At 44.2% G+C, this 144,179-nt stretch overlaps 1 protein-coding gene across 3 annotated transcripts; it reads left to right on the forward strand.

The window, feature by feature from the left end:
• The first annotated feature begins 9,757 nt into the window (after positions 1 to 9,757).
• PPCDC (phosphopantothenoylcysteine decarboxylase) lies at positions 9,758 to 101,538 on the forward strand. Of its 3 annotated transcripts, none has more exons than XM_073579576.1 (6): positions 9,758 to 10,060; positions 14,565 to 14,715; positions 17,000 to 17,095; positions 30,847 to 30,975; positions 98,964 to 99,132; positions 101,244 to 101,538. In XM_073579576.1, the coding sequence occupies exons 2-6, from the start codon at positions 14,575 to 14,577 to the stop codon at positions 101,321 to 101,323; spliced, it is 615 nt and encodes a 204-aa protein (XP_073435677.1). In that variant the 5' UTR covers positions 9,758 to 10,060; positions 14,565 to 14,574; the 3' UTR covers positions 101,324 to 101,538. The 3 variants fall into 3 exon arrangements, with proteins under 3 accessions (XP_073435677.1, XP_073435676.1, XP_073435678.1); XM_073579575.1 differs by lacking the exon at positions 9,758 to 10,060 and adding an exon at positions 10,067 to 10,180; XM_073579577.1 differs by lacking the exons at positions 9,758 to 10,060; positions 17,000 to 17,095 and adding an exon at positions 10,067 to 10,180.
• The last annotated feature ends 42,641 nt before the right edge of the window (positions 101,539 to 144,179 follow it).

The raw sequence follows: 144,179 nt of genomic DNA on the forward strand, positions 1-144,179 counted from the left end.
GATTTATCCATAGTTGCTAAGACTATGCCTTATTTGGCCATTCGCCATTCAGAAGAAGAAATATTCCAGATATTTTGCTACAGTTGAAGACAACCATGTATATCTATAAGCATAAACTCTAGTGTGGTGTCATTACCAATTTGCGGGTGGAATAGTCCACCTTGGTAGGCAGTAAATCACACACCGGCCAGTGCCACCCAGTAAAAGAGGTACCAAGGGACACAAGGAACTCCCCTTAGGGAATAACCAAATACTAGAAGGGCTTAAAGCAAAGTGTTTCAAACTGAATTTGTAAAGGTTAAATGTGAGAGTGAAAAACCTTGTGTCATCTATGTCCTATACCCCTCAGAATGCAAATATGCCTACCTGTTCAATCTAACCAGCTGTGGTACTAGACAAAACAATGTTACAGGGACTGGATGTCACTGGGTTGCAGGGAATTACAAAAATATGGAACAAGATTATTTCCCTACTGTAAGCAGGTTGTGGGATGCAAGTGAGGCAGAGCAAGGGTTAACAATTTTAATTGAACAGTATTTATGTATATATACAGTATAATATATATATATATATATATATATATATATATGTGTGTGTGTAATATACATATACTCGTCGCAGAGAGAGGGAAAGTCAAATGGTAAATGGATAACAACAATGTGATAACAGTCCACTTAAGAAGCTTATCGGGTTCGAAGCTTCCCTGGTCACAGAAGGTCCGATGAGGGTGGTAGTCCAGCAGCGGCCACTGCAGTGTCCTTAGGAGAGATTCCACAACTCACGGTATATCTTCTGGCTACTACAGGAGGTATCCGATTTTTACCCGTTGAGCCAATTAGTGTCATGATCCATTTTTGGATCTGTGGCAGATTTAGCTTTTCATATTAAAACTTTTTTCCTTTCAGGCCATCGGGGGTTAATGTCTGTTTTTCCCCCTAATGGCCGCTGGTGTAATTACATTGCTGCTGAGTTTGCTGATGCAGGTGGTGACCACTCCCACCTTCCTTTAAAAGGTCACCTGATGCATCAGCTGACTGTTGGTGATACAGGTCCTTTTGGATACCAACCGTGCTGAAGACAGGAGGTTGCTGGTGCAGTGGTGCTTCAGCTGAATGCTGTGATCTGGTGCCTTACTCTGCTGTGCGGTGCTTTGCAGCAGAGAAAGCTAAGTGTTGTTTTGTGTTTCCTATTCCCTGTGGTGTTTGTCTTATCTTTCCTTGTGTTGTCTGAGTGCAGTGGTGGGACCAGTGTCTTCATTTGCCAATTCCCTACTTAGGCATAGGAGCAGGGCAAGTGAGGGTTTAGGTATCCTGCTCGGCGATGGGTTGAAAAAATCCATATAGGGACGGTAGTAAGAGCAGGGAACATCCTCAGGTGAGTGCAGGAGGTGTCCATTCCCCCATTGCCTATCGCAGGGCCCACCGTTGTTAAAGTTTCCCTGGTGTCCCCTGCTGTGTTTTTTGCTTAGCCGTTTAGTGACCGACCGATTGGTGGGTCGTATCACACTAGGCCAGTAACTCTGTGACATTTAATCCACAAACTTTTGCAGCCAAAATCAGGGGATTTGAGTACCGTCTATCAACAATAGGGGCCTGGGGTGGATTATCCGGAAAAGAGGGCCTCAGTCAACAGTCCTGAACACAGTTCTTGTTCCTCTGCCTGTTATGAATGAGTCACTGAAGGAGGAAAAAACAAAAATACAAGCTAAGTCCAGAAAACCGGAGAGGTTGGTAGCTTTCGGATTGCAGACCTCTGATCCCATCCACAACAACCAACAGTAGCCGTGGGGGGTTCCTACGATGCTCTAGACCCCTCGATCACAGCCGGAGAACTAAATAGGCCCAAAGAAAGAAAGGGGAAATCTAAACTGCCCCAGAGCAGACCCCAAAGCAATAGGCAGCCCCCAACATATAATGACGGTGAAGCAAGATGAAAACACCAACACAGATAGAAAGATAGGTTGAGCAAACGATGGGGCCCAAGCTAACTAAAAAGGACAGGATAGAAAAGCTGCTGTCTGCAATCCGTAAAAAACCCTACCAAAAAATGTCCCAACCGTCTGATAGGAAAAACAGGCCCTGAAGTCGCTAGGACTTCAAAAAGACTATATCAGCACTCAGGTAAATTCTGAAGACAGAGCAAAGAGACAAACTGAACAGAGACAAAAATGGAGCTCAGCACACCCCCGACCGGGGATGGCTGAACTCCAAAAAACAAGGTAAACAAAACAAAACTAATAAGTTCAATAGCAGAGCAAAAACTTATCTTTGGGAAGCAGGAATCAGACTGGTCTCCAAGAATCCAGCAGAGAAATCACCAGCGACTCAGAAGGGCATCGGCTGCCTTATATCCAGTCAGAATTTCCTGTTACCCAGTCATCATCTACCAGATCAGGTGTTTGGTAATCAGCCTCACTACCTTCCTTCACCAGAAGAGGGAGTTCATCAGACATCGACGGTGAAGGGGAAAATGAACTCACAACATCTGCCTGTGCGCAGCACTAAACTTGACAGATCCCATGGCTCTTTCTCTGTGGCTGGACTCTACGCTGCACTTATGTACAGCCGTCCATGGTATGTTGCGGGGCTGCTGCACATCCAGCGGAGCACACTGTGCACACCTCTGACCTGTCTCCGCCGGCGGGAATCTGCCTTTCGCTACGTGCGCTTTTTTGCTAGCCACGCCCCCTTCTTCCGGGTGACCAGGTCTGTCCGGTCCTCTATTCCTTCTCCCGGACAACCTGGGATGCAGCCTTGACAGTTCGGGACCCGGGGCAGTACAGGTGCCCACAGCCTGGTCTTCCTCCTTACACTACAAAAAGAAGAAACTGTAATGCAGTACAGCACATGATATCTACCTCCTCCAGGGACATTCAGGCTAAGTTCACACGTACCGGAACTCTCGCGGAAATTACCGCGAGAATTCCGGAATTCCATTCCGTGGGAAAATCGCATTTTAAATTCCCACGATTTTCCCGCGGAAAAACTAGCATTTTGCAAGCGTATTTAGCTTGCAAAATGCTAGCGTTTTCCAAGCGATCTGTAGCATCGCTTGGAGAACTGATTGACAGGTTGGTCACACTCGTCAAACATAGTGTTTGACAAGTGTGACCAACTTTTTACTACTGAGGCCGCCTATGCAGCATCAGTAGTAAAAGATAAAATGTAAAAAAAAATAAAAAATGGTGTTATTCTTACCTTCCGACGTCCCGCGCAGCCGTTCCCAGTAATCCTTTGCGAAAATGCCCGCGATGACGTCCGTTCTCGCGGTAATTCGCGATGACGTTGCACGAATGACCGCGAGACTTTGCGATCCCGCGAGAACGGACGTCATCGCGGGCATTTTCGCAAAGGATTACTGGGAACGAGAGCGTGGAGAGAAGCGGGAAGGCTGCGCGGGACGCCGGAAGGTAAGAATAACAATATTTTTTATTTTAAATTCTATTTTTTACAGGGATATGGTACCCAGAGCCCGGAGGACAGTCTCCTCTCCTCCGGACCGTGGGTACCATCCGCAAATGTTCTGCTTACTTTCCACATGGTGTGCACAGTCGCATGCGGGAAGTAAGCGGAACAATGCATTCCTATGGGTGCGGGATCGCCGCGATTCCGCAAAATTAATGAGGATGCTGCGGTTTTTACCGCAAAGCGATTCTGCCACGGTAAAAACCGCAGCAGTAGCACAGCATTGCGGCATCCCATAGGAATGCGTTTGTGCGGCAAAATCACGAGGTTAAAACCGCCGCGGAAACGCGAAAAAAACGCCACGTGTGAACTCAGCCTCATAGTTTGTGGGCATGAAGCATATACAGTTGAAACCAGAAGTTTAAATACACTATATAAAAAGACACATACGCATGTTTTTCTCAATATCTGACAAGAAGTCAGAATAAACCTTTCCCGTTTTAAGTCAATTAGCATTACCATAATCATTAATATTTGCCAAATGCCAGAATAATGAGAAAGAGAATGTTCTAAGGCACTTTTATTACTTACTACAAAGTCAAAAGTTTACATACATTTCATTAGTATTTGGTACCATTTCAAACTGAATGACTTGGGTCAAATGTTTGGGATATCCTTCAACAAGCTTTCACAATAGTTGGTCGTATTTTGGGTCCTTTCCTCCTGACAAAACTAGTGTAACTGATCCAGGTTTGTAGATCGCCTTGCTCGCACCGGCCTTTGCAGCTTTGCCCATAAATTTTCTCTAGGATTGAGATCAGGGCTTTGTGATGACCGCTCTAAAACATTGACATTGGTATCCTTGAGCCACTTTGTTACCATTTTGGCATTATGCTTTGCGTTATAATTCATTTGGAAGACCCATTTCTGCCCAAGTTTTAACTTCCTGCCTAATGTCTGGATGTGTTGCTTCAGTATTGCCACATAATCTTCTTTTCTCATGATGCCATCTATATTGTGAAGTGCACCAGTCCCTCCTGCAGCAAAACAACCCCACAACATGATGCTGTCACCCCATGTTTCACAGTTGGGATGGTGTTCTTAGGCTTCCAAGCTTCTCCCTTTTACCTCCAAACGTAACGATGGTCATTATGCCCAAAAAGTTCAATTTTAGTTTCATCAGACCACAGGACATGTCTCCAAAAATTAAGGTCTTTATTCTTGTGTGCCTTTGTAAACATTAATCTGGCTCTGTTATGTTTCTTTAGGTGTAATGGCAGAGTGGCCTTTCAGCCCATGATACAGTACTTGTTTCACTATAGATATTGAAACAAACTTACCAGCTTCCACCATTATCTTCACAAGGTTTTTTGCTTTTGTCCTTTGGTTGATATGCACATGTCGGACCAAAGCACGTTCATATGTGGGACACAGAACCCGTCTCCTTCCTGAGCGGTATGATGGCTGGACATTCCCATCTTGTTTGTACTTGCGTATAATTGTTTGTACAGATGAATGAGTCCCCTTCAGGTATCTTGAAATTGTACCCAAGGGTGAGCCAGATTTGTCCACAATTCTCTTCCTGATATCTTGGCTGATTTCTTGAGACTTTCCCATGATGCCACAAAAGGAAGCAGTGTGTTTCAAGGGTGCATTAAAATACATTCACAGGTGTGTCTCTAACTAATTCAGATGTTGCACAAAAAACAGAACTCAGACGCTTCCAAAAACATGACATCATCACATGGGCAGTCCAAAATTGTTTAAAGGCAAAGTAATCTTAGTGTATGTAAACTTTTGACTTTGCAGTAAGTAATAAAAATGCCTTAAAACATTAATCTCTCTCACATTCTGACGTTTGGCAAATATTAGTAATTCTGGTAATCCTAATTGACCTAAAATGGGAAAGGTTTATTCTGATTTCATGTCAGATATTGCGAAAAACATGCATATGTGTCTTTTTATATACTGTATGGAAACTTCTGGTTTCAACTGTAGATGGTTACCAATAGTAACTACTCTTGTCAGGATTCAACCAGCAATTTGGGTTTGGGAAATTCACGATTTCCCCTAGGACAAGATCCCTAAACATATACCATACAGGAGGGAGGCTCCGGCTGCACAGCATCACAGAGAGGCATGTGTCAAGTGCTTTGTCCAGCCTATTGCCATTAAATAGATGATAACTGAGTGCTCTAAATCAAGCAAGATGTTCAACAGGCTTGGAACCTGGAGGAGGAGTATAGAATAGTTAACTCTCAAGAGAATTGGAATCTTCAATGGCCAGACTGGCTGTGATGATGGCTGAATCTGCAATCTGATTTAAAGGGAACTTGTTATGTGAAAAAAATGCTATTAACCTGCAGGTATGGGGTTAATTTGCAGGTTAATAGCATTCTGCAACTGCCTGGCTCCTGCATTTAGACCCCCACTGCTGGGAGGAAATTTACTTTATTCCTCCCAGTAGCATTCAGGTTTCAGTCACGGGGTTGGCGCTGGTGCGGATTCAGTCACTATGCTATAGCCAAACCTCCAGCACTGACTGACAGCCGGCACTAATGCTTGGTCATCCAAACTTATAACCAAATGCTCATCTTCTAGGAAGAAACCTTTCCTTTCTCTGCAGCGATGTAGATTTTAACCTGACAAGTGAACAAGACCCACTCTCCACAATCACCATAGACTTCCCAGGAAGAAGTGTCCGAGACACCACAGAAAGAAGGAAACTGTAGTGACCGTTCCTTTCATCGGGTGTGCAGAGTGCCCCCACAAACACATTCTTCTTATGATTCCTCATTATTGAGGTAGAAACGCGTCAGGAGGGATTTTTCGTGGTACGACAACAAGTGTCAGTACAACACTTGGGTACTGCCCTTTCTCGGGCAGGAGTTACCACATGGGGCACCACAGGGATATTAGTCGGCATTAGTACTTTATGCTGTGAATGAAACCTGTGATGGGCCTTGGATTACAATATGGCTTCATCAGACCTGGGGGAGAACTAAACAGTTTATTACCAGCACGGCTAATTTTGGGCACCTTAAGTGTATTACTGACCTGTTGCCTTTAGGTACGGCTGATATATTTCTCCTTATAGGTCTAATAGGTTTTTTAACCTTTTAACAATTGTTACCACCCACCTTTCGTGTCTCCCTTTTTTTTCCTCATAGACTGTAAGCTTGCGAGCAGGGCCCTCATTCCTCTTGGTATTTGTTATAATCTATGTGATTATTGTTATGTTGTAATGTCTATTGTCTGTACAAGTCCCCTCTGAAATGTAAAGTGCTGCGGAATATGTCAGCGCTATAGAAAAAAAATGTATTATTATTATTAACCGTGTATGAATTTGGGTTAATCCCTCCATCTGTTATGGATATCTGATTAAAAGTTCCATTTTAACCCCTTAACGACCTCCGATACGCCTTTTAACGGCGGTAATTAAGGGTACTTAAACCACAGCGCCGTGAATTCATGGCGCTGTGGAGTAAGTAAATAGCGCCCCCCAGTGTTGGATTTTCACTGGGGACTCGGCTGCAGGGGGTAGCCGAGACCCCAGAGAACATGAATTGGGTCGGTTTTTACCGACCCCGGTTTTGCAATCGCCGTTATGAACCCTATAACGGCAATTGCAAAAAAAAAAAAAAAAAGCCGCGATATTGCATTTAATTTCTCTTTCCTCTGATGTGATCGCACATCATAGGAGAGAGAAAGAGGGTCCCTGATCCCCCCCCCCCCCCGGTACCTCTCCGTGATCCAGGGTCCCCTCCCTGTGGTCCGGCGTCCTGCCGACGTCCTCCGGTGGGCGCCGCCATCTTGGATCTGGGGAAAATGGCGGGCGCACTGCGCACTGCGCCGGGATTCCCGCCGGGAATCTGCAGGCTCCGGCTGGCAGATTCCATTCATTCAATTTGATCACTATGATAATCTATCATAGTGATCAAAATAAAAAAAATAGTGAATAACCCCCCTGTTTATCGCCCCCTTAGTTAGGCAAACATAATGAAATAAAGAAAATATTTTTTTTTTCATTTTTCCATTAGGGTTAGGGCTAGGGTTAGAATTAGGGTTAGGGCGAATTAGGATTAGGGTTAGAATTAGGATTAGGGTTGGGATTAGGGTTAAGGTTGGGATTAGGGTTAGGGGTGTGTTGCGGTTAGGGTTGGAGCAATAATTGAGGGGTTTCCACTATTTACCAACTTTGGGGGTCTAAAAATTGGGGGCTAAAAAAAATCACTTTTGTGGAAATAAAAAAGACTTTATTTTCACGGCTCTGGGTTATAAACTTCTGTGAAGCACTTGGGGATTCAAAGTGCTCACCACACATCTAGATAAGCTCCTTGGGGGGTCTAGTTTCCAAAATGGGGTCACTTGTGGGGGGTTTCCACTGTTTAGGTACATCAGGGGCTCTGCAAACGGAACATGATGCCCGCAGACCATTCTATTAAAGTCTGCATTCCAAAATGGCACTCCTTCCCTTCCGAGCTCTCCCATGCGCCCAAACAGTGGTTCCCCCCCACATATGGGGTATCAGCATACTCAGGACAAATTGCACAACAACTTTTGTTGTCAAATTTCTCCTGTTACCCTTAGGAAAATAAAAAATAGCGGGCTAAAAAAATCATTTTTGAGGAAATAAAAAGATTTTTAATTTTCACGGCTCTACGTTTATAAACTTCTGCGAAGCACTTGGGGGTTCAAAGTGCTCACCACATATCTAGATAAGCTCCTTTGGGGGTCTAGTTTCCAAAATGGGGTCACTTGTGGGGGGTTTCTACTGTTTAAGTACATCAGGGGCTCTGCAAACGGAACATGATGCCCGCAGACCATTCCATTAAAGTCTGCATTCCAAAATGGCACTCCTTCCCTTCCGAGCTCTCCCATGCGCCCAAACAGTGGTTCCCCCCCCAAACATGGGGTATCAGCGTACTCAGGACAAATTGCACAAAAACTTTTGTGGTCCAATTTCTAATGTTAGCCTTGTGAAAATAAAAAATAGCGGGCTAAAAAATCATTTCTGAGTAAAAAAAAATTATTTTTAATTTTCGTGGCTCTACGTTATAAACTTCTGTGAAGCACTTGAAGGTTCAAAATGCTCACCACACATCTAGATAATTTCTTTAAGGGGTCTAGTTTCCAAAATGGGGTCACTTGTTGGAGGTTTGCACTGTTTAGGAACATCAGGGGCTCTCCAAACGCAACATGGCATCGGATCTCATTTCCTGCCAATCCCTTGCGAGCTCTGCCGTGTGCTGAAAAAGTGGTTTACCCCCACATATGGGGTATCGGAGTATTTAGGAGAAATTGCACAACAAATTTTGTGGTTGAGTTTCTCTTTTAACACTTGTGGAAATAAAAAAAAATTGGTTCTGAAGTAAATTTTTTGCAAAAAAAAGTTAAATGTTAATTTTTTCCTTCCACATTGCTTTAGTTCCTGTGAAGCACGTAAAGGGTTAATAAACTTCTTGAATGTGGTTTTGAGCACCTTGAGGGGTCTAGTTTTTAGAATGGTGTCACTTTTGGGTATTTTCTGTCATGTACACCCCTCAAAATGACATTATGATGTGGTCCTTAAAAAAAATGGTTTTGTACATTTTGTTGTAAAAATGAGAAATCGCTGCTCAACTTTTAACTCTTATAACTTCCTAACAAAAAAAAAATTTTGCATCCAAAATTGCGCTGATGTAAAGTAGACATGTGGGAAATGTTATTTATTAAGAAATTTGTGTGACACATCTCTCTGATTTATGGGCATAAAAATTAAAAGTTTTAAAACTGCAAAATTTTCAAAATTTTCGCCATATTTCCATTTTTTTCATAAATAAACACAAGACTTATCGAAGAAATTTTACCACTAACATGAAGTACAATATGTCACGAAAAAATAATCTCAGAATCAGCAGGATCCATTAAAGCGTTCCAGAGTTATAACCTCATAAAGGGACAGTGGTCAGAATTGTAAAAATTGGCCTGGTCATTAAGCTGCAAACTGGCTCTGTCGCTAAGGGGTTAATTTAAATGTTCTCCTTGCTGCAATAATAAAGGTAACGTTTACCTCACAATAGATTCCGTAAAAATACCAAAATAAACAATGTTGGAATTTGTGTTTTATTTCACGGCAATTTTTTCTGTGTTTTAGTTCTTCAAATGGAAAAATGGTGTCACTCAAACCTGCGGCTCCTCAGCGTGCGGTACATGTACGCGCACCGAGACAATGGAGGCGATGGAAAGGACAGTCTCCATCTTCTCCACACCTGCGATGCTCATCGCGCATGCTCAGATGACACTCTGAGTTTGAGCCGAGCGTCATTCGCATATCTGGCCTGATTCTCTTGCACAAGAGAACATACGCTCGTGCGACACCGGCCAAAAGCGACATTCGGGAAGGGCTTCACAGTAATCTTATGTAGTCGGAGACATCTGTACAGAGCCCAGTATGTGATGTCAGGGCGCATGCTCCAAGGCTACACCTCCGTGCAGGCATCATGAATAGAACACGCTCTGTGATATTCCTGTCTTAACCACCAGGGGGCGCTCCACAGCACAGGAAGCAGATCTTCATTGCATCACAGCGTCGGCCTGAGCGCAAAGGACTTCGGGACATGTAGTTTGTTTAGCACGAAATCGAATGGAAGCATGTCACATGGTTGCGCAGCACGGTACGATGGGATTTGTAGTGCGCTGGTTGGCCCGGAAGGGTTTAGTGGATTACAATAGAGATTTAGTCGAGATTAGATCTAATGGCTCCATTGTCTCGGCCCGGTCCACAATGACACACGGTAATATCATTTATTACTTCGGTCCATGCTTATGTGCTGCTTCATGTCGGCTAATGATCCGCGCTGTCCGCTGCCGGCCTCTCTGAGCTCGTGGGGCTGAAATGTAACTAAACAGATGACTGTTACCATAGCAACCAATCAGCGTCATGCGCTCAATTTTGGATAGCGAAAGTAGCGACCTGATTGGCTGCTGAGGGCCTACTCTGTAGCCTGGTCCCATATAATACACCTGGGTCCCTGCTGCCTCCATCCTGGCCGAGCTCAGCAGGCGATGACCACACAACTAAAAGGGATCTGAGCTATTAGAGGGGTTGGCCATCTCTGGGAACAATCTTTATTTACATGTCCACCACTCAGACAAGTGACAACTCCTCATCTCATATATAAAGCTCAATGAGGGTGTGTTTGTATGTGTCCGGGATTGGCATTCGCACCATCACAGCTACAGCCACAAAATTTGGCAGTCACACGCCTGGACCCCGAGAGCGTCCTAAGCTATGTTGTGAGGCGAAATTTTTAACCCCGCGCGTTCCAATTCACCAAACAATTTTGCCCCTATCTACATAATGGGGAAAGAGTGTGTGTGTATCAAGCCCCGCCCCTCATTATGATGTCATAATGGTTGACTATGGGATGGAGGATGTATGATGGGTATATGGGCACTGGACTATGGGATGGAGGATATGTATGACGGGTATATGGGCACGGGACTATGGGATGGAGGATGTGTGATGGGTATATGGGCACTGGACTATGGGATGGAGGATATGTATGAAGGGTATATGGGCACGGGACTATGGGATGGAGGATGTGTGATGGGTATATGGCCACTGGACTATGGGATGGAGGATATGTATGATGGGTATATGGGCATGGGACTATGGGATGGAGGATGTGTGATGGGTATATGGGCACGGGACTATGGGATGGAGGATGTGTGATGGGTATATGGGCACTGGACTATGGGATGGAGGATATGTATGACGGGTATATGGGCACGAGACTATGGGATGGCGGATATGTATGATGGGTATATGGGCATGGGACTATGGGATGGCGGATATGTATGATGGGTATATGGGCATGGGACTATGAGATGAAGGATGTGTGATGGGTATATGGGCACTGGACTATGGGATGGCGGATATGTATGACGGGTATATGGGCACTCGACTATGGGATGGAGGATGTATGATGGGTATATGGCCACTGGACTATGGGATGGAGGATATGTATGACGGGTATATGGGCACGGGACTATGGGATGGAGGATATGTATGACGGGTATATGGGCACGGGACTATGGGATGGAGCATATGTATGACAGGTATATGGGCACGAGACTATGGGATGGCGGATATGTATGATGGGTATATGGGCACGGGACTATGGGATGGAGGATATGTGTGATGGGTATATGGGCATGGGACTATGAGATGAGGGAAGTGTGATGGGTATATGTGCACTCGACTATGGGATGGCGAATATGTATGATGGGTATATGGGCACGGGACTATGAGATGAAGGATGTGTGATGGGTATATGGTCACTGGACTATGGGATGGAGGATATGTATGATGGGTATATGGGCACGGGACTATGGGATGGAGAATATGTATGATGGGTATATGGGCATGGGACTATGGGATGGAGGATGTGTGATGGGTATATGGACATGGGACTATGGGATGGAGGATGTGTGATGGGTATATGGGCACTCGACTATGGGATGGAGGATATATATGATGGGTATAGGGGCACGGGCCTATGGGATGGTGGATATGTATGATGAGTATATGGGCACGGGACTATGGGATGGAGGATAATTATAATTTGCTATAACTAACCACAGTTAGTTACTATGCCCGGGCAGCGCCGGGCTCTTCAGCTAGTTTGCTATATTTCCCCTTATAAATTAAGAATTTAAAGCCTGTACTCGCGATCTCTGCAGCTGAGCGTAGAAATCAGACCTGTGCACTCCGTCACTGGATCGCACACTGACCCGTGTTATTCAGTAGCCAGTCGCGGCTGTAATTTGCGGAGGTTTTCATATGATCGTCTGCAGCCGGCCTATGAGAGTGAAGGGGCCGCTGATTGGCTGCAGGGCTCGCGTTGCATAACAGCGTCACGCCAGTCCCTGGAAACCAGGTGCCAACGGTGCGGGAACGGCGTGGAGGGGAGTGTAGGATGGCTTCTATTTTCTAAGTGGGAATATTGCACTGAGAAGGAATTGTCCCACTAGTGGGCGACCCCTTCAGGTACATTGATTTTGGCTCAAGGATTTTTGCAGTTGGGATTAATTCTAGAGCAAAGAGAGAGGACTCAGGACTTTTGACCTACGATGATAAGTAGAAACAATAGCGCTTAGGCCGGGATCACACATGTGAGAAACACAGCCGAGTCTCTCATCTTAATACCCGGCACTCAGATCGCAGCGTTTGGCTGTATGTATTTCTATGCTGCCGCACGCTCCGCTCCCGAGTGCCGGGTATTAAGATGCGAGACTCGTCCGAGTTTCTCGCCTGTTTCCCGGCCTTATTTGAGCTTCCAGTTGTAAAGAAATTACATTGTTAAAAACAAGACATCCTAGAAAAATGTGGCACTTGCCTGCGCGTTACGAACTGATGTGTGTAAATGGACCCTATTCCTAGAGTACACCCCACACTAACCTGTAACCGGTTTTATATACCCGCCTCCTTGCCTAATGCACAGCTCATACCTTTATCTAAGTTGGGCATATGGATACAGGTTAACACTTTAGGAGTTCACAAAAGTAAAATGACAATACAGCAAAACAAAGTAAGTACATATTAACATTCATGTTATCTCCAAACTACCCCATGTTTATTTACTGTACCCATAAATTACTGTCTAAACAATAGATCTTAATATCTGAACTCTACTTCATACCTCTAAGGATACCTGGATATTTTAATAATCTAATCTGTTTTTCTACCATACTTTAATTCCCTATTGTTTCCTAACTACACTTATCTGTTTTCTTGTTTACCTACGTCCTCTATGGTGACACTTCATTTGAGAGCACCAATTGTTGCTGGAATACTCAAACAAGACGTCATCGGGGAGCACAAACTGTGGTCTCTGCCACAGCCTCTGCCTCCAACCTGAACCAAAGCGTCACCAGTAACATCCGTTTCAAGGTCTGGTTTAGTCCCTACTGTACTGAGCATGCGTCTGTTATCAATTCTGAAGTATACTCTGTAGAATCTTGTCGCTGTGTTATATGCTTTTTAGTGCACAATGACAGTGCGCTCCATTGCCAGCTCTGATAAGAAGCGATAAGCCTTCAAGAGCACACAATGTCTCTGCACATTGTAAGGAGATAACTCGGTGAGCAGAAAAAGTAGCGCTCAGCCCTGACCATGCAAGTGATAATAGAGCTGGCTATGGAGCGCACTGTCATTATCCACTGAGAAAAATTTTGCACAGGGACAAGATCCTAATGAGCAAACTGACACATGCCTACTACCCCAGCACCTGGAACAGAGATCACTGATGAGGCGTCATTTCAGGGTGGGGGGCAGAAGCTGATGCAGTGACTGCATCTTCTGCCCTATGACGACGACTCATTTAAGTATCCCATCATGCACTGGGGGATTTCAAATGAAGGGCCATCAAACAGGAAGTAGGTAAAAAAACAAAAATTGATAACGTGGTGAGGGAACAATAGGGAATTTTTAAGCAAAATATATTTGGAAAGATATTAAATAGACATTTAGGATTAAAATAAATGTTTGTTTTGGACCAACCCTTTAAAGATGCATGTCTTTGGGGGGTTCTGCTATTACACCCCACATATTGTAGGTGACAAGCCTCATATTGTATAATAAAGATGACATGTCAACTAAAGTTGATGAAATGTTTAATGTTGTACTGTTTATTGTGTTTAATAGATGAAAAATGTTTAGTTCTATAGTCATATTTTCATAAGTTCCATTTTGGTCTACCGCTTCTATATAAACCACACGTGTCCCACCATGTGAGTGTTATTATTGGAACAGTAGAGTATAGGCTGAGTGACAAAAACAGGTATCTTTGTTAAAACTTCATCAGTGTAAAGGATGGGCAGGTGTTTCTTACTAATAGTAACTATTTTTTTAAATTCCTGGCTATAACCAGAGCTCAACTTATTTGGAGATTGATGCTTCTTCTTATCATCAAGTATTATCATTCAGCTTCACTGAGTATCTTATGTTAGAGGCACAATTGATGTCATAAACTTGATCATAAGGAAATAACTAAGCAAGGAAAATCTAATCTTACATTATGTGTGTAATTAGAAGTCAGTCCTTCTGCAGTAAATCTGGGCTTTGTGTGACCACGAGAAGATGCCTTTTTACGTCGTTTATCATGTCTTCTGCAGGTTGTAAGAAATGGACAGTTCTGGTGAAGACTCGCCTGACTCTGTGACCTCATCCTCACCCTGCGCCATCCATGTACTTGTTGGTGTTACCGGCAGTGTGGCGGCCCTGAAGCTGCCCGCTCTAGTGTCTGGCCTTCAAAAGATACCTGGGGTAGGTGCCACATCACAGGAAACTTATTTGCTGCCATAGCCCCTCTAAGCTGCCACGATGTGCTTACTGAATAATTATACAAGTAATTTAAACCCTGCGTTTACATTATGTAAACCATTGGGTGACAAATAATGGAGGGGATGTGTTGATTTCCCCAGAATAATCCTCCCTCTCATCATGTAAGCACGTACCTGTGAGTGGAGTGACATGACTTGCAAGAGTGACATTACCGTTTGGGTGGGAAAATGGGGTCTATGCTCCACGGCTTCAGTCATGCAGACCTCAGCCAGACACGAGTTTGTCCGAAGGTGGAGACAGTGATGCCAGCACTGATTGGGCCCCGGGGTCACATGTCACAACACCGCATCGCAGCCCTGGGACCGCGAGTGCCGACATCGCGCGAATGGAGACAGCACGGGAGGCGAGTATAGGCTTTATTTTATCAGGGCCGAACATGTAGTTTAAGAATGAGTTGTCCTAGTAGTGGAGAAACCCTTTAAGGTCAATTTTGCATTTATTCAGAAAGAGGAGTCTTGTTAGAACGCAAGAAAAGAGTGCAATACAAACATAGTGGCAGCTTAGGGGGTTATAGGAGCTGTCAGGTTCTCTTTAAAGGGTTTTACAGTTTTCAAAAATTAGTCCCTAAATATTGCCTGTCATGTACGTTTCCAAAATCAGATAATACTGGCCCTCCCAGGTCCAGCACCGGCTCTCTTTTGCTGCTCCAGTCTCAGTGTTTTGGTTGCGGGGTGATGTAACGTCATCAGCTCACATTACCACAGTAGCCAATCACTGGCTGAACTGCCACTGAGCTCAGTAATTGGCTGCAGCGGTGGAGTGAGCTGTTGACCTGACATCACCCTTGCAGCCAAAACACTGAAACTGGAGCAGCGGCAGAGAGATGGCACCGGACCCGGGGAGGGTGAGTACTATTTGATTTTATTTTACATGATGACAATGTTTTGGTCCTGCGGATCCGCAGCAGTTTTCCATGCGGCTTACAGTACCATGTAAACCTATGGAAAACCAAAACCGCTGTGCACATGCTGCTGAAATTTCCGCGCAGATTTGCTGCGGTTTATTTTCCGCAGCATGTCACTTCTTTTTTTGCGGAACCGCAGCTGCAGTTTTCGTTCCGGGATGAGCGAACATACAAAAGATCTCTCTCTCTCCTCATGCAAATGGGTAGGTTAAGATTATGCAAATAATTCCAATCTCTGTAGCAAATATGTTAGCAATTCCCAGTGCAAAGTGTAATTGGTTATAAATTGCCCAACCCTTTATTGACCAGGTACTTTTTAATTTTTGCCCTTTTGCATTTTCCTTTTACTTGTTCTAAGAGCCGTAACTTTTTATTTTGTATTTTTGATTTTATTTTTTTGCAGGACAAGTTGTAGTTTTGAATGATACCATTAAGTTCACCCCACAATGTCCAAGAAAACAGAAAAAAACACAAAATGCAATTCCACCTTTTTTTTTCTTTTCTTTTTACTGTGTTCATTGTGTGATAAGAGGTGAATTTTTTTGTTCTTCAGTTTTGTAACAGGCTTCAATTAATGAATTTCATTCTGAAACGTATTTTTAAACTTTGTCTATGCACATGATTTTGGAATAAAGAATAAAAGTTCATCCTGGAGGGCTGAGGACTTTTTCTTCAGTTGCATTTATCTTCATGCCTGCTCAGGCTGTCGGCACCCGGAATGTTAATGATGTTAATGGTGTCCTGAGCTGTTCTCTTTGCCTTTGAACTTTTTAATTTTTTTCGGAAATGGTGCTGGGGAGAGTCTGTTTTTAGGTCCCTAGCTGTCCCTTTTTTAAAACCATATGACATATTTGGTCACGTTTACTAATGCATAAACATTATGCTGTCATATCATTTCCATACAAAGTGTATTCGTTTTGACGGTGCTTTGTTTTACCATTAGGCCACATGCACGCGTTCAGTATTTGGTCAGTAATTTACCTCAGTATTTGGTCAGTAATTTACCTCAGTGTTTGGTCAGTAATTTACCTCAGTATTTGGTCAGTAATTTACCTCAGTGTTTGGTCAGTAATTTACCTCAGTATTTGGTGAGGGTTTTACCTCAGTATTTGTAAGGTAAAACCAGGAGTGGGTGATGAATCCAGAAGTGGTGACGTGTTTCTATTATACTTTTCCTCTGATTGTTCCTCTCCTGGTTTTGACTTACAAATTCTGAGGTAAAATCCTGACCAAATACTGAGCATGTGAACATGGCCTTACATCCTGGAAGCCCTGGCTGCTGATAATTCTCTCTCCCTACAGGTTGAAGTGCAGGTTGTGACCACAGAGAGAGCAAAGCATTTTTACAGCATACAGGATATACCGGTACCAATCTATAGTGATGATGACGAGTGGAAGGTGAGCTTGGAATACACATGCTAAGACATAATGTAAAGTCAGCCCCTAACATAAGTGAAGCTTCTTAATCTTGTCTAGATACCTAAAGAACACTGTCATTAGGTCAAAAGAGCCCAGTTTTGGCTCTTATTTAATTTCCGCTGCTCTCCTGAGTAGTCAGTATTTTTCATTTTTAAATCCACCATACGGCACCAGATACCAGCCTTTTCATTTAGTGCTTGTGGTCTTTACTAATAGGGTATGGCTCCCTGTGTAGGAATACAGAGCAGCTTTTAAGGCTGCGTTCACACAATGAGCTTTTGGTGCAGTGTTTTTGCTTCTTTTCATAAATCCCATCCAATTCAGCAAATTGGATGGGATTTATACAAATCTCGTGCACACTGTGCTTCTTTTTAACGCTGTGAAAACTGACCTGCGGTGAATGTTTCAAATCCGCAACATGTTAATTTGTCTTGCAGGTACGCCGAGTATTCTGTGCGCAATTCCCCCCTTAGACTTACATTAGGTGCGGAAATTTCGCAGGAAAAAACGTGCATGCGTTTTTAGTGTATTCCCACAGCGCAAACTCAGCAAAAACGCATGTAATCCGCAGCTAATTATATCAATAATGTTTTATCAAAGCAAAAAAACAGGAAGTATCAAAAATAAAATGGCTTGACACACCAAGAAACAAAACCTGCAGCATCAAAAATGCTTTTGAACACATGTTACTTTATTTAAATGATAGCTTTGTTGAAGCTGTCCCACTAGGGTGAGACCCTTCTTAATTGTCTGCTTTCGAATTGCAATGTGTTCCGGCCGGGAAATCAGACACAAGTGCAAGCAATTGTATCAAAATGATTTCTGGTTTATTAGCTGGAAAATGCAGAGTATTTATGCAGAAAACAAGGTACACAATATCTAGCTAATAGGTTTGATTTGGCCAACACTGTTTGATTTCTGTGAGAAGCGGCAGCTGTGGAGCTTGATACTCACTGGTACATTGCAGTTTCCATTCATTAATCACGTCATCCTTCCTGATGGTCAGCTTATTGACAAGAATTAAATTAAAGGACAAGTAGGCACTTAATACAAGTTCAGTAAAAGCAATCATATACGTTTGATTTTGATATATATTCATATGCCATATATTCTCCCCTTAACAGCTTCAACATCAAAAACGCACCAAAAGCTCATCATGGGAACTTAGCCTAAAGGTCCCGTCACACCTAGCGACGCTATAACGATCCCGACAGCGATACGACATGACAGGGATCGTTGCCGCATCGCTATGTGGTCGCTATTGAGATGTCAGACAGTCCAATCTACCCAACAACGGAGCAACGATCTAGCGTGTCATAGCGACCTTTGTAACGATGTCGGTGGTCGTTGGGACCCTGTCACATTTCATGTTCCATTGACGATTCACACCTCGATGAGGGATGTACTGTGTGACGCTGTATTTACACAGGCGTGGATTGCGCTCCCTTTCTCACGCCCTCTCAGCTCTGAATGGTGGACGCTACCACGTCCTGATTGGCCGTGCATTTAAAAGAAGGTGACGTACTAGCGCTCCATTTCATTTTTCTCGAACACGTCTTTTGGCTAGCACACCCGAGTAACGGTCATCGGCTGTCCAAATAGCGTTCACGGGCTGTGATTCCAGATTGATTTACCCAGACGCCAATCAGGACGCTGTAGTGACCACCAATCGGAGCCGAGGTAGGCGTGGAAACGGGAACGCTAATCCCCGCCTTGTCTTGCTTCTGAGTCGCTAACGAGGTCGTTAGGCTAGGTGTCAAACGTGACGATACAAGCGACTCAGCAGGACATGAGCGACCAAAGAAATGTCCAGACATTTCAGGCACGATCAGCGATACCCGACAGGGGGGCTGGTCGCTGGTCACTGTCACACACAGCGATCTCGCTGGTAAGATCGCTATAACGTCACAGTTCTAGTGACTCAGCAGCGATCTCGCTAGCGATCTCGCTTAGTGTAACAGGGCCTTAAGACAATCCCACCTGTTAACCACGCCATCTCGGTAAAGACCATAAAAATTAGCACTAAATTAAAATGCCATTATGTCTCTGGAACCATTCTGCAAATCTAAAAATGAAAAATACTGAATACTCGGGAGCAGCTGGAATAAAATTAAAGCAAAAATATGACCAGTTCATTTTAAAGGGGCTGTCCATGAGTGAGCTGCAGTTCTCTACAACAGCCACTGTTCAATAAATGGAGCTGATAAGAGCTCATGCGTGTAGGACCCCCACAAATCTGATATTGATAGGTCTTTAATTTCTAAGCAGTGGACAATCCATTTAAAGGGAACCTGTCAGCAGGATTGTGCACAGTCACCTACAGAGATAGTGTCAGGTCAGTGCTGTTATACTCATTAACATGATACCTGGGTTGAGGATATCCATCTTATGGTTGTTTAATCTGTATTTTCTGTTTTTAGTTAATGATATGCTCGTGCTTCAGGGCGGCCTGTGGGGGAGTCTTTACGTGGTGCTCTGATTAGGTATTCATCTGTATGGCTTCTGATAGGTCACTGATCCCTCACTGACCTGACCCCTAGTTTACATACGCCATAGAATTATGGCTTGAAAAAAAAATAAAACTTCACATTCACCAGGCAGGCACCGGCGGAGCCTGCACTGTAGCATGATACGGGGGATAATATGACTGTTTTCGTGTTATTTAGAAATTATAGTTTTGTTATAAAAAATTCTTTATCAAAATGGCGCCGGTGGCTGTGCCTGAGCAGGAACATCTATTGCGTTCCGATAGATGCTACTTTGCTGGCGCCACTGCCAGCACCATTTTGGTAGAGAGAAAAAAAATCTATTAGGACGATGCTACTGCGCAGTCGCCTAATTTATTTTTTTTTCTACTAAAATAACGCGTGCGCAGTAGCATTTATTGGAACGCAATAGATGCTACTGCGCAGGTGCAGCCACCATCACCATTTTGATTAAGACTTTTTTTTTTTTTTTTACAACAAAAGTATAAATAACATGAAAACAGCCATGTTATCCTCCTTATCATGCTACAGCGCAAATGCAGCCGGTGCCTGCCTGGTTAATGTATTTTTTTTCAAACATTACTGCATAGAATTATGTAAACTAGGGGGCAGGTTAATGAGGGATCAGGTGACCTGTCAGCAGTCTGCATTATGAATAGCTAATCAGAGCACCACATGAAGACCCCTCACAGGCCGCCCCGGGGCACGAGCATATCACTAACTCAAAACTGAAAATAAAGATTAAACAAGAACCACAAGACCGATTTCATCAATCAAGGTGTCATTGTAATCAGTATAACGGCGCCGACCTGACACTGTCTGTTGGTTACTGTGCACAATCCTGCTGACAGGCTCCCTTTAAGGTCGCTTTATACAAGTTGACTTTCTAAACCACTGACAAATATTCAATGATTTGGGACGTTCTGCGCCAAACCGTACCTTCAATCAGGATGACCCTCATTGCATGTGTACAGCACATTATTAATGCCTACCAGTAGCTCCTGTGAAAACCATGTGCTAGGCAGCGTTGCATATGTGGCGGTCTCCCTGAGCATCATTTGCATTTATCAAGCGCGATGCTGGTTATTACAGCATCACAATCGATAATTAACAAGAAATGAACTTACTTTACTGTTTGTTGATGAGCTTCATTTACACTGGTTAATTTATGATTCTGAAAGCTTACAAATAATTGAAAAGTAGAGATTACTAATGGGCCGTTAGTGTAAAATATCTCCGGAGGTTCTTTTTCTAAGCACCTTAGATGACTGTCGTGCATTTTTAATATGAATGGTGTAAACGCCCCAATACACTGGCTGAACTCCATCTCAGCCGACTCTCCAGTACACAGCCGAGCGTTTGTGTTCTCCATGAGAAAGTGTCAGTCGGCAGCTTATCGCCTGTAGAGCGGTTCGATCAGGAGTCATAAGATGGACATACCCCATCAATATCTTCCTCGACCAACAGTTGGCCGGTGCCCCATACACATTAGATTGTCATTTGAACAAGTCAGTATTGATGGACTTAGCCTATATTACGGTAGTTTAGTGTGTATGGGGGGCCTTAATCTCTGCCAGATACGTTATTGTTGTCCTTGAACATGTCCTCCTCTCCCCCCAAATTATTTATCATTGAAGAGTCAGGAGACCCTAATTTAAATTAGATGGTTGGCTGGTCACATGTAGTTTACGGGCTGCGGCCAACACTAGTATATTGTATGTATGTGGGCCTTAATTCCATTTAAAAAAATTGTGGTCAGGCTACACCTTGACAAAAAATGTTTTTTAAATATTAATTTTATTAAGTATCAATAAACATGTTACAATGAACATGATCGTTTCCAAAGATGAAAAAATAGTTAACATGTTATATTGTACACTTTAGGTGAACATTTAATATTTGATATCTGAATTATATTTTATGAATAGAAATATGACAGATATAAAACTGCCTACTGGTGTGACATAATGAGGTAATGTTACTCCATACCAACAATTTGTTGTGTTTTTTTTTTTTGTTTTTTTTTTTTTAAAAGAAACTGTAAGAGAACAACTTGTATCTGGTCATTGCTTTCTGCGCATCTCCGGTTAACGGAACAAATGTTAATGAAGACAGGAACATTACGGGATTTTGTTTCCATTAGTCTTTACTTGTAGGCCACAAAGGCTATGCTGTTCGAAAGAGTTACTTGGATGATTTTCATTTATATTGTTTTCCGTGTGCCATCCGTCTTTTGCATCTGTGTAATGTCAATATGAAATTTGTTCTTATAGATCTACATTCAAAATTGTACATGATGAAATACATTTTCTCCTTCGTCTCATTGGGGGACACAGAGACTGTGGGTGTGTGCTACTGCCGTCTGGAGGCTGACACTAAGTATACAAAAAACAAGTTAGCTCCTCCTCCGCCGTATACACCCTCGCCCCAATAGCGGGCGGAAACCTGTTTTTTGCTTGGTGTCTGATGGAGGCACACGCAGTCTGGGTCTCTCCAGACTATTTTTTTTTTTTATATTTTCTCGGTATGAAGAGGAGACAGGGGCGACGGACCCTATTGAAAGGGTCCGATCTCCCCAAAACATCAACGGGCGAGCACGCGTGAGTATCCCCTCCGCGTATCCTTTCCCGCACTGAGGGACATCTCTGGGACTTTTCCCCAGACATCTATTTTTATTTTTTAAGACGATATGACAGGGGCAACGCATCCTATTGAAAGGATCCGATTTCCCCAAACCAGCAACGGGCGACCACGTGCGAGTGTCCCTCCACGTTTCCTCTCCCGCGACGTGGGACATTATGCCAGACTTAGCCCTGTCCACCCCTAGGTAGTGAAACCATGGGCTTGCACAGAGGCACAAGACTAGTCTGTGCGCCCCCACTGCTCCACCAACGCATTACGGCGGTGCTGCATGGCGGCGGACGGTCCCTCTCCTCACCCAGACAAGGCGGACGGAGCTAGGGTGCCTGCACCGTCCGAAGATGGATTACCTCATGGCAAGAGGTATTGTTGGGCTGGGAGGGCCCCTGGGCAGCGAGTGGCTCCAGGCTGGCGCCGACTTAAGAAAGAGAAGCAGGTCAGCACAATCCGTATGCCCCAGCAACTCAGGTGCTGGAGCCGCAGAGTTACCATAGGGCTGTGATCAGCAGCCATCTCTCTCTCCTTCCTCCCTCCCTCCTTCCTCCCTCCCATACCTGTAGTCCAGGGTGCGTGGAGGCCCCTCGCGGGGCATAATGGTTTTGCCAGGATTCCCCAGCTGGGGAAGGAGGGCGCCTCACGGCGGTACCGGGGGAGCGCCAGGATAGCGCGCCCATGCTCGGGCGGGCGGGCAGTGTCAAATTTAGCCCGCGGCTTCGGCCTAGGCCGCGGGGGGAAGGCCCACCCCCCCGGCGTGACGTCAGATCCGGCGCCGCCCCCAGGTCCGGGGCGAGCGCTGGATTAAATCGAGGCCCCAGCTTCAGAACAGGGTAGGCCGCGATCAGGAGAGCATCGCAGCCTACCCAGAGAGGAAGGAACAGCAGGATCAGGAGCGCGGGGAGACAGCTGGAGCCGGGTAAGTGCGACCCCGTCCCGGAGCCACACTAGGGCAAGTTATCCTCCTTCTCCTCATTTCCCCTTATGCTTTAAAGAAAAAAGAGAAAAAAAAAAGAAAAAAAGAGGGAAAAGAGAGAGAAAATTGGCCTTTTTTCTGCAGTATGTCTGGCAAAGGGAAAAAGCACACGTCCTTTTATACCGCATGCGTTTCCTGTGGGGTTGTGTTCCCGCGAGCGCAGATTATTAAGTTATGTGAAGCCTGTAGTTCTGAACGCGCCCAGAAGCCCTCCCCTCCAATGGAGCCGAGGGGTTCGGACCCCCCGGAATGGGCATTATCACTTTCTCGGTCTATGGTTTCGCTTACGAAGGCGATTGAGACCCTTCAGGCCCCGGATAGGGGTATAGACGATGGCTCGCCTGTTTGGGAGGGTTCATCCACCTCACAAGAGCCGCCGGCCTGCAGGGGCCGCACTCTCTCTAAGCAGACGTACAGGGAGAGATCCCATATGGCGTCTCCGGGCCCCTCCGGTGCTTCGGCATCCGTGAGTGCGGCGTCTCGCTCACCATCACCATTCTCTGGGAGCGAGCAGAGTTCGGATGAGGACATGCAGGAATCCTTGGACCTGGATACCCCGGGGTGTCGGGAGACGGTAGACAGTCTCATTGAGGCTGTCAATCAGACTCTAGGTATTGAGGAGGATGTCTCCCTAACCGCAGGGCATAAAATATCTTTTAAAAGGGCCAGGCGACCACATAGGGTGTTTAGCACTCATCCAGAATTCGAGGACATGGTGCAACGGCACAGGGAACGTCCAGACAAGCGGTTTTCAGGACAAAAAAACGCTAGAGACGAGATACCCGTTTGCACCAGAGCTCTGTAAAAGATGGGCGGAATCTCCAATTGTGGATCCCCCAGTGTCACGCCTGGCCTCAAGATCGCTGTTGTCAGTGCCTAGTGGTTCTTCTATTAAGGACCCCACGGATCGGCTCATAGAAGGTTTAGCCCGCTCAGTGTATGAGGCATCGGGATCAGCGCTTTTGCCTTCATTCGCGGCAACATGGGTGGCCAAGGCCATGATGTCATGGTCAGAGTCGTTGAATAAAGTCCTGTAAGATAGAGACTTGCCGATAGAGGTATCTGAGATGGCAAATCAGATCACGATGGCGGGTGACTATCTAATTAATGCATCCTTGGATGCGGCTAATTGTGCGGCACTAGCGGCGCCAAACGCTATCGCCATTAGGAGAGCCTTGTGGCTAAGGCTATGGTGAGCTGATTCAATTTCTAAGAAATCGTTAACGTCCCTGCCATATCAGGGTAACCGATTATTTGGAGAGAAATTAGACAAACTCATTTCGGATGCCACAGGGGGAAAGAGCAGCTTTCTCCCACAGCAGAAGAGTAGACTGCCTTTTCGTCAACCGCAGGCGCGCTTTCGAGCATTTCGCACCCCCGGATGGGCAACAGCGGCCAGTTCTACCGCCCCAGCTCGCTACAACCAAGACAGAGAGCACCAGGTCACGTATAAAGCCAACCCGCTGGGGAGGATGCGGGGCCGACCACCCAGGTCAAGAGGGGCCAGGTCCCAGAGGCCCTCAGCAAAATGACTCGAGGCATCAGGTACCCGAAGACAGCAGAGTAGGCGGTCGTCTGCTCAGGTTCCGCCACGTCTGGGTCAAGGTGGCACACGATGCATGGGTGGCGGAATTAGTGTCATCCGGGTACAAAATAGAGTTTATCGGACATCCTCCAAGACGATTTTTTCTTTCCCGGCTTCCCAAATCGGAATCCCGGGCAGAAGCGTTGCTAGGAGCCATCAGGATTCTTCAGTGCAACGGGGTCATTGTCCAGGTACCAGAGGGCGAAAAGGCTCAAGGATTTTATTCCAACCTGTTCGCGGTCCCCAAGAAGGACGGAATAGTAAGACCAGTTCTGGACCTAAAGCTCCTAAACAGGTTCATCAGAGTCAGGCACTTTCGGATGGAATCCCTCCGGTCAGTGATATCGGCCATGGAGCAGGGAGAATATTTGGCCTCAATCGATGTCCAGGATGCCTACCTGCACATCCCTATTTTTCCCCTGCATCAGAAGTTCCTTCGGTTTGCAATCAATGGCCAGCATTTTCAATTTGTGGCTCTGCCGTTCGGGTTAGCCACGGCTCCCAGGGTATTCATGAAGGTAATGGCGGTCGTCATGGCCATTCTTCATTCTCGGGGCATAGTGGTTTTGCCGTAATTAGACGACCTCTTAGTAAAGGGGCTGTCCTTTCAATCATACAAGGAGAATGTCAGCATCATGCTGGATACCCTATCTCGCCTAGGATGGTTGGTCAATGGGAAAAAGTCATCTCTTATCCCGGCTCAGAGGATTCCATTCCTAGGGATGATTTTCGACATCTCCCGAGGGTTGGTAATTCTCCCTCAAGACGGCTCGGGCGCTCCGGCAGGGAGTTCGGAGTCTTCAGCAACCAGGTCCTCACACGATTCGATTTGGGATGAGGGTTCTAGGGAGGATGGTAGCGGCAATAGAAGCAATTCCGTTTGCTCAATTTCATCTTCGTCCCCTGCAGCACGCTCTCTTGGCAGCGTGGGACAGGAGTCCGTTCTCCCTAGATCACCAGTGCAGGTTGTCCTTTCAGGTCCGACGAGCACTTCAATTGTGGACGCGCGACTCCTCTCTCCTTCAGGGGAAACCCTTTCCTCCAGATCAATGGTTGGTGTTCACAACCGACGCGAGTCTTCTCGGTTGGGGAGCAGTATTTCGCCATCACACGGCACAGGGGCAGTGGTCGCCCCAGGAGGCTCGTCTTCCGATCAACTTGTTGGAGATTCGAGCGGTGAGGTTGGCATTGCAGCATTTTCAGCACTGGCTAGCAGGACACCCAGTCCGGGTCCAATCAGACAACGCCACGGCAGTGGCGTACGTGAATCACCAGGGAGGCACGCGCAGCAGGGCAGCCATGCGCGAGATAGAGTATGTACTCCGTTGGGCCGAGAGGCACCACTCAGTAATCTCAGCAGATCACATACCAGGCGTGGAAAATTGGGCAGCAGATTTCCTGAGTCGGCAGGGTGTCGTGGCCGGGGAATGGTCCCTGCACCCCGAGGTCTTCCAGCAGATTTGCCAACGGTGGGGGACTCCGGACGTGGACCTGATGGCCTCCAGGGAGAATGCCAAAGTGGGCATGTTTGTCGCTCGGTCCCAGGACCCGCGAGCAATCGCAGTGGATGCGTTGGTCCTTCCATGGAGCCAGTTTCGGCTCCCATACCTGTTTCCCCCTCTGCCACTTCTCCAGAGGGTCATCAGAAAGATCAAGACAGAGAGGGTCCCGGCGATTCTGCTGGCTCCAGACTGGCCCCGTCGAGCTTAGTACGCGGATCTAGTACAGCTCCTCGCAGACGAGCCATGGCGTCTACCGGTACGGCCAGACTTATTGTCCCAGGGGCCGATCTACCACCCGAACTTAGGGGCCCTGTGTTTGTTGGCATGGCCGTTGAATCTTGGATTCTGACCCAGGCGGGGTTTGGGCATGAAGTGGTTGCTACAATGGTTAGCGCCTGGAAGCCGGCCTCGGCGAGGGTTTATCATAACACTTGGAAGGTTTTCTTTCTCTGGTGTCGAGAGCACGGGGTTGCGCCTTTGTCCTTCTCGGTTCCCAATATCCTGGCATTTCTGCAGTCAGGCTTAGACGCAGGTTTGGCCCCGAGTTCCCTGAGGAGACAGATATCGGCCTTGTCGGTTCTTTTCCAGCGAAAGATCGCTACCAATATGCAGGTCAAGACATTCATTCAGGGGGTCTCTCATTTGGTGCCCCCCTTTAGAGCGCCCATAGACGCCTGGAACCTTAATCTGGTTCTGGGTGTCCTGCAGGAAGCTCCGTTTGAGCCGTTGCAGGAAGTCGCATTGTCATACCTTTCCAGGAAGGTCATGTTTTTGGTAGCCATAACTTCCATTAGGCGGGTCTCGGAATTGGCAGCCCTATCCTGTAGAGCTCCGTTTCTGACTTTTTTTAAGGAGAAGGTAGTCCTTAGACCACTGCCGCCGTTTCTGCCGAAGGTTGTGTCCTCTTTCCATATTAATGAGGACATTGTTTTGCCTTCGTTTTGTCCAGCTCCGGTACACAGAGTGGAGAAGGCGCTCCACACGTTGGACCTAGTAAGGGCCCTCAGGAGGTACGTGTCAAGGACAGCACCTTTTCGCCAGACAGACTCGTTGTTTGTGATCCCCGAAGGGCGCAGGAAGGGGCTCGCAGCATCACGGTCGACCATAGCCAGATGGATTTGCCTAACTATTCAAGAGGCTTACCGTATCGGAGGCACGCCGATTCCAACTGGAATAGGGGCGCACTCTACTCGGGCAGTGGGCGCCTCTTGGGCGCTTCGGCACCAGGCTTCGGCAGAGCAAGTATGCAAGGCGGCAACCTGGTCAAGCCTGCACACGTTCTCTAAGCATTACAATGTGCATACTCAGGCTTCGTCAGATGCGAGCCTGGGTAGGAAAATTCTCCAGGCAGCAGTAGCACACATTTAAACAGGGGGGCATGCGGTTTGGATTGGTGAGTGGCTCCCACCCAGGGACTGCTTTAGGACATCCCAGAGTCTGTGTCCCCCAATGAGACGAAGGAGAAACATGGATTTTTGTGAGTACTCACCGTAAAATCCTTTTCTCCGAGACGCTCATTGGGGGACACAGCACCCACCCTGATAGCCAGTTGGCTTTGGTTTATTAGTGTAATTCTTTATTGTAGGGTGGTCCTTTTTTCAGACATATGATTTTCTGCGGTAAGGCTAATTCGCTCTCAGCTTCTCCTACTGCTTTTGCACTAAACTGGTTTCTGTCCGCTACTGGGGCGAGGGTGTATGCAGCGGAGGAGGAGCTAACTTGTTTTTTGTATACTTAGTGTCAGCCTCCAGACAACAGTAGCACACACCCACAGTCTCTGTGTCCCCCAATGAGCGTCTCGGAGAAAAGGATTTTACGGTGAGTACTCACAAAAATCCATGTTTCCTAGATTAACCAGGATGTCCTCTACTAGGCCAGCCCCTTCTTGATCTAAATGTTTGGCTCCAATAAAATAAAAAAGCTTATACTCACCTCTGGTACTGGCAGCGCCCCAGCGGTATTTCTGTAGGTAACAGCAGGTTCGCAGGATGCAGTGACGAGACGCGAGACTGGTTGAACTTTGAAAAGCAAACCTTTTATAATTTAAAGCCGCTAGGGCTATACTAAGCAACCAAAAAGGGATAACAACAGTTGTCCTCGCAGTGACTCAGTACAACCAAACACTATTTGGAAAGAACACGACTAACCTGGCCGAGGCCGGTTACTATGGGGCCTCGGTATGGCCGTCTACGGGTCCTTATACTCTATAATGTCACTTATCCATCCTGACGTCCCTCGGCGTCTCTGTGGAAGCTGCGTTGCTGATGAAGCTGCTTTGGCGTCTTTGATAAGGCTGCTTTGGCGTCTTTGATGAGGCTGCCTTGGCGTCGCAGCCGCTGGGCCCAGCTGCTGAAGATTTGGAGTAGTCTTCGGGCGCCCCAGCGTCCAGGAGGAGTTGGGGCACAACAGGCCCTGATGGAGTCCTGAGATGAAGTAACCCCCTGTTGTAACAGCGGGGTTGCGCTTGTTAGCGAGTTCAATGGGACTCCTGTCCCCATGCAGGGTTGTGTCGCAGTGCTCAAGAGTGGCGGTTTACTGGCCACGTGCACAGCCTGGGGCTGTGTGCAGAGTGATTCTGTTGACGAGGAACAGGCCCCAACTGCCGACTGCAGCGGGGTGAAGGCGGCTGTGAGCGCGGTGATAGACAGGCCGCAACCACGGGCTGACGTGAACCGGCAGCGTCCGTGGGTGGCAGTGGGCAGGCCGCAACCGCGGGCTGAAGAGGGATGGCAGCAGCCGGGAGAGGGAGCGGACAGGCTGCGGAGGGCTCGAACTCAGCTGTAACGGCCGAGGATGACCGGGGGCAGATCGTAACCCGGGATTGGGGTGAAGAGGCAGTCTCCTCTCGGTAAGCTCGGCGCCTCTTTCCTGAGGGCCACTGCGTATCTACCCTCTGCTGCTGGTCTCTTCTCTGAACTGTCAGTGTCCTTCCCGCTCTCTCACGCCCCCTCCGTCTCCTGCTCCGTGTCTGACGTACCACCAACTGACACCTCTGCGCGCTCCCTGCCCCTTTTATACTCGCCCCTTCCCTTGCTGTCTTGTCACTCTCAACAGTCCACTCTCCTCCTCTGTTCCCCGGGTACTCTTTCCTTAGAAACTCAGATGGCGGTCCCCTTGGTTCCGGCCCAGACACTCTGTGGGGGTCCTCCTCCCTACATCTCCACTCGCGGTCCCCGGGCTCTCGTGCAGGTGCATGACACGTGGTGCCCAATCAGCACTGTTGCCACTATCCACACCTTTGTACAAATTGAACATGAAGAGGAAGTCAAAGATCAGCCGCAACCCGGCTTCCTCTTAATGTTCAGTTTGACAGAAGGCGGAGACAGTAACTCCAGCGCTGATTGGGTGCCGGGCACTACGTGTCATGCAACCAAAGAGCCTGGGGACCGCGAGTGCCTACACCTCTGATAATGGGAGGAGAGTATAAGCTTTTTTTTTTATCAGGCCCAAACATTTAGATTGAGAAGGGGTTGTCCCAGTAATGGACAACCCCTTTAATAATTCAAATGTATCTATAAAAATCGGATGCCACATGGATGTTCCTATTGCGTTTTTAGACACTCTTAGACTTGGATGCATAAATCTCTTCCAAAACTCGGGATAGAATAGTGCATGCCGTGTTTTTTGTTTATTTTCTCACGGACTAAGTGTGTGTGTGAAAAAGCTGTCATCTGAACATCCATATTGAATTAGTTAGTAAATTGGTATGTGTGCTGTCCATTTTTTCCTCGTATGCCACACGTTCGTATGATACGCTCATCTCAACAAACCCCAAATCTGTAACAAACTGGCAAATGTCGTCCATTAAGTTTTAGTACATAAAAAGCAGAAATAACGCACCAGTAATACAGCTTTTGGCACATCCGATAAATACATAAACATCAATCCTTTATTGCCAAAAAGATGTTAAAAATACTTAAAACCATACTGAGTGCATACATTCCAGCTGAGCCTTTATAATAAGAGTCTGAATAAACAGATATCAAATCTATATGTCTCGAAATAAACAAAAATCCAATTACAATGCAAAATAAATGTAGCAACAAGAAAAAATATAGTGAAAATAATTTCAGAATATTCCTAAATGCAGGATTATATCTCAAAATACCAAGGAGCAAGAAAAAAAATCCTCATGTGTTTCGCTGATAACCCAGCTCCCTCAGGGAGTATGAACTTTTCCTTAGGGGATTGAGCATTTCATGTGGTATAAGCTTTTTTTTCTTACTGGTTTATCTTTTCTGCTTTTTATTTCTGATTATATTGACAACATTCTGTGTGCTCTACTTGCCACATTCTTCTGTGGTTCCTGACTGTGTTTTTTGGTGGTAAATTTGATGACTGCAGAGACAGGAGAGACATGTAGAGGGTGAGAAGTATGGCTAATGAACAACTTTGCCATTCTTCTGTACTAAAATAGCAATTTAGCATTTCCAATTTTATTGTAATATTTTTTTACAAAGAAAAGTGTGAGAATGATCTAATGCATAAGAAACCACATGCTGACTGTGGACCTATTTCACTTACAGTTTGTACCCTTGTTCCCACAGATGTGGAACCGCCGATCAGATCCTGTGTTACACATCGAGCTACGACGCTGGGCAGATCTGATGATTCTTGCTCCCCTAGATGCTAACACTTTGGGGAAGATTTCCAGTGGGATTTGTGACAATCTGGTGGTAAGACTTTCTACTGGACACTTTTTATGTAGAAATAGAAAACCGTAAAATATGTTGCAGTGGATTTTGCTTCACTTAATTATCAGTTTTTGTCTTAGGACAGTTTGCACTTGTTTTATTGCAGTCACCTGTAAAAAAAAAAAATCACACAACTGGAGCTATACGTTTTATTTCCATTAACCCCTTCACTACCAAGGGTGGTTTGCACGTTAACTCCCGGGCCAATTTTTACAATTCTGACCACTGTACCTTTATGAGGTCATAACTCTGGAACGCTTCCATGGATCCCGGTGATTCTGACATTGTTTTCTCGTGACATATTGTACTTCATAATAGTGGTAAAATTGCATTCAAATAACTTGCATTTATTTGTGAAAAAAACGGAAATTTGGTGAAAATTTTGAAAATTTCGCAATTTTCCAACTTTGAATTTTTATGCCCTTAAATCACAGCGATACGGCACACAAAAAACTTAATACATAACATTTCCCACATGTTTACTTTACATCAGCACAATTTTGGAACCAAATTTTTTTTTGTTAGGAAGTTATAAGGGTTAAAAATTGACCAGCGATTTCTCATTTTTGCAACACCATTTTATTTTTAGGGACCACTTCACATTTGAAGCCACTTTGAGGGGTCTATATGATAGAAAATACCCAAAAGTGACACCATTCTAAAAACTGCACCCCTTAAGGTGCTTAAAACCACATTCAAGAAGTTTATTAACCCTTTAGGTGCGTCACAGGAATTTTTTGAATATTAAAAAAAAAATGAACATTTAACTTTTTTTCACAAAAAAAATACTTCAGGTTCAATTTTCTTTATTTTACCAAGGGTAACAGGAGAAATTGGACTGCAAAAGTTATTGTGCAATTTGTCCTGAGTACGCTGATACCTGATATGTGGGGGGGAACCACTGTTTCGGCGCATGGCAGACCTCAGTAGGGAAGGAGCGCCGTTTGACTTTTTCAATGCAAAATTGGCTGGAATTCAGATCGGACGCCATGTCGCGTTTGGAGAGCCCCTGATGTACCTAAACAGTGGAAACCCCCCCAAGTGACCCCATTTTGGAAACTAGACCCCCCCAAGGAACTTATCTAGATATGTGGTGAGAACTTTGAACCCACAAGGGCTTCACAGAAGTTTATAACGTACAGCGGTACAATTAAAAAATCATATTTTTTCCACAAAAATGATCTTTTCACCCCCAATTTTTATTTTTACAAGGGTAACAGGACCCTAAAAGTTATTGTGCAATTTGTCCTGAGTACGCTGATACCCCATATGTGGGTGTAAATGAATATTTGGGCGCATGGCAGAGCTCGGAAGAGAAGCAGCGCCATTTGACGTTTTTGGCTAGAATTGAGATCGGACACCATGTCGCGATTGGAAAACCCCTGATGTACCAAAACAGTGGAAACCCCCCACAAATGACACCATTTTGGAATCTAGACCCCCCAAGGAACTTATCTAGATGTGTGGTGAGAACTTTGAACCCCCACGGGCTTCACAGAAGTTTATAACGTACAGCAGTACAATTAAAAAATCATATTTTTTCCACAAAAATGATCTTTTCACCCTCATTTCTTATTTTTCCAAAAGTAACAGGACCCTAAAAGATATTGTGCAATTTATCCTGAGTACGCTGATACCCCACATGTGGGTGTAAACCACTATTTGGGCGCATGGCAGAGCTCGGAAGGGAAGCAGCGCCATTTGACGTTTTTGGCTGGAATTGAGATCGGACACCATGTCGCGTTAGGAAAGCCCCTGATGTACCAAAACAGTAGAAACCCCCCACAAATGACACCATTTTGGAAACTAGACCCCCCAAGGAACTTATCTAGATGTGTGGTGAGCACTTTGAACCCCCCAGTGCTTCACTGAAGTTTATAACGTCCGGGCGTGAAAATAAAAAAATCCTATTTTTTCCACAAACATCATCTTTTAGTCCCCATTTTTTTATTTTCCCAAGGGTAACAGGAGAAATTGGACCCCAAAAGTTGTTGTCCAATTTGTCCTGAGTACGCTGACACCCCATATGTGGGACAAAACTACTGTATGGGGACACGTCGGGGCTCGGAAGGGAAGTAGTGACGTTTTGGAATGCAGACTTTGATGGAATGGTCTGTGGGTGTCATGTTGCCTTCGGAGAGCCCCTAATGTACCTAAACAGTGGAAACCCCCCACAAATGATCCCATTTTGGAAACTAGACCCCCTGAGGAACTTATCTAGATGTGTGGTGAGCACTTTGAACCCCCAAGGGCTTCACAGAAGTTTATAATGCCCAGGCATGAAAATAAATAAATCGTATTTTTTCCACAAACATGATCAATTAGTCCCCAATTTTTTTATTTTCCCAAGGGTAACAGGAGAAATTGGACCCCAAAAGTTGTTGTCCAATTTGTCCTGAGTACGCTGATACCTCATATGTGGGAGAAAACTACTGTATGGGCACACGTCGGGGCTCGGAAGGGAAGTAGTGACGTTTTGGAATGCAGACTTTGATGGATTGGTCTGCGGGTGTCATGTGCGTTTGGAGAGCCCCTGATGTACCTAAACAGTGGAAACCCCCCACAAGTGACCCCATTTTGGAAACTAGACCCCCTAATGAACTTATCTAGATGTGTGGTGATCACTTTGAACCCCCCAGTGCTTCACAGAAGTTTATAACGACCGGGCGTGAAAATAAAAATATCGTATTTTTTCAACAAACATCATCTTTTAGTCCCCATTTTTTTTATTTTCCCAAGGGTAACAGGAGAAATTGGACCCCAAAAGTTGTTGTCCAATTTCTCCTGAGTACGCTGATACCTCATATGTGGGAGAAAACTACTGTATGGGCACACGTCGGGGCTCGGAAGGGAAGTAGTGACGTTTTGGAATGCAGACTTTGATGGATTGGTCTGCGGGTGTCATGTGCGTTTGGAGAGCCCCTGATGTACCTAAACTATTGAAACTCCCCACAAGTGTCCCCATTTTGGAAACTAGACCCCCCACGGAGCTTAACTAGATGTGTGGAGAGAACTTTGAACCCCCAAGTGCTTCACAGAAGTTTATAACGCCTGGGCGTGAAAATAAAAAAAACATTTTTTTCCGCAAAATTATATTTTTGCCCCCAATTTTTTATTTTCCTAAGGGTAACAGGAGAAATTGGACCCCAAAAGTTGTTTTGTAATTTGTCCTGAGTAGGCTGATACCCTACATGTGGGGGTAAAACACTGTTTGGGCGCATGGCAGAGCTTGGAAGAGAAGGAGCACCATTTGACTTTTTCAACGCAGAATTGGCTGGAATTGAGATCAGACGCCATGTTGCCTTTGGAGAGCACCTGATGTGCCCAAACAGTGGAAACCCCCCAATTATAACTCCAACCCTAACCTCAAAACACCCCTAACCCTAATCTGAGCCCTAGCCCTAACCCTAGCCCTATCCCTAGCCCTATCCCTAGCCCTATCCCTAGCCCTAACCCTAGCCCTAACCCTAACCCTAGCGGGAAAATGGAAATAAATACATTTTCTTTTAGTTTTATTATTTTTCCCTAACTAAGGGGGTGATAACGGGGGGTTTGATTTACGATTTATGGCGGTTTTTATGTTTGGCGGCTGTCGCACGCTATAAGACGCTTTTTATTGTAAAAATAGTTTTTGCATCACCACATATTGTGAGCTATAATTTTTCCGTATTTTGACCCACCGAGTCATGTGAGGTCTTATTTTTTGCGGGACGAGTTGACGTTTTTATTGGTACCATTTTCGGGCACGTGACATTTTTTGATCGCTTTTTATTCCGATTTTTGGGACGCAGAATGAACAAAAACCAGCGTTTCATGAATTTCTTTTGGGGGGTGCGTTTACACCGTTCCGCGTGCGGTAAAATTGATAAAGCATTTTTATTCTTCGGGTCAGTACGGTTACAGCGATACCTCATTTAGGTCGTTTTTTTATGTTTTGTCGGTTTTTTGCAATGAAAACAATTTTATATAAAAAATAATTATTTTTGCATCGCTTTATTCTGCGAGCTATAACTTTTTTATTTTTTTGCGGATGATGCTGTATGGCAGCTCGTTTTTTGCGGGATAAGATGACGTTTTCAGCGGTACCATGGATATTTATATGCGTCTTTTTGATCGTGCGTTATTGCACTTTTTGTTCGGTGGTATGATAATAAATCATTATTTTTTGCTTCGTTTTTTATTTTTATTTTTTAAGGGGTTCGCTAAAGGGGTTAACTAATGGGACAGTTTTATAGGGCAGGTTATTACGGACGCGGCGATACCAAATATGTGTACTTTTATTGTTTTTTTTTTTTTTTTTTTATTTTGAAAAAATGGATTTATTGGGGAATATTTTTTTTTTACTAATTTATTTAGCGATTTTTGTTTTTTTAAATTATTTTTAACACTTTTTTTTTTTTTTTTTACTTTATTACCTTGTCCCAGGTGGGACATCACTGTCCTGTGACAGATCGCTGATCTGTCACATCACAGATCACTGTGACAGATCAGCGATCTGTCACAGGCACTGCTGCAGACTTCCTCATGCCTGCGCTTTGCAGGCAGTGAGGAAGTCAGCTCCCTGCAGGCCCCCGTCGCCATCTTGGATCCGGGGGCCTGTAGGGAAAGAGCCCCCCGCAGCAGCGCTGCACATTGCGCTGCCGTGGGGGGCTCAGGGAAGCACGGAGGGAGCCCCCTCCCTGCCGATGCTTCCCTTTAACCCCCGGTACACCGCGATCGCGTTTGATCGCGGTGTGCAAGGGATTAACGTGTCGGGGGCGGTCCGTGACCGCCCCTGACACATTGTGCCGGGTGTCAGCTATGATAATTAGCTGACACCCGGCCGCGATCAGCGGCGCTCACCACGTGGGCGCCGCTGATCGCTGGGACGTAATATTCCGTCCATGGTAGTTAGGTCCAGGGTCACATGGACGGAATATTACGTCCTTTGTAGGTAAGGGGTTAAAGAGTGGAATCGCATCCAGTGAAAGGATTATTTGCAGTGCGCCTTTAATATTCATTACTGTTTTATGTGCGTGTACCAGCACTTTTAAATTGTAATCACACTTTATTGTCCTTCATATATCTTATTGGAGGGAAAAAAGTACCCTCTGATCAGTCACTGCTTCTTTCTCTGCACTGATTCACTCTCAAAAACTGCTTAAATGTGTCTACACGTCCATCTTCAAAGATTAAGGCTGTGTGCCCACGATGCGATTTTTAAGCGTTTTTGCCGCGATTTTCGGCGTGAAAACGCTGCGAAAACGTTAAAACGTTAAAAATCGTGCACAGAACGCACCCTATGCATTCTTATGGCATTCCGCACATGCTGTGCTAATGCTGCGCTTTTTTCCGCGGCGGAATCGCATCGCGGAAAAAATCGCAGCATGGTCATTCTTTTGTGCGGAATCGCAAAGAATTGACGCGATTCCGCACCCATAGGAATGCATGAAGCAATGAAAAAGAAGAAAAAATGCCAGCTTACCCGGTTGATTCAAAAGATAAGCTGCTATACTGTATAGGCTCTCAGCAACGGATAAATGACAGGAGCTCTTGCCAACAATAAATGCGAAAAGGAGATGAATCCAGCGAGCCAAGTTTGAAGTACATAAAAAATCTTTTTCTTTATTTCAAACGTAGATTAAAAGTATTTATCCATAGCAGCATATTATAAATATAGGCAGAGATAGGAAAAATTACTGCTGGAAAGCGCACGGCAAGACGCGTTTCGGCTAAACCTTTATCATTGCCATAAACATTATTATGGCAATGATAAAGGTTTAGCCGAAACGCGTCTTGCCGTGCGCTTTACAGCAGTAATTTTTCCCATCTCTGCCTATATTTATAATATGCTGCTATGGATAAATACTTTTAATCTACGTTTGAAATAAAGAAAAAGATTTTTTATGTACTTCAAACTTGGCTCGCTGGATTCATCTCCTTTTCGCATAGGAATGCATGAGAATCGCTTACTTCCCGCATGTGGCTATGCCCACCATGCGGGAAGTTAAGCGTCTCATGTGCGGTTGGTACCCACAGTGTGGAGGAGAGGAGACTGTCCTCCAGGCCCTGGGTACCATACCCCTGTAAAAAAAAAGAATAAAAAATAAAAAAGCGGGGTATATTTACCTTCCGATGTCCCACGCTGCATTCCCGGCCTCAGCGTTCCCAGTAATGCCTTGCGGCAAGGTCCTGTGATGACGTAGTCTCGCGTGACTCTAGCGGTCTCGCAGGATCGCTATAGTAACGCGAGACCAACGTCATCACAGGTCTCGCAAGGCATTACTGGGAACGCTGTGGCCCGGGAATGCAGCGTGGGACATCGGAAGGTAAATATACCTCCATTTTTTTTCATTTTTTTTTATCATTTTTAACATTTTATCTTTTCCTATTGATGCCGCATAGGCGGCCTCAATAGTAAAAAGCTGGTCACACTTGTCAAACACTATGGGCAACGTGGGCACATAGCCTAAATTACACATTTTGACTATAGAATTCTATGAAGATGAGAAGGGGAGAAGCTGGAGGGAGATAGGAGAAGGGAGGTAAAACCTGCTGATGGGAAACATTTAAAAAAAAAAATCAGGATATGATTGATATAATGACCTCAAATAGTGTTGTTCTTCATGACGGCTTATTCTAAGAAGCCAGTGGAACTAGCACACACACCTTATTGGTTTATAGACACTATTACATGGTTACCAGTTCGTTACAGCAGGGAATCGCAGCTGATTCTTTTTGTGAGATAAAGCATTTCCCTGCCTGGTTTTAAAAATGTGCTACCTCAAAGAAAGAATTATTTGCGATCCCATTCTGTAAAGCTGTGCACTCTTTTGCATCCTCCCCGGCCCAGGAGTTGTGGTATGATCAGACCATGTCCCTGTACCGTCAGACACAGCCATTACACAGTACACAGCAGGGGCACATTTATAAGATTATCTCAGCACAGGAACATTTTTTTTAAACACATCCCATTGTGGAACTTATTATTATTCCAAGATCTGGTGATTAAAATGAACTTTTTTCGTGGGACATCCCCTTTTAAGACCTGCATAGCCCGATGATGGCATACATTGTGTAAAGTCATTTCAAACAGGATTTCCATTCAACAGGCAGTAAATAAGACCTCTGTACAAGAAATGTAGTCTTTATTCTTTTTCTTAAAGAGGGCCTGTCAGGTCCACTAACTGTTGAAAACCACTGTTCTTTTAATATATATGCTGATAAAATCATTATAATAAAGCCTTTGAAGTTCCAATCTAATGTTTCTGTATAGAAAAAAAAAAAAATTCTGCACATCCTATACGAGCCAGGACTAGTCCGACTTGGCATCACTTTCCGTGGGCTAGTCCTGCCTCAAATGCTCTAATCGCTCCCTTTGGGTGTAACTGACATCTCCCATATAGTCTACTTTGTGGCAGAATTTCTGGAAATCTGACGTACTGTCAGTCCTTATTAATTGAATTGTATGAAGGGTGTAAATCTTGGAACACTTCATGGTAGGACCGCCAGCCCATTGTGCAAGATTTTTGGCTGCTCTACCATGAAGAAGCTGATTGTATGGAAGATGTCAGTCTCACCTCGGTGGGAGTGATTAGAGGATCCACGGCAGGACTAGTCTGGGAGATGTGATTCACTAATGCCTCATTTATATGTGACAAGCTGCAAAACAAGTGCTTTCACACATAAATATTACATTCTAACTGTAAAGACTATTATTATGCTGCTATCAGCATAGAAATCACTATAATGGTAGTTTCCCACAGTTAGGGGACGTGATCAGTTCCCTTTAACCCCTTCACGAAATGGGTATTTTCTATTTTTGTGCTTTTGATTTTTCCTCCTCTTCTTCCAAGAACTATAACTTTTTTTATGTTTCCATCTAATGAGGGACGAGTTGTACTCATGATTGACACCACGTTGTATCACATGATGTACTGGAAAACACAAAAAAAAATTAAAAGTTCTGTGAAATTGTGAAAAAAAAGCACAGATGTTTTTTGTGTTTTATTTTTGCAACATTCATTATACGGTAAATATGACCTGGCAACCTAATCTTCCAGATCAGTAGGTATTGAGGCAATACCAAACATACATATTTTTTAATTTTATTATTTAAGGATTGAAAAGGGACCACATCACATTTGAAGTGATTTTGAGGGTCTATATGATAGCAAGTACCTAAAAGGGACACTATTCTACAAAGTACACCCCTCAAGGTGCTGAAAACCACATTCAAGAAGTTTATTAACCCTTCAGGGGCTTCACAGGAACTTAAGCAATGTGGAAGGAAAAAATGAACATTTAACTTTTTCCTCAAAAAGTTTACTTTAGCTCCAAATTTGTTATTTTTACAAGGGCAACAGGAGAAAATGGCCCCTAAACTTTGTTGAGAAATTTTTTCCTGAGTATGCCGATAACCCATCCACTGTTTGGGCGCACGGCAGGCCTCAGATGGGAAGTAGCACAGTTTGACTTTCTTTACACTAGAAAAGCTGAAATCAAGAGCAAATTCCATGTCACGTTTGGAGAGCCCCAGATGTGTCTAAACAGTGGAACACCCCCCCCCCCCGTGACCCCATTTTCGAAACTAGAACCCTTAAGGAATAAATGTAGATATGTGGTGAGCACCTTGAACCCCCAGGTGCAACACAGAAGTTTATAACGTAGAGCTGTGAAAATAAAAAATCATATTTTCCCCACAAAATTGTACTTTTAGCCCCAATTTTTTTATTTTCCCAAGGTTAACAGGAGAAAATGAACCCCAAAATTTGTTGTGCAATTTCTACTGAGTATGCCAATCCCCATATGTGTGAGGGAATCCTACTATGTGGCCTCACGGCAGGTCTCGGAAGGAAAGGATCACAGTTTGACTTTTTGAACGCAAAAATGGCTGGAATTGAGAGGAGACGCCATGTCGCGTTTGGAGAGCCCCTCATTATTATTATTATGCATTTATATAGTGCCATTTATTCCATGGCGCTTTACATGTGAAAAGGGGAAATATAGACAAGTATAATAAACATGTGTAAGACAAGGGACACACAAGTACATAAGGAGAGGGGACCCTGCCCGCGAGGGCTCACAGTCTACAGGGATGGGTGAGGATACAGTAGGAGAGGGTAGAGCAGGTCGTGCGGTGGTTCAGTAGACCAAGGATCATTGCAGGCTGTAGGCTTGTCGGAACAGGTGGGTCTTCAGGTTCTTCTTGAAGGTTTCCGTTGATGGTGAGAGTCTGATGTGTTGCGGAAGAGAGTTCCAGAGTATGGGGGAAGCACGGTAGAAGTCTTGTATGCGGTTGTGGGAAGAAGAGATAAGGGGGGGAGTAGAGAAGGAGATCTTGAGATGATCGAAGGTTGCGTGCGGGTAGGTACCTAGAGACCATGTTACAGATGTATGGAGGAGGCAGGTTGTGGATGGCTTTGTATGTCATGGTTAGGGTTTTGAATTGGAGCCTCTGGGCAATAGGAAGCCAGTGAAGGGCCTGGCATAGGGGGGAGGCTGGGGAATAGCGGGGAGACAGGTGGATTAGTTGGGCAGCAGAGTGTAGGATGGGCTGGAGCGAAGCCAGAGTGCTAGAGGGGAGGCCAGAAAGTAGGAGGTTGCAGTAGTCGAGGCGGGAGATAAGAGCATGCACTAGTGTTTTTGTGGTTTCGTAGTTGAGGAATGAGCGGATCCGGGAAATATTTTTGAGTTTGAGGTGGCAGGAGGAGGCGAGGGCTAGGATATGTGGTTTGAAAGAGAGCGCAGAGTCGAGGATCACCCCAAGGCACCGAGCGTGCGGGACTGGGGAAAGAAAGCAGCCATTGACATTGATGGATAGGTCTGGTGGAGGGGTAGAGTGAGATGGGGGAAAGATGATGAATTCTGTTTTGTCCATGTTCAGTTTGAGAAAGCGAGCAGAGAAGAAGGCTGAGATAGCAGACAGACATTGTGGGATTTCAGTCAGTAAGGAGGCGAGGTTGGGTCCAGATAGGTAGATCTGCGTGTCATCGGCATAGAGGTGATACTGCAGAACATAGGATTCTATGAGCTGTCCCAAGCCAAAGGTGTAGATGGAGAATAGTATTGGTCCTAGGACAGAGCCTTGAGGAACACCAACAGACAGGGGGCGAGGTGAGGAGGTGGTGTGTGAGATGGAGACACTAAATGTTCGGTCTGTTAGGTATGATGAGATCCAGGATAGGGCCAAGTCTGTGATGCCAAGAGATGAGAGAGTCTGTAGCAGGAGGGAATGGTCTACGGTGTCGAAGGCAGAGGACAGGTCCAGGAGAAGGAGGACAGAGTAGTGTCGCTTGGTCTTGGCGGTTAGTAAGTCGTTAGTGACTTTAGTTAGGGCAGTTTCAGTTGAGTGATGCGGTCGGAAGCCAGATTGTAACCGGTCAAAGAGGGAACAGGAGGAGAGGTGGGAGGACAGTTCAAGATATACATGCTGTTCCAGTAGTTTTGAGGCGTAAGGGAGAAGAGATATCAGGCGATAGTTAGACACAGAGGATGGATCAAGGGAGGGCTTTTTGAGGATGGGTGTGATTGAGGCATGTTTGAAGGATGAGGTTATACAGACCACTTAGATACTTAGATGTGTGGCAGAGATAACAAGAATGGAGTACAATTATGGATACAAGAAGATGGTTAAGCAATGCATACCATATAAAAATACAATGTAGTTCACATGGGGCATTCAGGAGCATGGGAGAGAGGGGTGGAATTCAGCAATGCATACCATATAAAAATACAATGCAGTTCACATGGGGAATTCAGGAGCATGGGAGAGAAGGGTGGAATTCAGAAATGCATACCATATAAAAATACAATGCAGTTCACATGGGGCATTCGGGAGCATGGGAGAGAGGGGTGGAATTCAGCAATGCATACCATATAAAAATACAATGCAGTTCACATGGGGCATTCAGGAGCATGGGAGAGAGGGGTGGAATTCAGCAATGCATACCATATAAAAATACAATGCAGTTCACATGGGGCATTCAGGAGCATGGGAGAGAGGGGTGGAATTCAGCAATGGATACCATATAAAAATACAATGCAGTTCACATGGGGCATTCAGGAGCATGGGAGAGAGGGGTGGAATTCAGTAATGCATACCTGTGGGAACAGAAGAACATCTCGGTCAGATGGTGATGATGACAATACTGTAGGGGTCATGAGTGGCCAAATGCATTCTAGAATTCTAGTCTAATTCAGAGTACTTAGAAATATGTACTTTGAAATATGGATTTAGATGGAGCCGACTACGTCTGGAGCAGACCCATGGTGCTGAATATATGTGCAGATGTGCCTAAACAGTGAAAAAAAAACACACGTTACCCCATTTTGGAAACTATAGCCCTCAAGGATTTTATCCAGGGTTATAGTGAGCATTTTGAAATCACAGGTACTACACAAAATTTGATAACATTAGGTCGTCATATTGAAAATTCTCATTTTTTTTCACGAAAATGTTGTTTTCACCCCAAATTTGTAATTTTCACAATGGATAATAGGAGAAAACGGACCTTGTAATTTGTTGTGCAATTTGTCTCGAACGCGACTATACCCCATATGTGGTCTAAAACTTCTGCTAAGGCACATGGAAGGGATAGGAAAGGAAAGAGTGCTATTTGCTTGGGATAGATTGTGAATGCCATGTCGCACTTGAAGGAGATATTTGGATTTGGGAGCGCAGAATTCACTGGATTTTATTTATGGCGGTGGGAGCCAAGTCGCTTTTTCAGAGTCTTTGTTCTACCAATAACGTGGGAACCCCTTATAGTTTGAGTGACAGATGACGGACCTGAGTGGGGGCTGGTTTTGTGCGGGATAAATTGGGGTTTTTATTTGTAACATTTTGGTGTACATAACATTTTTTGATTGCTTCCAGTATAAGGCTGGATCACATTTATGTGTTCTACTCGGAGCACTTACGTTGAAGATTCCGTGTAAGTCCCACAGAAATGCGTTTCATGCCAAATCACCAACTGAACCACCCACCATGAGGGAGATGGAGACACTTCGTACTCCGTTTAGCGTCTGCTCCAGTGGTATCCATCTTTTAAGGCGTGCACAGATCTGTGGTCGCCCACACTTGTGTGCTTAAAAGCCACCTAAAATGATGGAACACCGCCAGAACACAGACCAGTCTAAAGTGACTCCAACTGCCTGCCCGTCCGGGGTTTTGGATGAATCGCGGTTTTGCATGGAAACACTGACGTAAGCACTCAGTGGACAGTCCAGGATAAATGTGAGCCAAGCTTTATTCAGATTTTTGGGAGGTAGAATGTGCAAAAAAACAGCAGTACAAGAATAGTTCTTATTTTTATTTTTGTGTGGTTCACTGTGTTGTATAAGTGATAACGAGGATTTATTCTTCAGGTTGGTGCGATTACAGCTATACCAGATATATACTTTTTATGCTTTGTTCCTTACAGACTAAAAATAAAATTTTACAAAAATGAATGTTTTTGCATCATCATATTCTGAGAGCTGTAACTTTATTTTTTTGCCAAATGAGCCATATTAGAGATTGTTTTTTGCTGGACGGTTCGGTGTTTTCACTTGTACTTTTTTTTTCTTATGACATGACTTTTTGATCGCTTTTTATTCACTTTTTCATGAGTCAGTATGATGAAAAAGTGACATTTTGGCATGTTTTTTATTATTTTTTTGTTTTGTTTTACGGAGTTCACCAAATAGAATAAATAGCGTGCCCGTTTTATAGAGCAGGCAGTTACGGACACGGCAATACCAATTATATGTACTTTTTGGTTTATTTTTGTTTTACCACAAACGCTGCGTTTTGAGCGGTGAAATGAATTTTAGTCATTTGCGTGCCCTTTTTTTTTCTTTCCTTTTTTTTCACTTGTTTTACTTAGTCCCACTTCCACTCTTCTCATACACTGCTATACTCATGTACAGCAGTGCATTAGACTGTCACTGACTGTGCCTGTGAGACTTTACTTATTGCTGGAGCTCACAGGTCACTGTACCCTGCAGTCTTCACATGACCTCAGGGTACCATTGTAATCATCGGGACTCAGGACTCTCATCACGGGGGGGGGGGGGTCAGATGATTAGTAAGGAGGTCTCGTGACCCCCCTGTAACAACTTAAATACCGCTGTCATGATTGACAGTGGTATTTAAGGGGTTTATCTGCCCCGATCAGGCGCAAAACCGGCTGGGGCCGATACAGCAGGGTGTCAGCTGTCATGTACAGTTGACACCCACGGGAATCGCCACTGCTCGGCAGCGCTATTACCTTATTACCAGTCGCCATTTTAATATGGCGATGATGCAATAAGAACTCTTAACCAGGGCTGTGGAGACGGAGTCGTGGAATCGGAATTGGAGTCGGTTTCATGGAAATTGAGGAGTCGGAGGTTTGGCTTACTGACTCCACAACCCTGGTATGAGGGAGTCGGAGTTGCAGTCGGTGTCATGGAAATTGAGGAGTTGGAGGTTTGGCTCACCGACTCCACAGCCCTGGCCTTAACTATCGGCGGTCGTTAAGGGGTTAATGGCAACATTTAAGGCTACTTGGGGGTCTCTTCATCAGGCATAGTGTAGCACAAATCAGTTACATATTTATACACAGCAGGACTTAGAATAGTGCAGTAATAAGGCAAGTGGCCTGAAGCAGAACTATCAGTATGGGAAGGGGAGACACAGCTGTGGCAGTAAATATTGGAGCAATTCATAGATAAGGAGTCTGAAGGTTTTATTGTCCACTAATTGAGGTCTGGTCCTCAAAACGTCTGAGGAGCACATTCCTTATTTGATGTATAAATACAGACGTAAATCCATGCAACACAATTCATTCTTGCTCTGAGGGTGTCAAAGGGTGTTTAGTTTCTACCCCCAGACTCTTCTGTCTCTCTGGGATTTGAAGTTACTTATTATTACTAATATTTTCATGTCTATGATGCTGTGATGATAATAATAAATTTTATTTCTATAGCACCGACATATTCCGCAGCACTTTACATTTCAGAGGGGATTTGTATAGACAATAGACATTACAGCATAACAATAATCACATAGATTATAACAAATACCAAGAGGAATGAGGGCCCTGCTCGCAAGCTTACAGTCTATGAGGAAAGAGGTAGACACGAAAGGTGGGTGGTAACAGTTGCCCTGATTGTTTGGATCAGCCATAATGATAAGTGTGTAACAGTACAGACACATGTGGGAACATGATGTGGGGAACCTGGTTATGGTAAAACTTTTGGCTGTGCCACACAGGGATAGATTAGGTTAATGTGATGAGGCGGTAGGCCAGTCTGAATAAATGCGTTTTCAGAGCACGCTTAAAATTGTGGGGATTGGGGACTAATCGTATAATCTGTGATCTGGGCTATAAAAATGCTTGGTCACAGCTATAGCTCTCCTTTTTTTTATTGTGTGGCAGATGAGAACTCATCCTTCTGCTAAGCTTTTGCCATGTTTCCCCTACATATAGAACCTCTGTAGGACATTTGAAATATATTATGTGTGGTAAAATCATGTCCTGATGTCAGCTGAGAATCTTTAGCTGATCCAAGGTCATTATGTACAGTATGTACACGTTTACCATTTTTTCTAGTTGCGGGGAAATGTTCCTCTTGTTGGAGAGAACAGGGAGCTTCTCATGATGATTCTTCTCAGATTTGGGGACTGTTTAAAATGCAGAAGAGGTGGGTCAATAAATATGGATTTCAAGCATCCATTTTTTTAAAATAATGGTTGTAGTTTCTGTGCAGCTCCACCAGCTGTGCACATAAGGTGACTTCTAGCGGTACACCAGGACTGGAATGTTTTGTATTGTAGCAAATGAGTTCTCAGAATTCTGTTGTCTCTAGAAATGTTGTTTTCAATTGATCTTGGTTGCACCAAAATCCACAAATTTGGAAATCATTTCATGTGTGGGCAAATTTGTGGATTGATAGAAGATGTTATTAAAACCCTGGTAAAGGCTACAACCAGCTACAGTGGGGCAAAAAAGTATTTAGTCAGTCAGCAATAGTGCAAGTTCCACCACTTAAAAAGATGAGAGGCGTCTGTAATTTACATCATAGGTAGACCTCAACTATGGGAGACAAACTGAGAAAAAAAAATCCAGAAAATCACATTCCGTTTTTTTTTCATTTCATTTGCATATTATGGTGGAAAATAAGTATTTGGTCAGAAACAAGCAATCAAGATTTCTGGCTCTCACAGACCTGTAACTTCTTCTTTAAGAGTCTCCTCTTTCCTCCACTCATTACCTGTAGTAATGGCACCTGTTTAAACTTGTTATCAGTATAAAAAGACACCTGTGCACACCCTCAAACAGTCTGACTCCAAACTCCACTATGGTGAAGACCAAAGAGCTGTCAAAGGACACCAGAAACAAAATTGTAGCCCTGCACCAGGCTGGGAAGACTGAATCTGCAATAGCCAACCAGCTTGGAGTGAAGAAATCAACTGTGGGAGCAATAATTAGAAAATGGAAGACATACAAGACCACTGATAATCTCCCTCGATCTGGTGCTCCACGCAAAATCCCACCCCGTGGGGTCAGAATGATCACAAGAACGGTGAGCAAAAATCCCAGAACCACGTGGGGGGACCTAGTGAATGAACTGCAGAGAGCTGGGACCAATGTAACAAGGCCTACCATAAGTAACACACTACGCCACCATGGACTCAGATCCTGCAGTGCCAGACGTGTCCCACTGCTTAAGCCTGTACATGTCCGGGCCCGTCTGAAGTTTGCTAGAGAGCATTTGGATGATCCAGAGGAGTTTTGGGAGAATGTCCTATGGTCTGATGAAACCAAACTGGAACTGTTTGGTAGAAACACAACTTGTCGTGTTTGGAGGAAAAAGAATACTGAGTTGCATCCATCAAACACCATACCTACTTTAAAGCATGGTGGTGGAAACATCATGCTTTGGGGCTGTTTCTCTGCAAAGGGGCCAGGACGACTGATCCGGGTACATGAAAGAATGAATGGGGCCATGTATTGTGAGATTTTGAGTGCAAACCTCCTTCCATCAGCAAGGGCATTGAAGATGAAACGTGGCTGGGTCTTTCAACATGACAATGATCCAAAGCACACCGCCAGGGCAACGAAGGAGTGGCTTCGTAAGAAGCATTTCAAGGTCCCGGAGTGGCCTAGCCAGTCTCCAGATCTCAACCCTATAGAAAACCTTTGGAGGGAGTTGAAAGTCCGTGTTGCCAAGCGAAAAGCCAAAAACATCACTGCTCTAGAGGAGATCTGCATGGAGGAATGGGCCAACATACCAACAACAGTGTGTGGCAACCTTGTGAAGACTTACAGAAAACGTTTGACCTCTGTCATTGCCAACAAAGGATATTTCACAAAGTATTGAGATGAAATTTTGTTTCTGACCAAATACTTATTTTCCACCATAATATGCAAATAAAATGAAAAAAAAACAGACAATGTGATTTTCTGGATTTTTTTTTCTCAGTTTGTCTCCCATAGTTGAGGTCTACCTATGATGTAAATTACAGACGCCTCTCATCTTTTTAAGTGGTGGAACTTGCACTATTGCTGACTGACTAAATACTTTTTTGCCCCACTGTACATTCAGGACACAACAGACCTAATGAATAAACTTTCCACAGTAGATTGTCCACCAGAGAGAACCATCAATGGGGAATCATTGTATTCTGATATATCACACCATGATGGATTAATGGATTAAAGCTTGTAGTCTTTTTTAAAAAAAATAAAAATACTAAATGAATCCTTACCCCTATTTACTTTGCTTTTAGTTATAACATACAGTGGGGAAAAAAAGTATTTAGTCAGTCAGCAATAGTGCAAGTTCCACCACTTAAAAAGATGAGAGGCGTCTGTAATTTACATCATAGGTAGACCTCAACTATGGGAGACAAACTGAGAAAAAAAAATCCAGAAAATCACATTGTCTGGTTTTTTTTTTCATTTTATTTGCATATTATGGTGGAAAATAAGTATTTGGTCAGAAACAAAATTTCATCTCAATACTTTGTGATATATCCTTTGTTGGCAATGACAGAGGTCAAACGTTTTCTGTAAGTCTTCACAAGGTTGCCACACACTGTTGTTGGTATGTTGGCCCATTCCTCCATGCAGATCTCCTCTAGAGCAGTGATGTTTTTGGCTTTTCGCTTGGCAACACGGACTTTCAACTCCCTCCAAAGGTTTTCTATAGGGTTGAGATCTGGAGACTGGCTAGGCCACTCCAGGACCTTGAAATGCTTCTTACGAAGCCACTCCTTCGTTGCCCTGGCGGTGTGCTTTGGATCATTGTCATGTTGAAAGACCCAGCCACGTTTCATCTTCAATGCCCTTGCTGATGGAAGGAGGTTTGCACTCAAAATCTCACGATACATGGCCCCATTCATTCTTTCATGTACCCGGATCAGTCGTCCTGGCCCCTTTGCAGAGAAACAGCCCCAAAGCATGATGTTTCCACCACCATGCTTTACAGTAGGTATGGTGTTTGATGGATGCAACTCAGTATTCTTTTTCCTCCAAACACGACAAGTTGTGTTTCTACCAAACAGTTCCAGTTTGGTTTCATCAGACCATAGGACATTCTCCCAAAACTCCTCTGGATCATCCAAATGCTCTCTAGCAAACTTCAGATGGGCCCGGACATGTACAGGCTTAAGCAGTGGGACACGTCTGGCACTGCAGGATCTGAGTCCATGGTGGCGTAGTGTGTTACTTATGGTAGGCCTTGTTACATTGGTCCCAGCTCTCTGCAGTTCATTCACTAGGTCCCCCCGCGTGGTTCTGGGATTTTTGCTCACCGTTCTTGTGATCATTCTGACCCCACGGGGTGGGATTTTGCGTGGAGCACCAGATCGAGGGAGATTATCAGTGGTCTTGTATGTCTTCCATTTTCTAATTATTGCTCCCACAGTTGATTTCTTCACTCCAAGCTGGTTGGCTATTGCAGATTCAGTCTTCCCAGCCTGGTGCAGGGCTACAATTTTGTTTCTGGTGTCCTTTGACAGCTCTTTGGTCTTCACCATAGTGGAGTTTGGAGTCAGACTGTTTGAGGGTGTGCACAGGTGTCTTTTTATACTGATAACAAGTTTAAACAGGTGCCATTACTACAGGTAATGAGTGGAGGAAAGAGGAGACTCTTAAAGAAGAAGTTACAGGTCTGTGAGAGCCAGAAATCTTGATTGCTTGTTTCTGACCAAATACTTATTTTCCACCATAATATGCAAATAAAATGAAAAAAAGCAGACAATGTGATTTTCTGGATTTTTTTTTCTCAGTTTGTCTCCCATAGTTGAGGTCTACCTATGATGTAAATTACAGACGCCTCTCATCTTTTTAAGTGGTGGAACTTGCACTATTGCTGACTGACTAAATACTTTTTTTCCCCACTGTATATGTACATTACACTGGTACAGCGATGGGAAGTAAAATAGCACCACAATATGCAAGTTGTCGAGATTGAACTTGATTTTTTTTTTATTTTGCCCCATCAGATCTCTGGCTTTATTTATTTTACTCATTTATATAGTGCCATTAATTCCTCATCACTTTAAAGACATTATTGACACTGTCCCTGATGGGGTTCACAATCTAAATTCCATATCAGTATGTCTTTGGAATGTGGGAGGAATCCGGAGAACCCGGAGGAAACCCACGCAAACAAGGAGAGAACATACAAACTCCTTGGAAATGTTGTCCTTGGTAAGATTTGAACCCAGGACTCCAGCACTGCAAGGCTGCAGTGCTAACCACTGAGCCACCATGCCACCCCTTATTATCAGTACATTGACAATATTTTATCCATCTTTAGTGATTCTGGAGCTACAGATGTTTCATGAACTCTTCAGTCAGTTTCATCTCAATATCAACTTAAAAGGCTATTCCAGTTTCAGAAAACTAATTTTTCCAGGCATGGGTTGTTTTAAAAACAACAAACTACTATGCTCACCCTTCCCAAGTCCAATGGTGAGACTCCATTGTCTGCAGCACTGTAGCCAGATACCAAAAGCAGTGGCAGAAACCCAGGGCTGCACCTGGGGAGGATGAGTACAGCACAATTTTTATTTTAAAACAAATAGCACCTGGAAACAGAGATATTCTAAAACTGGAAAACCCCTCTAAAGGGAATCTGTCACCACAAAACTCAATGAAAACTAATTAGATATTCATATACATGTATATCAAAGGCTAGATTTTGTAGGGGCTATCGATAAAATTCTATTTTTTCATCAAATGAGGGTCCGAGGTGCACCCTCGGTGTGGCCAATCTTTCAGGGCTTTGTTCTTCCCCTTTTGTTGAAAATTCAGCCATGTGTGCACACGGTGAAGGAGTGGAGCCCACATGTCTTTCTCTTACATTGTCAATGTGTGCACACATGGTGAAATGTTCACCTCAGACCGCGCACACTATCTGCAAGCGACTTAATAAGCGGTGAGGAGCAGAATGGTCCACTGAGAATTCCGGCCTTGTCTAGGGTGCACCGAGCACCCTAATGTGCATAACAATTAAAGATCATTTTCTGTATAATCATAGCTAAAGCATCTAAACAGACATGAGTCTTGTGGTAACAGGCTTTGAAACACAACTACTCCTTTACTGAACTAAATTTTTGGGAAATCATTATAAGGGTACAGTACAATATAATAGTGTTAGGTGTCAGGTTTCTGCATCTGCTCTGCAGGAATCCAGAGCCTCACATTCTGCGGTCTCCTGCTGGCTATCTACCGCAGAGGAGATTACTTTGCAGCAGATCGCTCCAGAGACTAAGTCCCTCTGTTCTCCTACTGGGCATGCTCACGAGACGATCTCTCATTGGAGATCAGGAGTCATGTGCCCAGGTCCTGCCCCAGATCTCATTGGTCCATCTCGGAGATGTGGAAACTTCCGGAAGGTCCCGGCTATAAAAAGCGCGCATGACTGTTCAGCCATGCGCTAGTATAGTCTCTAGTTGCTACTGTGTGAACGATGATGGATGTATGAACCTGCGAATGACTCATTAAGATCCCCCCCCTCTGATATTACAAATGTGTACAGGGACTTAGATTTTAGTCAGCGCCAGCGCGTGGCAAGCCTCAAGCCACTACAGCATCATCCACAGTGCTAGCGTCCGACATTGGGCCTGCTTTCTTGCTTTGTCGACTAGCGGCAGTGTCCTACACCGTGCTGCAGTTGCAGCCCTCTTTGGCGTCCGCAGTAGCGACGCCGCATGCACGGTAGGTCTAGACGGACACAGCTCCTCTGTGTTGGGTCCTGCTCCTGTGACCAGATACCGTGTGTGCATTTACCTGAGACCTGTGACCCTTAACAGGCTCAGCCTTTTGTGTTTACCTCTGCTGACATCTCTGTGAGCAAACAGAGATTGCTTAGCGCACTTGGGTGACGTTCAACCCGCATGCGCATTTCCGCCATATTGCTCATCTGTCACTACTTAGCAGCAGTGTTTACACCTACTACACGGTGGACCCCGAGTGGCGAACGCACTTTATTATTTATTTTTATTTAGTGCGTTCCGCCGTTCCTAACAAATAGACACCTCACTGTATCAGAAGCCAATTGACCTCCCAACATGTATCATATGTGGCAGTTTTCATCCAACGCATCAATAGTATAGTCTCCAGGTAAGCTACTAGGTAACAACCGCTTATGTTCCAACCCCCCAGGTAGAAACAGACACTTTAGCGGCTTTGGGGTCTGCGGACCCACCTATTTCTAGATGCATGCCTCTCCTGCATGTTTTTCACAAGGAAGATGCTTCAGAAATCACTGACGCTTTTATTCCTCAAGAGTCTATTTTGTTGTCTTTTCGTCTGTGATACATTTTTTCCTTCTCTAAGTGTGTCAAAGGTTGTCCTCGGTTTGTAACCCCAAACTGTGTTTTTGGAATTCAAAGTTACTTTTCATTATTAATATTCTCATGTCCATGATGCTGTGGTCAGGGCTACAAAAATATTTGGTCTGTTCCTTTTTCATTTACTTTATGGTGATGAAAATTCATCGTTGTTTAAAGCTATGTACCCACTTTGCAGAAATGCTGGGGAAATTTCTGCAACATTTCCGCACTCCCGCCGCAGGTGAAACACATGCGAATTCGCATGCGTTTTTCCTGCAGAAAACAAGCATTTTGCAAGCGTTTTTCGCTTGCGGAATGCTTCGGCATTTCAAGCTATTGGCATCGCTTGGAATGTGATAGGTAGGATATTAAAATAATAAAAAAAAATAAAAATATTGTTATTCTCACCTTCCGACGGCCCTTGATCTGCTCTGCGGCGCTCCCGGCATCTTCCGGTCCCAGTAATGCTTTGCGCGAAGGACCTGCCGGGACAGTGGTGAGAGGTGGGAAGGACTCCGGGGGCCGCCGGAGGGTGAGTATATCTCTATTTTTTATTTTTATTCTATTTTTTACAGGATTATGCTACCCAGGGCCTGGAGGAGAGTGTCTTCTCCTCCAGACCCTGGGTACCATCCGCACATGATGCGCTTACTTTGCGCATGGTAGGCATAGCCACATGCGGAGAGTAAGCGGATCAATGCATTCCTATGGGTGCGGAATCGCCGCGATTCCGCAAAAAGAATGGGCATGCTGCGGATTTTTCCACTATGCGATTCCGCATTGGAAAAATCCGCAGCATTAGCACAGCATTGTGGAATCCCATAGGATTGCATGGGATGCGTTTTCTTTGCGTTTTCACGGCGATTACGCAGCGGAAATACGCCGCGAAAATGCAAAAAAACGCAACGTGAGCACACAGCCTTAAGCTTTTGTCACGTCTCCCCTATATATAGAACCCATTAGGAAATTCTGTGCATATTAAGTAATGAAAGAGTAATTTAGCTCTCTGTTTCGTGTAAGGCCTGTTTCACACTTCAGTTTTTTTGCGTCAGTCAAAATCTGCCAATTTCGGAAAAAAACAGAATCGCCAAAAAAGGGGTGGATCCGTTTTTTTCCCCCATAGACTTACATTAGTGGCGGATCTTGACTGACGGTTGTCCGTCACATCCGTTTTTTGACGGATCCGCCAAAATTTTACCCTCTCCTGGGCGGATGAGACGGACTCTGCAATGTTTTTTTTTGTTGACGGTCCGCTATTTTTAACTGCACATGCCCGGAAGCTCCGGGAACATTTTTAACCCTGAATGCCATTTCGGGACGTGAAAAAGTCTCTCTCTCTCTCGTGGCACACGTTGCTGTGAAAACAGAGACGGATCCGGTTTCCGCCATTTTCACGGCTTACAACTGTTCTGAAAAACGTAAGTGTGAAACAGGCCTAGGTGCTACAATACAGAGCACGAACAACATATCCGCTTGTACGCCACAATTAAAGGAAAAAAGTAGTCCAGCTTCATCGAATAGCAAATCTTATTTATTAGGTGTGCGAATATCCTCGTCTTTCTGGTGCCGAGAGCACCCTTAATTATGACTAAAGGTGCTCTTAGCAACAGAAACGCATAGCTGTTTGCATTTTAAACTGTCACCAGTTTGTATGCACACCTAATAAAAGAAGATTTGCCTTTCCATAAAGCTGGACTACCTACTTTCTTCCCATATTAAGAAGACCACATTAGATGTGGTGACGCTAAAAGTACCTGGGATCTTGTAGTCTGGATATAAATTGTGAATCTTTATCTTGTCCGTTGTCATTATAAATGGACAGGTTTTACATATTTTTTGGGTTGTAGGAAAACAAAGAGGAGGGTCTGGAAATATGGATTTTAATCTGTCATTTTTTTTGTAATCTAGGACGTAGTTTCCTTGCAGCCCCCTAACACCTCCAGATGTGGATTGCAAGCTACTGTATTGTATATTTGTATTGTAGGAGATAATTCCTTCATTTCTGGTGGCTCTTGCAGTCTGATTTTCTGTTGTTTTTGGATGGTAGCCCTGATTCCAAAAATTCTTTCTGAGACCATTTATCCAATTGTATCTGAAGGTTTGGCAGTAGAAAATTGAGGGTTTGATATTTGTTATAATCTTATCAGCTACCAATTAAAAGTTGTAAATATCCTCCTCAGAAAGGAAGAGGACTTGAATTCTAGTGCCACCTATTTGAGGTAACTATCCTCAAAGTCAATATCTAACCTTAATAGGGCATTGCCACATACTTCTGATAAGCAGCCAAACGCACTACATTTGCAGAAACATGTTTCGGGTTGTTTGCCCCTCATCAGTTCAAAACAGGAGAACTGGTTTGGCTGGTTGACTAGCCTCTGACTAAGGGGCCTGTCACACATAGCAAGATCGCTAGCGAGATCGCTGATTTTGTGACGCATCAGCGATCTCGCTGTGTGTGTCATGTATCAGCGACAACATGATATATTGGTGGCCATTGAGGACTGGAGTTGGGGAACCCTGCTGGATCCAGTCTGTGCAATACTCCAAGAATGTAGAGACTGCTGTGGAAAAGACAAGTCATATAGATTGGTTGTTTTCACAACACATATCTCCAAGACTGACACAAGAATCTCCAAGACTGACACAAGAAACATGTCTCAGTAATGGAGATATCTGGTGGCAAAAACGCTAAGTGTACGGCGCAGTGTGTGTAGTCGGCGATTGACACAGTAACCAATCCAAATATTTTGAAAGCAGAAGTGCACATTTATTTTTACAACAAAAAAAAAAAGATTTTATTAGGAATGAGGTTTGGGGGAAGATTGGGATACTTTGGGGGTGTGGAGAGACGAGGAACGGCTGGAGGTTGAGGAAGGGGTTCTAGGAGAAGGGGCGACGAAAGTACTGGGGCAAGGGAGCTCTGGAATGGACATGGAGGCAGGTTGAGACACATTAGGAGGAGAGGGTGGATGGACGAACAAAGTTTTTTTTTTTTTTTTTTCTTTTCTTTGGCGCAGAAGTATCCTGCCTGGACCGACTTCCACCGTGTGACCGCCTTAATTTGCTCGACCGCTTGGAGATGGTGGACCGTGGCGTTGACCTGTAAAATATCGAATGCGGGTCACCACTCTGCTGCTCTGTGGTGGCGGTGGCGGTGCTCCTAGAAGTGGCAGTGGCGGTGCTCCTAGAAGGAGACAAAGTTGTGTCGGTGCTCATAGAAGTGGCGGCGGTGGATGTCATAAGAGGAGACAAAATCGTGTCGGTGCTCAAAGAAGTGGCAGTGGCGGTGATCCTTGGAGATGTAGTCGTGTCGGTGCTCCTAGAAGGTGACTGTGTGTCGGTGATCTGAGCAGAAGTTCTGGCGGGACTCCGAGGAGGAGAATTGGTGGCGGTGCTCTTTGGATGAGGAATGCTGGTAGTGCTGCTTTGATGCAGAGTGCTGGTGGTGCTCCTTTGATGAGGAGTGCTGGCGATGCTCCTTTGATGAGGAGTGCTGGCGGTGCTCCTTTGATGAGGAGTGCTGGCGGTGCTCCTTTGATGAGGAGTGCTGGCGGTGCTCCTTTGATGAGGAGTGCTGGCGGTGCTCCTTTGATGAGGAGTGCTGGCGGTGCTCCTTTGATGAGGAGTGCTGGCGGTGCTCCTTTGATGAGGAGTGCTGGCGGTGCTCCTTTGATGAGGAGTGCTGGCGGTGCTCCTTTGATGAGGAGTGCTGGCGGTGCTCCTTTGATGAGGAGTGCTGGCGGTGCTCCTTTGATGAGGAGTGCTGGCGGTGCTCTTTTGCTGAGGAGTGCTGGCGGTGCTCCTTTGATGTTGACTGGTGGTGTCGGTGGCCCAAGCAGGTTCTGTGGTGGTTTTGCTCCAAGCAAATGGTGCTGTGGCGGTGGTAGTGCTCCATACAGGAGCAGCGCTTGCCATAGTGGTGGTGGCGGAGGAGTGTCCAGCAGCACTCAGACTTGGGGTGGTGTAGTGGTGTCCGGCTTCGCAGGGAATGCAGGTGGCCATGCAGTGGTATGCAGCAAAAGTCGGTAGGGAGGTGTAGCGAGTCAGCGGTGGCACTGTTGGAAATGACACCACTGACTGCTGCACATACCGATTCTGCTGCATAGCCTGTAAGTAAGCAGTGTTGCAGGCCTGTAACACACTCAGCTGTTGCTCAGGACTAGGGTGTTCCGCCAAGCCCTGTTCAATTTTACTGAAAAAATGGTGCGCTGGTCTGTTGAGGTCGGCCTCCAGGCTGTCAAGGCGCTGGTCGACAGAGTGGAAGCGGTGTTCCATGTGGTTAAAACCACGTTCCATCAGGAAAAAAAACGCTTTCCATTCTGGCAGACAGCGCCTTGAGGCTGGCCTGAAAGGCCTCTCTCAAGTGCATGAACTCGGGCATGGCAGGCCTGTCCGAGGCCCTATGCCGCTGGCGGGTAGTGCCCGCATAACCAGTGACAGAGACCTGGGACAGGGGAACACCTGATGGACCAGCTTCCTGGTCACCAGCTGTCTGTGTTGCTGACCTGCAAGATAATAATAATACATTTTATTTCTATAGCGCCGACATATTCCGCAGCACTTTACATTTCAGAGGGGATTTGTACAGACAATAGACATTACAGCAAGTGCAAATAGAAATACCAGCAAAAGACGTCAAATGCCCATGCTACAAGGCGACTCAATATCATACTGCAATAAAGGAGGAACAACGAGTAAATGTAGCCAAAAATTTAAAGAGATAATAATATTTATCAAACAAGTTAAACTTTTAATAAATATTTGTAATACAAGCATCATACATAAAACAACATGCATGGGCATATATCAATGTCATGTGACTGACTCCATAGGTCAATATAATGACCAAGAGAAACGGGACCCACAATGTGAATAACATATGTACTGTTCAAAAAGAAAAAAAGGTTTTTTCTATAAGAAAGGAAGCGACATCGTGAAACGCGCGTCGGGGTATCTGACCGAGGTTCAGACGGGACTGCACACACGCCGCTATGGGTAATTACTCTGCACTTATCTACTTATAGACCTTTCTTTATTGTGCACTGTATCATAAAGGAGCTAATTTGTGTCTATGTGAAGCTATTTACTTAGCGGTATAGCAATAGTGGGTTTTGGGGAAGTTTGTACCGTCTAAATCCCTATCCCTGGAGAATATGTGAATAATAAAAAAATATATTCTAATTTCTTATAGAAAAAACCTTTTTTTCTTTTTGAACAGTACATATGTTATTCACATTGTGGGTCCCGTTTCTCTTGGTCATTATATTGACCTATGGAGTCAGTCACATGAGATTGATATATGCCCATGCATGTTGTTTTATGTATGATGCTTGTATTACAAATATTTATTAAAGTTTAACTTGTTTGATAAATATTATTATCTCTTTAAATTTTTGGCTACATTTACTCGTTGTTCCTCCTTTATTGCAGACATTACAGCAAGATGCTTCCTGGCTGTCGGATGGCTGGGACGGGTCCGAGGTCGATTGATGAAGAACCGCTCCTGGGACAGGTTGCAGGGTGCTGCTCCAAGTGCTGTGGAAATAAAGGGAAAACATTAGTATCATGCATTAACAAGAAGCATCAGCTGTAGAATAGAAAAGCACATAGTAATCAAAAAAAAAAAAATACTTACGCTCTGCTGGCAAGGACCGGTGTCAGGAAAGCCAACTCGCGATGATAGCGGTACTTTCTTCTGCGCCTTGCCGCTGAACCACTGCGAACCTGTCCCTCAGCATGAACATCAGTCTTGAAGCGGTCCTTCATTGAGCGCCAACGTGTGCGGATTTTGTTCACTGTTGGGAAAAAAGAAAAAACGTTAGACAATGCACTGAAGGCAAGGTAATTATCAGCACACACACCTGATAGAACTTTGCAAACAGTCAATGCTGCAGCACAAAAAAATTCTATACACAATGCAGTCACTGTTGATCCTGAGGACACTGTTATGTTTCCTGCTAGAATATATGTAGCAGCTAAAACAACAGTGTCATCAGGAGCAAGAGTGAAAACAGGATCAAGACAGCAGTTGAATACACAAAGCAATCACTGTTTTCCAGAAGGCATTGGTGTGCTTGATGCAAGAATATATCTTGCCACAAACACACCAGCACCATCAGTACCATAAATCAAGGCAGCTTCAAGACAGCAGTTCAATACACAAAGCAATCACTGTTTTCCAGAAGGCATTGGTGTGTTTGATGCCAGAATATATCTTGCCACAAACTCACCAGTACCATCTGGACCATAAATCAATGCAGCTTCAAGACAGTAGTTGAATACACAAAGTAATCACTGTTTTCCAGAAGGCATTGGTGTGTTTGATGCAAGAATATATCTTGCCAAAAACACACCAACACCATCTGGACCAAAAATCAATGCAGCTTCAAGACAGCAGTTCAATACACAAAGCAATCACTGTTGTCCAGAAGGCATTGGTGTGTTTGATGCAAGAATATATCTTGCCACAAACACACAAGCACCATCTGGACCAAAAATCAATGCAGTATCACAGAGCTTCTTTATACTTACTGAACGCCCTTTTTGAAGTTGGAGAGGCGCTGTCCCAGCCATCCATCATCGCTGCGGCCACCTCATTCCAGAGCTGCCAGGTCACCACTGTGTCTTTGTACTGCTGGTCACGGCTGTCCAGTCCCACAACGGGATATGCTCCTCAACGAGGCGGATCAGGTGCTCGTTGTCGAAGTACACTTCTTCGTCATCCCGTTGTGGAACCTAGAAAAAAAAAAAAATTAGAATCTTTGTAATTTTGGAGAATGAAAAAGATAGAAAAATAAACAGAGAAGAAGATGAAAATAAAGACAGAAGAAAAAAAAAAAAAAGGAAAGACTATATACTAACATTGCGTCTCCTCGCCACGACTTGGATACGCTGCTCCCGCTCAGACTGCTCCCACTCAGACTGCTGTCGCACTTCACCTTCACTGGCCGTGTCCGATGTCTGTACAAGAGAAAAAAAAAATTAAAACACATTTCTAGAGGCAGCTAAACTTACCCAAAGGCAGCAACATCCTCACCTCACGATCAGCTTGGGCCAGTTCTTGCCGAGCTGGCGAATAGACCGATCCAGAAGAAGACATGCTGAAATTTAAACAAAAAATACATTAGTACATTATAAAATTGTACAGGACACACAGACATTATGTTGAAGAATACTCACATTTTGGCTTCTGAAGCTTGAATCCACAGTTGGAAGACTGCCTTGTCTCTTCAAGGTTGTCTTGTCTCTTCAAGGTTGTCTGTAGAGTATTGGTCTGGCCCTGAAGACACCTTCTTTTATCTAGACTCCTCTCAAACAATGTTGCTTGTTTAGGGGGAGGTTTAGACAAGTGTCTAGACATTGTTTACTGAAATCGCGTGTGCGCACAAAACGCTGACGTGCACGCATCCAAGCGCACGCCAGTGACCCCATAGTCTTTAGTGCTATTTTTGGGCGCACACCGTGCGCGCGCGATTTTTTTAACGATGTAGGCGGAACAAAAAATGCAACATGTAGCGTACGGCGCGTCTGGGCGCACACCTGTAAAGTGCGCAGCGCACACTAAACGCTGATGAGCGCGTGCAATCGCAAGACCCTGCGATCATAATGTTAAAGATGGGGGAACATTGCGCGTGCGCCCGATAGCGCACGAAGCGCTGCGCGATAAAACGCTAGTGTGAAACCAGCCTTAAAGACTTTGACGCTTATAGGGTGCTGTTTAACGTTTTGTTTTTTTAACCATACAAAAATAGTCTATAAACCTGCAATTTTATCTACTATACTCGTGTCATAATTCCAGAGAGCGCAGAAACACTTCCACGCTTATTACTTTTAGGGTAAGTTCACACTGGGTGTTTTTGCTAATTTTTTTTCTGCATCAAAACCTGATTTCTTGGCAGGAAAGGAGCTTCAGCAAAAAGGCATGTTTTGGTGCCTTTTTGTTGCGTCTTTGGTGCTTTTTTTCCATGCGTTTTTGGGGCTAACTTGTGTCTCTTTGTGCATGCTAATAAAGCTGAATGCCCCCAAAGGAAAAAAACAAACCTACTTCCTGTAGAATAGTACCTCTAGATAATAATAATTTTACTTCTATAGCGCCAACTTATTCCGCAGCACTTTACATTTTAGAGAGAACTTGTACAGACAATAGACATTATTATTATTTATTTATATAGCACCATTGATTCTATGGTGCTGCACATGAGAAGGGGTTACATACAAATTACAGATATCACTTACAGTAAACAAACTAACAATAGCAGACTGATAAAGAGGGGAGATGACCCTGCCCTTTTGGGCTTACATTCTACAGGATGGTGAGAAAGGAGACAGTAGGTTGGGGGTTGCAGCAGTTTCGGTGTTGGTTGAGGCGATATCTCCGGTAGTGGTGAGGAGGCAGCGGAGTCATTGCAGGCTGTAAGCTTTTCTGAAGAGGTGGGTTTTCAAGTTCCGTCTAAGGCTGTGTGCACATGCCGCGGATTCTGCTGCGGATCTGCAGCAGATTTGGTCCTGTGGATCCGCAGCAGCTCTGCTGCGGTGTACAGTACCATTGTAATCAATGGAAAATGAAATCCGCAGTGCTCACGGTGCAGAATTTTCCACTCGGATTTGCTGCGGTTTCAAATCTGCAGCATGTCAATTCTTTTTGCGTATTCCGCTGCAGTTTGGCACCTGCTCCATGGCAGGTGTCAAACCGCAGGGGAAAGCCGCAGGCTAAACCGCAGAAAATCTGCATATAAACCGCAGGTCTTTTGACCTGCAGTTTTACCTGCGGATTTACACAAATCTGCGTGGAAAATTCCACAGGACCGTCCTCAGTGTGTGCACACAGCCTAAAGGATCTGAATGTGATTGATAGTCGGATGTATTGGGGCAAAGAATTCCAGAGGATGGGGGATATTCGGGAGAAATCATGGAGGCAGTTGGGTAAGGAGTGAATAAATGTGGAGGAGAGAAGGAGGTCTTGGGAGGACTGGAGATTACATGAGGGAAGATATCGGGAGATTAGTTCAGAGACATATGGACGAGACAAGTTATGGATGGCCTTGTAGGTCAGTATTAGTAATTTGAATTGGATACGCTGAGGGAATGGGAGCCAGTGAAGAGATTTGCAGATGGGAGAAGCGGAGGAGTAGCGAGGAGACATGAATTATTCAGGCAGCAGAGTTAAGGATGGACTGGAGAGGTGCGAGGTGTTAGCAGGGAGGCCACAGCAGTCGAGGCGGGAGATGATGAGGGCATGCACAAGCATTTTAGTAGATTGAGGGTTGAGGAAGGGACGGATTCTGGAAATATTTTTGAGTTGGAGGCGGCAGGAGGTAGAATGAGCTTAGATGTGCGGTTTGAAGGACAGGGCAGAGTCAAGGGTTAGCCCGAGGCAGCAGACTTCTGGTATGGGGGAAAGCGTGATGTCGTGATGTGATGTTGTTAATTGTGATAAATAGGTCAGGTAAGGAAGATCTGTGAGATGGGGGAAAGATTATGAGTTCAGATTTGTTCACATTGAGTTTGGGGAAGCGAGAGGAGAAGGAGGAGGATATGGCTGATAGACACTCCGGGATTCTGGACAGCAGAGAGGTAACGTTTGGGCCAGAGAGGTAGATCTGAGTGTCATAAGCATAAAGGTGGTACTGGAATCCATGGGACTTTATGAGTTTCTCCAGGCTAAGTGTATAGATTGATAAGAGTAGGGGTCCTAGAACAGAGCCTTGGGGGACTCCAACAGAGAGAGGGTGGGATGAGGAGGTAGTGTGGGAGTGGGAGACGCTGAATGTGCGGTTGGAAAGGTATGAGGTGATCCAGGATAGGGCGAAGTCTTTGATGCCAAAGGAGGAGAGGATCTGTAGTAGGAGGCAGTGGTCAACTGTGTCGAAAGCAGAGGATGGGTCTAGAAGGAGGAGTATAGAGTATTGTCCGTTAGCTTACATTACAGCATAACATTAAACACATAGATCAAAACAGATACCAAGAGGAATGAGGGTCCTGCTTGCAAGCTTACAATCTATGAGGAAAAGGGGAGACACGAAAGGTGGATGGTAACAATTCCTTTCATTGTTCTTACCAGCCATAGAGTAAGAATCGGGTGTTCATGTAATTTTGCATGAACCTGTTTTCATTTGACCAGTAGAAAAACCACATGAACAAAGGAAAATATAATAAAATAATACAATGAAAAATCAAAGACAACTGTACAAATTATACAAATCAATGCAAACAACTCTCTACCTCTAGATCAGAGGTCTCAAACAAGCAGGCCGCATGCGGCCCGCGGTACACCACCTGTCTCACTCCCTGAGGCAGGTAGAAGGTGGAAGGCGCGCATTCAGGAGCGCGTGATGGCTGTTCTGTGCGCATGATCAGGGGCCTTAGTGAATGCAGGACGCTGCTGTCTGCTGGATGAAGGTAAGTTTATATTTGGGGTCAGGAGGGGTTTACAGGGTGGATGAAGCAGAGCCATGTGTGTACGAGGTATATGGAGCAGAGCCATGTGTGTACAAGGTGTACGGAGCAGAGCTGTGTGTGTCCAAGGTGTTCGGAGCGCAGACGTGTGTGTACGAGGTGTACGGAGCAGAGCCGTGTGTGTACGAGGTGTACGGAGCGGAGCCGCGTGTGTACGAGGTTTACGGAGCAGAGCCGTGTGTGTACGAGGTGTGTCTGTACGAGGTGTGTGGAGCGGAGCCGCGTGTGTATGAGGTGTACAGAGCAGAGCCGTGTGTGCCAGCTTAAATTTTTTTTTTATGTACGGCTCATTTACTCTGATAAGTTTGAGACCCCTGCTCTTGATCCTTTGAAAAGCCAGCAATTCATGTTCCGCTACAGTAAAATCACACTGACAGGTTAGAATAGAATAGATATTGTTATTATTATTATTATTATTATTATTATATATACACATAGAATAGATATATATATACCGTATTTTTCGCTTTGTAAGACGCACTTTTTTCCCCCAAATTTGGGGGGAAAATAGGGGTGTGTCTTACAATCAAATGTACCTTTTATTGTGCCACCGCGCTGGGTCCCCCGGGTGCTGCCGCCGTGCTGGGTCCCTCGGGTGCTGCCGCTGCCGCGCTGTGTCCCCTGGTGCCTGCCGTCGCCACCAGGCTCTGTCCCGTGCTGTGTCGGGGGCTCTGCCGTTCCATTCATGCCTGTGCGGTGGATTGCTTCCTGGAAAATGGCCGCCGCGCAGGCGCAGATGGAGATCTCAGCATTGAAATCTCGGGAGTTGAGATTTCAGCGCTGAAATCTCATCTCCCGAGATTACAGTGCCTAGATCTCCATCTGCGCTTGCGCGGCGGCCATTTTTCAGGAAGCAATCCACCGCACAGACATGGATGGAACGGCAGAGCCCCCCACGCTGCACGGGACAGAGCCTGGCGGCAGGCATTGGGGAACACAGCGCGGTGGCGGCGGCAGCACCCGGGGACCTAGCACGGTGGCGGCAGCACCAGGGACAGAGTGGGCGACAGAACCCCAGGGACAGAGTGGGCGACAGCACCTCGGGGACAGAGTGGGTGACAGTACCAGGGGACAGAGTGGGCGACAGTACCAGGGGACAGAGCAGTAAGCAATAAGATGCCTGGATTATAAGAAGCACCACCATTTTATTAAAAAAAGTTTTTTCCTTTTTTTCTCCTCAAAATTTGGGGTGCGTCTTATAATCCGGAGTGTCTTATAAAGCGAAAAATACGATAGACGTCAGTGACGAACACATAGATATATGTATTTATATTACTGTAAAATAATGCTTATCCTGTAAAATACTCAGGACTAGTTACCAGATAAAAATATAGTGGTTTATTTGGATTCTTCCATCAAAGAAAAGATTATTACAGAAAAACATAAAAATAGGTGAAAGAGAGATTGTCCATTAGTTCAATGCAAAAGTTTGTCATCTTCTTTCTCTGAGATCCCACATGGCAAATGGCCTCTGTCTCTCTTAGGCTTCTTCGTAGTAAAGTAACATACCAGCTGTTTAGTTATGTCATCTTGCGTCTGTGTCTCATGATGGTGAGGGAAGGAACCAGCGACCTCTACAGTTAGCCATGAATTATATACGTCTCTTGAAGCACGTGATCCTGGTATATATGGAGTTGTCCTGTACCATGAGCCATGCTTACAAAAATAGCCTATGTCGTTGTCAGCTAAAGCAATGTATAGAACTGAGTGTGATAAGAATACAACTCCATAACTATATATATATCCATAACTAATATAAATCCATAACTAATAATATTTAACAATTACATAGAAGAAAAGCCGGTAATTCAACTTCGGGGTAGTGTGAAATCACTGCAGGAGCCGACAGGATAGAAGAGATGGATTACATACAGTAAATACATATAGAATAGATAGTGTAAGGTAGCGCTGTTATTCAAGTAGGGGATACTCGCTTAGCAGCCACAAAACCAGATCCGGCACGGGTTTTCCATAAACAATCATAGTCCATGCGGTTTATTTAGCATCATAAACCCACAGCAGCAACATAAACTTCATAACATCAGCATAGCGTCCATGACAGAGTTCAGCTCTGTAATCCCTGTGGTCACACAGGTTATGCATACACAGGCTCTTCAGCCTCAGTTATTTTACCCACGTCAGGTTTTCCTCATGGTTCCTTCATCATGCTCCAGACGTCCATTCCATTCAGGGAATCATCAGGCACGTGCAGCCATTCACCACAGCATTCCTTGCTGTCAGGAAGACAGCCCCCATCTCTCCCAGACGGGGCCTTCCAAAACGGACCAACCAGGTCCCTGCATTCACCCCATGTCACCTACCCTGGCCACCTTATATGGTCCGTAGCCTTGCCCACCGGGTCTCATGGCTATGACCTCATCACAGGTCCTTGAACCACTCATACACATTTTACAATAGCTTTCTTAACCACGCACCTGGGTGGATTTGTAGGTAACTGATCCCTGACACATTGAAACAGCACCTCAGCAGTATCACTGTTGATCCACACACACATATGTCTCCATCTCAAGGCCACCCACCTTGGGATACATAACGGTCATTCAGTATCCTACACCTATCAGGACACTGGAAATGCTTATACTCTCGTCCTGGGACATCCACACAGCGCCCCCTAGCGGACACAGTGGTCACTACACCACAATAGATATATAGATGTCTGTGACAAATACAATTAGTGCAGTGTGCGTGCAAATAACTGTACATGTATTTAATTAATAAAAGATTATTTTTCGTGAATAAAAGGGTGGGCTCCCACACAATTTTCATAACTAGCAGAGGGAAATCCAACAACTGGGGTCGATGTTTATAGTCTGGGAAGGGGGTAATACCCATGGAGCTTCCCAGGCTATTAGTATCAGCTCACAACTGTATACTTAGCCTTTACTGACTATTAAAATGGGGGACACCTCCCAAAAAAAAAGTGACGTAGGGGCCCCCTATATTTAATAACCAGTAAAGGCTATGCAGACAGCTGCGGGCTGATATTAATAGCCTAGGAAGAGGCCATGGATACTGCCCCCCTAGGCTAAAAACATCAGCTGTTATGATTGAGTCACCGTAGGAGGCAAAAATAGAAATGCTAGCTAAGTCCAGAAAACCAGAGAAGTTGGCAGCTATCGGATTGCAGACCCCTGAACCTATCAACACAACTAGCAGTAGCCGTGGGGGACTCCTACGATGCCCTAGGCCCCTCGATCACAGCCGGAGGACTACATAGCCTAAAGACAGAAAGGGAAATCTAAACTGCCCCAGAGCAGACCACAAAGTAAAAGGCAGCCCCCCACATATAATGACGGTGAAGCAAGAAGAAAGAACAAAACACAGACAGAAAGATAGACTGAGCAAAGATGGGGCCCACGCTAGCTTAGATAGGAAAGGACAGGAAGGCTGCTGTCTGCAATCCGTGAAAACCCCTATGAAAATAAGAGCCAACAAACTGACAGTAAAAAAGGCCCTGAAGACGCTAGGCTTCAAAAAAGCTATGTCAGTACTCAGGAATATTCTGAAGACAGAGCAACAGGCAAAAGGAGATTCAGCTCACCCCAGCAGGGAATGGCAGAATCCAGAAAAGCAAGGAAAACAAAACACTAATGCAAAAAGGCAAAGCAGAAATCTTAGCTTTAGATGAGCAGGAATCAGACTGGTTTCCTAGAAGTCCACAGAGAAATCACCCGCAGGCCAGAAGGGCGTCGGCAGCCTTATATCCAGTCATTAACTCCACTCATCCAGTCATCATCATCAGCCCCAGGTGTTTGACAATCAGGCTCACTACCTTTCTTCACCAGAAGAGGGAGTTCCTCGGGCCTCAGTAGTGAAGGGGAAAATGAACTCACAACAGTACCTCCCCCTTGAGGAGGGGTCACCGAACCCTCAACCACGCCACCAGGGCGATCAGGGTGAGCCCGATGAAAGGCACGCACCAATCTTTTGGCATGAATATCAGAGGCAGAGACCCAGGAATTATCCTCCTGACCATAACCCTTCCACTTAACCAAATACTGGAGTCTCCGTCTAGCCAGACGGGAATCCAGTACTTTCTCTACCTCATATTCCATGTTACCTTCAACCAATACAGGGTCTGGAGGTGCAACCCCCGAAACAACAGGTTCAACAAACCTCTTCAACAAAGATTTATGGAACACATTATGGATTTTAAATGTGACAGGAAGAGCCAAACGAAAAGAGACCGGATTAATAATCTCCAAAATCTTGTAAGGTCCAATAAATCTAGGCTTAAACTTAGGAGAAGCCACCTTCATAGCAATATTTTTTGATGATAACCACACCATATCACCAACCTTAAATTGGGGACCAATGGTCCTATGTCGGTTGGAAAACCGCTGGGCCTTTTCCTGGGAGAGAGATAACTTATCCACCACTTGGTCCCAGATCTGGTGCATTCTCTCCACCACAGTGTCAACCCCTGGGCAGGCGGAGGGCTCCACCTGCCCTGAAGAAAATCGAGGATGAAACCCAAAGTTACAAAAAAAAGGAGACATCAAAGTGGCAGAACTAGCTCTATTATTTAAAGCAAATTCGGCCAAGGGCAAAAATGAAACCCAATCATCCTGATTAGCAGAAATAAAACATCTCAAATATGACTCCAAGGTCTGGTTTGTTCTCTCTGTCTGCCCATTGGTCTGAGAGTGAAAAGCAGAGGAGAAGGACAACTGAATTCCCAGCTTGGAACAGAAAGTTCTCCAAAATCTAGACACAAACTGGACTCCTCTGTCAGATACAATGTTCTCAGGAATCCCGTGCAAGCGAACCACCTGTTGTAAAAACAGGGGCACCAATTCAGAGGAAGACGGCAACTTAGGGAGTGGTACAAGATGAACCATCTTAGAGAACCTATCACAAATCACCGAAATAACAGTCATCCTTTGAGAGACAGGCATATCAGAGATGAAATCCATTGAAATATGGGTCCATGGCCTCTTGGGGACAGGCAAAGGCATCAACAACCCACTAGAGCGAGAACACGATTTAGACCGGGAGCACGTCCCACAGGACTGCACAAAATTCCTGACATCACAAGACAAGGAGGGCCACCAAAAAGACCGACTCACCAGATCTCTAGTACCAAAAATACCTGGATGACCAGCCAAAGCAGAGCAATGAACTTCAGACATCACTCTCTTCTTCCACTGGTCAGGAACATACAACTTTCCACTGGGACAACGCTCAGGTTTGTCCTCCTGGAACTCTTCCAGAGCACGTCTCAAATCGGGCGAGATGGCAGAAAGAACTACCCCTTCGCCTAAGATGGTAGCAGGCTTGGTCACCACAGGAGAATCAGCAAAGAAGCTCCTAGAGAGGGCGTCAGCCTTGACATTCTTAGTTCCAGGAAGAAAAGAAACCACAAAATCAAAACGTGTAAAAAACAAGGCCCACCTAGCCTGTCTAGGGTTCAAGCGCTTAGCCGACTCTAGGTAAATCAAATTCTTGTGGTCAGTGAGGACCACGACTTGATGCTTAGCTCCCTCCAACCAATGTCTCCACTCCTCAAATGCCCATTTCATGGCTAACAGTTCCCGATTCCCCACATCATAGTTACGTTCAGATGGAGAGAACTTTCGGGAAAAGAAAGCACAGGGATTCATTTTAGATGTTACAGGATCCTTTTGGGACAAAACAGCTCCTGCACCAATCTCAGAAGCATCCACCTCTACCTGGAACGGAAGTGAGACATCAGGTTGCCGCAAAACCGGGGCGGAGGTGAATCTTCGCTTCAGCTCCTGAAAGGAAGAAACAGCCTCCGGAGACCAATTTAACACATCAGCACCCTTCTTAGTCAAATCAGTCAATGGCTTGGCAATACTAGAAAATGTTGCTATAAATTTCCGATAAAAATTAGCAAAACCCAAAAACTTCTGGAGGGCCTTCAAAGAAGTTGGCTGAACCCAATCGTAAATGGCTTGTACCTTGGCCGGGTCCATTTCAATAGTTGACGGGGACAAAATAAATCCCAAAAAAGAAATCCTCTGTACTCCAAAAAGGCATTTAGATCCTTTGACATACAGGGAATTCTCCCTCAAGATCCGGAACACAGTCCGAATATGTTCCACATGAGAATCCCAATCCTTGGAGAAGATCAAAATATCATCCAGATAGATAATCAAAAATTTATCGACAAAATCTCAGAAAATATCGTTCATGAAGCACTGGAAGACAGAAGGGGCATTAGTGAGCCCAAAAGGCATCACCAGGTACTCAAAATGTCCCTCCGGAGTATTAAACGCCGTCTTCCATTCATCCCCATGCTTAATGCGAATAAGATTATACGTCCCCCTGAGGTCAAGCTTGGTAAACCAGCAAGCACCTTTAACTCTGGAGAATAGATCAGAAATCAGGGGTAACGGATACTGATATTTAGCAGTAATTTTGTTGAGAGCACGATAATCAATACAAGGTCTTAATGATCCATCCTTTTTGGCTACAAAAAAAAAACTGGCACCTAAGGGTGACGAGGATGGTCTAATATGACCCTTCTCCAACGCCTCCTTAATATAGGATCGCATAGCCTCGTGCTCGGGTACAGATAAATTGAAGAGCCGACCCTTGGGAAATTTACACCCCGGGCTCAGTTCAATTGCACAGTCATAACTCCTATGAGGAGGCAGAGACGCAGACTCATTCTCCCTAAATACATCATAAAAGTCCGCCAAATAATCAGGAACATCATGCGACTGAGGAGAGGTGGAAAACACCGGAGCCTCACTAAAGGCACACCGACAACCCCAACTCACCACAGACACAGATTTCCAATCCAAAACTGGATTATGAATTTGTAACCAGGGAAACCCCAGAACAATAGTATCATGCAGATTATGTAACACCAAAAACCTGCAATTTTCTTGATGGTCTGGGGCGACCCGCATTACCACCTGGTTCCAAAACTGAGGTTTATTTTTAGCCAAAGGAGTAGCATCAATCCCCCTCAAAGGGATAGGCGTCTGCAGAAGTGTCATCGGAAATCCACAACGTTTAGCAAAATCCAAGTCCATTAGGTTTAGAGCTGCTCCCGAATCCACAAAAGCCTTGGCGGAAAATGTGGACAGGGAGCAGATCAGAGTAATAGCCAGAACAATCTTAGGTTGAACACCACCAACAGAAAACATGTGTGCAAAGCGTTTCTCGCATTTAGGACAGACAGAAATAATATGCGAGGCGTCTCCACAGAAAAAACACAACTTATTACGCCTTCTGAACTCCTGATGCTGCTCTCTGGAAAAAACTCTATCACATTGCATAGGTTCAGACATCTATTCAACAGGTGGCAACACCTCTCGTGCAGCTCTGCGTTCGCGTAAACGCCGATCAACCTGAATGGCTAAAGACATAGAATCGTCAAGACCAGAGGGAACAGGAAATCCCACCATAGTATCTTTTACGGCTTCTGACAACCCCTTCCGAAAGAGAGCAGCCAAGGCATTATCATTCCAGGTAGTAAGTACTGCCCACTTTCGGAATTTTTGACAGTACAATTCTGCAGAATCACGACCCTGGTTCAATGCCAGCAGGGTCTTTTCAGCCTGATCAATGGCATTAGGTTCGTCATACAACAACCCCAAGGCCTGAAAAAATGCGTTCACGTTAGTCAGAATAGGATCATCTGGTTTCAAAGAAAACGCCCAATCCTGGGGATCGCCACGCAGCAAAGAGATGACAATTTTAACCTGCTGCGCGGAGCTCCCTGATGAGTTAGGCTTCAAGGCAAAAAATAATTTACAATTATTTTTGAAATTCAAAAATTTAGACCGATCCCCAAAAAATACATCAGGTGTAGGAATCTTTGGTTCAGCAGCATGTGAATGAGCAAGGTAGGCGGAAATTCCCCGCACTTCCGCAACAAGCTGCTCCACACGATCAGACAATTGCTTTATCTCCATTGAGAGAAAAAAAATTCCCCCTACGGCCTCAGAGATATAGAGGAAAAAATATACACACCCTTTTTTTTTTTTTTTTTTTACAATTCTTTCCTGCTATTGAGTACCCTAGAATCTGCGGTATGGCGGGTGATTCTGTTATGATTGAGTCACCGTAGGAGGCAAAAATAGAAATGCTAGCTAAGTCCAGAAAACCAGAGAAGTTGGCAGCTATCGGACTGCAGACCCCTGAACCTATCAACACAACTAGCAGTAGCCGTGGGGGGCTCCTACGATGCCCTAGGCCCCTCGATCACAGCCGGAGGACTACATAGCCTAAAGACAGAAAGGGAAATCTAAACTGCCCCAGAGCAGACCACAAAGTAAAAGGCAGCCCCCCACATATAATGACGGTGAAGCAAGAAGAAAGAACAAAACACAGACAGAAAGCTAGACTGAGCAAAGATGGGGCCCACGCTAGCTTAGATAGGAAAGGACAGGAAGGCTGCTGTCTGCAATCCGTGAAAACCCCTATGAAAATAAGAGCCAACAAACTGACAGTAAAAAAGGCCCTGAAGACGCTAGGCTTCAAAAAAGCTATGTCAGTACTCAGGAATATTCTGAAGACAGAGCAACAGGCAAAAGGAGATTCAGCTCACCCCAGCAGGGAATGGCAGAATCCAGAAAAGCAAGGAAAACAAAACACTAATGCAAAAAGGCAAAGCAGAAATCTTAGCTTTAGATGAGCAGGAATCAGACTGGTTTCCTAGAAGTCCACAGAGAAATCACCCGCAGGCCAGAAGGGCGTCGGCAGCCTTATATCCAGTCATTAACTCCACTCATCCAGTCATCATCATCAGCCCCAGGTGTTTGACAATCAGGCTCACTACCTTTCTTCACCAGAAGAGGGAGTTCCTCGGGCCTCAGTAGTGAAGGGGAAAATGAACTCACAACAATCAGCTCTCAGCTGCCAAAGAAAAGGCGCATCTCTAAGATGCGCCAATTCTGGCATTTAGCCTCACTCTTCCCACTTGCACTGTAGCTGTGGCAAGTGGGGTAATAGTTGGGGAGGTTGATGTCACCTTTGTATTGTCTGGTGACATCAAGCCCCGAGGTTAATAAAAAAAGCACATTGTAAGAAAACACAGATACCCAGAAAAAACTCCTTTAATAAGGAGACACAGACTCCTTTAATAATCTCAATTAAACCATACTTATGACCTCACCTAATTCCACAAAAGCCCTCGATCTCCTGTAATAAACCAAAAATAAAACAATATCCCTCACCTCTTCGTCGTTCTGTCCCACGCCAGAATCCATGTCTGGGGGAGAATTAGTTTTCAACCTGAGAACCACTAGTGAATGACATGCTGCGAGGGCAGCATCAGTGACTAATGGTAATGTCACTGAGGCTGCGTTCCCAGCCGGGCTGAACTGCAGTGACCTCGGTGAGGTCCCCGCTAGCACCGTGAGAAAGTCGCATGGTGCAGAGGCGAGTTCACCGGGAGAATTTCACTGTGGTGAACTCTCCTCTGCACCATGCGACTTTCTTATGGTGCTAGCAGGGATCTCACTGAGGTCAGTACGGTTCAGCCCAACTGGGAACGCAGCCTCAGTGATGTCACCACCAGTCACTGATGCTACGCTTGCAGAAGCTCATTCACCAGTGGTTCTCATCCTGGACTGTCACATCTTGGCACCATCCAGGTTGAAAACTAATAATCCCCCAGACATGGATTACAGTGTGGGACAGAATAACGGAGAGGTAAGGTATATTGTTGCTTTTTTATTTTAGTTTTATTACAGAAGATCGAGGGCTTCGGTGGAAATAGGCGATGTTGTAAGTATGGTTTAATTGAGAGTTTTAAGGAGTCTGTGTCATTCTTTCAATTCAAGGACTTTTTTCTGTGTCTCTCTGTTTTTACTTACAATGTGACTATGGGGTTAGTAATGGGGGTGTCTTATTGATGCCTCTCCATTACTAACCTCGGGGCTTGATGTCACCGGACAATACAAAGGTGACATCAACCCCCCCAACTATCACCCCACTTGCCACCGCTACAGGGCAAGTGGGAAGAGCCAGGCAAAGCGCCAGATATGACGCATCTAATAGATGTGCCTTTTCTGGGCGGCTGCGGGCTGCTATGTTTATGCTGGTTTAGGCCAATATCCATGGTCCCTTACCAGCCTGAGAATACCAGCACCCAGCTATCTGCTTTAGCAAGGCTGGTTGTAAAAAATGGGGGGTGACCCCACGCCGTTTTTTTGAATTATTTAAATAATTAAAAAATACAGCTTGGGGACTCCTCTATTCTTGATAACTAGCCTTGCTGAAGAGGGTAGCTAAGGGTTGCAACCCCCAGCTGTGAGTTTTGCCTGGCTTGTTATCAAAAATAGGGGGAACCCACTCAGGTTTTTTTTTTTAAATTATTTACCGCACAGGAGCAGCTGATGAATACTCCCATCATCTGCTCCTGCTCTCACTGTTATTAGCTGCAGTAAGTGTCGGATAATGGGAGCAGTTGTCCCATCAGATGACACCAGTGACTGGAGGTAACCTGATACCTCTGATCACAGCTGAGTGCGCCCATTGTCTTTTGACAGCGTGGGAACTGCGGCTCTCTGACTGGCGGGGATGGTTTCACCGCCGATTAGAAGTGGTGTTTGCACGCTGTTATGCATATGACAGCGTGTCAAACACTGTATTGTCGTGCCCCCCATTCAAGTGAATGGGGTTAGGGTCCGCTGTGCTGGATGACTGGCTGTGTGGACGCATCATGCAGCCTGCCATCTAGAGGTAGCAGAGCTGAGTGTGAGGTCACATCTGGCTGTCCTCAACTTTTCTGCAGCAAATACGCTGCTAAAAAGTCAACCTGCATACTTGCAGTGTTTTTTTCACCATTTATTCAAGTCAATGGGTGAAAAACGCTGCAAAAATGCTGGAAAGCACAAAATCCTGATGACTAAAAAGCAATGTGTGTGTATGAGATTTCTGGAATCTCTTAGGAGGCTTTGCTGGTACTGTAAAAAGCAGCTTAAAATTAGCATTAAAAAATGCTCGCCCAGTGTGAACATACCCTTATAAATCCTTGTGATATATTTAGTCCTGTGTGGATGTTATCAAACACTGCCATAAATTTTTGTTCACAGACCCATCAATGTTTTTGAGATTTGAAGTTGCCTTTTAATATAACAACTTTTTTTATTTAAATACATCTTCACATTGAAAATAGCATAAATACTTTTCACATCAGTCCAGATCTGAGAATGCTTCACATGACATAAAAAAATATTCAGAATTGAGAGTCCTCAATGGTTGATACCTTTTAATGGCTAACTGAAAAGATGGTAACACATTGCAAGCTTTCGAGACTACTCAGGTCTCTTCATCAGGCATAGACTAATACAAAATCTGAAGAGTCACATATTTATGCACAATACAGCACAGAAAAAATGCAATAGATGAGACAAGTGACGTGAAGCAGAATTATGATTATGGGAGAGGGAGAAACATAAATATTGGACCAGTTCATAGATAAGGAGTCCGGATGTTTTATTGTCCTCTGATTGGGGTCTCCTATACACGATAAAGATCCCCAATTCACATCAGGACTACAAGATCCCAGATACTTTCAGCTGCATTACATCTAATGTGGTGTACTTAATTATTTGTACTAAATGTCCAACTAGGGGTCTGTATGTGGGGGATACAGGGCAAAAGCTTAGAACAAGGATGAATGCTCATCGTCACACAATAAGAGAAAAAAGAATGGATCTACCTGTGGCAAAACATTTTTGTATGCCTGATCACAGCACCAGGGATATTAAATTACTGGTATTGAAAGATACAGGAAAGATGTATATCTTTGTACCGTGTTAGCCAGTAGATAGAAAAATATTCAGAATTGAGAGTCCTCAGTGGTTGATACCTTTTAATGGCTAACTGAAAAGATGGTAACACATTGCAAGCTTTCGAGACTACTCAGGTCTGAAGAAGAGACCTGAGTAGTCTCGAAAGCTTGCAATGTGTTACCATCTTTTCAGTTAGCCATTAAAAGGTATCAACCACTGAGGACTCTCAATTCTGAATATTTTGGTATTGAAAGGTAACTTCACATCTCAGAGAGAGAGAAGAGTTTGTGAGTAAAAATTTATGACGACCTTTGACACTCTCAATGCTGGAATGAATGTGTCGCATGGATTTATGTCTTTTTACATCAATTAAGGAATTTGCTCCGAAGACCTTGTGGGGGCATCACAATACATTAGGAGACCCCAGTCAGAGGACAGTAAAACATCCAGACTCCTTATCTATGAACTGGTCCAATATTTATGTTTCTCTCTCTCCCATAATCATAATTCTGCTTCACGTCACCTTTCTCATCTATTGCATTTTTTCTGTGCTGTATTGTGCATGTGTTCAACCTCTATCATTCATGTTTGCAGAATATATAATGGTATTTAACTCTTTCCAGCAACTTCACTGAATCCTGCATGTGTTCAACCTCTATCATTCATCTTTGCAGCATATATAATGGTATATAGTTACTTCAACTCACCCTGCTTGTCCCCTTATGCTATTGAGGTCAAGTAACTTATCAAAGTGGTTTATGACCCATGTAGGCCTGGACACTTGTTTATCTGCTAAATACATTAATTGTGTCCTGCTGTCCTAACTTAGTTTGATTGATTGCTAACGAGTAAGGAGAGAAAAAAAAAAAGGGAAGATCTTAGAAGTGGCCTTCTATAAATTCAGAGCTAGCCTGGGGAAAGCATTTATGCAGGGGGCATTTATGTACATGTAATCAAAGTACATGTATCTAAGTACGCTGGCAGTTATAACATGGCAGTTACATGTATCTAAGTACGCTGGCAGTTATAACATGGCAGTTAGACAGGGCAGGAGATAGGTAAGACATATAAATATATCTCTTCCCTGTACATTTGGGCAACCCCAAATATTTACCATATGCATTTGTATAATTTATATCCTGGCCTCTGCATTTATACACATTCATCGCCCTGGTTTTAACTCTCTACACTCCGTCCATATTGGCCCCTCACTCCTTTCCTCTCCTATGTATAGCACTCACGCTCTTATCACTTTGCTAAATTGCACAGATCCACTCAGTCCCACCATTCAACATCAGAGACGCTCTCACAAATCACTTAACCATCTGCTCACTCTTTCTATCCTCCTCCTAGTCGCAGGAGACATTGCTCCCAACCCTGGTCCCTCATGTTATAGAAAGTTAAACCCCCCAACTGCTACACTCAGAAATCCCTCTAATCTTATTAATATTCCCTGCATGCCATCTGTCTCTCTTAATTGTGCCCTTTGGAATTCTCGCTCAGTGTGTAACAAACTCTCCTTCATTCATGACTTTTTCCTTTCTAATTCTCTTGGCCTCCTGGCTCTTACTGAAACCTGGATTCAGCAGTCAGACACTACCGCTGCTGCTGCTCTTTCATACGGGGGACTACACTTCTCTCATACCCCAAGATCAGACAATAGAGCAGGTGGAGGCGTTGGTCTGCTCCTATCATCAAAATGTACCTTTCAGGTTATCCCTCAAGTACCCTCACTTGTCTTTCCTTCTTTTGAGGTCCATGCCGTCAGACTCTACACCCCCTTCTCATGCGAGTGGCGGTGGTATACCGTCCTCCTGGCCCCTCCCATCAGTTCCTGGATCATTTTGCCACTTGGCTTCCACATTTTCTCTCCTGTGACATCCCTACCCTCATCATGGGCGATTTCAACATCCCCATTGCTCTTCCACTCTCCCCATCTGCTACTCACCTTTTATCTCTAACCTCCTCGTATGGCCTTTTGCAGCTTACTAATTCTCCAACGCATGAAGACGGGAACTCCCTCGACTTGGTCTTCTCTCAGCTTTGGGCAGTGGATGATTTTGCAAACTCCCCTCTCCCGCTCTCTGACCACAACCTTCTTTCATTCTCTATCAAGAACTGCCAGGCTGCTCAGATCACCCCCACTGCCCATATTTATAGAAACATACAGGCCATTAACACCCAGAAACTTATGAAGAACTTGCACACTTCATTGGCCCCTATCTTCTCCCTTTCATGTCCTGATTCTGCATTGAAGCATTACAATGAAACACTTCAAAATGCCCTGGATGAATTTGCTCCTCCTATACATAGAACACCACAACACAGACGGCGACAACCCTGGCTCACCCTGCAAAAACGTTTCCTGCAGCGGTGCTCCAGGTGCGCCGAACGTCTGTGGAGAAAATCCAACCTACCCGAAAATTTCATCCATTATAAGTTTATGCTTCGAACATACAACACTGCTCTCCACCTCTCAAAACAAACCTATTTCAACACCCTCATGACCTCACTGTCCAATAACCCTAAACGTCTCTTTGACACTTTTCATTCTCTACTCAATCCAAGAGTACAGGCTCCAACCACAGAGCTCCGAGCTGACGTTCTGGCCAATTACTTCAAAGAAAAAATTGACCAGATCCGACAGGAAATTATCTCCCAATCACCTCATACCATGCACTGTCCTCCCTCCCCCACTGCATCTAGCTCACTCTCTGACTTTGAACCAGTCACAGAAGAAGAAGTAAGCAGGCTCCTTGCATCTTCTCACCCAACCACTCGCACCAGTGACCCATTTCCGTCACATCTATTCCAGACCCATTCCCCTGCTGTCACCCCTCACCTAACTAAAATATTTAACCTCTCTCTCTCTTCTGGTATCTTTCCCTCCTCATTCAAGCATGCCATCAAACATCCACTACTTAAAAAAAATCCCTCGACCAAAACTGTGCCGCTAACTATAGACCTGTTTCTAATCTTTCCTTCATCTCTAAACTCCTGGAACGCCTGGTCCACTCCCTTCTTATCCGCTATGTCTCAGAAAACTCTCTTCTCGACCCTCTCCAATCCGGTTTCCGCTCTTTACATTCTACTGAAACTGCCCTCACTAAAGTCTCTAATGATCTACTAACAGCTAAATCAAATGGTCATTACTCCATGCTAATTCTCTTGGATCTCTCTGCAGCATTCGACACTGTGGATCATCAGCTCCTCCTCACTATGCTCCGTTCCATTGGCCTCAAGGACACCGTTCTCTCCTGGTTCTCCTCCTATCTCTCTGACCGCTCCTTTACTGTATCTTTTGCTGGCTCCTCCTCTCATCTTCCCCTTACTGTTGGGTTTCCTCAAGGATCAGTCCTAGGCCCCCTCTCTTCTCTTTGTTTGACCAATAGGGGCAGTATACAATCAGTAGATTTGGTTTCCAGTACCATCTCTATGCTGACGACACCCAATTATACGCTTCTTCTCCTGACATCACGTCAGCCTTTCTAGAAAACACCGGCAATTGTCTAAACCCTGTGTCTAACATCATGTCCTCACTATATCTGAAACTGAACCTGTCAAAGACTGTACTCCTTGTGTTTCCTCCCGCTACTAATGTACCTATACCCGACATTGCCATTTACGTGTGTGGTTCTACTATTACTCCCCAGCAACATGCCCGCTGTCTTGGGGTCATACTTGACTCTGAGCTTTCCTTTGTCCCCCACATCCGATCACTGGCTCGCTCTTGTTATCTGCACCTCAAAAACATTTCTAGAATTCGACCTTTTCTTACTTTTGACTCTGCAAAAACTCTTACTATTTCTCTTATTCATTCTCGTCTCGACTATTGTAACTCCCTTCTAATTGGTCTCCCTCTTACCAAACTCTCCCCCCTCCAGTCTGTCTTGAATGCAGCTGCCAGGATCATATTCCTCGCCAATCGTTACACCGATGCCTCTACCTTGTGCCAGTCATTACACTGGCTACCCATCCACTCCAGAATCCAGTACAAACTTATTACCCTCACCCACAAAGCCCTCCATGGCTCAGCACCACCCTACATCTCCTCCTTTGTTTCAGTATACCATCCTACCTGCGCCCTCCATTCTGCTGATGACCTGAGGTTAGCATCCTCAATAATCAGAACCTCCCACTCCCGTCTTCAAGACTATACACGTGCTGCGCCAATTCTTTGGAATGCACTTCCCAGGTCAATACGATTAGTCCCCAATCCCCACAATTTTAAGCGTGCCCTGAAAACGCATTTATTCAGACTGGCCTATCGCCTCAACATATTAACCTAATCTATCCCTGTGTGGCACAGCCAGAAGTTTTTTTTACCATAACCAGGTTCCCCGCATCATGTTCCCACATGCTTTATGCATCCATTAGCCCTCTGCATCCGTACTGTTACACACTTAACATTATGGCTGGTCCATACAATCAGGGCAACTGTCACCACCCACCTTTCGTGTCTCCCCTTTTTTCCTCATAGATTGTAAGCTTGCGAGCAGGGCCCTCATTCCTCTTGGTATCTGTTATGATCTATGTGACTATTGTTATGCTGTAATGTATATTGTCTGTACAAGTCCCCTCTGAAATGTAAAGTGCTGCGGAATATGTCAGCGCTATAGAAATAAAATTTATTATTATTATTATTATTATTATTATTATTGTGCATAAGTACAGTGGGGCAAAAAAGTATTTAGTCAGTCAGCAATAGTGCAAGTTCCACCACTTAAAAAGATGAGAGGCGTCTGTAATTTACATCATAGGTAGACCTCAACTATGGGGGACAAACTGAGAAAAAAAAATCCAGAAAATCACATTGTCTGTTTTTTTTTCATTTTATTTGCATATTATGGTGGAAAATAAGTATTTGGTCAGAAACAAGCAAACAAGATTTCTGGCTCTCACAGACCTGTAACTTCTTCTTTAAGAGTCTCCTCTTTCCTCCACTCATTACCTGTAGTAATGGCACCTGTTTAAACTTGTTATCAGTATAAAAAGACACCTGTGCACACCCTCAAACAGTCTGACTCCAAACTCCACTATGGTGAAGACCAAAGAGCTGTCAAAGGACACCAGAAACAAAATTGTAGCCCTGCACCAGGCTGGGAAGACTGAATCTGCAATAGCCAACCAGCTTGGAGTGAAGACATCAACTGTGGGAGCAATAATTAGAAAATGGAAGACATACAAGACCACTGATAATCTCCCTCGATCTGGTGCTCCACACAAAATCCCACCCCGTGGGGTCAGAATGATCACAAGAACGGTGAGCAAAAATCCCAGAACCACGTGGGGGGACCTAGTGAATGAACTGCAGAGAGCTGGGACCAATGTAACAAGGCCTACCATAAGTAACACACTACGCCACCATGGACTCAGATCCTGCAGTGCCAGACGTGTCCCACTGCTTAAGCCTGTACATGTCCGGGCCCGTCTGAAGTTTGCTAGAGAGCATTTGGATGATCCAGAGGAGTTTTGGGAGAATGTCCTATGGTCTGATGAAACCAAACTGGAACTGATTGGTAGAAACACAACTTGTCGTGTTTGGAGGAAAAAGAATACTGAGTTGCATCCATCAAACACCATACCTACTGTAAAGCATGGTGGTGGAAACATCATGCTTTGGGACTGTTTCTCTGCAAAGGGGCCAGGACGACTGATCCGGGTACATGAAAGAATAAATGGGGCCATGTATCGTGAGATTTTGAGTGCAAACCTCCTTCCATCAGCAAGGGCATTGAAGATGAAACGTGGCTGGGTCTTTCAACATGACAATGATCCAAAGCACACCGCCAGGGCAACGAAGGAGTGGCTTCGTAAGAAGCATTTCAAGGTCCTGGAGTGGCCTAGCCAGTCTCCAGATCTCAACCCTATAGAAAACCTTTGGAGGGAGTTGAAAGTCCGTGTTGCCAAGCGAAAAGCCAAAAACCTCACTGCTCTAGAGGAGATCTGCATGGAGGAATGGGCCAACATACCAACAACAGTGTGTGGCAACCTTGTGAAGATTTACAGAAAACGTTTGACCTCTGTCATTGCCAACAAAGGATATATCACAAAGTATTGAGATGAAATTTTGTTTCGGACCAAATACTTATTTTCCACCATAATATGCAAATAAAATGAAAAAAAAACCAGACAATGTGATTTTCTGGATTTTTTTTTCTCAGTTTGTCTCCCATAGTTGAGGTCTACCTATGATGTAAATTACAGACGCCTCTCATCTTTTTAAGTGGTGGAACTTGCACTATTGCTGACTGACTAAATACTTTTTTGCCCCACTGTATGTGACTCTTCAGATTTTGTATTAGTCTATGCCTAATGAAGAGACCTGAGTAGTCTCGAAAGCTTGCAATGTGTTACCATCTTTTCAGTTAGCCATTAAAAGGTATCAACCACTGAGGAATCTCAATTCTGAATATTTTTCTATCTACTGGCTAACATGATACAAAGATATACATCTTTCCTGTATCACATGACATATAATTTAGTCATCACCTCTTCTCTTGATCTTCCATCTGTATCAGACTCCTTTGCAATTTATTGCTCTGTTATCTCTGTGATTTATCTCTTTGTGTCTCTGTTCAACAGACAGTAATTGATGTAGTTTTTTTTACAGTTTTCACAACTCAAGTGGAGACCTTTCTTAAAGGATAGTCTTACTTGTTCTTGTATACGTCTCAGTTCTCTAATTCTTCTCTAAACACATTTTACCATAGTTGAAAAATATGAATAGATTAGAAAATTACGTGAACATTAACCCCTTCACACCTAAGCCAGTTTTCCACTTCCTGGCAAGGCCACATTTTTCTAATCTAACTGTTACTGTTGTGGGGCACCCAACTACAGTATAGGGGCTTTTTATACAAAGAACTCCATACTGCGACAAAAGGCGTATACATTTTAAAACAAAGCAAGCAATGACACGACATGACAAGATTTATGATTATTGCGACAGTGAAGACCTTAGGTTGTGGGATGTAATAATAACCTAGGCAGGTTAGCGATACAACTATTTTCTTACAGACATTCTGGGTAGATGGCCACAATGCAATGTCCCCCAGTCCACTAGATCCCAACCCGGGGCCGTTGGTTCCAATGCCCCTGTACCAGATGATACCCACTGTCTCCCAACTTTTTGTTGGTTCACAGTTTTTGAATCTCCCACCAGTATTGTCTATAGTCACAGTCCATGCTCCTCCAAACGACGGATTCCTCGACCGTAGCACATGTATCCAGCTCCAGCCGGCAACTTCCCTTAGGATATTTTTTCAAATCTAGATGACAGATCCCACGACCGTAGCACGTGTAACCAGGTCCAGCTGGCAACCAATCTCCATAGGCCATCCATACATGGACACCAGGACCTCAGCAACAGATCCTCACCCTTTTGATGCCACTGTACCAACTCCCTTACTAAACATGTGGCTTATTCTCCCTCTCCTGGGATCAGCCCCCTGAATGGGCAGGAGTGTTCACATCCTCCCCCTTTAAACATTTGCTAAGAATGTTCCAGAAGCCCAATCTCAAGCCTGTCTGCAGGGTTGTGTATTAGGTATGCCCCCTGCAGAGAGGAATAGAAACACACATGCCCCCACCAGACGCAGGACAGAAATGCTAATATAGGCCTTATGTATACATGAGATCTAACCTGTACATCTTCCTCTGCTTACTGTCTCTGAATGGAAAACATATGCAATTCCAAACAGCTGATTGTGAGCTCAAATACTGCTTCAGGTGTTTAATGATCTACCTGTGGTGGTGGTGCTCCGGCCCTAGGATAACATCTATCGTTCTTGCAGGGTGCGATGTGGATGTCCTGAGAGTCCTTGCTTACTAATGAGCACCCAGGAGTACTTGCGCAGGTAGCTTTTTTGGCCTTCGTTACACTCCATAGCTCAGTGACGTCACACACCTGCCAACATTGTTGACCGTTTTTTCCTGCCGCGCAACCAGGGACGCCACCGGCCGGGGCTCCCCTGGCTCTGCGCAAGTACTCCTGGACGCTCAGCTCCGGAACCACAATTATTATTGATATAATTGGTGGACATCCTATAGTGCAGTTCTAGCACATAGTGCACCACTTCATACTGGGACTGTTTTCATTTGGCAGCACCAGCCGTTAGTGAGGTTTTGATATCTGTGTTTTAGCCGTTAGTTGAAGGTACTATCTGTAGGAGTAGCGCGGCAAACTACTTGATATTTTATTTTGTTATACTACGTTCTTTGGATTGCACACACAGAATCCAAAATTTTCCTGCAGCTTCATATCCTAACCTTGTCTCTGTCGCTGAGGGCACTAGTGCTAATTTTTTATTTATAAAGTCTGTAAACATATAGCAAACATTGCAGCACATCATATGTGTAATCTCCTCCATGTTGAAACAAATTAATTGTTATTCAACTGTTGTAAAGATTGACGTTGACTATTTCCTCAAAGCAGCTTTATCCAGCTATACCCAAAGATCCTCAGCCTCCCGGGGACTCTTCATTCTTTCCAGAATGCACCAAGAATATGCAAATTATCTCCCTCAAGCTTCATTTCCTGGTTTGTAAATGATAAAATGTAAAAATGATCAATGTAAATCAAAATTACCATCCCATGGAGATCTGGATTTGGAATGATACTCAAAATCAAAGTGCAAAATCAAATTACAGGTTGATCCAACTTCAGTGGAAATGCTTCAATACAAGGAAATGGTGCTCAGTAGTGTGTTCGGCCTCTATGTGCCTTTATGACCTCGCTACAATGCCTCTTGCATGCTCCTGATAAGGCGGCAGATTTTGTCCTGAGGGATCTCCTTCCATGTTTTCATTGGTGCATAAAATTGTGGTTGACTGCATGTCTTAAAAAAAAGCTGACCCCGTGGACAGAGTGCAAAGTGACTCAATCTGCCTTATTATAGGGAATCTTCCATCAGAATCATGTTTTTTTGAGATAGAGCTGAAAACCCCGATGTAAGTGTTCAGCGTAGAGCAAAGGGTAAATGTGAACCAGGCCTTACTGCTATCTGTGGGAGTCAGCAGCAGTTATAGAATTGATTTTCTTTATTTTTTATGCCGTTCACTGTGTGGTATAATTGATATGACTGCTTTATTCCTAAAGCTAGTACTATTACAGTGATACCATATTCATATCAGGTTTTTGGGGGGGTTTGCTACTTTTACACACTAAAAGTACTTGTTTATATTTTTTGCATCATTAAATTTTTTGATTGCTTTCTTTTCGGAGCTTTGGGAGGCAGAACAATAAAAAAAATCAGCAATTCTAACAGGCCACGGTAGCCGGAAGACCTGGAAGGGCCTTTAGCCTTTACTACCACTGGGACCACATCGCAAGGATGCCTTTGGCTTGAGAGGGGATGCTCACTCCCTCTCACAACATTCTAAATGCCATGAATTCTATTGATCACGGCATCTAGAAGATAAGACAGCTAGGGGCTGGCTTACAGTGGAATAACATCTTTGTGACCTGAACCAATCATGTTCTGATGATTTCGCTGGTCTGAAGTGGTATTTAGTGCTGGAATCCTGGACTGTATTCCCAAACGACCAAACAGCGGTCGTGCCAAGTGAGCGCCAACGTATATTTAGTATCGGCGATCGTGGAAAGGTTAAACACTGCATCTCTGCTATGCAAAAATAGTATTATTATATATACTGACCCAGAGTTGGAAAAGAAAATATTGCATGGCTCTGATCATTTTTATAGGCGGCATAAAATTACAGCTTTTCAGATTTTACAAGTCTACAAAGTCATGTAACTTCATTATTCAATATGTGTTATTGTTCTGTGTCCAATTGGGTAATTTGTGAATCTGACAATTTTAATTTGGTAGTTTTCTCAAATTTGGCAAGACAGTTTGATTCACATTGAAGTTATTCGGTGTGAATGCAATATTCCTTATTGTGCTCTGGGGTCTATTGTTGGGAGAAAAAAAAATTAACAATTCTCACCTCACTGCTCATCTGTCCCTCCCCTCGGCTCTTTATATGACCCTCTGTGACGCAACCTTTGGCCATTTCTTTCCTTTGCCATTGTCGTGAAGTTGTCTTCCAGATTCTTCTCTGCACCTTGTCTTCCAGTACTTAGTAGGCCTCAAACTTCATGGCATGTGTTGCACAAGGACCTCTAATCTGCAGCATGGGTGACCCTTATTAAGATGCCCCAGTTGTGACATCAGAGGCCTACTCTGGAAGCCCCGTCAAAGAGAAAATGGCCAAAGAGGATATTGTGCACAATTCCAGAAGAAAGAAGAATACCTTTCATGGAGGTGTGGTACCAGGGCAGCCATTTGGCTGTAATTGCATTAAGCGAATCATAAAAAATTTTAGATTCAGGAGAATCCAAATTTTTTGTAAAATTGAAAGGGAATGTGTCTCTAACCGATTTACACTTTACCTGAGTGGTCCAAAGAGGCGAGTGTGGCATAGCAACACTTTATACACTTTACCATGCACGTTCATCATGTTCATAGTTTGACATACAGCATTCTGTCAGTCCAGATCATGTTTTGTTAATATGCATTAGACAGAGGTAGATTAATTGAGCAGTCGTTGAAGGAACGATGGCTTCTAAACATTTATGCTGATGCAGTCATACAGTGGCTTGTTAGGTGTCGGATTTCTGCGTTTACTCCGCAGGGATCCAGACCCTCACATTCTGCAGTCTCCTGCTGTTTATCTACTGCAGAGGAGATTGCCTTGCAGCAAATCTCTCCTGAGGCTAAGTCCTGCTGTCCTCCTACTGAGCATGCTCATGGGACGATCTCCCATTGGAGATCGGGAGTCATGTGCTCAGGTCCCGCTCCAGATCTCATTGGTCCATCTCAGAGATCTGGAAGCTTGCGGAAGGTCCCGGCTGATATAAAAGGCGCGCATGGCTGTTCCGCCATGTGCTAGTATAGACTTGCTGCTGTGTGTATGAGGACGGATGTATGATTCTGGTGAATGACTCATTATAAAACCCCTTCCCTCTGATATTACGTATGTGGTTAGGGACTGAGTCAGAATCAGCGCCAGCGCTCCTCTGCTGCAACATCCACTGCTGCTAGCGTCCGACATTGCGTTTGCGCCTTAGCCTTGTCGTTTAGCGGCAGTGTCCACGCCGCGCTGCAGTAGCAGCCCCTTTGCGTTTGCAGTTGCGACGCTCCGCACACGGTAGGTCTAGACGGGCGTAGTGCCGCCATCTTGGGCTACTCCTGTGACCTGATACCGTGTGTGCGTTTTTACTGAGTACTGTGACCTCAACAGGCTCAGTCTTTTGTGTTTGTACTTATTTGGCATCTCTGTGAATTAACTGAGATTGCTCTGCGCACCTGGGTGAAGTTTAACCCTGTTCGCGTTTCCGCCATATTGCTCCTGCCACCACTTAGCAGCGGTTATATCACCTACTGCACAGTGGACCCCGAGCGGCGAACGCACTTTATTATTATTTTTATTTAGTGCGTTCCGCCGTTCCTAACAGTGGCTAACACGATACAGTCATCCACGTTTTGATGCATATTTTATGTTAGTCTTTCAGACTGCCCATACACTGATGCCAGGTGAGGGACAAACAATCTTTCTGGGAATATCAGAAATAGTATTTTAAACATGTCTGACTCTTTCCATAATGTGACAGTCTGCAATTGTTAAGGTAAAAGTTTTGTTCCTTTTACTATTTAAACACGAATGTTATGATCAAATTGTCTGCTTTAATGAACTTTGAACCAATCAAGGACAACTTCTGTATGAAGTTTGTATGTTCTCTATGTGCCTGCCTGGGGACTTTTTCCACTTAAATGCCGCTGTTAGAGATTAAAACATGGTTGTTAGGCGCAATTAATGGCTGTGCCTTCATCTGCCGGCGAAGATGTGGGCTCGGCTTCCAAGCCCACATTAAAATCATGGCGCCGACATGTTACGTAACTGTATGTCATGTGTCGTGAAGGGGTTAAAGAGAACCTGTCAGCAGCATTTTACTAAGAAAAGTACATACAGGACTGCATTGATGCTGTTATACTGGTTAAAATGATGCTTCAGGTGAAGAAATCTGTTTTGTAGATATTCTGTAATCAGTGTTTGAAGTTTGCTTGTATTCATATCTACGTACATCAGGGTGGGCTTGTGGATGGGCCTGTGGGTAGGGTCTTCAGCTTGTGTTGTCCCCTCTGTTATGTCTGGGTCTCGCTTCTTCTTTATGTAAAATTTTGCTCCAGCGCCGTCCTAGGTCCTGGTCGAGGGAGGCACTTGCGCAGATTTTACTGAAGCTAACCATTAGTTCCAGTCACAGGGATGCTTGCGCAGATTAGGCTCTTGGAAGTCGGAAGTCTTCAGTAAAATGGCGGCTGCGCATGGGTAGATTGCTCTGTCCAAACGGCGCCATTTTACTGAAGCCAGCTATTCGTGCTAGCCGCAGGCGGCACTTGCGCAGATTTATCTAATGGTGGCCTTTAGTAAAATGGCGTCGGTTGCACTGAGCAATATACACGCTGTGTGCATATGGCTTAAAAATATGTAAATATAGGGTTTTTTTTAGACCATTAGAAAATACTTCAGTAAACTTTGCTGTTTTTGGAGGAATTTCTTTTTCTGAATCTGTTTTGAAAAGTTTTTTCCTGAAGCGTTCTTTTCAGCCTTTTGATTGGTTACATAAGAGATTGTATAATGGTTGCATAACTATTGGTAAAGACAATGATTTGGCAGAAATACTGGGTCCGTGATATTATTATACTATCTTTATGGCGTCTGAACTGCGTCCCAAAAACAGTTTGTTCTTGGCAGTAATATCAATCTAGACTTTCAAATTCCAAAAGGGGAATTTATCTCCATCTGAGCAGCCAAACTCCCACCCGGTCAAGGCCAAATATTGCACAATAAGGATATTGTGGAGATGGATGATAACCACTAAGAGTAACTCAAGAGAAATGTAACTATTTCTTTCACAAGTGCCAAGTTTGGAGATGTTTGGGATCGTGTTGAAAAGCTTTTTTTCCAACAGGTGTTTTTTAAAACCTTTTCAGGGGAAGAAAAAAAAAACTGAAACTCCTCATATGAACAAGGATGTGGATTTCCTACAGAAATGAATTGTAAGAGTTTTTGAAGCAGTGTTTTAGGAGAATTTTGGAGCGGGTCCGCTCAAATAAACCTCCTCAGATACCTGTGTGCACATATACTCACTCGTATGTGAAATTTGCCAGATTCTCATATGATTGCCTTAGTTGTAAGTGTTAATTAATGGTTTCGGGCAGGACTGCAAATTCAGATTGAATTCATTGAAAGTTCTTAAAATATTGCCCTGAAGTAGTTGGGATACTAGATACAGTTGTGGCCAAAAGTATTGACACCTCTGCAATTCTGTCAATTTCTTCCTGAAAATGATTGCAAACACAAATTCTTTGTTATTATTATCTTCATTTAATTTATCTTAAATGAAAAAACACAAAAGAGAATGAAGCAAAAAGCAAAACATTGATCATTTCACACAAAACTCCAAAAATGGACCAGACAAAAGTATTTACACCCTCAGCCTAATACTTGGTTGCACAACCTTTAGCCAAAATAACTGCGACCAACCGCTTCCGGTAACCATCAATGAGTTTCTTACAATGCTCTGCTGGAATTTTAGACCATTCTTCTTTGGCAAACTGCTCCAGGTCCCTGATATTAGAAGGGTGCCTTCTCCAAACTGCCATTTTTAGATCTCTCCACAGGTGTTCTATGGGATTCAGGTCTGGACTCATTGCTGGCCACCTTAGAAGTCTCCACTGCTTTCTCTCAAACCATTTTCTAGTGCTTTTTGAAGTGTGTTTTGGGTCATTGTCCTGCTGGAAGACCCATGACCTCTGAGGGAGACCCAGCTTTCTCACACTGGGCCCTACATTATGCTGCAAAATTTGTTGGTAGTCTTCAGACTTCATAATGCCATGCACATGGTCAAGCAGTCCAGTGCCAGAGGCAGCAAAGCAACCCCAAAATATCAGGGAACCTCCGCCATGTTTGACTGTAGGAACCGTGTTCTTTTCTTTGAATGCCTCTTTTTTTCTCCTGCAAACTCTGTGTTGATGCCTTTGCCCAAAAAGCTCTACTTTTGTCTCATCTGACCAGAGAACATTCTTCCAAAACATTTTAGGCTTTTTCAGGTAAGTTTTGGCAAACTCCAGCTTGGCTTTTTATGTCTCGGGGTAAGAAGTGGGGTCTTCCTGGGTCTCCTACCATATACAGTCCCTTTTCATTCAGACGCCGACGGATAGTATGGATTGACACTGTTGTACCCTCGGACTGCAGGGCAGCTTGAACTTGTTTGGATGTTAGTCGAGGTTCTTTATCCATCATCCGCACAATCTTGCGTTGAAATTTCTTGTCAATTTTTTAATTCCGTCCACATCTAGGGAGGTTAGCCACAGTGCCATGGGCTTTAAACTTCTTGATGACACTGCGCACGGTAGACACAGGAAGATTCAGGTCTTTGGAGATAGACTTGTAGCCTTGAGATTGCTCATGCTTCCTCACCATTTGGTTTCTCAAGTCCTCAGACAGTTCTTTGGTCTTCTTTCTTTTCTCCATGCTCAATGTGGTACACACAAGGACAGAGGTTGAGTCAACTTTAATCCATGTCAACTGGCTGCAAGTGTGATTTAGTTATTGCCAACACCTGTTAGGTGCCACAGGTAAGTTACAAGTGCTGTTAATTACACAAATTAGAGAAGCATCACATGACTTTTCGAACAGTGCCAATACTTTTGTCCACCCTCTTTTTTATGTTTAGTGTGGAATTATATCCAATTTAGCTTTAGGACAATTCTTTTTGTGTTTTTTCATTTAAGACAAATTAAATGAAGATAATACCAAAGAATTTATGTTTGCAATCATTTTCAGGAAGAAACTGAGTATTATCTGACAGAATTGCAGGGGTGTTAATACTTTTGGCCACAACTGTATACACCCCTCTTCTCCCACACCTAATGTCTAGGTATCTCCTATAAACCTGGATTATGCCAAAGGGGTAAATATTCCGTGCATCACGACATCCCAAGCAAATATTTGCCTCTATCCCAAACCTTAAAAATAATGGCAAGTGTTGGATGTCTCACTTTATTCACTTGCAAGCGTCCAACCTCCAGAGATCGCACTAAATGCTGCCACTGTACTCTTCTTTACCAGGTAACCTCCTGCATCATATAGCCCACCCTTCCCCCATCCCCGAAAGTGTTGCATCTGAGATGCAATATAATATAACCACGGGTCAGGAACATCTACTCCACCACCATCCTTCCAATTTGAATTAATTTGAATAGAGTATTAATTTTCCTAAAAAAAAGGGCATATGGATCCCAACTGGAGCATTATGTAAAAGATAAAGAAGCTGCGGCATCAGCACCATCTTAATTAGGATGGTTCTGTCAATGGGAGACGACACCAAGTGTTAACCATCATCCTGAACCGGATCAGGAGAGGTTCCATTCTGATCAGAGTGTGGTCAGAGTGCCATCCGACTTTCTTGTACATGGAGAAATTTAAAAAAAAAACAACTCTCCTCCATTTTCACAGCCCATGAAAATCGGATCGCACTTGGATGCCATTCGAGTGCTGTCTGATTTTTTTTCATGGACCCATTGACTTGCATTGCCGATTTTGATCCGACTCTGATTAATATGTGACATGTCTCTGTGATTTTCCGAAGACTAGTGAATGGCTTCATAGACTGTCACTGGTACTAGTGCTATCTGAAAATCACGGAGAGCACTCGTGTGCAAAAGTCGAACGTGTGAATGAGCCCTTACACATAAACCGTTAATGGGGTAGGCAACTACCTGCAGAATCCCTTTTTATAAAAAAGTAGTCCTTGTAGAATAAAAATCACAGATATGACGTTGGCGCCTGGTCTCGAGTAATTTTTTTTTATGCCACGTGGGCCCTGTAGACACTCAGTGGCCGCTATTGGGCTAACATGCTGTCAATTCTCCTGCTTGTCTAACATTCGTCTGAGGATGAGGCTAGTGAGAGTGCAGCAGCTGTATAGCAGCTGCTGATTGGCTGCAAGGCTCACGTGAGATCCATTATTTTCTGTGCATCCATAGACTTGAATGGGCGAGTCTGACCTGACATACAGAAGAAAGTAGTGCATGCTGCAATTTTTTTTTCGTATACAAAATTGGCCATTGGAAAAAAGATCTACACCGCCCCATTGAATACCATTTCCCCCGTTTGTGTCAACTTTTTCACTGTCTGCACTCTGACGAAAAATACGCATATGTGAACCTACCCTAAGAGTAATGGAGCTGGAGTTTGGAGAGACCTTGATGTAAATTTTGAATCGAATCTCTATTATTAATTTAGTTAATAGAGAATCTTTTGCAGTATCACGTTAAGTAGCACTAATATACCACCAGAGGGCATGCACGCATGTAATATAAACCAGCCATATGTAGTTACTTATTTATGTAAGTAAAATCTTAATGTGACGGTGAAGCTTATGAGACTACTTACCTCTCTGTATCGGTTATGATTTGGAGTGACACTAATAACCACAAAGACATAGGAATAGTGTGGTAAATAAGACAAGTATCATAAAGCCCATCTGTCAGTACAAAGAGGGGAGTAAACGGGCAATGAATATATTGGAGCATTTCATAGATAAGAAGTGTTAAAGTTTTATTGGCCTCAGATACAGATCTACTCTATGGTTTTGATGCCACTATGAGGTCACCTTCATTAATTTATGTAAGTCCATGTGACACATGTTCCTGTTCTCAGTCCATCAAAGGCTGTCATTCATGTATATTCCCAGATTCGTCTCTCTCTGAGATGGAAAGTGACCTTTTTTTTTTTTTTTTTTACTAACAATTCAATCACAAGCAACTGAGGTGGCCACATGGGGAACATGGAGAGTTCAGTCTCTTGACATTGAAGACTTTCACCACCCTTTATCTACAAAAATGCAGAGCAGAAGATAAAATCCATGTCACTTTATTTATTATGCTTTGCTTATATAGCTCCATCATATTCTGCAGCGCTTTGCTATCCCCACTGGAGCTCACAATCTATATTCCCTATCAGAACATCCACAATACTGATGGCATTAGAGTTTGCAGGTAATCCGCATTGTATTTTGATATAGAGATCTAGTGCAGACACTTCTCATATAGAAAACGGTGAAAACTTTTATATACTCACAAAAACAAGATAAAAATGGTTATCATCAAAGTGGGTTTCTACTACAATGTTATTGATGAGCGATCAGCTGTTACCAGCTACAGATGTATACTGTATGGATCTGAACATACTGATCTGCTGTCGGATACTGCCAACCAGCTCCTATTGATGACAGATCAGATATTGATGACTTATCCCACAGATAAGTCATCAATACATTGTAGTGGACCACCCCTTAATGCAAAATCACTTACATGTACATGATTGCGGGGGTGACAGCGTTGGGAGAAGTCTCAGGAGCTGAGTGGTCTTAAAGTGAACCTGTCAACAGAATTTTGCTAGGTAAACTACAGGCATTGTCAGGTTGGCGCTGTTATATTGATTAAAATGATACCTTCTGTGAAGAAATCCATCTTGTGGTTCTTGTGTAATCAGTGTTAGAAGTTCTCAGTTCCTGCTCTAGACCAGAGAAACCAAGGAAAGACCTGCCCACAGGCTGCCCCGAAGCACAAACAGTATTTCTCTATGATGAAGGAACATGTTTGGGTTTCCAGGCAGCCTGTGGGCAGGTCTCTTCTTGGTTTCTCTGGTCTAGAGCAGGAAGATAAGACTCTACCTACAGTCCTGCCCCGGAGCACGGACATATAATTAACTGAGAACTTCTAATACTGATTACAAAAGAACCATATGACAGATTTCTTCAACTCGGGTACCATTTTAATCAGTATAACAGCGGCAACATGACAATGTCTGTAGTTTACTTAGCAATATCCTGCTGACAGGTTCATTTACAGCAGTGGCCAGAGCTAAGCTCCTATCATTGATATTAAACGTCTCTAACACTGCTTAGAATTGAGAGTCCTCCGTGGTTGATACCTTTTAATGGCTAACTGGAAAGATGGTAACAAATTGCAAGCTTTCGAGACAAGTCAGGTCTCTTCATCAGGCAGACTAATACAAAATCTGAAGAATCACATATATATGCACAACACAGCACAGAAAGAAATAATGGCCACAACTGTTTATCACTCTCCCATAATGATAATTCTGCTTCATGTTACTTGTCTTATCTGTTGCATTATTTCTTTCTGTGCTGTGTTGTGCATAAATATGTGATTCTTCAGATTTTGTATTAGTCTATGCCTGATGAGGAGACCTGAGTAGTCTTGAAAGCTTGCAATTTTTTACCATCTTTTCAGTTAGCCATTAAAAGGTATCAACCACTGAGGACTCTCAATTCTAAATATTCTTCTATCTACTGGCTAACACGCTACAAAGATATATCTTTCCTGTATCTAACACTGCTGTCAGTCTTTGACATTGGTGTTTAAACGAAATGTGCACCAGTGTTCAATGGAAAAATAACTACATAGTAACACAGTTGGTAAGGCCGAAAAAAGACATTTGTCCATCCAGTTCAGCCTATAGTCCGTCAGAATAAATCCCCAGATCTACGTCCTTCTAAAGAACCTAATAACTGTAAAATATAATATCATTACTCTCCAGGAAGACATCCAGGCCTCTCTTGAACCTCTCAACTGAGTTTGCCATCACCATCTCCTCAGGCAAGGAATTTCATATTCTCACTGCCCTAACAGTAAAGAATCCCCTTCTATGTTGGTGGAAAAACCTTCTCTCCTCCAGATGCAGAGAATGCCCCCTTGTGACCGTCACCTTCCTTGGTATAAACAGATCCTCAGAGAGATATTTGTATTGTCCCCATACATGGTTATTAGATCGCCCCTCAGTCGTCTTTTTTTCTAGACTAAATAATCCTAATTTTGCTAATCTCTCTGGGTATTGTAGTTCCCTAATCTCCTTTATTAATTTTGTTGCCCTCCTTTCTACTCGTTCTAGTCCCATTATATCCTTTCTGAGCACTGGTGCCCAAAACTGTACACAGTACTCCATATGTGGTCTAACCAGGGATTTGTACAGAGGCAGTATAATGCGCTCATCATGTGTATCCAGACCTCTTTTAATGCATCCCATGATCCTGTTTGCCTTGGCAGTTGCTGCCTGGCACTGGCTGCTCCAGGTACTAGGATCCCAAAGTCTTTCTCCATGTCAGATTTACCCAGTGGTTTCCCATTCAGTGGGTAATGGTGATATTGATTCCTTCTTCCCATGTGTATAACCTTACATTTATCATTGTTAAACCGCATCTGCCACCTTCTGGCCCAAGTTTCCAACTTATCCTTATCCAGCTGTAGCAGAATACTATCTTCTCTTGTATTGACTGCTTTACATAGTTTTGTATCATCTGCAAATATCGATATTTTACTGTGTAAACCTTCTACCAGATCGTTAATAAATATGTTGAAGAGAATAGGTCCCAACACCGACCCCTGCGGTACCCCACTGGATACAGCGACCCAGTTAGAGAATATACCATTTATAACCACCCTCTGCTTTCTATCACTAAGCCAGTTACCCATTTACACACATTTTCCCCCAGAACCAGCATTCTCATTTTGTGTACCAACCTCTTGTGTGGCACGGTATCAAACGCTTTGGAAAAATCAAGATATACAACGTCCAATGACTCACCTTGGTCCAGTCTATAGCTTACCTCTTTATAAAAACTGATTGGTTTGACAGGAGCGATTCCTCATAAACCCATGCTGATATGGCGTTAAACAGTTATTCTCATTGAGATAATCCAGAGTAACATCCCTCAGAAACCTTTCAAATATTTTACCAACAATAGAGGTTAGACTTACTGGCCTATAATTTCCAGGTTCACTTTTAGAGCCATTTTTGAATATTGATACCACATTTGCTACGCACCAGTCCTGTGGAACAGACCCCGTCGCTATAGAGTCCCTAAATATAAGAAATAATGGCTTGTCTATTACATTACTTAGTTCTCTTAGTACTCGTGGGTGTATGCCAACCGGACCCAGAGATTTATCTATTTTATTCTTATTTATCTTATTCGCATCTCTTTTTGGGTTAGATTGGTGACCCTTAATATAGGGTTTTCTTTGTCTCTCTGCATTTCACCTAGCATTTTATTTTCCACCGTGAATACCGTGGAGAAGAAGGTGGTTAATATATTAGCTTTTTCCTCATCATCTACAACCATTCTTTCCTCACAATTATTTAAGGGGCCTACACGTTCACTTATGATTCTTTTACTATTGATATAGTTGAAGATCAGTTTGGGATTAGTTTTACTCTCCTTACCAATGTGCTTCTCTGTTTCCTTTTTGGCAGCTTTAATTAGATTTTTAGATAAAGTATTTTTCTCCTTATAGTTTTTTTAGAGCTTCAATGGTGCCATTCTGCTTTAGTAGTTTAAATGCTTTCTTTTTTTTTACTGCACTGTCATTATGGGAGAGGGATAGACACACTCAGTTTTGACACAGTGCAGGAATGAATGTGTCACATGGATTTATGTCTTTTTACATCAATTAAGGAATTTGCTCTTCAGTCCTTCTGGAGTCATCACACAACACAGAACCAGACCCCAATCAGAGGGCAATAAAACTTTCACAGTCTTTATCTATGAACTGCTCCAATATTTATGTTTATCCCTCTCCCATAATGACAATTCTGCTTCAAGTCTCTTGTCTTATATATTGCATTATTTCTGTGCTGTTTTGTGTATAAATATGTAATTCTTCAAATTTTGTATTTGTCTAGCCTGATGAAGAGACCTGAGTCTGGAAAGCTTGCAATGTGTTACCATCTTTTCAGTTATCCATTAAAAGCTATCAACCACTGAGGACCCTCAATTCTAAATATTCTTCTTTTTACTGTTAATTGCCCCTCTTGCTTCTTTGTTTAGCCACATTGGGTTTTTCCTATTTCTCATCCTTTTGTTCCCACAAGGTATAAACCGCTTACAGTGCTTATTTAGGATGTTCTTAACCCTCGGACGGGACTAATGTGCCTGACAGGCTCTTCTATTTTCCTTTCATTTCTCCCTCCTCACCAGATTGTTATGAAATCCCCTCCCTCTGCTTCCTGGCTCTAGCTGCTGTGTGAAACCTGATTCCACAGTTGGATTGCAAAGCTTCAGGAGGGCAGATATAACTGTGCTGGCTTCTCAGGCTCATTGTTCCCGAACATGTCACATTTTATAAGGTTGGTATTTTATGTTTTTAGTCATCACAATTGTTTATTTAGCTTGTTTTATGAATGGATAGTGCAAAGTGTGTGGAGATTTCATAGAAAGGCAGATTACAAATGAAAGTGTGCTTCTCAGGCACATTGTTCCCTAACACATATTCTTTCTCTTGCTTCAGATTATCTGCTGAAATGGAGAGGAAAATGTATAATTTATCAGAACCCCTTCATGTTGAGGAAGTGAGAAACATGCTGTTAGATGATTATGATGATGCAGATCCCACACTGATTGAGGATTTAGGAGAAGAAAGTGAGATTGATTCTCATGATGAGGTGGAAGTATGTGAAATTGATTCTGAAACAGAGCAAGATGGTGACAGTGATGAGGATGAAGAAGATGAAGAATCATATTATATGGGAAAAGATAAAAAAAAAACAAATGGAACAAGAAGCCACCCATGAAAAAACGTAGGGAAACTCAAAACATTATCACTCACCTTCCTGCAGTTATAGGAACAGCAAGTAATGCAAAAACTGAAGCTGAATGCTGGAATAGTTTCACAGATGACATTCTGGACTCTATTGTCTCATACACAAACCAATATATAGACATTATAAAGGACAAGTTCATCTGCAACAGCATCATCAAGGCCGCAGATGAAATAGAACTGCGTGCTTTTTTGGATTGTTATACCTTGCAGGAGCTTATAGGGCAAATCGACAAAGTTTGGAGGAACTTTGGAGTAAAGATAGTGATGGAATTGAAAAATTTGGCCTTGTTATGTCTCTAAAAAGATTCAAGGTTCTAATTCGTTGCCTTCGGTTTGACGAGAGAACTACCCGAACCGAACGTAAAACATATGACCGACTTGCTCCAATTTGCAATTTATTCCAAAAATTTGTGGAAAACTGTAAGAAAAGCTATTGCCCTGGGGCGAATCTTACTATTGACGAAATGCTCCCTGGTTTTCGTGGTAGATGTGCGTTTCGTCAATACATTCCATCAAAGCCTAGCAAATACGGAATGAAAATTTATGCCCTTGTTGATGCCAGTAAGACCTACACATTCAACCTTGAAATTTATGCAGGAAAACAACCAGAAGGTCCTTACTGTGTCAGCAACAAACCCAGTGATGTTGTAAAAAGAATGGCTGAGCCCTTATTTGGATCGGATCACAATATAACAGCTGACAATTGGTTTTCAAATTGTGATCTGATTGATTATCTGAAAATGCAGAAGCTTTCATATGTCGGAACTGTAAGAAAAAATAAAAAACAATTGCCTACACAGTTTGTAAGTGTGAAAGGGAGAAAACAGTACAGCAGTATGTTTGCATTCCATAATGGAAAGGTTTTGGTTTCCTATGTACCACGCGAAAAAAAAATGTACTTCTCTCAACACTTCATAATGATGGTGCCATTGATCCTGGGTCTGAGGCACAAAAATACGGAGATAATTACATTTTATAATGCAACCAAAGGGGGTGTTGATACAGCTGATCAGATGTGCTCAACTTTCAGCATCAGCAGAAACACCAAGCGCTGGCCGATGGTCATATTTTTCACTATGTTGAATTTGGGTGGTATAAATTCACAAGTCATTTACCTTGAAAACCAGCTTGAACCACTCCGTAGACGAGTCTATCTGAAAAAACTGGCCCATGAACTAGTGCTTGGAGAGCTACGCAGGAGAAGTATGAAAACTATCGGTATCCCCTCTCGCCTTCAAGTTCAGCTCAAATTATTCCGCCCAGAAGATGATAGTGAAAATCCACCATCTCCCAAAAGAAGGAGATGCACCACGGAAAGCGGAAACAGAAGGCTTTCTAATTATGAATGTCACAAATGTCATAATGCAATCTGCCTGACACATGCAAAAATGATGTGTAATTCTTGCTCTTCTTTGCTCTGCAAATGTGTTTTTTTCTGGGGAAACTTCAGGATCTAATTCTGAATGAATACGTGTGTAGTATTACTTTTAGGTACCTTAAAATTAAGTTTGTTTCCCTAAATTTTCTTTATAGAGTTATTTGTCAGCGTCAAACTGGGGGCTATTTGGCAGGAGTTTTGAAATGTTTGTATTTCAGAGTTATTACTTTTCTGTTAAGTAAATGGTCTTTTTTTGCACCTGATTATGTGTAGTCTCTTTTATTACATCCCTATGAAGGTCACTGATCACTTTTAGAGCACTGAAATTGCAAAAATTGCAAAAAAGATATTATAGGTATTTTTCTAGCCTGCGCCTGACAGGCACATTATTCCCTAACTCGTTAGTAAAGATATTGTTCCTGACGGAGGGTATTTCCCATTTATTATCTGTATTCTTATTTCTGATGACATTGTCCCAGTCAACCAGATTAAGGGCATCTCTAAGGCCTGTTTCACATTTCCGTTATTTTGACGGGAGGCAAATCCGCCAGAGCGGTTAAAAACGGATCCGCCTCCGTCATGGGCTAAACGGATGCTACAGGATCCGTGTTGTGTACATATCCGCTGGAGGGAAAATTTAAAGGAACCGCAGCCTGGAAAGGAGAGAGAGAATTTTTTTTCTTTGCACGACTGTTCCGGAATGCCATTCAGGGGTTAAAAGCCCTGCTCCAGCGAATTTGCCGGGCATGCGCAATAGAAATTAGCGGACCGTCGCTCGGAAAAAGTCCGTCCCATCCGCCCGGGAGACGATAACATTTTGACGGACCCGCCAAAAAACGGGTGGGACGGGTGACCGTCAGTCAAGATCCGCCGCTAATGTAAGTCTATGGGAGAAAAAACGATTCCCCCCCTTTTTTGGCGGATCCTTTTTTTTTCGCAAATTGGCGGATTTTGACTGACATCAAAAAACGGATGTGTGAAACAGGCCTAAGCTGGTCAAACTTTGCCTTCCTAAAATTCAGTGTTTTTGTGACTCCCAGACATGTCCCCCTAGCGAAAGACAAGTGAAACTGTACAATATTGTGGTCGCTATATCCTAGATGCCCGACAACCTGCAGATTTAATATTCTGTCAGGTCTATTATAGCTACAGTATGGCTCTTGAAAGAAGGGGGGTAAAAAATAAAAAGTCTCCTGTTCTTCTGACTAAACCATGTGATACACTGATAGTTGGTGCCACCCTGGGTTTTGCCTTCTGATGTCTATGTCTTAAGGGCCTGTCACACTAAGCGATATCTCTAGCAATATCGCTATAACGTCACTGGTTTTTGTGACGTTATAGCGATATCGCTATGTCTGATACTTACCTCCGACCGCTCCCCCGCTGGTTATCGCTGATCGCGTGAGAACATCCTGGACTGTTTCTCGTCGTCAGCTTCCTGCTGGGGCTTCCTGCTGTGACGATGAGCGATGCGTGGAGGCGGGCGGGAGGACGTCTGGATCACCTCGTCTGACAGGTAAGTAGCGACCCCCGACCCCTGCGATGTCGCTGGTGAGATCTGCCTGTGTGGCAGCTCACTAGCGACCACTTAGCGATGCACCAGCGATCCTGACCGCGTCATATCGCTGGTACATCACTAAGTGTGACAGTACCTTAAGACTATATTACGTGATGCTTTCAGTTGGGACATCCCACCGTATCTGCCGGTTTTGACTACTGGATGGCTGAATAGTTAATCCAAAATAATAAAATATGTAATACGGAATATCAATTTCCCTGCACCTTCTGCGTGTTAAAGTGAAGTTTCTCCTAGGATATCATAGATGGGGGGTTTCTGCTCTGGGACTCATTGCGGAGATCCTCTTAGTCTAATTTATGTTCTGACTTGTATGTCTTTTGTTTTGCAGACCTGCATAGTTCGTGCATGGGACTTGAAGAAACCATTGCTGTTTTGTCCAGCTATGAACACAGCCATGTGGGATCATCCCATCACTACAGAACAGATTGCGCGTCTTCGCAATTTTGGCTACGTTGAGATTGCATGCATTGAAAAAACCCTTATGTGTGGAGACAAAGGTCAGCTATAGAGCACATCTACCACTACTTCCGTATGTTCCTGGGTAATCAGCTGATCACAATCTTGCAGCGTTACTTTGGGGTTTATACCTGGGATACTTCAGTATGACATGATGTGTCTTATTGCCTTAGTGGACACTAGGGTGACCGGATCTCATATGGGGGGGAAAAAATGTCAGAATCTTGTTCGTCTGGACCCCAGAAAACGATTCTCCTTTCCAGATATTGAGAGAGCCAAAATTTGAGCTCGATCAAACGACGTTAACCCGTGCCGCTCGTCGCTCAAAGTTTTAAAAAATCCAAATTGAGGTATTTTAAGATTTAGGTATTTTGCATAGTCTGTTAGACTATAAAGAATGTGACAACAACATTGCAGAAATAGCCCTGACCAAATTTTCGAACCATTTGTGGTATTTGAATGCAGAGTTGGTGGGATTATCGTTTTTTGATCCCACCATTACAGACAATGAAAAGTTGTTAATGGCTAATAAATTGCTCAGTAGCACAGATGAACCATCAGAGCACGCTAACCTACATGAGTTGATAATTTAACATAGTTATCTAATCTATTCTAGAGCTTTTGTTAAAGTAGTTTTTGAAACGTCAGAATATAATGCTCGGCATTTGCTTACAACTTGCAGGACATATTGCTTTTGTTCTTCATCTTTTGTCAGAAAGTCGTTAAAGTCGGTTACTTCCTACCTCTTTTAATTTTTCTTTCCTAACTTTTGGATTTACAACCCTAGCGTGCTCTGATGGTTCATCTGTGCTACTGAGCAATTTATTAGCCATTAACAACTTTTCATTGTCTGTAATGGTGGGATCAAAAAACGATAATCCCACCAACTCTGCATTCAAATACCACAAATGGTTCGAAAATTTGGTCAGGGCTATTTCTGCAATGTTGTTGTCACATTCTTTATAGTCTAACAGACTATGCAAAATACCTAAATCTTAAAATACCTCAATTTGGATTTTTTAAAACTTTGAGCGACGAGCGGCACGGGTTAACGTCGTTTGATCGAGCTCAAATTTTGGCTATCTCAATATCTGGAAAGGGGAATCGTTTTGTGGGGTCCAGACGGACAAAATTCCGACATCGATTTTTTGCGGTCACCCTAGTGGACACATGTGGATATTTCCAGCAGTTCCAGTTTTTCAAATCCGCAGCATGTCAATTTCTCTTGCAGGTACACCGAGTTTTATATTCAGGTTTTCCCCATAGACTTAGATGCGGAAAATTCGCAATTATAAAAAGCAAACATCTGATTTCAGTGTGTTTCCGCTGCGGAAATGCGCTAAAAACTAATGTAATGTACACATGACTATCAATAAAGTTTAGTTAAGGCCAAATACCTGAAAGTTTAAAAATAAAAATTAGCTTTGCTAAAAACCTGACTAATCAAAAAGGGACAAACCACAGCGATAGAAATTAATGTAAAAAACGCAATGAAAAAAATGCAAGTAACCTAATTGGAGAAGAAATGCTGAAGAAAATCTGCCACTTCAAAACCTCACCAAATACTTTTTGTGTGAACGCAGGTCTGAATCGCTTTCTGTTAAGTAATGTAAAAGGTACTCAGCGACCAACGAGGTAGTTATGCAGATCGCTGATCTGTCTAGAGTCGTTGACGAGATTGGACTGTTTGAAAGCTATCTAGCGATCACGTAACGACGCACCAGCGATCTGTGCCTGGTCGGATCGCTATCGTTATCGCTGGTGCGTCGCTATATGTAAAAGGCCATTTACAGTTCCATTGGCCACTTTTATGTTGATATTTACAGGTTATCAAACCATGCATTTTTGGGCTTCAAAATTAGAAAGTTGTCAGTTATTTGTAAAATATTCAGAATTGAGAGTCCTCAGATCTGATGAAGAGACCTGCGTAGTCTTGAAAGCTTTCAATATGTTACCATCTTTTCAGTTAGCCATTAAAAGGTATCAACCACTGAGGACTCTCAAATCTAAATGTTTTTCTATCTACTGGCTAACACGGTACAAAGATATACATCTTGCCAGTTATTTTTAGTCACTGCTCATAGATTAAAAAAATCTTCATTATGTCCTTCTTATCTTCTGTTTTTATACTTGCTCTTTTTGCTCCCTACAGGACTTGGAGCAATGGCGGAAGTCGGCTCTATCCTTGAGAAGGTGGTGGAGGTTCTGTCCAAAGACCAGCCTCATCAGTGACGTCACAAACCTGGCTTATGTTGTATCGCAGCTTTCTAACAGTAGGAAGGAGTTAATAATGTTAGTAATAGTTTATGCAAAAGTGAAATGATAGCAATGATATAATACTCAAGTAAACACAGGGTGAGTATTGCTTGGAGGCTCTGAGCCAACCTCGAGGCTACAACTGTTTTATAGAGATTTAATGAATAAATAATAAAGACATGTCTGAAGGAGTTATTGTTCATTGTGAAGGAGCTCACACCAACCGAGTAAACAAATATTAAAATCAAGTCATATATTATAAATTTACCATTAAAATAATTTGGCCTCAAACCGGTTATGGCTTTTATAATGCAGATATTCCAAAATCTAAAATGTGTTGCTTCCTGAAGGTTCAAAATGGAGATGCCTCCTGTAAAAGCACTCAGGTATCGCTGCTGAGCATATTATCTACTCAGGAGTTAAAAGTTTTGGATAAAAGTTAACCCTAGCCATTGCAGGGACAGTTTACACCCACTGCTGATGGTGTGGGCACAGCTTCTGTGCCAACATTGGCAATGCATACATGAACTGGAATTGCTGTACATTTTTTGCCTGGATTACAAAATAAAAATATAGAAAAAAAAGGGTAAACACATCTTTAACCCCTTAGCGACCGCCGATACGAATTTTAACGGCGGTATTTAACTGTACTAAAACCACAGCGCCGCTAATTCACGGCGCTGTGGAGAAAGTGAATAGCGCCCCCCAGTGTGGGATTCGCCCTATAACGGCGACCGCAAAAAAAAAAAAAAAAGCCGCAATTGTGCATTAAATTTCTCTTTCCTCTGATGTGATCGCACATCATAGGAGAGAGAACTAGGGTCCCCGATACCCCTCCGGTACCTCTCCGTGGTCTATGGTCCCCTCCCGGTGGTCCTGCGTCTCGCCGGCATCCTCCGGTGGGCGCCACCATCTTGGATCCGGAGAAAATGGCGGGCGCATGCGCAGTGCGCCCGCCGGGAATCTGCAGACTCCGGCTGGCAGATTGCATTCATTCATTTTGATCATGATGGTAAACTATCATCGTGCTCAAAATAAGCAAAATAGTACAGAATCCCCCCATTTATCACCCCCTTAGTTAGGCCAACATACCGAAATAAAGAAAATATTTTTTTTTTTCAGTGTTCCTTTAGGGTTAGCGTTGGGCTAGGGTTAGGGTTGGACTAGGCTTAGGGCTAGGATTAGATTTAGGGTTAGGGCGAACTAGGATTAGGGTTGGGATTAGGGTTAAGGGTGTGTTGGGGTTAGGGTTGGAGCAAGAATTGAGGGGTTTCCACTATTTACCAACTTTGGGGGGTCTAAAAATTGGGTCTAAAAAAATCACTTTTGTGGAAATAAAAAAGACTTTATTTTCACGGCTCTGGGTTTATAAACTTCTGTGAAGCGCTTGGGGGTTCAAAGTGCTCACCACACATCTAGATAAGTTCCTTAGGGGGTCTAATTTCCAAAATGGGGTCACTTGTGGGGGGTTTCCACTGTTTAGGCCCATCAGGGGCTCTGCAAACGCAACATGATGCCCGCAGACCATTCCATCAAAGTCTGCATTCCAAAATGGCACTCCTTCCCTTCCGAGCTCTCCCATGCACCCACACAGTGGTTCCCCCCCACATATGGGGTATCGGCGTACTCAGAACAAATCGCACAACAACTGTGGGGGTATGATTTCTCCTGTTACCCTTGTAAAAATAAAAATTTGGGGGCGAAAAGATCATGTTTGTAGAAAAAATGACTTTTTTATTTTCACACCCGGGCGTTATAAGCTTCTGTGAAGCACTTGAAAGTTCAAAGTGCTCACCACACATCTAGATAAGTTCCTTAATGGGTCTAGTTTCCAAAATGGGGTCACTTGTTGGAGGTTTCCACTGTTTAGGCCCATCAGGGGCTCTGCAAACGCAACATGATGCCCGCAGACCATTCCATCAAAGTCTGCATTCCAAAATGGCACTCCTTCCCTTCCAAGCTCTCCCCTGCGCCCAAACAGTGGTTCCTCCCCACATAAGGGGTATCAGCATACTCAGGACAAATTCGACAATAACTGTGGGGGTATGATTTCTCCTGTTACCCTTGTAAAAATAAAAATTTGGGGGCGAAAAGATCATTTTTGTGGAAAGAAAATGGATTTCTTATTTTCACGTCTCTACGTTATAAACTTCTGTGAAGCACTTGAAGGTTCAAAGTGCTCACCACACATCTAGATAAGTTCCTTAATGGGTCTAGTTTCCAAAATGGGGTCATTTGTTGGAGGTTTCCACTGTTTAGGCACATTATGGGCTCTCCGAATGCAACATGGCATCCGATCTCAATTCCAGCCAATTCTGCGTTGAAAAAGTCAAACGGCGCTCCATCCTTTGCAAGCTCTGCCGTGTGCTGAAAAAGTGGTTTACCCCCACATATGGGGTATCTGCGTATTCAGGAGAAATTGTACAACAAATTTTGTGGTTGATTTTCTCTATTAACACTTGTGAAAATAAAAAAAATTGGTTCTGAACTAAATTTTTTGCAAAAAATAGTTAAATGTTAATTTTTTCCTTCCACATTGCTTTAGTTCCTGTGAAGCACGTAAAGGGTTAATAAACTTCTTGAATGTGGTTTTGAGCACCTTGAGGGGTCTAGTTTTTAGTTTGGTGCCACTTTTGGGTATTTTCTGTCATGTACACCCCACAAAATGACATTAAATATGATGTAGTCCCTAAAACAATGGTTTGTAAATTTTGTTGTATCAAGAAAACACATGGGGCACCACTGACAAGGGATCAATACCCGACCCATACAAATGTGTAACAATTTAAAGAAAGAAAAAAAAGGAAGGAATGGGCCAAAAAAGGGGATCACCTAAGGCAGAATTTTAGTACCAAAAATATAACAATCTTTGAGAAACAAAAGACAAGCACATAATCAGTTAAAAACATTAAAATTCGTCACACATGTGACATACAAAAATCATTAGGTTCAAGATAGAACCAAAAGCTCATAGCTGTAACACTCCACCACAAATAATTATGACCTAAAGAAAAAAACCTTTTAGCAATATAATTGGCATAACATAGTGTGGATACCTTGCAGATTATGTTAATAATAAAACCCAATGCATATTATATACACAAACTGAGTGCAATAACTCTAGGGTTAGAGTTTACTAGAGGCAAATACAGCATTTCTCATATGCAAATAGCACAAGAGTATTTATAGTATATAACCAAAATGATTTGCTCCCATAAAAATACCTTGGTCCTTAACATGGTTTAACAAGTTAATGTGGGAGTTGCAACCACATGTATATAATTGCCCCTGTATGTTGCACCCTAACAAGCTTAAATAGCCCTGCAGGAATAAGCAGCATGACTGAAAAAATTATTGCACCATATCCAGTGGGTCACTGCTGTCTCAGGCTTCACTCCACAGTATTGAGGGCCATTTGGCATAGATTACCTAGAGATATATGCTATTCTTTCTATTGGTGGATATTGTAGCTTTTACCATTGGATCTTGCGTGCCTAAGGATTGAGGTATTGAAAAGGTGGATATTGTTTGGTGGATGATAAGTGGTATTTCTCCCTTAGATCTCACACTGCCTACATATAGGCTACTTATAAGGCTGTGTGCCCACGTAGCGATTTTTAAGCGTTTTTGCCGCTATTTTCGGCACGAAAACGCAGCGAAAATGTTTAAAAATCGTGTACAGAACGTCCCCCATGGCATTCCGCACATGCTGTGCTAATGCTGTGCTTTTTTCCGCGGCGGAATCGCATCGCGGAAAAAATCGCAGCATGCTCATTCTTTTGTGCGGCATCGCAAAGAATTGCCGCGATTCCGCACCCATAGGAATGCATGAGAATCGCTTACTTCCCGCATGTGGCTATGCCCACCATGCGGGAAGTTAAGCGTCTCATGTGCGGTTGGTACCCACGGTGTGGAGGAGAGGAGACTGTCCTCCAGGCCCTGGGTACCATACCCCTGTAAAAAAAAAAAAAGAATAAAAAATAAAAAAATCGGGGTATATTTACCTTCCGGCGTCCCGCGCTGCATTCCCGGCCTAAGCGTTCCCAGTAATGCCTTGCGGCATGGTCCAGTGATGACGTGGTCTCGCGAGATCGCTATAGCAACGCGAGACTACGTCATCACAGGTCTCGCAAGGCATTACTGGGAACGCTTAGGCCGGGAATGCAGCGCGGGACGCTGGAAGGTAAATATACACCGATTTTTTTAAGCATTTTAACATCCTATCTTTTACTATTGATGCCGCATATGCGGCCTCAATAGTAAAAACCTGGTCACACTTGTCAAACACAATGTTTGACGAGTGTGACCAACCTGTCAATCACTTTCCAAGCGATGCTTCAAATCGCTTAGAAAGTGCTTGAATATCGCACACGAAAATCGCAGCAAAATCGCGGTGAAATCGCGCGGGAAAAAACGCGCGATTTCTGGGAAGCAGTCCGGTTTTTGGTGTGCGTTTTAACACGCACCGTGGGCACATAGCCTAAAGGTAATTTAAGGATATGGTGTAATAATTTTTTCAGTCATGCTGCTTATTCCTGCAGGGCTATTTAAGCTTGTTAGGGTGCAACATACAGGGGCAATTATATACATGTGGTTGCAATTCCCACATTAACTTGCTAAACCATGTTAAGGACCAAGGTATTTTTATGGGAGCAAATCATTTTGGTCAGCGTCGGACTGGAACACCTTGGGCCCACCAGAGAAAATCATTCTTGGGGCCCACTATGTAGCTACATAGAAAGAAATACAAGACCACCAATTGTGCGGTAAAACGCGCTAATATCAGGGTATAATATAAGGCAGTACAGGTCTTAGTTATGTAGCAGGAGTTGGGGTAGCCTCCCTAATAGAATATAAAGCAGCCCCCTCATAGAATATAATGCAGCCATCTCATAGAATATAATGTAGCCCCCTCATAGGGTATAATGCTGCCCCCTCATAGGGTATAATGCTGCCCCCCTCATAGGGTATAACGCTGCCTCCTCATAGGGTATAATGCACCCCCTCATAGGGTATAATGCTGCCCCCTCATAGGGTATAATGCTTCCCCCACTCATAGGGTATAATGCACCCCCTCATAGGGTATAATGCTGCCCCCTCATAGGGTATAATGCACCCCATCATAGGGTATAATGCTTCCCCCACTCATAGGGTATAATGCACCCCCTCATAGGGTATAATGCTGCCCCCTCATAGGGTATAATGCACCCCCTCATAGGGTATAATGCTTCCCCCACTCATAGGGTATAATGCACCCCCTCATAGGGTATAATGCACCCCCTCATAGGGTATAGCGCACCCCCACATAGGGTATAATGGTGCCCCCTCATAGGGTATAATGCTGCCCCCTCATAGGGAATAATGTACCTCCTCATAGAATATAATGCTGCCCCTTCATAGGGTATAACACTAGATAAATAGATAGATAGAAGATAGATAATGGATAAATAGATAGATATAGAGATAGATATATAGAAATAGATAGCTATAAATAGATACAGATAGATAGAGATAGATATAGATAGATAGATAGATAGGGGATAAATAGATAGATCGATGGATAGATGGATAGATAGATATGAAGATAATAGATAGAGATATATATATAGCTATAGATAGATATAGAGATAGATGGATAGATAGATAAAGGATAAATAGATCTATGGATAGATAGATGGATAGATAGATATAAAGATAATATACATATAGATATAGATAGCTATAGATAGATAGATATAGATAGTCTGTCTCTATACCTATCTCTGTATCTATTCTCTGTATCTATCTATATCTATCTCTATATCTAACGATCTATCTCTATATCTAAGATAGAGACAGATATAGAAATAGATAGAGATAGATAGATATACAGATAGAAATAGATAGATAGATATAGAGAGAGATATAGAGAGAGATATAGATAGCTAGAGATAGAAATAGATAGAGATAGATAGATATAGAGATAGATAGATATAGCTATAGAGATAGATAGATAGATAGCTATAGAGATTAATAGATATAGGGATAGAGATAGATAGATATATAGAGAGATATAGATAGATATAGAGATAGATAGACAGATATAGAGATAGATAGATATAGAGATAGATAGATAGAGATAGATAGAGAGATTGCTATAGGGATAGATATAGAGATAGATAGATATAGAGATAGACAGACAGACAGATAGATAGATAGATATAGAGAGATATAGATAGCTAGAGATAGAAATAGATAGAGATATATAGATATAGAGATAGATAGACAGATATAGAGATAGATAGATATAGAGATAGATATAGAGATAGACAGATAGATAGAGAGATAGATATAGAGATTAATAGATATACAGATAGAGATAGATAGATAGATATAGAGAGATATACAGATAGAGATAGATAGATATAGAGATAGAGATAGATAGAGATAGATAGAGAGATTGCTATAGGGATAGATATAGAGATAGATAGATATAGAGATAGACAGACAGACAGATAGATATAGAGAGAGATATAGATAGATATAGAGATAGATATAGATAGATATACAGATAGAGATAGATATAGAGAGAGATATAGATAGATAGAGATAGATAGATAGATATAGAGATAGATAGACAGATATAGAGATAGATATAGAGATAGATAGATAGAGAGATTGCTATAGGGATAGATATAGAGATAGATAGATATAGACAGACAGATAGATAGATAGATAGATATAGATATACAGATAGAGATAGATAGATAGATATAGATATACAGATAGAGATAGATAGATATAGAGAGAGATATAGATAGATATAGAGATAGATATAGAGATAGACAGATATAGAGATAGACAGATATAGAGATAGACAGATATAGAGATAGACAGATATAGAGATAGACAGATATAGAGATAGACAGATATAGAGATAGACAGATATAGAGATAGACAGATATAGAGATAGATAGAGAGAGAGAGATATAGAGATAGACAGATATAGAGATAGATAGATATAGATAGATAGCTAGAGAGATAGATAGATAAATAGAGATAGATAGATATAGAGATAGATATACAGATAGAAATAGATAGATAGATATAGAGAGAGATATAGCTAGATATAGATAGAGATAGAGATAGATAGATATAGAGATAGAGAGATATAGAGATAGATATAGAGATACTGTAGCTATAGAGATAGATAGACAGATATAGAGAGACAGATATAGAGAGACAGATATAGAGATAGATATACAGATAGAAATAGATATAGAGAGAGATATAGAGATAGAGAGACAGATATAGAGATAGATAGATAGATATAGATAGACAGATATAGAGATAGATAGATATAGATAGACAGATATAGAGATAGATAGATAGATATACAGATAGAAATAGACAGATAGAGAGACAGACAGATAGAGAGACAGACAGATATAGAGACAGACAGATATAGAGACAGACAGATATAGAGACAGACAGATATAGAGACAGACAGATAGACATATAGAGACAGACAGACATATAGAGATAGATAGACAGATAGATAGATAGATAAAAAAAAAATCACAATACTCACCTCTCCTCCTAACTCCCATGCTTATGCCGGCTTCAGACTCAGGAGCTGCCCCATCTGCCAGACACACAGCGGGTGCACGATGGTGACGTCATCGCGCACCGGCTGTGAGTCAGGAGCAGAGGGGACTGATGGGAGAGAGGGGCCGGCTGCCTAGGCTGGGGGCGGGGCCCCGGGGAGTGGAGACCGAGAGTGAAATGATATTCACTGCTTCGCAGTGAATATTCATTTCTCTTTAGTAGCGGGGACAGGGGCTCTTGCCTCCTGACACCCGCTGCTGCTCCGCTGGCACGGGCCCCCATAACAGCTGTGTGGCACTGGCTGGAAGCCCCTGGAGCAGTGGGGGCCCAAGGCAACTGCTGGCCCTGTATGCCGCCAGGGCCCACCAGATGCCAGGGCCCACCGGAGAATCCTCCGGCTCCCCGGTGCGCCAGTCCGACGCTGATTTTGGTTATATACTATAAATACTCTTGTGCTATTTGCATATGAGAAATGCTGTATTTGCCTCTAGTAAAATCTAACCCTAGAGTTATTGCACTCAGTTTGTGTATATAATATGTATTAGGTTTTATTATTAACATAACCTGCAAGGTGTCCACACTATGGTATGCCATTTACGAGTATATTGCTAAAAGGTTTTTTTTCTTTAGGTCATAATTATTTGTGGTGGAGTGTTACAGCTATGAGCTTTTGGGTCTATCTTGAACCTAATGATTTTTGTATGTCACATGTGTGACAAATTTTAATGTTTTTAACTGATTATGTGCTTGTCTTTTGTGTCTCAATAAAGATTGTGTTACACCCACAGGGCGTGAAGATGTATAGTGAGACCACTGATGGTGCAGTGGTAGCTGTATACCCGATACACAAGAGACAGGAGAAGAGCATCAAATAAACTAAAGATGTTTATTAAATAAAGCAAACAAATGGACAAGGTGCCTGAGGGAAGAACCCTCTGGACCACGACACAGAACCACGTAGTGGAGCACCGGGCAAGGTGTACCCCTATACAGGGGCTCCCCCATCACAACACCAGATGACCTTAATGCCGCGATGGCCGGACCAGAGGGACGACCCTTACAGACCGTATAGAGGAGGTGGTGAGAGTCCTGGAAGGTCTGAGTAATCACAGAAAGGCTGATCTAGCCTGCGATGGTCACTGGATGATTTCAAGAGGAAAGCCTTGGTCAGTCTGGGATAGGAACCGGAGTGTCCAGAGGGATCCAGGAGCGGGAACTGCCAGCAGAGGATTCTGAGGAGACAGAGATATTAGAATATTGCAATAGCCTTTAGAACGCAAAGCAGAGTGTGGCCTGAGTGGGAGGCAGCGATCCCACAGAATGAACACATTGTTCAGGCACCTCCCTCTTGAGGGAGGATGCCTTTTATGCACAGAGCATCACAGCACAGACAGCCCTAATAGACAACAGGTGCCCTGCTGTTTTAAGTATGTGCAGGAAGCGGGGCGTGTCTCCTAAGAGCATTACCAGGAGACCTGCCAAGAGGATGCAAGTTCTTAGCAGAGAAAGGAGCCGCTGATTGTCTGGAGCCAGTAGTAGCAGTGGAGCTGCGAGATAGGCACCGGTCTCCCTGCGCAGCAGAGACCGTGCCTGCGGCTGAGGGCATGACAGATTGTTATATTTTTGGTACTAAAATTCTGCCTTAGGTGTTCCCGTAAATTTTGTTGTAAAAATGAGAAATCGCTGGTCAACTTTTAACCCTTATAACTTCCTAACAAAAAAAAAATTTGCTTCCAAAATTGTGGTGATGTAAAGTAGACATGTGGGAAGTGTTATTTATTAAGAAATTTGTGTGACACATCTGTCTGATTTAAGGGCATAAAAATGTAAAGTTTCAAAATTGCAACATTTTCAAAATTTTCGCCATATTTCCATTTTTTTCATAAACACAAGACTTATCGAAGAAATTTTACCACTAACATGAAGTACAATATGTCACGAAAAAACATTCTCAGAATCAGCGGGATCCATTAAAGCGTTCCAGAGTTATTACCTCATAAAGGGACAGTGGTCAGAATTGTAAAAATTGGCCTGGTAATTAAGCTGCAAACTGGCTCTGTCGCTAAGGGGTTAATAATCAATGCACATGTGCGAAAATATGCTGTGTGACCTATATGCAAACATACATATATATAGATATATATACATACACACACTATGTGGTGACGCACTGCAGTTAATGAATACATGAGATATTGCTTTAGATGTTAAAAACGTAAGGTACTTGGGGCCCGATACATCAAGACCAGCATTGTTTATGTTGGATTTGATGCGAGGTCCCTGCTGGAAACCGATGAGTGGCTTACACTGCTGTGTGCGCCTTGCCACAAAATCCTACTCCAGTCCCTGCAGGAGTAATATTTGTGGCATAGCGAACGCCGCTGCTCGTCATGAATTTGAAGAACCTCGTTCACACTCCATCCCGCCCCAGTTCCTTCCATCTTGCCCATAATTTTTTTTTCCCCCAGACTTATTGTTTTTTATTTATACTTGCAAAAGAAATGTGAAATAAAAGGTGATCAATAAGTTGCAGGTAACCAAAAATAGTACCAGTGAAAACTATAGTTTTGCAAAAGACAGGTCCTAAAGCAACTCTGGCTACAGAAAAATAAAAAAGCCATGGTTCTAAGAATCTGGCAAAGTGATTTTTTTTTCTGTGTAATAAAAAAAAAGAAAAGTGAAATATAAAAAAAAATACGTAAGCTTGATTTCATCATAATTGTATTGATCCACTGAATATAGATTATATGTCACATAGCATGGTGTTTAAAATAAAAATGCATGTTTGTATACAAAATTCAGATTTTTTTTTTTTCTTCATCGTTTCTCCCAATAAGTGTAACAAAAAATCATCACAAAGTATTAAATACCCTAATAATAATAACTAGTGATGAGCGATTATACTGGTTTCTCGGGTTTTGCCAAGCATGTCCTCCGAGTATTTTTGCGTGCTCAGAGATTTAGTTTTCGTTGCCTAAGCTGCATGATTTGCGACTGCTGGACAGGCTGAATACATGTGAGGGATGCCTGTTTGTTATTGAATCTCCACATGTATTCAGGCTGGCCAGCAGCCGCAAATCATGTAGCTTAGGCCTCTTTCACACTTCAGTTTTTTACAATCAGTCACAATCCGCCAGGTTTTGAAAAAAACGGATCCTCAATTTTTTTTTGAGGATCCGTTTTTTTCCCCATTGACTTGCATTAATGGCGGATTGTGATGGATTGCTGTCCGTTGCATCCGTTTTTTTTGAGGATCCGCCAAAAGTTGCTGTCCGTCACCATCCTCAAAGATTTCAAAACGGAGCTTGTAACGTTTTTTTCTCTGGCGGATCCTCCAGACACTCATTTAGCCCGAAATTCTTTCTGGGTGCCGGACAAAAAAAAAATTCTCTCTCTCTCTCCCCCCCCCCCCCCCGGCCAGCGTTTCCTTTAAATTTCCTCATTTTCAGGATCCGTCTGAAAACGGATCCTGTGCCATCAGTTCACCTCAGTTAAGAACGGATCCGCTTGTCTGACTTTTTGGCGGATTTGAACTGATGCAAAAAACTGAAGTGTGAAAGAGGCCTAAGGCGACGAATACTAAATCTCCGAGCATGCCAAAATAATTGGAGGACACCTGAGCATGCTCGGGTAAACCCGAGCAACGAGTATACTCGCTCATCACTAATAATAATTTTATATAGCGCCAACATATTCCACAGCGCTTTACAATTAAGTTGGACATGTACAAACAATAAAGACATTACCGAGTAACACATCGTTCATCAGTTACAGGAGGAGTGAGGGTCCTGCTCGCAAACCTTACAATTTATAAGGATATAGGGGGAAGCAATAGGTAGAACATGCTTGTTATGTACGATACAGCCATAAACCGGTCCAGCATGAACAGGTCATCAGCTAATATCTGACTAAGTACAGTCACCAAGTGTGTATGGAGGATGTGGAGACATATGAGTTGCAGGGCCTAGATTCTGAGGAAAATGTAAAACAAAGAAGAGTTAGATTAGTGAAGTGAGGTGATAGGCTTGTCTAAAGAGATGTGTTTTTAAAGCACGCTTAAAAATGTGGGGGCTAGGTATTAATTGAGTCGTCTAGGGTATTGCATTCCAGAAAACTGGCACAGCACGAGAGAAGTCTTGGAGTCAAAAGTTGGAGGTTCAAATTATGGAGGATGTTAGCCTTAGATCAGTTGCAGAACAGAGGACACGGGTAGGGTGACAGACAGAGAGATGAGGGAGGAGAGTTTTGTGGGTGATAGAGAGAAGTTTTTATTGCAGTCTTTAACCAGTGTAAAGACTAGAACAAGGTGGAGGCATCTGTGAAGCGGCTAGACAGAAATACAAACCTGGCTGCTGCATTCAATACTGATTGGAGAGGAGAATGTTTGGTAAGAGAGACCGATCAGTAGAGAGTTGCAGTAGTTTAGATGAGGATAAATAAGAGTGACAGCAACAGTTTTTAAGTTGAGAAAAGGTCAGATTCTGGTGATGTTTTTAAGGTGCAGGAGACATGAGCGAGAGAGTGATTAGATATAGGGAATAAAGAAAATTTCTATATCAAATACCTTACTTACAATAGTACAAATTAAAACTACATCTTGCCATAGAAAAAATAGCAATGGGTTTGACCAGCAGTCTAATGTGTTTGGGAACCCTGGCCAAATTATTGTCATGGGGGAGATGTCGATCAAACATGTTCGATTTCGGAATGCTGATCACATTGCTCTCCCAGAGATCAGCTGCTGGCAGAAATGTCTGTCGTCAGCCTTCTTATAAAGAACACAGGAACACTCAGAAATGTTAGTGCTCCTGTGCATGGTAGAGATTAGAGATGAAGTGAAGTATTAGGGAAACCTTGGACAGAATGTTTACCTTTAGTTTTCTTTTCCATCAGGTATACGCCCAACAGGAAAACAAAACTCTCCCCATTTGAGGTTTTGTTTGGGTCAGCACCTAGGTTAGGTTTGTACTTCCCTCAGACATTGCAGCTACAATGCGATAACCTCACTGGCTATGTCCAGGGCCTCCAGAAGAGGCTCTCACTTGTGCATAAACAAGTTTTTGATTCTACTCCAGACCCAGAGAGTCAAGAAGTAACTCATTCTCTACAGCCTGGAGACTGGGTGGTGGTCAAAAGACACACAAGGAAGCCACTGGAGCCCAGATTTGACGGTCTTTTTCAAGTACTCCTCACCACAGCCACATCAGTGAAGCTCGAGGGAAAACCAACTTGGATCCATGCCATCCATTGCAAGATCCTGGAACGCAAAAGTGATGATCCTGCTCCTGATGATACTGATGGCCCTACTCCAAAAGGGGCAAATGACTCCGACAAACCAAAATGATATAGTATTCCTGAGATAGCAGATTATTTTAAACTTGATTTTAAGAAAAATATGAACTGGATAAATTACATTTACTATAATCAACAGAGATTCATAAAATATACTAGGGATACAATAAGAGAAACAGTGTGTCAGCTAGGCCCAATTTCCTCTGATACCATGGAAAAAAAAGAAGGTTGCTACACAACTAGCATCAGAACACCCCTCCAAAGACTGATAAAAGCATACACAGTTAAAGATCTCACCATGACAGCATACTGTAGTTGAGAATAAGATATGATCTCCTCACCATATGGGGAATTCTGCAGAAGAAAATGGTTAGGAAGTCCGACACTGGCATTAGACCTTTGAATGTACCCATAGGGTGAGGGTAGAATCATATCTCTTCTCAAAAGGGGGAACTAATACGGTATTCAGAGACCCTCTAAGATACACACGGAGACCCCTAAAAGATATTTCCTATAAGCTATGACTCATAGCTAAAATCATATTAAAACAGTATTTGCTGATTCAAGATATTTGCTCATAATAGACTTTGAACATATTGGATGGGTTGTACATCTCCCTGGGTCAATACGACCTATTGCAGATTTCAAACTGATAAGCACCATGTCAGCACTTCGCACCATATTGATTGAGGTGTCTAATGGCAGGTAGCATGTAATCAATCAGATACTAAGCTTAGTAACAATAGAAGCTAATAGCCATGATTAGACTTTGGAATGTGCACCTATTCTCTTATCTACCTCTAAGATGGAAAGTCACCTGATGATAAAATATACTTATCTATGTAATGACCAGCTTAGTGCATTTTAGATATTTCACTATGATCAATAATTCTGATATGCATAGAGATGATGTAATGTGTACGCCTATTCGGCAGTGAATATAAGCCAAACCAGTTTCAATTAAACTTCAGATGTTTTTCACCTAGAGATACCTCTCCTGTGTTCATCTCATCTCATTCTGCTCCAATCGAAGAGTACCTGATTTGACTACAATCCAATATACGGGGCCTTTCTTGAAGACCACCCAAAACCTGAACCTGATAGCTGTAGGGTTGAATGATCGGCTGAAGCATTGCTTGGCTGACAGCCAGCTTATGTGTATGGTCGACTTTAGTCTTGATCTAAAACCCTGGCGCTGTGTTGCCAGCTGATTACTACAGATCTGAGCCGGAAAGAGATCAAGCACTTTTAATTATACCTTTTTAACCCCTTTACCCCCAAGGGTGGTTTGCACGTTCATGACCGGGCCAATTTTTACAATTCTGACCACTGTCCTTTTATGAGGTAATAACTCTGGAAAGCTTCCATGGATCCCGGTGATTCTGACATTGTTTTTCTCATGACATATTGTACTTCATGTTAGTGGAAAAATTTCATTCATATAACTTGTGTTTATTTGTGAAAAAAATGGAAATGTGGTGAAAATTTTGAAAATTTCGCAGTTTTCCAACTTTGAATTTTTATGCCCTTAAATCACAGATATGGCACACAAAAAAACTTAATAAGTTAGATTTCCCACATGTTTACTTTACATCAGCACAATTTTGGAACCAAAACTTTTTTTTGTTATGAAGTTATAAGGGGTAAAAGTTGACCAGCTATTTCTCATTTTTACAACCCCATTTTTTTTAGGGACCACATCACATTTGAAGTCACTTTGAGGGGTCTATATGATAGAAAATACCCAAAAGTGATACCACTCTACTGAACCCCTGACGGTACTCAAAACAACATTCAAGAAATTCATTAACCCTTCAGGTGCTTCACAGGAATTTTTTGAATGTTTAAAAAAAAATGAACATTTAACTTTTTTTCACAAAAATTACTTCAGGTCCAATTTTTTTTTATTTTTACCAAGGGTAACAGGAGAAATTAGATTGCAAAAGTTATTGTGCAATTTTTCCTGAGTACGCTGATACCTGATATGTGGGGGGAACCACTGTTTCGGCGCATGGCAGAGCTCGAAAGGGAAGAAGTGCCGTTTGACTTTTTCAACGCAAAATTGGCTGGAATTGAGATTGGATGCCATGTTGCATTTGGAGAGCCCCTGATGTGCCTAAACAGTGGAAACCCCCCACAAGTGACCCCATTTTGGAAACTAGACCCTCCAAAGAACTTATCTAGATATGTGATGAGAACTTTGAACCCGGCTTCACAGAAGATTATAACGTACAGCCGTACAATTAAAAAATCATATTTTTTCCACAAAAATGATCTTTTCACCCCCAATTTTTATTTTCCCAAGGGAAACAGGACCCCAAAAATAATTGTGCAATTTGTCCTGAGTGTGCCGATACCCCATATGTGGGGGGACCCACTGTTTGGGTGTATGACAGAGCACGGAAGGGAATGAGCGCCGTTTGACTTTTTCAACGCAGAATTGGCTTAACGCCATATCACATTTGGAGAGCCCCTGATGTGCCTAAACAGTGGAAACCCCACACAAATGACACCATTTTGGAAACTATACCCCCCAAGGAAGTTATCTAGATGTGTGGTGAGAAGTTTGAACCCCCATGGGCTTCACATAAGTTTATAACGTACAGCTGTAAAATTAAAAAAATCATTTTTTCCACAAAAATGATCTTTTCACCCCCAAATGTTATTTCCCCAAGAGAAACAGGACCACAAAAGTTATTGTGCAATTTGTCCTGTGTACGCTGATACCTCATATGTGGGGGTAAACCACTGTTTGGGCGCATGGAAGGGAAGGAGCACCGTTTGACGCAAAATTGACTGGAATTAAGATCAGGCGCCATGTCGCGTTTGGAGAGCCCCTGATGTGCCTGAACAGTGGAAACCCCCCACAATTGACCCCATTTTGGAAACTAGATCTAGATGTGTGGTGAGCATTTTGAATCCCCAAGTGCTTCACAGAAGTTTATAACGCCCGGGTATGAAAATAAAAAAATCATATTTTTTCTACAAACATGATCTTTTAGTCCCCATTTTTTTATTTTCCCAAGGCTAACAGGAAAAATTGGACCCCAAAGTTGTCCAATTTGTCCTGAGTATGCTGATACCCCATATGTGGGAGAAAACTACTGTATGGGCACACGTCGGGGCTCGGAAGGGAAGTTGTTGTGAGCTCATTTTCTGGTCTGCATCTGGTTTCTGGTGAGGGAGCTGGTTGTGCTGACAGAGGAGTTGTGAGTTCTCTTTCTGGGCTCCCTCTGGTCATGGCAGGAGGTAGTGAAGCTGATCTAATTAACAGAGACCTGCCACCTGATAATGAGGAAGAGGATTGGACATCTGGAGTCTCAGACTGGATTTAAGACAGCCGACTCCCTATTCCCATGCTGGTGATTTTTTCCTGCCTCCTGAGGTCTTAGTTTCCAGCTCAGTTCCTGCCTTCTCAAGCTAAGTGTCTTTGCTAATGTTCACATTTGGTTTGGTCTATTCAGTTTTTTGTGCGGTCAGCCAGCCCCGGATGGGGCTGTGCTGAATTTAAACTCTTATGTCACTGTATGTGCCAGTTTGCTTTTTGTCGCTTATTAGATTGGCCTCTTTTTGCTCTGTTCTCAGAATATGCCAGAGTGCTGATATAGTGGGAGAAGTCTAGTGACTTCAGGGTATTTTTTGCTATCAGAAGTGTTGGACATTTTTGCAGGGTTTTTTGGCGTGATTGCAGACAGTATCTTTCCTTTCCTGTCCTTTCTAGCTAGTGTGGGCCCCATCGTATGCTCAGCCTATTTTCCTACCTGTGTTCGTGTTTTCAACTTGTCTGACCATCAATACATGTGTGGGGCTGTCTATTCCTTTGGGGTCTGCTCTGGGGCAGTTTTAGATTTCCCCTTTTCTTGCTTTAGGCTTATTTAGTCCTCCGGCTGTGACGAGGCGTCTAGAATCATTGTAGGTACGCTCCACGGCTGCTGTTAGTTGTGTGATTAGGATCAGGGGTCTGCAATCCGCTTAGTTACCAACCTCTCTGGTTTTCTGTGACTTGGCTTGGTCTTGTTTTCCTCCTCGGTGACCCATTCTTAACAGGAAGTAGTGACGTTTTGGAATGCAGACTTTGACGGAATGGTCTACGGGTGTCTTGTCACGTTTGGAGAGCCCCTCATGTGCCTAAACTGTGGAAACCCCCCATAAGTGACCCCATTTAGGAAACTAGACCCCCAAGTAACTTATCGAGATGTGTGGTGAGCACTTTGAACCCCCAAGTGCTTCACAGAAGTTTATAACGTAGAGCCATAAAAATAAAAAAAATCATATTTTTTTCCACAAAAATGATATTTTTGCCCCGAATTTTTTATTTTCCCAAGGGTAACAGGAGAAAGTGGACCCCAAAAGTTGTTCTGCAATTTGTCCTGAGTAGGCTGATACCCCATACAGTATGTGGGGGTAAACCACTGTTTGGGAGCATGGCAGAGCTTGGAAGGGAAGGAGCATCGTTTGACTTTTTCAATGCAGAATTGGCTGGAATTGAGATCAGACGGCATATTGCATTTGGAGAGCCCCTGATGTGCCTAAGCAGTGGAAACCCCCCACTTCTAACTCCAACCCTAACCCCAACACACCCCAAACCCTAATCTCAGCCCTAACCCTAATGGGAAAATGGAAATTTTTTAAATTTTATTATTTTTCCCTAACTGAGGGGGTGATAAAGGGGTGTTTGATTTACTATTTATGGCGGGTTTTTATGTTTGGCAGCCGTCACTCGCTAAAAGACGCTTTTTATTGTAAAAATAGTTTTTGCATCACCACATTTTGAGAGGTATAATTTTTCCGTATTCTGACCCACAGAGTCAATTGAGGTCTTATTTTTTGTGGGACGAGTTGACATTTTTATTGTAGCTATTTTCGAGCACGTGTCATTTTTTGATCACTTTTTAATCTGATTTTTGGGAAGCAGAATGAACAAAAACCAGCATTTCATGAATTTCTTTTGTGGGGGGGTGTTTACACCGTTCCGCGTGTGGTAAAATTGATAAAGCAGTTTTATTCTTCGGGTCAGTACAATTACAGCGATACCTCATTTATATTTTTTTATGTTTTGGCGCTTTTATACAATAAAAACAATTTTATGTAAAAAATAATTATTTTTGCATCGCTTTATTCTGCGAGCTATAACTTTTTAATTTTTTTGCTGATGACGCTGTATGGTGGTTCGTTTTTTGTGGAACAAGATGACGTTTTCAGCGGTACTATGGTTATTTATATCCGTCTTTTTAATCGCACGTTATTGTACTTTTTGTTCGGTGGTATGATAAAGCATTGTTTTTTGCTTTGTTTTTTATTTATTTTTTTAAGGGGTTCACTAAAGAGGTTAACTAAGGGGACAGTTTTATAGGGCGGGTCGTTATGGACCCGGCGATACTAACTATGTGTACTTGTATTTTTTTTTTTTTAATTTACAAAAATTTTTTATTAGGGAATATCTTTTTTTAAAAATTATTTTTACACGTGAATTTTTTTTTTTAACTTTATTTTATTGTCCCGGGGGGGCATCACTGTAAAGATTCAGTGATCTGACAGGCACTGAGGAGGCTTTCTCAGCATACACTGAGGAAGCCGCCTCTCTGGAGGACCCCGACGGCCACCGTGGCCATATTGGATCCGAGGGCCTGCAGGAAGGAGGCCCTCAGAACAGCGCGATCACATCGTGCTGTTCCGAGGGTCTCAGGGAAGTATGCAGGGAGCCCCCACCCTGCGTGATTCTTCCCTATGCCCCTGGTACACTGGAATCATGTTTCATAGCAGTGTGCCAGGGGTTAATGTGCCAGGGGCAGTCTGTGACAGCCCCTGGCACATAGTGCCGGATGTCAGCTGTGATAATCAGTTGACACCCGGCCGCGATCAGCGGTGCTCCACCCATGAGCGCCGCTGATCACGGTGACGTACTATCCCATCCACTGTTACATGGGCCCGGGTTCCGTGGACGAGATAGTATGTCAGAAAGGGGTTAATGACTAACAAAAGTAAAATAAATGATGTTATAAAACAAGCTTTTGGGACTTCTTATGTCCCTTCCTCAGGCATGGTATAACAAAGTTTCTGAAGAAGCACAAATATATGTATAAACAAACAATAACAAAAAAATAGAGGGGCGTGGTATAAAAAAAGTATTTTGTGGTGGCTGCGGTGAAGCTGGGTCTCAGGGTCGCTGCTGGCGGAGGCAAGAATGGAGTGATGCTGCGGACCCCAGACTGGGAGAAAGGAGTGTTCGGCTGTGCGACACTGCAGGTGTTCGGTGTTTTGGGGGGCTTCGCCAACATTTTGTGAAAGCCCGGAGCCCCATAGTTCCATGGTTTACATTGTGCTGGACTCCAGGAAAATGGCTGCCGGGGGCGGTGCATGCGCAGATGGAGATCTTGGTGCCGAGATCTCTATCTGTGCATGCGCTGCCCCCAGCAGCTATTTTCCTGGAGTCCACCGCAATGTAAAACATGGAAGTGCAAGGGTCCTGGGCTTTCACAAAATGTCAGCAGAGCCCCCACACCACCAAACACCTACAGTGTCACACCTCCAAACACCCCTTCATCCCAGCCTGCGGCCCCATTGGTGCCCTCAGATCATGATTGTGTGGTCCTGATGTTTGCCATGGCAATTTACGACCAAATAGCGGCCTTAGAGTCTGATGGCTGTTGTAACCTGTTCAGAAGTTAGCGATATTTAGGTGGTAAAAATACACATTTTCATTTCTGTTATGCCACTTTGAATTAATTCCTGAAAATCACCTGGAATTAATGCCGGGGGAGGTGGATATGGCATTGCTCTCATGGTTTCACAGCAGCATCTTTCATCTAGGACATCATCGAAGTCGGCATGCATGGTCATTACTGTGGTTTCCATGGTCTTCATCATCTTTTTAAGGCATGGAGCTAAGCAGCATAGAATTAAGGCTAATATAATGAAAACACATAGAACAGCAATTCCAAATTTTGTGAATGCTCTTTGCCTCCCATCCCACCACCCAATCCAGGTGTCCCATTGATCCTTTACCCCTGAATTTTGGGCTAATTCTTTTGATTGGTCAGTAAGTTTTTTAAGTGCTCTGGATATGCTCCCATCTGGAGCTGTGTTGTTAGGTATGTAAGTTCAGCAGTTAGTACCTATCATTTTGCAAACTACATCTTTCTCTGCCAGGATCATATCTAGGGCCATCCTGTTTTGGAAGGCCATGATGGATGTTGGGCCTAGTTGCTCAATCAGTCCCCTTATAGCATCTCTAGTGAATTAACAAACCGTTGTTGATTATAGTATAGGTAATTTATCCATTTTACGTTCCTATTTACCCCAATTATGGGAAGAATTGATTCAGAACCAGCTGCCACCTCATTTCTGGCTTTGAACTCATCAGGTACTCCCTGTGGAACCCCAATGGCATCTATGTAGATATGAGGGTAAAAAGAACCTTGTAGTTCCCTTTTTACATTCTGGGGTAAGCAGTCTTTCTGGAGTACTTGATCCCAGCAGGGTAGATCAAATATATGGAAGGGCATAAGGGCTTTTACCATGGCACACTGTCCTCTCTAAGGGGTGTGAAGTCTAGGCCTAATTTTCATGTCACCACATAGCCAATGTACGTCAGGCAATTGATAAATTTGGCCTACCAACAAGGAATTATTGTATGGGCTTTCCTCCTGAACCTGGAGGACATGATTTCATTAGTCAGATGGTAAGTTATCTACTTGTTGCCCGGGACCGTCTCGTTCAAAACAGGTGTAATTTCCTGGATTGGGGGTGATCCCATGGCCAGTTGGTTTGCTATTTTGATACGGTGGGTATAAGTGGGATATAGCTTGGCAGTTTTGTGAGTTGCCTGGGCAGTTATTCATGTACAGTGATAAGGCACATATGAATCCCTTTTCACCCAACCTTGGGTCTATTGGGAAGGGTACTGTGCCTAACTGAGGTTGGGCAGTGGTGCAGGCTATGCATGAGGAGCGATTTGCATTAATGACAGTGTACCTTACCCATTTGAGCCAGACATTGAAATAAGAGAATCCTGTTTCTATGGCAAGTTTATCCTCATAGGTCAAATCTAATAGGAATTTGGCTCCTGGTATTAGTTCATATCTTCAGTTTGTGTATCCGGGACATGCCTGGAATCAAGGTTTCTCAACTGAAATTTACCCATTTTATCACCTTCTCCCACTCTACCACGTTTGGTACTTGAGCCTAGTACATATAACCTTTGGTCATTCTCTGAGGGATTGTTAATAGTGAGGTACAGAACTATACATCCCTCCTTGGGGCAGTAAGTGGCAGGGATGGGGAACATTGAACCCAGGAAGCCCCTTTGGCCCTTATAGAGAGCTTTGGTCAGGGTCATATGGGTTAATAGGCTGGCTCCCCATTTATCTTTCCGTTGCAGGGCCTGGACTGGCTGGTATCCTCAGTCACTCTCACCAGTGTGCCACCCAACAAGTGACCAATCCTCACAGTTTGATCCTTCCCCCCCTTTCAGCAGTGGTGATACAGATGAATTGTGTGCCTAGCCAGATGTCAAATTGTGCCATGAGGCCTGGACATTCTACTATGAGGCAATAGTCAAATTGGTACGTTACTTTAGGGGTGGAGACATTATACCAGAAGGTCACTATATCCTCCTCATGAGTGACCACCCCCTGGTGATTGCCTTCTCCTTGGGATAGGTAAAGGATAAGTGTTAGATGGATGAAGAGTGGCAGCCACCACTGGCCTCTGGATCTGGCACCTTCTTGCAGTGGGAAGCGTGGATCCGTGTGGACTTTCCTTCAAGCTTGACTGCTGTGGCAGTGGTCAACAGGACTTGGTACGGGCCATCATATCTGGCTCGAGGGTACGTCTGTTGAACCTTTTGGTTAGGACCCAATCACCGGGCAGGATCTGGTGAGTTCCCTCTAGGTCCTCACGATCTGGGATGGATGAAAAAACTTGAGAATGTATTTTAGTTATTTGTTTGGTCAGTTCAATCACAAACTTAGTCAAAGTGTCATACTGCATAGACAACTGCTGCGGGGAGTACTACCCTAGCCTGGGAGCACTTCCAAACAGGATCTTATATGGACTAAGTTTGGTTGGACCAGCTGGTGTGTTTCTGACACTAAACAGTGCGAGAGGAAGACTCTCATGTCATGGCTTCTCTGTCTCTTGCGCTGCTTTTAGCATTTTTCCTTTTAGTGTCCCATTTAACCTCTCAATCTTGCCACTGCTCTGTGGATGGTATGGAGTGTGTAGTGCTAACTGTCCCTAGGGCTTCCCATATCTCCTTTGTAAGGTTGGCTGTGAATGCAGGCCCTTGATCACTTTTTATGGTTTCTGGGAGCCCACAATTGCACACTATCTTCGATAGAAGCTTCCTTGCGGTGGTTTTTGCTGACTGATTTTTCACCGGAAAAGCTTCTGGCCACCCTGAGAATATGTCTACCACCACTAAAGCATACTCAAACCCCGCTGAGTGCGGCATTTGTATGTGGTCTATCTGAATGTACTGGAAAGGGTATAGGGGTCTGGGTGTGCATTTCTGGGGTATCTTTTCTGTTTTCTCTGGATTGCAGCAGGCACAGACAAGAGATCCCTTTGTGACATTTGCGACTGCTGTACTAGCGGACAAGATTGTGCATCTTGGACTGATGAGTTATACCGTGGACTCATTTGGCTACCATAGGGTAGAGGATTCTTGGTGGGCATGGTTTTCCTTTGGTCATCATTATGTGTCATTCATCCTGTGTGGCTCCATCTTGGGTACATTTTTCCTTTTCTTCTTGAGATGCTTGCTTCTGAAGTGTTGATAACATCTTCTCCCAAGATTGCTTCTTTTCTTCTGTTTCCAGATCCATTAAAGAGTACAGATGAGATGTTTCTGTGTGAAGTGGTAGCATTGCTGCTTCTTTTGCTGTTGCATCAGCCAGTCTGTTGCCCGCTGCTTCCCTTGAGGTTCCTCCAGTGTGCACCTTCCACTTTACCACCACAACTCTTTCTGGCATCAATAAGGGCTCCATAAGTTCTTGTATGGCTTTGTGGTGTCTGCCAGGTGTTCCATTAGCCTTGATGAAGTCACTTGTCCTCCAGATTGGTCCATAGTTGTGACACACGCCATAGGCGTAGCGTGAGTTGGAGTATATTGTAGCTTTGCATTGGGCAGACATTTTGCAAGCTTCTGTTAAGGCCCGCAGTTCTGCCTCCTGTGCAGAGACGGATGCAGGCAGTGGTTGTGCTAGCAGCACAGTATCTTCTGTGACTACTGCTATACCAGTGTGAAATCAGCCTCTTTTGTCTGCATACTTTGATCCATCCACAAAGAGAGTCAGTTCAGGATCTTCCAAAGGTACATCAGTTACTGAGTCAAATCCGGAGGTTTCTTGCCTTATGAGAGCGAGACAATCATGTTGAGCCACTTCAGAGTCGACTACCTCTTCCACCAGTGTGTCAGAGATGTGAGCTTCATCCTTTTCCCCTCTTGGCAGAGGTAGGAGAGTAGCTGGGTTAAGGACAGCACATCTGGAGATGGTGACATTATCACAATGAGCACAAAGTAGCTGCACAAGAATATATGTGGAACGTATATAAAGTGCTGAATAGTGCAAATGGTGCAACGCCGTGGCCACAAGTGGGCTAAAGTGAATACAGTGTGCCTGTACTTACTGGTACAATGTGCTATAACGGGACCCCAGCCTGACACCCCTACGTGTGTTTCGCTATGTTTTTCATTGTGAGTTTTGACCAGCAACACATGCACTCAGCACTACACAGTCTCTAACCTAAGTTACTGCTGGTACTTCAATGCCTGGTATTAATCCATATTAATTTTTGTTTACCCTGCATACATAGATGTGGCTTTGAACATTATAAATTAAACTTGCTGGTGGCTTTTTATTTTGGATTCCCTTGCAGACCTGCTTTGGCAGTATGATTCTGTTTATTAATTACTTTTGTATTGTACTATAATAAAATTTAACATTTGGTATAAGATACTCTTTTTTTCCTCTTTGCTATAATTAGCGGTTTGGGGGTTGTGTATGTGTATTACTATTGAGTTGTACCTCTACTATCCCATTGTTGTGGGGACATTATAGTGTCTAAATCTTACTGTGCTTGTCTCTTAAGCAGTAAGGTCATGTCACTTTCTCAAAGAGGTTTATGATCCATATAGGCAGAGCTTTGGGAATGCATTTATGTAGGGGAGGCATTTATGTACATTTTATTCTAAGTACATTTTTGCAAAGAACTTTGCAGTTAAACATGACTGTTAGACAGGACAGGAGACAGGTAAGACATTTAAAGAAACCTACTCCCAGTAAGTTTGGAGTGCAACAAATATTCACCATATGCATTTGTGTAATTTATATCCTGGCTGCTGCACTCACGCACATCCACCATCCTTGCACTAAGGCTAGATTCACATTAGCGTATGTGTGCGCAGCGTATTCCTGCGTACAGATCCACATGCTTCTTGCATACCTATGTTTAACATTGTGTATGCAGGGACATGCGTTTTCATCAGTTTGGGTGCGGATGCGTCCGCATGCGTCGTTTCGCTGCGCTTGCCAAACGCAACATGTTGCATTTTTGATCCATCAAATATGCTGCGCAGGCATGCAGATGAGTGCGTCAAAACAACGCATTACTGTGTATGGAAACGCATTGGTACGCATGGATATGCGCATGGATGCATTCGATACGCATGCAGACTTCAGACTGAGGAGGTCCAGGAACTGATTAAGCACCTCCCGAATCCCAGGTGTATAAAAGGGGGTGTGGACACAGGAAGTCCAGAACTTTTAAGACTGTGGATGGGATATCAAGACTCTGTATGTAAGTATAGAAGCTTTGAAAATGTCTGTCTGCCTGTCTCTCTCACTGCAGTCTGTACTTATGTTTTTCTTTCAGTTCCTTGTAGACTGTGCGGTGTTCCTGTTGTGGATTCTGTCCCAGAATCCTCCCGTTCCAAGATAGTGTTCGGTGGTGTGGTCCAGGCCCTCTCAGCTTCAATCTAATGTAAGTATGAGTGTCTGTGTAGCTCTGCCAAGTCTCACACTCTGCCCAGTCTTATCTTTTGCTTTCTGTTCCTTGTAGACTGTGCAGTCATTGCTCCTGTTGTGGATCCTGTCACGGACTCCTCCTGTTCCAAGATTTAGTGTCCGGTGGTGTGGTCCATGTTGCACAGCTCCTTGAATACCCAGAGTTGCAGTAGAAAACTTCACAGAGAAGATTACATGGTATAACAAGCTTTTACTTGTCAGAACATGAGGTAAAGGAAAAAATGCACAGTCATACAATGTGCATCATCAGGAAGTAGAGAAATCAAAACTGAAACTAACAAGATAAACTTTTTCTCTTACAATACATTAAGCAAGGAAACTTTACACAACATCGCCATCTATTGTCAGATCAGCATAAAGTCCTCCTTTACATGAAGAAGTAGTCCACAACTGTTGAATATACCAACAGTCCAGGCCCTCTTAGCTTCAATCTAATGTAAGTATGAGTGTCTGTACTTTTGTTCTGCCCAGTCGCAGTCTTCATCACTTATGTTTTTCTCCTTCGTCTCATTGGGGGACACAGAGACTGTGGGTGTGTGCTACTGCCGTCTGGAGGCTGACACTAAGTATACAAAAAAACAAGTTAGCTCCTCCTCCGCCGCATACACCCTCGCCCTGATAGCGGGCGGAAACCAGTTTTTGCTTAGTGTCTGATGGAGGCACAAGCAGTCTGGGTCTCCCCAGACTATTTTTTTTTAAATATTTTCTTGCTATGAAGAGGAGACAGGGGCAACGGACCCTATTGAAAGGGTCCGATCTCCCCCAAACATCAACGGGCGAGCACGCGCGAGAGTCGCCTCCACGTATCCTTTTCCGCACCGAGGGACATCTCTGGGACTTTTCCCCAGACATCGATTTTTTCTTTGTTATTTTGAGAAGATATGACAGGGGCAACGCATCCTATTGAAAGGATCCGATTTCCCTAAACCATCAACGGGCGACCACGTGCGAGTGTCCCTCCACGTTTCCTCTCCCGCGACGTGGGACAATATGCCAGACTTAGCCCTGTCCACCCCTAGGTAGTGAAACCATGGGCTTGCACAGAGGCACAAGACTAGTCTGTGCGGCCCCACTGCTACACCAACGCTAGACGGTACTGCATGGTGGCGGACGGTCCCTCTCCTCGCCCAGACGAGGCGAACGGAGCTAGGGTGCCTGCACCGTCCAAAGACGGTTTACCTCAGGGTAAGAAGATATGGTTGTGAGCTCCTGGGCAGCGTGAGGATCCAGGCCAGGGCTGCTCGACGAATGCTCCAGGTGCTGGAGCCGGCTCTCCCTTCCTGCCAGCGGGGTCAGCAGCAGCAGGAGGCTCCCGCAGTTTCCTCCCTCCCTCCCTCCCTCCATCCAGGTACCTGCGGGGGGGAGGCTCTGGGGAAGAAGCGCGCGGGGTAGGGTGAAGCGAGAGCCCAGCTCGGCGTGCGGGCGGTGCTCAAATTTAGCCCGCGGCTTCGGCCTGGGCCGCGGGGGGAGGCCCGCCCCCCGACGTGACGTCAGATCCGGCGCCGCCTCCGGGTCCAGGGCGGGTGCTGGATAAAATTGAGGCCCCGGCTTCAGGATGGGGTAGGCCGCAGTCAGAAAGCATCGCAGCCTACCTAGGGAGATCGGCAACAGCAGGAGCACGGGGAGCAGCAGGCGGGTAAGTGCGACCCCATCTTGGCCACACTAGGGCAGTTTGTCCTCCTCCTCATACCCCTGTATCCTTTAAAAAAAAAAAAAAAAAAAAAAAGAGAGAGAGAGAGAAAGTTGGCCTTTTTTTCTGCAAGTATGTCTGCAAAAGGGAAGAAACACACTTTCCTTTATACCGCATGCGTTTCCTGTGGGGCTGTGTTCCCACGAGCGCAGACTATTAAAATATGTGAAGCCTGTAGTTCCGAACGCGCCCAGGAGCCCTCCCCTCCAATGGAGCCCAGGGGGTCGGATCCCCCGGAATGGGCGTTATCACTTTCTAGGTCTAGGTCTATGGCTTCACTTACGAAGGCGATTGAGACCCTTCAGGCCCTGGATAGGGGTAGAGACGATGGCTCGCCGGTTTGGGAGGGTTCATCCACCTCACATGAGCCGCCGGCCTGCAGGGGCCGCACTCTCTCTAAGGAGACGTACAGGGAAAGATCCCATATGGCGTCTTCGGGCCCCTCCGGTGCTTCGGCATCCGTGAGTGCGGTGTCTCGCTCACCGTCACCATTGTCTGGGAGCGAGCAGAGTTCAGACGAGGACAGGCAGGAATCCTTGGATCTGGATACCCCCGGGTGTCGGGAGACGGTAGACAGTCTCATTGAGGCGGTCAATCAAACTCTAGGTATTGAGGAGAATGTCTCCCTGACCGCAGGGCATAAGATATCTTTTAAGAAGGCCAGGCGAACACATAGGGTGTTTAGCACTCATCCAGAATTCGAGGACATGGTGCAACGGCACAGGGAACGTCCAGACAAGCGTTTTTCGGGACAAAAATCGCTAGAGACGAAGTACCCGTTTGCACCAGAGCTCTGTAAGAGATGGGCGGAATCGCCGATTGTAGATCCCCCAGTGTCACGCCTGGCCTCAAGATCGTTGTCAGTGCCTAGTGGTTCTTCCATTAAGGACCCCACAGATCGGCTGATAGAAGGTTTAGCCCGCTCGGTGTATGAGGCATCGGGATCAGCGCTTTTGCCTTCATTTGCGGCAACATGGGTGGCCAAGGCCATGATGTCAAGGTCAGAGTCTTTGAATAGAGTCCTGCAAGATAGAGACTTGCCGGTAGAGGTGTCTGAGATAGCAAATCAGATCGCGATGGCGAGTGACTATCTAATTAATGCATCCTTGGATGCGGCTAATTGCGCGGCGCTAGCAGCGGCAAACGCTATCACCATGAGGAGAGCCTTGTGGCTAAGGCTATGGCGGGCTGATTCGATTTCTAAAAAATCGTTAACGTCCCTGCCTTTTCAGGGTAGTCGGCTTTTTGGAGAGAAGCTAGACAAGCTTATTTCAGATGCCACAGGGGGAAAGAGCCGCTTTCTCCCACAGCAGAAGAGTAGACCGCCCTTTCTTCAACCGCAGGCGCGCTTTCGAGCATTTCGCGCTCCAGGATTGGCGGCAGCGGCCGGTTCTACTGCCCCAGCTCGTCACAACCAAGACAAAGAGCGCCAGGTCACGTATAGAGCCAACCCGCTGGGGAGGATGTGGGGCCGACCACCCAGGTCAAGGGGAGCTAGGTCCCAGAGGCCCGCAGCAAAATGACTTGGGGCATCAGGTACCCGAGGACAGCAGAGTAGGTGTCGTCTGCTCAGATTCCGCCACGTCTGGGTCAAGGTGGCACACACGACGCATGGGTGGTGGAATTGGTGTCATTCGGGTACAAGATAGAGTTTATCGGACACCCTCCAAAGCGGTTTTTTCATTCCCGGCTGCCCAAATCGGAATCCCGGGCAGAGGCGTTGCTAGGAGCCATCAGGATTCTTCTGCGCAACGGGGTCATTGTCCCGGTACCAGAGGGTGAAGAGGCTCAGGGATTTTATTCCAACCTGTTCGCGGTCCCCAAGAAGGACGGAACAGTAAGACCGGTTCTGGACCTAAAGCTCCTAAACAAGTTCATCAGAGTCAGGCGCTTTCAGATGGAATCCCTCCGGTCAGTGATATCGGCCATGGAGCAGGGAGATTATTTGGCCTCAATCGATGTTCAGGATGCCTATCTGCACATCCCTATTTTTCCCCCGCATCAGAAGTTCCTTCGTTTTGCGATCAATGGCCGGCATTTCCAGTTTGTGGCTCTGCCGTTCGGGTTGGCCACGGCACCCAGGGTATTCACGAAGGTAATGGCGGTTGTTATGGCCATTCTTCATTCTCGGGGCATAGTAGTGCTGCCATACTTGGACGACCTTTTAGTGAAAGGGCCGTCCTTTCAAGCATGTGAGGAGAATGTCAGAATCACGCTGGATACTCTATCCCGCCTGGGATGGTTGGTCAATGGGAAGAAGTCATCCCTTACCCCGGCTCAGAGGATCCCATTCCTAGGGATGATTTTCGACACTTCCCGAGGGTTGGTAATTCTCCCTCAAGACAAGGCTCAGGCGCTCCGGCAGGGAGTTCGGAGTCTTCAGCAGCCAGGCCCTCACACGATTTGATTTGGGATGAGGGTTCTAGGGAGGATCGTAGCAGCAATAGAAGCAGTTCCGTTTGCGCAATTTCATCTTCGCCCCCTGCAGCACGCTCTTTTAGCAGCATGGGACAGGAGCCCGTTCTCCCTAGATCATCAGTGCAGGTTGTCCTTTCAGGTCCGGCGGGCACTTCAATGGTGGACGCGCGACTCCTCCCTCCTTCAGGGGAAACCCTTTCCTCCAGATCAATGGTTGGTGGTCACAACCGACGCGAGTCTTCTCGGTTGGGGAGCAGTATTTCGTCATCACACAGCACAGGGGCAGTGGTCTCCCCAGGAGGCTCAGCTGCCGATCAACTTGTTGGAGATTCGAGCAGTGCGGTTGGCGTTGCAGCATTTTCAACACTGGCTAGTGGGTCGCCCAGTCCGGGTCCAGTCAGACAACACCACGGCAGTGGCGTACGTGAATCACCAGGGAGGCACGCGCAGCAAGGCAGCCATGCGCGAGATAGAACATGTTCTCCGTTGGGCCGAGAAGCACCACTCAGTAATCTCAGCGGTTCATATACCAGGCGTAGAAAATTGGGCAGCAGATTTCCTGAGTCGGCAGGGGGTCGTGGCCAGAGAATGGTCCCTACACATCGAGATTTTCCAGCAGATTTGCCAACGGTGGGGAACTCCGGACGTGGATCTGATGGCCTCCAGGGAGAACGCCAAGGTGGGAGGTTTGTTGCCCGGTCCCAGGACCCGCGAGCAATCGCAGCTGATGCTTTGGTTCTTCCATGGAGCCAGTTTCGGCTCCCATACCTGTTTCCCCCGCTGCCTCTTCTCCCGAGGGTAATCAGAAAGATCAAGATAGAGAGGGTTCCGGCAATTCTGCTCGCTCCAGACTGGCCCCGTCGAGCTTGATATGCGGATCTGGTACAGCTCCTCGCAGACGTGCCATGGCGTCTACCGGAACGGCCAGACTTACTGTCCCAGGGGCCGATCTACCACCCGAACTTAGGGGCCCTGTGTTTGACGGCATGGCCGTTGAATCCTGGGTTCTGACCCAGGCGGGGTTTGGGCGTGAAGTGGTGGCTACGATGGTTAGCACCCGGAAGCCGGCCTCGGCGAGGATCTATCATAGTACTTGGAAGGTTTTCTTTCTCTGGTGTCGAGAGCACGGGGTTGCGCCTCTGTCCTTCTCGGTTCCCAACATCCTGACTTTTCTGCAGTCAGGTCTAGAAGCAGGTTTGGCCCCAAGTTCCCTGAGGAGACAGATCTCGGCCTTGTCTGTCTTGTTCCAGCGAAAGATCGCTAGCAATATGCAGGTCAAGACATTCATTCAGGGGGTCTCGCATTTAGTGCCCCCCTTTAGACGCCTGGGACCTTAATCTGGTTCTGGGTGTCCTGCAGGAAGCTCCTTTTGAGCCATTGCAGGAAGTCGGATTGCCATACCTTACCAGGAAGGTCGTGTTTTTGGTAGCTATTACCTCTATTAGGCGGGTTTCGGAATTGGCAGCCCTATACTGTAGAGCGCCGTTTCTGACCTTTTTTAAGGATAAGGTAGTCTTGAGACCACCTACGCCGTTCCTGCCGAAGGTTGTGTCCTCGTTCCATATTAATGAGGACATCGTTTTGCCTTCGTTTTGTCCAGCCCCAGTACACAGAGTAGAGAAGGCACTCCACACGCTGGACCTAGTAAGGGCCCTCAGAAGGTATGTGTCGAGGACAGCACCTTTTCGCCAGACAGACTCGTTGTTTGTGATTCCCAAAGGGTGCAGGAAGGGGCTCGCAGCCTCACGGTCGACCATAGCCAGATGTATTCGCCTTACTATTCAAGAGGCTTACTGTATTAGAGGCGCGCCGGTTCCATCTGGAATAAGAGCGCACTCGACTCAGGCAGTGGGCGCCTCTTGGGCGCTTCGGCATCAGGCTTCGGCAGAGCAGGTATGCAAGGCGGCAACGTGGTCAACCCTGCACACGATCTCTAAGCATTACAATGTGCATACTCGGGCTTCGGTGGATGCGAGCCTGGGTAGGAAAATTCTCCAGGCAGCGGTGGCACACCTTTGAACAGGTAGGCATGCGGTGTGAATTGATGAGTTGCTCCCACCCAGGGACTGCTTTGGGACGTCCCACAGTCTCTGTGTCCCCCAATGAGACGAAGGAGAAACATGGATTTTTGTGAGTACTCACCGTAAAATCCTTTTCTCCGAGACGCTCATTGGGGGACACAGCACCCACCCTAATAGCCAGTTGGCTTTTGTTTATTTTAATTGGTATAATTCTTTATCATAGGGTGGTCCTTTTTTCAGACATATGATTTTCTGCGGTAAGGCTAATTCGCTTTCAGCTTCTCCTACTGCTTTTGCACTAAACTGGTTTCCGCCCGCTATCGGGGCGAGGGTGTATGCGGCGGAGGAAGAGCTAACTTGTTTTTTTGTATACTTAGTGTCGGCCTCCAGACGGCAGTAGCACACACCTACAGTCTCTGTGTCCCCCAATGAGCGTCTCGGAGAAAAGGATTTTACGGTGAGTACTCACAAAAATCCATGTTTCTTTCTGTTCCTTGCAGACATTGCCATGCTGATGTCCTGTATTGAGGCCTGTTCCGGATTTCCCCAGTTTTGCTGTCCTGGTGTTGTGCTGCCATCTCAGGGTTGTGCTGCCGTCCTGGTGTTGTGCTGCTGTCCCGGTGTTGTACTGCTGTCCTGGTGCTGTGCTGCTGTCCCAGTTCTGTGCTGCCTGACTGCTGTGCTGTTGGATTGCTGCCTGTAATGTAGTTGTCCATTGTGGGTTTTTTTTCTTTGTCTTCATTGTTGTTGGCTCTAGTAAAAATTTTTCTTATCTGTTATTTTCTAGTGTTTCACTTGACTGCTGCCTGCTATTCCAACATGTCCTCCAGTGAAGACCAGAATGCTTCTCAGAGTGGACATGACAGTGATTATGTAATCACATTTGATATACTGAATGGTACATATTGACTGACAATAGACATGTGGTAAATCATGTATTTTTTTTTAGAGGAACCTTCCAGTGCGGAAGAGCAGTCGAGTGGAAATGAAGCTTCCCAGGGTCATCGGGCTCAAGTTCCTGAGGAGGAAAGACTGTGTGTAAGTAATCTTTTCATTATCAGACTTGCAATTGAATTTGGTTTCAGTTTTGTATCTTTAAATCTATATGACTTGTAATTTATTTATTTTTATTTGATCTACAGGTTCCACAATGTGAGGAAGGCAAACCCGAGATTGACAATGACAAGCTCATTCCTCTTGTGCAAGAGCGAGCAGCAGTGTGGGACACCCGCGATTGTAACCATTCCGACTCAGGATTTATTCGACAACTCTGGGAAGAAGTTGCCAGATCGCTGTTGGATGATTGGGACCATGCCACCCCACAAGACAGAAAGGATTTTCGTAAGTACTGCAATGTGGTCTGACGTGTCTGTTTCCCTGTAAATGTAGGTGCCCTTTTTAACAATATATTTTATTTTTTTTCTTCCCCTTCACAGTGAAGAGAGTCAAAGTCCGTTAGCATTCGATGAAGGATCGCTTCAACAAGGATATGAGAGAGGAGATTCGTGTTCGAAGTGGTGCTGCTCCAAAGGTCTCAAAATATAAATACCATCGTATGCTGTCTTTTCTGAGGCCTGCGGTTGCTCATTAAACGTGAGTATCTTTTGTGTTGTGTTACTATTATCTAAACTATTTTATTTTTCTAGTAATGGTTATAATTTATTTTCCACACAGAACCTGGAGCAGCACCACACAACTTGGATCGTCCTCAGTTGGAGCGGCCCCTAATCGAACAGCCACCAAACAATCCCAATCATCCACCATGATGGAGCAACCAGGCAGGCTCCACAAGCTGGGGAACAGGCAGCCGGTCCATCAGGTTTTCCCTTCTCGAAGGCCACTGCCACTGGTTTTGTTGGATCTGCCCGCTAGTGGCAGGGGGCCTGGGAGAGGTCAATCATGCCCAAATTTATTCATTTAAGCTCGATCTTCCTGGATGGCATGAAGGTGGTTGGAGATAGACTTGACAGTGGGTTCACTCATGTGAACATACTTTTCCAGGAAGTCCACAGACGCCTTGACCCCCTGGAAGCTGACCTTCAGAGACCGGCAAGACATTTTCTTTCCGCAATAGAGCGGAGCGTGTCGGAAAACCTGCCGCCTGACCTCCAGCTTTATGTAGTGATGGCCTATCAGGCTGCTTACAGCAAGGTCATGCAGCAGTCCCAACAGCCTGTCATGATCCATGCTGGATCAGGACTGATAAAAAGCACAGGTAACTGTTGTGAGTTCATTTTTCCCTTCACCATTGAGGTCTGATGAACTCCCTCTGGTGAAGGAAGGTAGTGAGGCTGATTATCAAACACCTGGGCAGCTAGATGATGACTGGGTGGCTGGAATTGAGGACTGGATATAAGGCTGCCGATGCCCTTCTTCCTGGCTGGTGATTTTCCTGCTGGATTCTTGGAGACCAGTCTGATTCCTGCATCTCAAAGCTAAGTTTTTCTGCTCTGCTTTGTACTCTTCAGTTTTGTTTTTGTTTTGCCTTGTTTTTTGGGAGTTCTGCCATCCCCGGCCGGGGGTGAGCTGAATTCCATTTTTGTCTCTGATCTGTTGATCTTTTGCTCTGTCTTCAGAATATACCTGAGTGCTGATATAGTCTTTTGAAGCCTAGCGACTTCAGGGCCTGTTTTTCCTATCAGTCGGTTGGCTCATTTTGATAGGGTTTTTGCAGATGGCAGACAGCAGCTTTCCTATCCTGTCCTATGTAGTTAGCTTGGGCCCCATCATTTGCTCAACCTATCTTTCTATCTGTGTTAGTGTTTTCATCTTGCTTCACCGTCATATGTTGGGGGCTGCCTATTGCTTTGGGGTCTGCTCTGGGGCAGTTTAGTTTTTCCCCTTTCTGTCTTTAGGCTATGTAGTTCTCCGGCTGTGATCGAGGGGTCTAGGTCACCGTTGGAACCCCCCACGGCTACTGCTAGTTGTTGTGGATAGGTCCAGGGGTCTGCAATCCGATAGCTGCCAACCTCTCTGGTTTTTCTGGACTTAGCTGGTATTTTGTTTTTTCCTCCTTCGGTGACTCATCATAACAGAATCACCAGCCATACCGCAGATCCTAGGGTACTCAATAGCAGTAGAGAATTGTTAAAAAAAAAAAAAGTGTCAGAATTTTTTTTTTTTTGTTTTTTTGTGTGCATATTTTTTCCTCTATATCTCTGAGGCCGTAGGGGGAATTTTTCTCTCAATGGAGATGAAGCAATTGTGTGATCGTGTGGAGCAGCTCGCTGCTGAAGTGCGGGGAATTTCCGCCTATCTTGCTCATTCACATGCTGCTGAACCAAAGATTCCCACTCCTGATGTGTTTTTTGGGGATCGGTCTAAATTCTTGAATTTCAAGAATAATTGTAAATTATTTTTTGCTTTGAAGCCTAACTCATCGGGGAACTCCGCGCAGCAGGTTAAAGTTGTCATCTCCTTGCTGGGTGGCGATCCCCAGGATTGGGCTTTTTCTCTGACACCTGAAAATCCTATTCTGACTAATGTGGATGCATTTTTTCAAGCCTTGGGTTTGTTGTATGATGACTCTAATGCTGTTGATCAAGCTGAGAGAACCATGCTGGCATTAAACCAGGGTCAGGATTCTGCAGAGTTATACTGTCAAAAATTCCGAAAGTGGGCGGTCCTTACTACATGGAATGATAGTGCATTGGCAGCCCTCTTTCGGAAGGGTTTGTCAGAAACTGTAAAAGATACTATGGTGGGATTTCCTGTTCCCTCTAGTCTTGACGATTCTATGTCATTAGCCATTCAGGTGGATCGGCGTTTACGTGAACGCAAAACTACACGAGAGATGTTGCCACCTGTTGAACAAATGTCTGAACCTATGCAATGTGATAGAGTTTTGTCTAGGGCGCAACGTCAGGAGTTCAGAAGGCGTAATAAGCTGTGTTTTTTTTTGTGGAGATGCCTCGCATATTATTTCTGTCTGCCCTAAACGAGAGAAACGTTGTGCACACACGTTTTCTGTGGGTGGTGTTCAACCTAAGTTTCTTCTGGAAATTACTCTGATCTGCTCCCTGTCCACATTTTCCGCCAAGTCTTTTGTGGATTCAGGAGCAGCTCTTAACCTGATGGACTTGGATTTTGCTAAACGTTGTGGATTTCCTATGACACCTCTGCGGACGCCTATCCCTTTGAGGGGGATTGATGCTACTCCTTTGGCGAAGAATAAACCTCAGTTTTGGACCCAGGTGGTAATGCGGGTCACCCCAGACCATCAAGAAAATTGCAGATTTTTGGTGTTGCATAATTTGCATGATACCATTGTTCTGGGGTTTCCCTGGTTGCAAATCCATAATCCAGTTCTGGATTGGAAATCTTTGTCTGTGGTGAGTTGGGGCTGTCGGTGTGCCCTTAGTGATGCTCCTGTTCTCTCCACCTCTCCCCAGTCGCATGATGTTCCTGACTATTTGGCTGACTTTTATGATGTATTTAGTGAGAATGAGTCTACGTCTTTGCCTCCTCATAGGAGTTATGACTGTGCAATTGAGCTGAACCCGGGGTGTAAATTCCCCAAGGGTCGGCTTTTCAATTTATCTGTACCCGAGCACCAGGCTATGCGATCTTATATTAAGGAGGCATTGGAGAAGGGTCATATTAGACCATCCTCTTAACCCTTAGGTGCTGGGTTTTTTTTCATGGCTAAAAAGGATGGTTCATTAAGGCCTTGTATTGACTATCGTGCCCTCAACAAAATTACTGTTAAATATCAGTATCCGTTACCCCTGATTTCTGATCTATTCTCCAGAGTTAAAGGTGCTTGCTGGTTTACCAAGCTTGACCTCAGGGGGGTGTATAATCTTATTCGCATTAAGCATGGGAATGAATGGAAGATGGCGTTTAATACTCCGGAGGGACATTTTGAGTACCTGGTGATGCCTTTTGGGCTCACTAATGCCCCTTCTGTCTTCCAGTGCTTCATGAACGATATATTCCGAGACTTTGTGGATAAATTTTTGATTATCTATCTGGATGATATTTTGATCTTCTCCAAGAATTGGGACTCTCATGTGGAACATGTTCGGACTGTGTTCCGGATTTTGAGGGAGAATTCCCTGTATGTCAAGGGATCGAAATGCCTTTTTGGGGTACAGAGGATTTCATTTTTGGGATTTATTTTGTCTCCGTCAACTATTGAAATGGACCCGGCCAAGGTACAGGCCATTTTTGATTGGTCAGCCTACTTCTTTCACCCTCGATTTTCTTCAGGGCAGGTGGAGCCTTCTGCCTGCCCAGGTGTTGACACTGTGGTGGAGAGAATGCACCAGATCTGGGACCAAGTAGTGGATAAGTTGTCTCTCTCCCAGGAAAAGGCCCAGCGGTTTTCCAACCGGCGTAGGACCGTTGGTCCCCAGTTTAAGGTGGGTGATATGGTTTGGTTGTCATCAAAAAATATCGCTATGAAGGTGGCTTCTCCTAAGTTTAAGCCTAGATTTATTGGACCTTACAAGATTTTGGAGATTATTAATCCGGTCTCTTTTCGGTTGGCTCTTCCTGTCACATTTAAAATTCATAATGTGTTTCATAAGTCCTTGTTGAAGAGGTTTGTTGAACCAGTAGTTCCTGTGGTGGCACCTCCTGACCCTATATTGGTTGAAGGTAACATGGAATATGAGGTAGAGAAGATACTGGATTCCCGTCTGGCTAGACGGAGACTCCAGTATTTGGTTAAGTGGAAGGGTTATGGTCAGGAGGATAATTCCTGGGTCTCTGCCTCTGATATTCATGCCGAAAGATTGGTGCATGCCTTTCATCGGGCTCACCCGGATCGCCCTGGTGGCATGGATGAGGGTTCGGTGACCCCTCCTCAAGGGGAGGCACTGTTGTGAGTTCATTTTTCCCTTCACCATTGAGGTCTGATGAACTCCCTCCTCTGGTGAAGGAAGGTAGTGAGGCTGATTATCAAACACCTGGGCAGCTAGATGATGACTGGGTGGCTGGAATTGAGGACTGGATATAAGGCTGCCGATGCCCTTCTTCCTGGCTGGTGATTTTCCTGCTGGATTCTTGGAGACCAGTCTGATTCCTGCATCTCAAAGCTAAGTTTTTCTGCTCTGCTTTGTACTCTTCAGTTTTGTTTTTGTTTTGCCTTGTTTTTTGGGAGTTCTGCCATCCCCGGCCGGGGGTGAGCTGAATTCCATTTTCGTCTCTGATCTGTTGATCTTTTGCTCTGTCTTCAGAATATACCTGAGTGCTGATATAGTCTTTTGAAGCCTAGCGACTTCAGGGCCTGTTTTTCCTATCAGTTGGTTGGCTCATTTTGATAGGGTTTTTGCGGATGGCAGACAGCAGCTTTCCTATCCTGTCCTATGTAGTTAGCTTGGGCCCCATCATTTGCTCAACCTATCTTTCTATCTGTGTTAGTGTTTTCATCTTGCTTCACCGTCATTATATGTTGGGGGCTACCTATTGCTTTGGGGTCTGCTCTGGGGCAGTTTAGTTTTCCCCCTTTCTGTCTTTAGGCTATGTAGTTCTCCGGCTGTGATCGAGGGGTCTAGGGCACCGTAGGAACCCCCCACGGCTACTGCTAGTTGTTGTGGATAGGTCCAGGGGTCTGCAATCCGATAGCTGCCAACCTCTCTGGTTTTTCTGGACTTAGCTGGTATTTTGTTTTTTCCTCCTTCGGTGACTCATCATAACAGGTAACCTTTTTTTTTTCCTTAAGCTGTGCTTAAGTTTGGTTTTTGCCCCCGGTGGCCATTAAGATTATTGCACTGTGGTGTCTTTTGTTCTAAGTTTGGCCCCAGTGGTGGTGAGCGTCATTGCACTCTGGTTTCTTTAGTTAAGTGCACATGATTATAATGCAGGTGTGATTGCGCTTGCTCTACTATAAAAGAGTCACAGGTGTTGCAATCAGTGTTGGTGATAGTGTTCATTTCATCCATCCTTGGTGGAGGAAGGAGCTGGAGAGCTTTCCTTGCAGCACTGTCTTGGCCCTGGTGTGGAAGGAGTCATAGGGGATTTCCTTGTAGCTCTGACAGAGCTTGGTGTCAGCGATTCAGGAGGAGAGCTGCATTCTGGTGGTGGTGATGTAGGGTGTGCTAGGGCGTCAGGTTCCTGATCGGCGTCCGGTGCGGAACCGGCATAGGGAACGTTAGGAGCGTTAGGGACACTGACTCAGGGGAGTGCAGGAGGTCTCCACGTCCCCTCCCCCTATCATAGAATCATAGAATCATAGAATCGTAGAGTTGGAAGGGACCTCCTGGGCCATCTGGTCCAACCCCCTGCTCAAAGCAGGATTCGCTAAATCATCCCAGTCAGATGTCTGTCCAGCCTCTGTTTGAAGACTTCCATTGAAGGAGAACTCACCACTTCTCGTGGCAGCCTGTTCCACTCATTGATCACTCTAACTGTCAAAAAGTTTTTTCTAATATCTAATCTGTGTCTCTTCCCATTCAGTTTCATCCCATTGCTTCTAGTCTTTCCTTGTGCAAATGAGAATAAAGTTGATCCTTCTACAATGTGACAGCCCTTTAGATATTTGTAGACAGCTATTAAGTCTCCTCTCAGTCTTCTCTTTTGCAAACTAAACATTCCCAAATCCTGCAACCTTTCCTCATAAGACAGGGTTTGCAGACCGGTCACCATTCTGGTCGCTCTTTTCTGAACTTGCTCCAGTTTGTTGATGTCTTTTTTAAAATGTGGTGCCCAAAACTGGACACAATATTCCAGATGAGGTCTGACCAAAGAGGAGTAGAGGGAAATAATGACTTCACGTGATCTAGACTGTATGCTTCTGTTAATACATCCTAGAATTGCATTTGCCTTTTTTGCTGCTGCATCACACTGTTGACTCATATTCAGTCTGTGATCTATTAGTATACCCAAGTCTTTTTCACATGTGCTGTCACTTAGCCCTATTCCTCCCATTCTTTATATGCTTTTTTCATTTTTATTGCCCAGATGTAGTACTTTGCATTTCTCCCTGTTAAAAACCATTCTGTTAGTTGCTGCCCACTTCTCCAGTTTATTTAAATCTTTTTGAATCCTCTCTCTCTCTTCTCTAGTATTAGCTATCCCTCCTAGCTTTGTGTCATCAGCAAATTTAATCAGTTTACCCTCAATTCCTTCATCTAAATCGTTGATAAAGATGTTGAACAATACAGGGCCCAGGACAGAGCCCTGTGGTACCCCACTTGAGACATTCTTCCAACTGGATGTGCAGCCATTTACGACCACTCTTTGGGTCCGATCACTAAGCCAGTTATGAATCCACCTAACAGTTGCCTTGTCCATTCCATACTTAGTCATTTTTTCAATAAGGATTGTATGAGAGACTTTGTCAAATGCTTTGCTGAAGTCAAGATATACTATATCTACAGCATTTCCTTGATCCACCCAATCAGTGATACCGTCATAGAAGGAAATTAAGTTAGTCTGACATGACTTATTAGTTAGAAACCCATGCTGACTCTGTTTAATCACTTCATTCTTATCCAGGTATTGACATACATGTTGTTTAATAATTTGTTCAAAGATCTTTCCTGGTATAGAAGTCAGACTCACCGGCCTATAGTTGCCTGGGTCCACCTTCTTCCCCTTTTTGAAGATAGGAACAACATTTGCTCTTCTCCAGTCTTCTGGCACTTCTCCTGTTCTCCAAGAATTTTCAAAGATTATGGAGAGGGGTTCAAAAATTTCTTCTGCTATCTCCTTCAGTACTCTGGGGTGTAATTCATCTGGACCTGGAGACTTGAATTCATTTAGGTTAGCTAAGTGTTTCCTCACTATCTTTCTGTTTATAGATATCCTGGATTCTTCTATTCCCTTAATAGGACAGTGAATAACAGTTGATGTTGCATTTCCTTTCTGAGAGAAAACAGATGCAAAATAGGAATTTAAAAGTTCAGCCTTCTCAACATCCTGTCTTACCATTTCATCATTTTCATCCTGTAAAAATCCTATAGCATCTTTGACTTTTCTTTTACTTTTGACATATCCCCAAAATCCTTTATTATTGCTTTTGACATCTCTTGCAAGCCTCAGTTCATTTTCAGCTTTAGATAATCTGATTTGTGCCCTGCAGGTTCTGCAGACAGCATTATATTCTTCTTTAGATATGCCTCCCTCTTTCCATTTTATAAACATTTTTTTCTTCCTTTTTAGCATGTGCTTAAGTTCTGTGTTCATCCATCCTGGTTTCCTTAAATGCTTCCTATTCTTCCCTCTTTTCGGAATTGTTAACAACTGTGCTTTGAGAATTTCATTTTTCAAGATTTCCCATCCTTCCTGGACATTTTTGTCTTTAAGGATATCCAGCCATTGGATCCCTCCAATTCTCTTTCTGAATCCCTTAAAATCTGCCTTTCTGAAATCTAACCTTGACGTCTGAGTCTTCACAGGTCTTCCACCTCTAGTTATCCAAAATTCTAAAATAGCATGGTCGCTACCTCCTAGGGTCCCAGCCACTTTTACCTCCTCAACCATTTCCTCCCTGTTTATAAGGATTAGATCCAAGGTAGCAGTTCCCCTTGTTTTCTCCCCTACCTTTTGGAAGATAAAGTTGTCAGCAAGAGAGGATAAGAATTTCCTTGACCTGTTAGTTTTGCCTGAGAGAGATTCCCAACAAATGTCTGGATAGTTGAAATCTCCCATGACAACTATGTCATATTTTTTGGAGAACTTGGCCATCTGATGCATAAAGAGTTCATCTATATCTTCGGCTTGCACAGGCGGCCTGTAGTAAATGCCTACAATGGTGTCCTTTCCATTGTTCCGTCCTTGTATTCTTACCCAAACAGTTTCCACAGAACTCCCGGTCTCTGAAGCTTCAATCTCTGTGCAGATATACGCGTTTCGAACATACAATGCGACACCCCCTCCTCGTTTATCAAGTCTGTTTCTTGCAAATAAGTTGTATCCTTCTAGTCTTGTATTCCAATCATGTGTATTGTCCCACCAAGTTTCAGTGATTCCAATTACATCATATTTCTTTTCCTGTGTTAGTAGTTCCAATTCTCCTTGTTTGTTGCCCATGCTTTGTGCATTAGTATAGAAACATTTTAGTTTGTGATTGGTTTCTCTTTCTCCAATATTTTTATTAATTAGATTCTTTCATCTTTGTTCTTCCTTTCCACTTCTAATAGCAGAGTTCTCAATAGCATTTGTCAGGTGTATGGCTTTTTCTGGTCTTTTGCTTCCCTTCCCATGTTGTTCTAGTTTAAAGCTCTCCTTACAAGTGTAGCAAGGCGACTTCCAAATACATGCTTTCCAGTCTTCGTAAGGTGCACCCCATCTCTAGCAAGTAGTCCATCGTATAAGTAGTTCACTCCGTGATCCAGAAATCCAAATCGTTGCTGACGGCACCATCGACGTAGCCAGTTGTTCACCTGCAGAATCTTATTCCACCTCCTTGTTCCATGGCCATCCACTGGGAGGATGGAAGAGAAGACCACCTGCGCTCCCAGTTCTTTCACTTTCTTGCCTAAGTCTTCAAAGTCTCTGCAGATGGTTTCCAGGTCGTTTCTTGCGGTGTCATTTGTCCCCACATGTAGTAGCAGGAATGGGTAGTCATCTGTAGGTCTGAAGAGTCCTGATATCCTGTCAGACACATCTTTAATTTTTGCACCTGGAAGACAGCACATTTCTCTTGAAGTTATATCCGGTCTGCAGATAGCGGCCTCAGTTCCTCTCAGCAGGGAATCCCCCATGACCACCACTCTCCGTTTCTTCTTCACAACATTTTTCTTTCTCCATCCAGGAGGACTCTGAAGGCGTACAAGGTTGCTGTTTGTTGGCAAAGTCTTATCCTGATGTATTTCTTCATCGTTTTCCTGCGTGAGAGCCTGGTACTGGTTTCTGAGCAGTATGGGTGCTGACTGCCTCCTGATCCTCCTGCTTCTCTGGGTCACATGTCTCCATTCCTCTGTTTCTTCAGGTGCACTTCGAATTTCTTCTCTTTCTGTAACATGAAGAGATAATTCTGCTCTGTCCAAGAACTCTTCACCTTCCTTAATGATCTTCAACGTAGCTAACCTCTCTTCGAGATTTTGCAACTTTTCCTCCAACAGGGACACAAGCTTGCATTTGTGGCATGTGAAGTTTGGCTTTTCCACTGGTAAATCTGTGAACATGTAGCAAGAAATGCAGCTCACCAAATGGCTCCTGGCCTCTTCCATCTTGAGATTTCTTAAAAACGATGAAAGATGAGCCAAACTTCGCGCGCCAAAACCCAGTGATCGTTGAGCTCGCGGAGACTCTTCACTTATCCCAGAAGGCACTGGGAATATGCAAATGATCTCCTCAAGACTCTTCCCCTGGTTTTCCGATTTCCTCTTTTCAGCTGCAACCGCCAAAACCCAGTGATCGTTGAGCTCGCGGAGACTCTTCACTTATCCCAGAAGGCACTGGGAATATGCAAATGATCTCCTCAAGACTCTTCCCCAGGGCCCACCGTTGTAACTGTTTCCCCTTTCCCCGTGTCTTGTTTTAGTTACCGACCTGCGGGTCGCGTCACACAGGATGGGTCATCGTGACATTATCACCAACCCATAACTTTTTTTCTGCTGAGCCATGGACCCAGTTCAGCCCTTTGCCCAAATGCTGCAGATCCTTACTAAAGAGATTAGGGGGCTGCACGGTGAGTTGGCGCGGCAGCTGCGGCTGTTGGTGGGCTCTGGGGGGCTTGGTTCAGGAACAGGCTCAGCCAGAACCCAAGATATCCCTCCTTGACAGATTTTCTGGAGGGAGACATCAATTCTTGGTGTTTCAACAAGCCTGCAAATTATATTTCAGGCTGCGCCCTCGTTCCTCAGGGAGTGAAGAGCAACAGGTGGGAATCATTATGTCCCTTC

The sequence above is a fragment of the Dendrobates tinctorius genome, unplaced genomic scaffold (genome assembly GCF_039654945.1).
Source record: "Dendrobates tinctorius isolate UK_male_01 unplaced genomic scaffold, ASM3965494v1 ptg000062l, whole genome shotgun sequence".
Lineage (NCBI taxonomy): Eukaryota > Metazoa > Chordata > Amphibia > Anura > Dendrobatidae > Dendrobates > Dendrobates tinctorius.

Coding starts and splice junctions, on each gene's coding strand:
- PPCDC (XM_073579576.1), top strand. CDS start 14,575: ATGGACAGTTCTGGTGAAGACTCGCCTGACTCTGTGACCTCATCCTCA. Junction 14,716..16,999: donor GCCTTCAAAAGATACCTGGG/GTAGGTGCCACA, acceptor CTCTCCCTACAG/GTTGAAGTGCAGGTTGTGAC. Junction 17,096..30,846: donor GTGATGATGACGAGTGGAAG/GTGAGCTTGGAA, acceptor TTGTTCCCACAG/ATGTGGAACCGCCGATCAGA.